The 140,998-nt window shown below is 53.6% G+C and overlaps 2 protein-coding genes across 2 annotated transcripts; one reads left to right on the top strand and one right to left on the bottom strand.

Annotated features, from left to right (window-relative positions):
* The first annotated feature begins 65,394 nt into the window (after positions 1–65,394).
* On the top strand, positions 65,395–125,193 carry UNC5A (unc-5 netrin receptor A). The gene is made up of 15 exons (XM_021698682.1): positions 65,395–65,464; positions 110,040–110,261; positions 115,476–115,619; positions 115,882–115,985; positions 116,132–116,312; positions 117,676–117,840; positions 118,871–119,059; positions 119,166–119,468; positions 122,205–122,292; positions 122,541–122,709; positions 122,852–123,085; positions 123,239–123,388; positions 123,469–123,633; positions 124,304–124,482; positions 124,722–125,193. The coding sequence occupies exons 1-15, from the start codon at positions 65,395–65,397 to the stop codon at positions 124,885–124,887; spliced, it is 2,529 nt and encodes an 842-aa protein (XP_021554357.1). The 3' UTR covers positions 124,888–125,193.
* An 851-nt stretch (positions 125,194–126,044) lies between these two features.
* On the bottom strand, positions 126,045–138,874 carry HK3 (hexokinase 3). The gene is made up of 18 exons (XM_021698695.1): positions 138,779–138,874; positions 135,793–135,955; positions 135,433–135,587; positions 135,227–135,346; positions 135,041–135,136; positions 134,072–134,171; positions 133,792–133,975; positions 133,178–133,333; positions 132,793–133,026; positions 132,147–132,442; positions 131,914–132,053; positions 131,715–131,834; positions 128,998–129,093; positions 128,710–128,809; positions 126,928–127,111; positions 126,681–126,836; positions 126,278–126,511; positions 126,045–126,189 (listed from the first exon to the last, which is right to left on the bottom strand). The coding sequence occupies exons 1-18, from the start codon at positions 138,872–138,874 to the stop codon at positions 126,045–126,047; spliced, it is 2,775 nt and encodes a 924-aa protein (XP_021554370.1).
* Positions 138,875–140,998: the final 2,124 nt, after the last annotated feature.

The following is a 140,998-nucleotide window of genomic DNA, read 5'->3' as shown; positions in this document are numbered from 1 at the left end:
ATCTCCACACTGCGTAGAACAGTGCCTGACACATAGTAGGAGCCCTATGAACGCAGGCTGCATGAGTGAATGGTTAAATGTAAGTATTTAAATTATCCCACAGTTTCTGCAACACTTTAGGGGTATTTCTTGCATTTTTAACATAAAAGAACTAACACAACAACAACAACAACAAAAACAGTTTACTTGAGATTCCCCTGTCCTCTGAGAGCCTGAGGTTTAGCACAGCTGTGGTCTCAGGGTCCTGTCCACCACGAGGAAGAGAAAGACAGCACAGCTGTGGTGACAGGGGAGAAGTCAGAATGCTACCAGGACTTCAGTGAGGAGGTTGGCCTGGCTCTGGGGCTCCTGACGGCCCTGCAGGTCATGCTCTGCACACCTGCAGGGGGCACCAATCCCAGAACTTACAACCTGAATGGTGCATCCAGGTGCTGTGCAGTGCACATTCTGAGCACCTGTCCATGGCAGCTGCGACCAGGCATGCTCACTCAGCGCCGGTGAATTGTGGCCGCAGCGGAAGGTATGGTAGACTAGTGTTCACCAATATCGGAACAAGCGAGACTGGTGTTCTCAGAAGGCTACTTCTCAGCTGCCTTGGGATCCAGATGGGCCAAATGACTCCATCCAGTCAATGACAAGTGAAGAGAAATCACATGTGTAACATGCTGAGGTTTTGCAATATCCATGTGCTCTTCTTCTGTCTCTTCTTTTTCCCTGAAGCAGCAACTGACAAGGCCATGTGTCTCAGAGGCCACTACACAATGGTGGCGCCTCCATCAGTCTGGGTCCCTAAGTGACAGCGTGGAGCAGAGCCCTGGCCCACCTGCATTGCCCATGCCGTGTGAGAAAGAAGTAAGCATCTGTGCGGTAAGCCTCTGAGACTTGGAGGGCTTTGTTACTGTGCCAGAGCCCAGCCTGTCTTGGGTAGAGCTAAATGCTCTCCTGACTTCTGATTCTGAAGAGAAATCTTCTGATGTTATATGTTGGGCACCCATTAAAAATAATGCCCAGTAGGGTACAGGCCAAGCAGGACCCCTCCGCAGGCTCGGCAAGGCCTGCCGGCAGAGGTTTCCCACCCACCATCTTGGGCTACACTGTAGGGCCTTGGAGGACTGCACATAGAACATGAGCTAACTCAGTTCTTTGCACTTTTCTAGGCAATTTCATACACTTGTGGGCGTATTGGGACAGAATGAGACTCTCTGGTCTATGATTAACTGGAAGAGAGTGCTTGGTTACAAACAGAGAGAAAGAAGGTAATACTATGGCTCTTTTAAAAGCTCCTGAAAAACTGCACTGGGGCGTTGAAGGCCTCTGACAGTGGCCGTGAGACACTGACTGAATCGGCCTTGAGTGATGCAGGAGATGGTGATTAAGAACCCAGCCCCACTACTGGCTGTGTGACCTTGGGCCAGTCACCTCACCTCTCTGAGCCTCGGTTTCCTTAGGGGAAGCTGGGGATCGTAGTGGAAATTGCTTCTCAAGGATGCTGACTGGAGGAGGGCTCCCAGGAAGGGCTGGATAAATGCCAAAATGGTTCCTCTTCTCTTTCAGTCATGCCAGTCAGCGGCACAGAGCTGGCTCCCTCCTGCCACTGCTCCTTGGGGAGGCTCCCCAGGGAAGGGGCCAGGATTGGCCTTCCTGAGACACACAGGCTTGGAGCTTTGACGCCAGTGCCCCCCCCACGTCTGGTCAGTTGCAGGCTGGCTGTGTTCATTTCCTGTGGTTGCTGTCACAAATTACAAGTCTGGTGACTCTTCTTTTCATTGTGGTAAAAAACACATACCCTAAAATGTCTCATCTGAACCATTTTTAAGTGTCTAGTTCAGTCATGAAGGGTATATTCACATTGTTGTGAAACAGAGCTCCAGAAGTTTTTCCACCTTGCAACACAGGAACTCTGTATCTTGGTGACTTTTATTTTTTTTCTTGGTGATTTTAAAACCACACAAATTTATTATCTCACAGTTCTGGAGGCCAGAAGACTGAAATTAGTCCGACCTGGCTAACGTCAAAGTGTGGGCAGGGCTGGCTCCTTCTGGAGGCTCTTGGGGAGAATCCATGTCCTTGCCTTTTCTGGCTTCTGGGGACCACCTGCCCTCTGTGGCTCTCGACCCCTTCCTCACACCACTCCAGCCTCTTGGCTCTGTTGTCACACGTACTTCTGTGTCTAACCCGCCTCTGCCTCCCTCTTATAAACAGCCTTGTGATTGCATTTAGGGTCCACCTGGATAATCCAGGACAGCTGCTCCATCTCAAGATCCACAACTTAACCACATGTGCAGGGTCCCTTTTGCCATATAAGGTCACATTGTCTCACAGGTCCTAGGGTCCCAGGGATGAGGACCTAGAGATCTCTGGGGGTCACTATTCAGCTGCTACACTGGCCATTGCGGTTGGTTCAGGGCCTGGATGCCTCCCCTGGCAGCCAGGAGGAGCAGGGTCGGTGGGAGAAGAAGTGCTTGGGATGGGGGGGAGGGTCCTGGCACAGCAGAGGAGCAGGACTTGGGGCCGGGCAGCCTGGCTCTGGCCCTGCTCTAGCCTCACCCTCTGTGATGTGGGGGCAGTTCCTTCCTCCCACTCAGCTCCCGCAGGACCATTTGCTAACCAACAAAGCACTGGGGATGCAGACAAAAATTGCTTCTCTCATGGCACTTCTGTTCTAGTGGGGGAGATGGAGATTGAAGAAGACAAATACATGGAGAGGCAGTGGGAAGTGCTAAGGAGAAAAAGGAAGCAGGGATGGGAGAGGAGGATTGGGCAGGCCTCTCTCTGAGCTGTGAAGATTCAGTCCACACACATTTATAAGCATCTATTATGTGCCAGGCACTGTTCTGGGACCTGGGACACAGCCAAGAACAGACCAAGACAGACCTGGTCCCTGTCCTGGAGGACCACCTGTTTTAAAAGAGGGACAAGCCAGGAGAAAATGGATGGGATGAGCTCAGATAGTGATGAGGCCATGACAAAACTCAAATGGTGTCCTGGGCCAGGGAGGGATGGGGCCCCTTCACATGGGGTGGATAGCGAGGACCTCCGAGGAAAGAGGGTTCCTGGTTGGAGGGACGGCAAGGGCACCTGAGAATGCCCAGCACTGTGTCTACGGTGGTAGGTGCTCAATAGTGTTGACAGCAAGGAGGAGTTGGGGGTGGGGGTGGAGCCTCCTTGGCATTGGACATCAGCTCTGGGGGCTTCGTGGCCCACCTGCTGTGGCCAGTGCTTCTGAGCTGTTGATTGATCCCAGCAGTGACCATGCCTGAGACAGACCCCGGGGAAAGGCTGCCAGCACCTGGTGGCCACTGTAGGCGCAATGAGGACAGGGCCCAAGCCCCAGCTAGACTGACCCAGGCCTGCAGCAGCCCCTGGCAGGAAGGAGCTGGCCTCGGGTTTCCCCACTCCGTTGCTGAGCCCTGTTCCCTCATGCGGGCTGGTTTCTTTAACGAGACCATCTGTCTGGCTTTCCTCACTCAGCTGAGCCTGATGGGGCCATCCATCTCCCCCCGTCCCCATCCTGTCTGTCTGTCACCACATGGGCCTCCACCATCTCTGCCCGGCTCGGAGCGGGGCCGTGGCAGGTTTGGCCTCCGGCCTTCCTGTTTATTCTTCTCATCTGGCCACATCTGGCCCCCATGCTGAGTCACTCGCTCCATCTGCCTGTCCTCGCTGTGGGACAGCGGCCGTCTCTTCCTGGCTCTCCCTGAGCCACGTGGCAGCCCACGCGTGCATCAGGTGCCAGCACGCGCGTGGGGCTGGGACTGTGAGCAGCTCCGTGGCAGCCTGCGCGTGTGGTGGGGGGAGGTTCCCCTCAGGGCCAGCCTCCACTTGCGTGATCCCTGAGGGACACGTGGCCCATATGTTGATTCTCGGAGAGGTCGGGTCTTGCTAAGGCCACAACCAGGCCCAGCACGAACTGAAATGCTGGGTGTAAGGCAGGGCCTTTTAATTTACATCCGAGCACAGAAGTGAGGGGAAGGTGGGCATCTTAAACCAGGATTCAAGTCCCAGCAGGGCGGTTTCCAGGACCTAGAGCTCTGAATTTGGGCAAGTCTTTCCGAAACTGACTTTTTTCATATTTTTTGAAAAACAAACGGTTTGCGTTAAGGTAGTAAAAACACCATCATATATCCCATAGGCCAAGCACCTACTTCCCCCTTCCGCTAGCAACAGCACCCCGAATTTTCCTTGAGCCCTGCCCCCCCCCCAATTCCTGGGATTTGGGCAGGGCGGACGTCAGGTTGACTCCAGGAGATGGCACATGATCAAGAATTAGCCAACCAGACCACTGCAAACGGCCCCCCATCAGTGATTGGTTCAGGGGCACCAAGCCAGGCCAATCAGGGCGAGAATCTTTGCTGAACTTTTCTCAGGAGAGGCCTACTCCTCTCTCCTGGGTCTATGAGTGAGCCGGACGTGTAACTGGAGCTACCCACAGCTGCCAAGTGGTGAGAGCCAGCCTGCGAAGGAAACCAGAACAGAGGAGAGCGACGCCAAAACACGGAGAATGAGAGCAGTTTTAACAAGCCCCTAGATCCAGCTGGGCCTGAAGCCAGCCCACCTCTGGACTTTTCCATGATCCGTGCCAATACATTCCCTCTTACAATGTAGTTTGAGTTGGGTTGTGTCACTTGCAACCAAAAGAGTCTTTGATATATCCCTAAAAGAGACTAACACCTGCCTAATATGCAGTAGGGACTCAATAAGTATTTATTTTAAAATAAGGCTTTTGTGACTACAAAAAAAAAAAAAAAAGCCCCTCTCAAGAGCTAACATATCCTATGATTCCATTTACATAACATTCTGGCCATGGCAGTTACAGAGATGGCACACAGATGTGTGCTTGCCAGGGGTTAGGGATGGTGGGAGGGAGGGAGGTGGCCGCGACAATAAACCAGTGGCACAAGGGGCATCTTGGTGGGGATGAGACAATTCTGCACCTTGATGGCTGTGGTGATTTCTCCAATCTCCACGGGTGATAAAGTGATGCACACATTGTCCCAGCGCCAGTTTCCTGCTCTTGGTAATAAACTGGAGTTATGCAGGATGTCATTGTTGGGGGGAAACCGAGTGAAGGGCACATGGGGCCTCTGTGTGCTAATTCTGCAACTTACTGTGAATCTCTAATAATTCCAAAATAAAAAGTGAAACTTTTCGTAGGCTGTCACAACGCAGAAGTTCTTGGACCCCCAGAGAGCATGGATGTTGGAATCAGAGCATGGATGTTCCTGGGTCTGAATCCCAGCGCTGCCATTCAGGAGCCGAGTGATCTGGGGTCAGTCACATCTCATCTCTTTTCTCACTCTCAGTCTGTGAAATGGGGCTCCTGGCTTCACTTGTAGGGTGGTAATGAAGAGAAAATGAAATGTACCTCAAACTGCCTAACTTAGCGCTTGGCATACGGCGGACAATAAGCCCTGGCTGATAGACGTAGTGGGATAGAAATACATGGCTCAACAGGGAGGCTGTGTAGTGTAGGGGTCAAGACTTTGGGCTCTGGAGCCAACCTCCCTGGGCTCGAATCCTGGCTCTGTGGCTCCCTGGCTTGGTGACCTTGGCTAGCCTACTTGACCTCTCAGGCCCTCACTCTCCCCATCTGTGAAATGGAGACCTACCGTAAAATAGTACCTACATCATAGACTAGTTTTGAGGATCAAAAGAGACAATGCACCTGAGGCCATTAGGGAGTGCCTGGCATCTGGCAAGGACAGTAAGCAAAGCCCAGAGTGCTGGCTGGGTGGGAAGCCTGGCTCCTTGGGTGGAGGTCGGGGGGCCCCTGGCCATGCAGTGGGCTTTGAGGTAACCTTACTCCAGGGAAGCTCTGACCTCCTGGATGCCAATTCCCCTGGAGGTTCTCCTTCAAGGTCCTGCAGCCAATGGTGAATCCACCCCAGGCCAAGCAGGAACTCTGATCCCAGGCCCCAAGGCACCCCTGCCCCCAAAAGTCAGGCTCCCCTCTTTCCACTCCTCCCCACCCCAAGGAGGGTATGCACAGACCTGGACCGGGCTTTGCCCAGAATGGACTTTGAGGGATAGCCTCTCAGGAGGAAGTAAAGCATGTAGGGCTCGCCATCAGTGAAAGAAATTATGGGGATAGTGGACGTTGGGTGGTGTAGCTGGAGGCGGGGGTTGAAGTTTCTCTGACCCAGGGCATGTATTTCATGGTTCTCTTGTGGCTTTCAGATGCCTAAAATTCCCTCATCCCCGTACCTACCCCTCAGGTTAAACATTGCCCACTCCTATGTTCTGTTCCTCTCTTAAATCTAGAGGAGTAACACCCGAAGCCACTACAGTGTGAATGAATTTATGACAGGGTTTGGGGATGAGGCCTGCTAAAAGTAGACAGAGGAGGGGCATAGGAACAAGGGGAGAATAATGCTGAAGGCAAACTTTGCCTGCCCTGGCTGGCTCTTGGTGATCATCTATTTAAAGGCCTCCCCTCGCTGTCCGTGTTGATGTAGATCCGTTTGAACAGTTTCAGGGCTGCAGTCTTTATTTAATGCAGCTCTGAGCCTGGCTGCACAGGGGCCCAGAGCTAAGAGGAGGCTGGCTCCTGGCAATGCTTAATAGCCAAGTGAGCACATGGAGCTCCTGAGTGGGAGGAGCAGCCAAGCCAGGCAGCAGTGGCCACATTTGACAACCCGTGCTTTCTGCTGCTGGGAGGATGGAGCATGCTGGAGGTGAAAATTCCCACCCCCGGGGCCAGGTAGGGGCACTTGTGAGAAGAGTCTCTCAATTTCAAATGAGCTGGTGACTGGGTGGGAGGGAAGAGGCTTTATTAAGTAGTGGCTGAGAATAAGCCAGGACCTGAGCTGGCTTCAGCAAACAAAGGAATATGTTGGTTCGTGTGGCAAGCTATCTTCAGGAATGGCTGGATCCAGGATTTCCTGTGAGAACATTTAGTAGTTCCTGAGACCACATGTCCTATTTAAGATGTGGGGAAGAGCAAGTCTCTGGCCAGGCGTTCCCTGCAAGCCCTGAAATTCTTTCTAATTGGTCTGGCTTAGGTCACATGCTCATTCCCCAAACCAATCACTGTGGCCAGAAGGAGGGGATATGCTGATTGTTTGGGCCCACTCCAAGGGGTCTGCAGAGTTTGGGAGGGTATCAGTTTTATTCAAGCCTCCCAGAGGGCAGGGGCCCCAGAGCAGGGCTGAGCTGGTTAGGAAGCAAGCAGAACTAGCTCATGACAACTTAGCCTGCATTCACACGCTTTATCCGAGTTACCCTTTTCAACAGCCTCTGCAGATTCTTCTTGCCATTTGACAGATGAGAACACCGAGGTAGAGGATCTTGCCCAAGGCCACATCCTTAGACAGGGATTCCAGCCTTATTCTATTTTGTTCCAAGTCCTTTCCAACCCCTCCTGGTTCAGCCCATCCCCCCGTCCCTGACCCTGATATTCCAGAGCATTTAGACTCTTAGATTTGGGACCTGGAAAGGATCTTAGAGCTCATTGCTTCCAATTTCCTCCCGTGACATGCTCAAGGTCGCACAGCCAGTGAATGCAGAACAGAAACTAGAATCCATGTCTAATTGCCCTGTCTGCCCCGCTGCTTGGGAATCTGGTCTTAACTGCATGGGCCTGGGCTTCATTTGCTTGCCGGCCTCAGTTTCTCACTTTCCCCCCCTCCAGCCTCACTCAGTTCCTGAGGCCCCTGTGGCTCGGGTGCCCTGACTGAGGGGCTGTGCTCTCCCAGGTCTCAATGCTACAGCTCTCTGCATGTGTCTTACTCCTCCTCTAGAACATTTTCTTTCTTGCTAATTGCTTTGTTCTAATTCTTCAGAGGTAATTTTCTTCTGTTACTTTATTTCTACAGTTAACACCTCCAATTAATTTCATAGCTCTTGAAAGTTCTCACGTAAGTTGTCCTAAAGACCCCTCCAGTTTAACCGTCGCGGGTGAGAACGACGTCTCTGGTAGCATGGTGGTCTAGGCACACCTACCGCATCCGAAGCACCTGGACACTTCGGTTGCATTTGATGTTCATAATAGCCTTTCAAGTGTAGGCTCATTTTACAGAGACGGAACACTGAGGCTCTAGGGCCCTAGTGTGGGCAGAGCTGAGATTTGAACCGCCACCCCCTCCTCTGTCCTGAGCTCCTGGCTGGTCGGTCCCAGTTCCCGGGTACACTTCTGACCTTCTGGGGGTGGCCCTGGAGGGAACTTGGAGGCCACCCCAGAAGATCAGAGCTCCACCCCGGTGACTCTGCCTGTCCCCGGATCCTGCTCTGAGTAGCTGCTGGGGCAGGTGGGAGGATAGGAAATCCAGGGGAACACGGTCCCCTGCATGGTGGGAAACCCTCCCACCCAGTCACGGTCCCCTGCATGGACCGGAAAAAGGGGCAGCTCCAGCATCTCCAGGGGAGAGGAGGGGGGAAGATGCAACACCAACTACATTTGCAGAGAAATAAAAAATGATTTCAAATTCTATTTTCCTGTCTCTCTCAGCACATCCCCTGGCGCTATTTTATCTAGTAAATAGGAGGCCTACTTGTTATTCTCAGTTATGATATTAATTCTCCAGGTGACCCTGGGCTACTTACCTCACTACTCCGAGTTGGTTTCTCTATCTATCACCACCCGCTCAAGGACAAGAAGATGTTCTCGCAGGAAGGGAGTGCCCTGTGTCTGGAATAGACCTGGGCCCTCATTACCCAGCAGGCACTGCAGGTGGGGGCCTGGGGCAGCCGGCAAGGGGTGGACAGCAGCTTGGCTCGAGGCGCCTGCTCGTATTCTCTTGCTCCCTTTTCCTCACCATAGACCCCTCCCTCCAAACCTTTTTTTTGTACTTGTTAGCTTCACAGACTCTTCTGCCAACCTCTCTGTCCTGTTAGATTCTGGAATTTTCTCCTCCTCCCCCACCTCCCAGAGTTGGGGGAGGGGGTAGCAACAAATTCCCAGCTGGGTACCAACTTCCACCATCATGTGGTTGGTTAGATATTATTTTCATATATTTTCAGCCGTCTCCCCTCCTTGGGGGGCAAGGTTGCCACGGGTAATTGGCCTTGAATTTGTTTACCTCAGTGCTCAACGCTCCCTCTCCCTCTCGTCCCTCCATCTCCTCCAGCCCATCGTAGCTCCCTAAGCCATCTGGAATCAGGCTCTCAATTCTCCCTTCCCCCACATGTGAGCTGGAGAAGGCCAGTTTGAGCACCGTGTGGGAGGCCCAAGCTTCCCTCCAACATGGGCAACTGGATTTGGAAAACAGCTCATTGATGACAAAGGAAAAATACAAATAATGAACTACAGAGACCCTGGGATGGGGTTTGGCAAATACAGATGAGGCAAGTCCCTGATGAAAAATTCTAATGATTTTTGCTTTTGTTTAGAACTGAAGACTAATTCTGAAATACTGCTCATCAGGGAGGAAAGGGTTCAGGTGGGGGCTTCTGCAGGAGCCAAAGAGCTAGATGGCCTGGAGGGCTCTCATTGCTCTTGCGGCAAGCCTCTGCTTTCCCCTGCCAAAGTACATTGGGGATTTTCTGGGAGACAGGCAGGAAGTATTATCCTTTGTCGTTGGTTTTGACAAAGCAGGAAACTGAGGCTTAGAAAGAGGATTGTTTCTAGACAGACCTGGGTCTCCATCTGTGATGGTTTGAGGCTCCCACCTGGGTTATTCTGCTGAACCAAGTGGGCGGCTTCCGCAGGGCCAGAGATTTCCATAGCTTAGGGAAGATTTCAGGTCAGATCTGTGACAAATCCTCTCTTGAAAGCCTGGGTGACTGTCAAAATAATTAACACCCCCAAGGCCCAGGCGCTGGTCCACCAGAGCTGTGGCCAACCACGGAATGGGACAGGTCCCAGGGACCGTGGGGGCTCAGGGATACCAGAGTGGCCAGGACAGAGGAGCCGGGGACCATGGGGAGCCAGAGACAGCAACTACTCTCTAAATGGGACGAAAGTCTTTCAATATTTTAGCAACTGGTTCACACCACCCTGTGTCCCCGGGTGACCCTCCGCACGGCTCCAACCACTACCTGGACGTGGACCCAGGCCGCGTTTTCCACAGAAGCCAAATCTGCCATGCTGTGCAGCTTCCTGTCCTCATTTACACAGGCCTGGGATGCCTGGAAGAAGGTGGGAGGCCGAGCTCCTGGGTCATTCATCTGGCCAGCCTCTCTGGCCTCAGTTTTCTGCTCTGTGAGTTGGGAGCAACCTTAGTGCTTGCTGCTCTGGATCCTTGGGCAGAGAAGATGGCCCTGGTCCAGCACTTGCCCAGTTGCCTTTCCTTCCTCCTGTCTGCCCACCCTGCCCACCTTGCAGGAAGCTACACAGAGGACTTTCAGATTCCGACTGAACGCAGCAAAGCTGCCACTGCATCCATCCAGCCCCATGACCTCACTCTGGAGAGGAACTGGGTTGGAGACGGGGGAGGTGGAAAGGGATAATGGCTTTAGAGAGCACATGACGTGGTAGCTCCTCTGGCTTCTGGCCAGGATACCACCCCATCAAAGCATGAGGGGCCCTGTAGCTCCTGGATCAGAGTCACCTGGGGTGCATGCAGATTCCGGGGCTCCCCCTCAGTCCTGCTGAGAATCACTGAAGCAGGGCCACGAAACTGACCTTTCAAATGCACGACTCTAGTCTCTTGCTTTGAAATATTTGTGACCCTTTAACCTAGACTAGATGTCATGCTTCTGGGGACAGAACTCCCCTCAACTTTCTGCTCTCCTACCCCAGACTGCCTGGACCTGAGCCCCATCCTTGCCACGATGAGCTGGAAGAGTTTGGCTGGGTGCTTCACATCTCTGCCTCAGCTGCCTCATTTGTGAAATGGGAGAGAAGCAGAACCCACTGCCTCTGTTTAGCCTCCTCCAAACCCTACTTCCTAGGGGGTGGAGAGCATCTTGCCTCAGGCAGGTGTCATAGATGGGAGCCAGTCCCTAGACGGGTCCCTCTCCTCATCAGGAACCAGTGGTCATCTTTATCAGGAGTGGGGAAGGCTCTGCAGCCAGATCCATGAGGCTTCCAACCCTGGCTTCAGCACTTCTCATCCGTGTGATTTTGGGCAAGTCCCTTCTCAGAGCTGGAGCACAGCTCTCCCACAGGGCAAGGCTCCTGTTTCCAGACGATCAACTCACAAACAGATTGGTAAAACAAAGTGCCTGAAAATAGTGATAATTGTTGTGAAGGCAAGATAAGGGGGGCTGAGGGACAAGGACAGTCAGGGGCGCCTCCCAGGGCTGGCATCTGAGTTAAGACCCGAATGGCAAGTTATCACCTGGTGTGAACAGTGGCAGAGCATCCCAGGCAGAGAGGACCCTCAAGTGCAGGCCTTGGGGCAGGGATGGGTGTAGAGTACCAGGCGAACAGAAGGGCGGCTGGTGTGGTTGGCAGAGCCTCAGGAGGGAGGAGCCATGGCGGGGGGAGAGTGGTCAGAGGTCAGCAGCAGGCAGATCTACCAGGGTCTGGCATTAAGGTCATGGTGACTTGGGGCCTCAGGTCCTATAAGGAACCTAAGATTGTTTCCAAGTCTGGGCACTGGGATCCCATTTGAAGACATCAGGATGTGCTTATTTACATCACTGTCAGCCTCTCTGCCTCTCTGCCATGGGGTGACAGCAAAGAATGTTGCTTCTCCTTTGTTTCTGCAAACCTAAAATCCAGCCAGAGTTTCTTAGAGCTCTTTTCAGAGGTCTTTGAATGCAGTGCCCCAGGGAAGGAAAGAGCTGGTCACTTTCGGGTTTGGGTCCTGGTGGGGCTTGGTGTCTGTGTTTGCCCCTCCTCCTTGGATGGTGGGGTTGGCCACTTGCTTGAGGGGTGCTCTAACCCTCTCTGGAGGCCTGGCTCTGGGGACAGGAGTGGGCTGCAGGGAAAGGAGCAGGAAGGAAGGAGGCAGAGACGGTGCGGGGAGGGAGGGCGACTGTTGCCATGGAAGGAGCTGCAAGGTATTCTGGGATCAAAATTCTCACTGCAGAGGACTGGGTGGGGGGGCGGATGGTTGGGGAAGGTGATGGGGAAGCCAGTGTTTCTTTTGTCCTTGGCGCTTTCCTGCATCCCTGCAGACAGCGAGTGGTCCCCCCACACCCCTGGAGCTGGCCCCTCCGCAGCCCGGCCTCGCAGCAGTCCCCTCCCTGTCCTGCCGGCCCGCCTTGCGCACAGAAGGCAGTGAGTGGCCCCTTTCCAGGAGGCCTGTTTACCAGCACGACAACAGCAAATTAGTGCTCTTAAAAGGCATTCAGCGTTTATCCCAGCAAACAAGCTCACCGCAAAGGGGGCCTGCAATGCCTTCTCCCCGGAATCTGCTGAAATGGGGTTTGTTGTGCATCTTAATCGACTTCCTTCCACCCACCACATTAAATGCATTTAATCTACTCTTGCAAATGACTAATTTTGAAAATCCGCTTATCAGAATTAGGTCCGCAACATCCATATTTATTTACTTTTCATTTTCATAACCTTTTTAATTTTTTTCCATGTGTATGACTGAATCCCATTTTCGATTGTCTGGCTCTATCTCACAGGTCCCGTGGGGGGGGGGTGGGCGCAAGGACCAGGTTGGGCGCAAATTGGCAATGGGGACATGGCAGGGATGGAAGAGGTGGGTTTAGAAATTCACTTCAAGGATCAGAAAGCTGGGCTCTCCTGGGTGGGGAACCGTCTCTGGGCAATTACAAAAAGCCGAGGCTCGAGCAGAACCAGGTTAAGAAGATGAGAACGTCTTGACAGGTGATGGGCTCTTGGGGCGCGCCTCTGTTGTACCAGCAGCCATGGTGGAAACGTGCAGGAAAAGGGTTGAGAGCAACAGCACCCCCCGGTGCCCTGCTGGGCACCAGGCTCTGTGCCCACGGCCTGGTACACATCACCCTCAGTGCTCCTGTCAACCCCGACAGGGGAGTGGGAGCCGTCACTTACAGATAAGAGAAGTCGTGTCACATCCAAACCCAGGTTCGCGTCCAGACTGCACACCCTTCCCCTTTGCATGATATTGTCAAGTGTGCAAGGTTTGGTTTATCCATTTGAGCGTATAAGAAGCATAAGTGTGTTGGTGTTTCTCATAGACTCAAGGGAGAGATGGGTTTTCAGAATCTGGAAAATGGCGCACTAGGTTGAGACCAGGAGCAGGGCCTTCCTAACCAGGTTAGAGACTGAAAGTTTGATGAGAGTCCCCCCTTTTTTTTTAAATGAAGATTTTATTTATTTATTTGAGAAAGAGAGAGAGTGTGCGCGAGAGAGCATGAGCAGGGGGAGGGGCAGAGGGAGAAGCAGACTCCCCGCTGAGCAGGGAGCCCAACGAGGCAGGACTCCATCCCAGGACCCAGGATTCTGACTGAGCCAAAGGCAGCCGCTCAACCAACTGAGCCACCTGGGTGCCCTTTGATGAGAGTCCTTAAAGAGCTGGGAAAAGGGGCTAGGCCATTTGACCCCTGGGGGAATTATTCATTTAGTGTTATTTTTGTCATTTTTGGTCCCCCCTTCCCTTGTTTAAAAGCTTATTTGGTACAACATCTCCAGCAAAAACCTGGATTTTATTTTATTTTATTTTATTTCATTTCTTTTGGACATCAACTGGGCACCTCTTATGTGCCAAGTGATGTTATGCAGAACACCGGGATGGAAGGATGAATCAAATGTATTTCTAGCTACAGGAAGCTCACATTTAGTGGATTTTAAAAGAAAGTCTCAGAACAACAAAGTATTAACACATACATACGAGATAATTTTATTCTCTCAAAGAACAGCTAAGTTATTTTGTAGCCACCTGCTCTGGCAAAATAAGTGGAGATTTTCAGATCTAATGGAAATTTCTAAAGCGTAAAGCATTACACTTTGGTGGTTGAGATTATGACTGAGTTGTCAGCAGACCTGAGCTCAAGCTGCATTTCTGCCACATTCGCCGTGTGACTTTGGGCAAGTCAGAGTCTCAGGATCCTCATTTGTACAATGGGAATGATAGTGATACCTACCCAGAAGGTTGTGCAGATTTAAATGAATGCTGCGTGTAGTGCTCTGAGTGCAATATCTGACCAGGGCGTATTCCTGACAACTAAAGAGTGAACACTGTTATGTATAATAATTTACTCAAACTCAGGAAATAAAATTTGAAGGTAGAGAAACATTGATCAACTGTTTTCTAACATTGAAAGCATATCTGTAAAGCACACTGGAAGTGGATTAAACCATCAGTGGGTCTCCGAGCCCTGGTGCCAGGCGTGGGGTGAATGACAAGCTGGATCCATGATTTCCCCTTGGTAAGGACCCCTCTCTCATCACCCTGTCCCCTCTTTCCCTTCTTGACTTCCTGCCTTTCTCTGAATTGAATGATGTCTGTAGGATACACCAGCATAAGTTCCTTCAGCCTTGTAAGAAGCCTATATTTGATCCCCCACCTCGCCCACCTGAGGGGAAGAACTTTTTGTGGAAGACAAAATTTCTTCCCGTCCCATGTTAAGGGTGTGTGGGCGCATGTCTGCAGGAAGGGAAACGGTGGGAGTGTGTGTGTGTGTTGAAGAAGGGAAATCAGGCGGTGTGTGTGCAGGGGAGACACCTGTGGGTGTGGGCGTGGGGATTTGTGAATGAATGAGCCCGTGTGTGCACAGGGACCGAGGGTGTAGAGGGGGCAATGACCTAGAGAGAGTGCAGTGATCAATAAAGCCAATTTTTCCAACGTCCACTATGGATCAGGAGCCCCTGCCTAAGGGCGCCTGAGTACTGTGGGTGGAAGTGAGTTCATGTGGACCAGCTAATGTTCCCTATGGAGGGATCTAGAGAGACAGCTCGCAGGACTGAGGGCCTCATAGGTGAAGTGTGGCAGGTTGGGCCACCAGGCTGTGACAGCGTGCTCTGGGAGCATGGGAGCACAGGTAATGGGGAGAGAGGGAGGAGAAACTGGTAATGGGGATGTGAGGTGGGAAAGGTAGAAGGTGAGAGCAGAGAACCACATGGACGCGAGGGGAGATGGCTCAGCTCAAGACGATTCTATGAGCAGTGTCTGGGCCTGCTGTCACCATGGTTCTGACCCATCAGGGTGAGTGGACAGCAGACAGAGGCCACAGAGGGAGGCTGAGCACTGACCCAGAGAGAAGATGATGGCTCTGCTCTGGTGCTGAGGAAGCGGGACTCAGGAAGGGGAGGGGCGGAGCGAGGGTGAAGATCTGCAGTGACAGAGCTGCACAAATACCAGGTATTTATAGTATTATCTGTTGATTTTGAAAGCTGAGTCAAGCTGCATTTAAAATATGAGATTACACACTGGAGGAAAAAATCAGGTCTCTTATTAAAAGAAAACAGAAAAGCTCTAGAAGGAGGGTCTCCAGGTGGGAATGAACAGAGGGGACAAGAGGCTCTGGTGGGAACCCTCCCCTCCCAAATTTCACATCCTCCTGAAGAAGAATTGTCAGTTCTGTCTCTACTACCACAGGAATCTCCAAAGATGGGGCTTCTTGCTCTAAAACTCTGGCTCAAGCAGAATAAAAACCTTCCCTAGGTTCCTTCAGTCCAGTTGAGTAGGGCTGAAATTTTTTTAAAAATTGCATACACAGACACAGACACCCCCCTGCCCGCCCCCACCCCGTCTCTCACTTGAACCTTTGGGAGCACTGAGGCTATCTTTCCCTGATTCATTCCACCCCACTGTGTTTATTGGCCAGGTCATTTTTGCTTGCTAGTGACAGAAAATCCAACCCAAACTGGCTTAGGCCAAAGGGGATATGTATTGGTGCTCATCATTGAAAAGTCAGAGGGTGGTCTTTAGGCACAGGTGGATCCAGGATTCAGATGGGGTCCCTTGGACTCAGTTTCTCTCTTTCTCTTTGGGGCATGCCTTCTGCTGGGCTGGCTTCAATCTGGAGCTCAGTGCGGGGGCCCTCAGAAGCCCAGAACTTCCCTCTGTGGTGGCATGATGCACCTGCTGCACCTTGAGTTCTCTTCCCTTTGGGGTCAACTACAGAAGGAAGATCAGGCTGATCCTGAATGCACTGGCTTGAATTGGACCTTTGCAAGCCGACCACCGTGCCTGGGGTATGGAATGAACTGATCAGCTGGGGTCTCGGTCACTGCGACCCCCAGAGCCTTAAGGAGAATATGAGAGAGGGCTGAATAGATGCTGCCCAGCCAAACCTCAGACGTCCAGTACGGTCACAGAGGAGGCTCTCCAGGATGCCGGACGTGGGTAGGGCCACTGTCTCACGGCTCAGGGCGTGCAGCCCTCTCTCCTCACACTCTTCTCTCCTCTTCAGTGTAGCTGATGAGGCCGGTGGGGCCTCTGATTGGCAACCCAGCTTGCGTGCTACCACTCACATGCGCTCAAGGGAAAACCAGAACAGAGCAAAGAAAATACAAAAGATAGGAACACAGTCCTGCTGACTGTGGTGGCTGTTTGTCATTTTCTGGCTGCTCAGGATCCACCCTCTTCACAGATATTACCCCAAATTCCCCCTCTGTATTTGAGTGACTCAGGCACTCATCTCCCAGGGCAGAAACAAAAGTACTAGACTCTCCCTCCCCAACCCTTGATGCACCACGGTTCGGGCCTAGGGCCTGAGCTTTCCCATCAGATGCCTGCTGGAACCCTGGCTCTCGATCAAGTGTCTCAGGGACCTTGGGGACAGCAGGAGGGCCTGTCCTGTCCCCCTGTGGCTCTGGCACTTTGGTGGCCCCCAGCACCACCCCGACAAGACTTCAGGTCATCCACTTGTCTTCCTGCTTCTTCAACTTCCTCCCTGCTCGTCCCCAGGCCTAGTCCCCCAGCCTCCTGATTTGAGGAGGGCCCCAGAAGCCATCTAATAATTCCCTTTTACTTGAATTGGCCACAGCACTGTCCTGACACACTCCCAAAGTTCAAGTTTCTGTCAAACCAGGGCTCCAGCCTGTCCATTGCAGACCTGGTCTAAGAGGAAACTGTCTCTTGCCCCACATGGGAGAGAACCTCACAAGTCCCCAGCCTGCGTGCTTGCTCCCGGCTCCCAGCCAGACCCCTGTGGAGGTTGCCCTCACGACCAAGATCAGAAGAGCCCTTCCAAGAGGCTTCCCCTCTCTGGAACTTCCTAGCAGTTTTTGTTTCTAGTCTGAGCAATAGGCTTGTCCCTGACTCACTGGTGGGACTCTGGCAAGTTGCTCGGTGAATGAGCTCATGCACATAGAAGTTTTGATCAGTGTGTTTATCTCCCACTCACCCACCTCTGCAGTAACTGAATTTCTTCTCCTTGCCCTTAGGGTGTCTTTCCTTTTCCAGCCTCCACAGCCAAGCATGAGTCATTTGCTGCAACCAGACATCCAGGCTGCAGAGGCTCAAAAGCCACTGGCCCAGGCACAAGGCAGGAAGACGCTGACGGACAGGGTTTCGTGTTGGCTGAGGCTGAGGGAGAGGAGAGGTGGGAGGGGGCCCCGTGCCGGATTAGCCCGGATTAGCGTCACGTGGCTCCTTTTCACAGCCTGCCTTTTTTGCTCCTCCAGGAGGACTGCCATGGCGCTCCATGGAGCTGCATTGCCCTGAGAAGTGTTGTAGACGCCTGTGGTCGCAAGTGGTCAGCTGGCTCCCCATCAGTGCTCTGGATAGGAGTGACGCTGGTCTGAGCCTCAGCAATGAGAGTCCACTTCCCCACTCTGGTCATCCTCCAGAATGGAGGGTGGAGCACCTCGAGAGGGGACAGTGGCATAAAGAGAAAGCTGCTTCCTGTCCCAGGTCATGGGTGCACAACTTTGCAATTGCTCATGAAGCCAGGATGGCTGCAGGGCACAGCACCCTGATCCTGGGCTAAAGGTCTGCCCTGTGCCTCTAGGAAAACAAGTGGGCTCCCTTTGGGGCAACACTCAATTCTGAACTTTGGCATCTGTACCAGAGTTACACATCCAGAAAAAGAGAGACGGTGCAGTCACCCATGGAACTCAGCTAATTCGCATTCACGCTGCTGAGAAGGTCCTGGTCCTGGTCCTGTGGTGAGGTTGTGCCTGGGAGTTACCTGGTGGGGCGTGAGCACCATCCACAGCAGGGAGCCGGAGGCTAAGGTGCTCACCAGAGAAGGAAAAGTTTCCAAAAAGGATAGCCCAGAGCACTGAGCCCTGTGGTCCAGCAAACCTTTCCTGGAAACTCCCTGGCCAGAGGCCTTCCTATCTGCCCCTCAGATATCTCCAAGTCTGTGCCAGAAGTCTCCTGGGATGATTTCAACTTGTCCACCAGACCCCAAGCTCCCTGCGGATGGTGCGACTCAACAGCAGAATCCCAGTTTCTGGCAGAGAGCTGGTACTATGTAGGTCTTCGTTGTTATTTGCTGAAGAAATGAATTGTCTGCTCCCAAACAGACAAGAAGCGGTCAGTTAGTTACCATCTGGCCTGGGCATGATACAAGTGCTCAAATATTGGAGCTGCACTGGTCACGTCAAAAATCAGAATTAAATCTATTCAGATGCCACAGTTAAAAAGACCCAATGATATATTGGTCTGGTGGTTTCTTTTATGAAAACAGCACTAAAGCGTTACCTATTTTTCACTCAGAGCTCACTTGAAGTGCCTTCCATTTTGGACTTTATAATTTATTTTAGGGCTCCCGCTGTATCTCTGCTCTCTGAGTCTTGCCATCGCTCTGGGCTAAAAGCAATAACCGACCTCAGAAGAAGAAGGAGAAAGGCTCCGTGTCGCAAGAGCAGCCTCTGAAAGGAGAACATTTTCTAGAGACCTCAGGTGGTAGCTGCAGCAAGCTGCCTTCTGTCTGGGAGGCCGGCTGAGGCCACCTTTCATCAAAGGCTGCGAACACTTCAGCACAAAAACAACCCACAGCCACAGAGTAGGAAAGGTTCTGCTTCTGTGTGCAGGCATTGGTTGGCAATACTCTGGTAATAATGAGTAACATTTGAATAATGCTTGGGCAAAGTTTCCTGGCTGGTGGGTGGAGGCTCTGGGTGTTCTGGCCGCACATGGCATGCTTGGCCACCAGACCAGGGATCCTCGCCTGGGGCTGCTCACCAAGGGTCAAAGGGGCACACCAAAAAACACTTTCAATTTTAATTGTTATCCTATATCAGAAAAAATACTCTCATGCAGCAAACCTGTGATTTCACACATTACTTTCAAGAGGAGAGTAAAGGTATTTATTTATTTTTAAAAGATTGTATTTATTTATTTGACAGAGAGAGACACATGAGAGAGGGAACACAAGCAGGGGGAGTGGGGGAGGGAGAAGCAGGCTTCCTGCTGAGCAGTGAGCCCGATGTGGGGCTCGATCCCAGGACCCTGGGATCATGACCTGAGCCGAAGGCAGATGCCTAACGACTGAGCCACCCAGGTGCCCCAGGGTAAAGTTATTTAGAATTAAAACGAGTGGATTTGCTGGAAACATGTAAGTAAATAACAGTACGTGTGGTACACAGGTATCACAAAACTCATGCGGACGGCGGAAGTGTGGGGAGAGTGGCTTTATGCTGCATTGCTGTGGCCCTGGGAACCCCGCATGGACCCCGGGCTCCCTGCTTCCGCCTCCTGTTAACAGTAATCAACATTTCTGAAGCCAGAGAGCAGTGGATACAATACAAATTCACAGTGGAATGTGGAGGTAAGATGGGGAAAAGGTTTCTTTTTCTTTTTTCTTTTTTTTTTTTTTTGGTCTCAATAACCTCCTCCCCAGATTTTTTTGGTCTCATCTTTACAGAAGGAGATGATCAGGCCATGAATGATTATCAAAAAGACATAGACCATATGGTGAAGTCCAGCCCTCTCACCCATTTCACAGAGGAATAAACCAAGTCCCAAGAGGTGAAAGTGACTTGGTTAAATGGTAAGTTAGAACTGGCTTCAGAAAGCTCTTTCTAGATCAAAGACAAAGCCTAAATTTCCAGACATGGAAACAAATGCCCACAAATCAATAAGAAGAAAGGCCCAGTAGAAAAATGGGAAAGGATTTCAAAGAAAACACAAACAACATTTAAATATCAGAAAAGACGCTCAACCTCATGCATAATAAGAGCGATGCAAATTAAAATTATATTGACACATCTGCTTCTAGCTATGATAGACTAGCTTTTATCAGACCAATCATTCTACTGAGAATAATTAGGAAAACTGGATGAAATTGTACAAAAACTACTGTTTGAAGATACTGGAGAGCTACCAAGGCTCCAAGATCCCAGAGAGAGGGTAAGCTCAGAGTGGGAAGCCTGATATCTGGCAGTGCTCTATCTCTTGAGGCATTTTCTAGTTCTAAAGCAGGACCTGAGAGGCTGAGAAGAGCTTCTGGCAATTTCGTGGGGTTGGGGATACAAAAATTGGAGTGCAGGTCTCTTAAGTAAGGACCCTATTTGTACACCCATGTTCACAGCAGCTTATTCACAATAGCCCAAAGGTGAAATCAACCCAGTGTCCATTGACAGAATGGATAAACAAAATGTGGTGTATACATAATTCTGACACCTGCTACAACATCAATGAACCTTGAGGACATTATGCTAAGTGAAATGAGCCAGTCACAAGAAGACGGATACTGTATGATTCCATTTATATGAGATACCTAGAGCAGACAAATTCATAAAGACAGAAAGTAGAATAGTGGTAGCCAGGGGCTGGGGTGGGGGTAGGGGAATGGGAAGTCATTGTTTAATGGGTACAGAGCTTCAGTTTTGTAAGATGGAAAGAGTTCTGGGTATAGATGGTGGTGACAGTCAGAACAATATGAGTGTACTCAATGCCTTTGAACTGTACATAAAAAATGGTTTAGATGGTAAATTTTATGTTATATATGTTAAAAAAAAGAAAGAAAGAAAGAAAAAGAAGATGTAAGGACCCTGGTAAACAGCCCAGGCTTTCATTTGAGACCCAAAGGATTACATACTAGGAGTAAGGGCCCCAGAACTAAACCAGCCCTCTCTCAGGGATGGCAGGCCCATGTCAAATCATCTTAATTCCTGATTTGATAAATGCAACCTGAGATGACTGGTGCTCCTGGCTTAGGCAAAAGTAAAAGTAAATTCTCCTTGGAGAAAGGTAACATCCAGAGCCTCAAATTACCTTTACCATGTTCATCTATTATGTCTGATACTCAATGAAAAACCAAAATGTAGAAATAACCGAATGCGACAAAAATCAAGAGAAAAACCACACATTAGAAACAGATATTTTAGGCATCAGGGCTAGATTTTAAAATAACCATAGCTACTGGGGTGGGGGATAGGGGAAAGAAAAAAATAACTATAGTTACTATAGTCAACAAATTAGATGACAAGAAGAATTTCAGCAGGGAACTGGAAACTATCAAAAAATAATCAAATGGAAATTCTAAAAATGATAAAAGGAGATGATAAATTTGACAAAAGATGTGCAAGATCTGCACATGTAAAAGTCAAGACATTGCTGAGAGATTAAAGGAGATATAAATAAACAGAGAAATATATGTGTTCATGGATCAGAAGACTCAATGTGGTTAAGATGTCAGTTCTCCCCAAATTGATCTATAAATTAATGCAGGATTTTTTCCGTAGAACTTGACAAGTTGATTCTAAAATGGAAATACAAATGATCTGGAACAGTCAAACATTTTGAAAAAGAAGAGTAAGTTGGGGGAACTTACACTGCCTTATTTCAAGACTCATTATAAAGCTACAATAGTCAAGATAGTGTAGTATTGGTGTAAAGGTAGACATATAGATCAATAGAGCAGAAATATGAGTCCAGTAGTAGACCACACCATTTGACAAAGATACCGAGGCAACTAATGAGAAAGGGATATTATTTTTTAAGAAATTTTGCTGGTGGGGTGTGTGGGTGGTTTAATCTGTTAAGTGTCTGACTCTTGATCTCAACTCAAATCTTGATCTCAGGGTTGTGAGTTCAAGCCCCGCATTGGGCTCCATGCTGGGTGTGGAGCCTACCTAAAAAGAAAAAAAAAAGAAAAGAAAAATGTTACTGGAACACTTGGATAACCATATGCAAAAAGAAAAATAAGAACCCTGACCCTTACCTCACACCACATACAGAAATTAATTTGAAATAGATCATAGATCTAAATATAAAAATTAAAACTATAAAGCTTCTAGAAGAAAATATTAGCGATCTTAGGTTTGGTAAAGATTTCTTAAATATGTCACAAAAAATGAACTATAAAAGAAAAATCAATAAATTGAATTTCATCCAAATTAAAAATATTTACTCTTCAAAAGACAAGATTCTGTTTGGCAGTGTTTTGAAAAATTAAATATACACTTGTCGTATGACCCAGCAATTCTAATCCTAAAGGAAAAGATAGGTCCACACAAAGACTTGCATGTTAATAATCATAGCAACATTATTCATAATAGCCAAAAATTGGAAACAATCCAAATGTCCAGAGAATGGTGAATCATACAATAAATACTACTTAGCAACAAAAAGAAATGAGTTACTGATAAATGAAACAAGATAGATGAACCTCAAAAATATTTTACCAAGTGAAGAAGCCAGACTAAAAAGAATATAATTTGTATATTTTTACTTACATTAAATTTCCAGAAAAGGCAGAACTATAGATAAAGTAAACATATCAGTGATTATCTGGGGCCCATGTTGGGAGTAAGGAGTGACTATAAATAGGCACAAGGGAACTTACGGGGGTGGTGGAATTGTTCTAAAATGAGATTGTGGTGATAGTTCAACAACTGTACTATGTACTAAAAATCATTGACCTGTACACTTACAATGGGTAAATTGTATGATATGTGATTTATACTTTAATAAAACTGTTAAATGTGGGAGGAAAAGATAGTATTAAGAACATTAAAAGGAAAAAATATTTGCAAAACATAGTCTAACAAAGGAATTGTATCTAGAATACATCAAAAACTATTACCATTCAATAAAAAGACAAACTCAGTTTTTTAAAATGGGCAAGTATTTATTCAAACACTTTGCCATTGAAGATATATGGTTGTCAAATAAGCACATGAAAAGATGCTCAACAACACTAGTCATTGAGGAAATGCAAATTAAAATCACAATGAGATTCCACTATGCAGCCACTACAATGACTAAAATTAAAAAACACTGATCATACCAAGTGTTGATGAGGATCTGGAGCAACCGGGACTTTCTTACACTGTTGGTGGGTATATAAATTGGTATACTTATTTTGGATAACAATTTGTCACTTTCTCAAAAATTTAAACACACAACTACCATAAAATCCAGCCATTCTACCACAAGGTGTTTGTCAAGAGAAATGAAAACATGTGTCCACATAAAGACTTGTATATGAATGTTCGTAGTAAGTTTCTTTGCAATAGCCAACAACTGTAAAAATCCAAAGGTCCAAAATCCAAAATCATCAAGGAATAGATAAGCACACTATAGGATAGCCATATAATAGAATACTTCTCAGCATTAAAAAGGAATGAACTATTAATACAACATAGTTGATGCATATTGATACAACAACATGGATGAATCTCAAAATAATTATTCTGAGTTAAAAACAAGTCATACCAAAAATAAATTCATACTATATGATTCCATTTACATAAAATTCTAGAAAATGCAAATTAATCTATAGTGATAAAAAGCAGACCAGATATTGCCCAAGGAAAGGGCATAAGGAGGGACAGGTTAAGGGCATGAGGAAACTTGGGGGTGATGGATATTCTTATTATATTCATTATGGTAATGGTGTATTCATATGTCAAACCTGATCAAAGTGTATACTCTAAATATGTACAGACCTTTATTCATCAATTATGATCCAATAAAGCTGTGTAAAAAGGAAAAAAATCTTAAAACAGAACAACTAAGAGCAAGGACTAAATAATTGGGTTCAGACACTGCTGAAGGGAAGATGGTCTTTCCAGTAAGTGGCAGTGTCAATTGGATAGCTGTATGGAAAAAAATCAATCTTATCTCTTACCCCACGCCATATGAAAAGTGGAATAATAAAGCTGCTCAAAGATAGCGTTGGAGAAGATATTTGTGACTTTGGGGAAGGCAAATATTTATTGAACAGGGCATAATGGCACTAGCATCAAGGAAAATATTGATAAATTAGACTACATTAAAATCAAGTACTTCTGGGGGGCGTCTGGGTGGCTTAGTCAGTTAAGCATCTGACTCTTGGTTTCAGCCCAGGTCATGATCTCTGGGTTGTGAGATTGAGCCCCACGTTGGGCTCTGCACTCAGCATGAAGTCTGCTTGAGATTCTCTCTCCATCTCCCTCTACCCCTCCCACTTGTGCTCTCTCACTCTCTCTCTCAAATAAATTAATAAATCTTTTAAAAAAATTTTTAAATAAAATAAAGTATTTCTGTTCATCAAAAAACACTATTAGGACAGTGGAAAGTCCATTCACAAAGGGGAAGAACATATTTTCTGACATATTACTGGTAAAGGACTTCTACCTAGTACATAGGAGTAATTCCAACACGTCAAGAAAAAAGACAATAGAAAAATAGGCAAAAGACTTGAATAGGCATTTCACAACAGGGACTATGGAATTGGTCTATAAACACATGAAAGAGTGTTTACCTTCTTTAGTCATCTCAGAAATGCAAATTAAAACCACATTAAGAAAACTACCATAAAAATTAAGATTAACCTTACCAAGGTTGCTGAATCATATGGTAATTCTATTTTACATTTTTTTCAAGGAACTGCCATCCTGCTTTTCACAGTGGTTGCACCATTTTACATTCCCTCCAACAGTGTACAAGGGTTTCAATCTCTCCCAACAATTATTATGTTCTGGGTTTTTTGGTCTTTTTTGGTGGGGGTCGGGGGGCGGGGGGTAGTACCTATCCTGATGGGTGTAAGGTTAGATATCTCATTGTGGTTTTGATATGCATTTCCATAATGATTAATGATGCTGAGCATCTATTCACGTATTTATTGGCTTTTGTATATCTTCTTTGGAGAAACGTTTATTCAAGCCTAAGGGAAAACCGTTTCTCTAGTCACAATACTTTTGACACCAACTATATGGGAGTTTTTCCCTCATATCAACCAATTTTCAAACTGTCTGGACACCAACTGGGTGTCTTACAATTTAATTCAATTCTGACACTAACTCTCTGGAGTTAGCATCACACTCCACAGGTTAAGCCCTCAGTTCCACGAGACTGCCCACTTCACATGCCAGTCAAAAATAATGCGTCCTCAGGGTATCTACATTTCTGTCTGACTTGGCTACAAAGTTAGATATTCCCATAGCACCCCATAAGGTTCAATAATTTGCTGAAATGGCTCACAATACTTGAAAACATTAACTTACATTTACCACTTTATTATAAAGGGTATTATAAAAGATTTAAAGGGACAACCAGATGAAGAGACACATAGGGTGAGTCTAGAAGGGTCCTGAATGCAGGAACTCTGTCCCCATGGAATTGGGATGTGTCACCCTCCAGCACATGGATGTGTTCACCAATTTGGAAACTCTCTGAACCCTGTTGTTTAGAGGGGTTTTTTTTGGAGGTTCCATCATGTAAGCACAATTGATTAAATCATTGGCCATTGATTAACTCAATCCCTAGTCCCTCTCCTCTTCCTGGAGGTCTAAGGATGGGACTGAAAGTTCCAACCCTCTAATCACATGGTTTGGTTCCTCTGGCCACCAGTGCCCATCCTGAAACAATCTAGGGGCCCACCAAGAGTCACCTCATTAGCATACAGAAAGATACTCTGTTCTTGAATGTTGTCTACTTTTTCCATTAAAGCCCTTAGCATATTTAAATATTTTTTAAATAGTTTTCTTTTTTCTTTTTTTTAAGTAATGTCTACACCCAACATGGGGCTTGAACTCATGATCCTGAGATCAAGAGTCACACGTTCTACCAACTGAGCCAGCCAGATGCCCCTAGAGCCCTTAGCATATTAATCAGTTATTTTAAATTCCCAATCTAGGGCACTTGGGTAGCTCAGTTGGTTGAGTGTCTGACTCTTGATTTTGGTGCAGGTCATGATCTCAGGGTGGTGAGATCATGCCCTGCATCAGGCTCTGTACTCAGTGTGGAGTCTGCTTGAGATTCTCTCTCTCCCTCTGCCCCTCCCCCTGCTCATGCTTTCTTTCTTTCTCTCTAAATAAATAAATAAATAAATAAATAAATAAAAATATTTTTAAAAAATTCCCAATCTGATCATTCCAACATCTCTGCCATATCTGAATCTGGTCTGATGCTGTTCTGTCTCTTCAAACTGTGTTTTTCTGCCTTTAAGGATGCCTTGTAATTTTTTGTTGAAAGCTGGACATGATGTACTGAATAAAAGGAACTGTGGTAAATAGGCCTTTAGGGATGTGGTGGTAAGGTGTGGGGTGAGGGGAAGAATTCTGTAGCCCTATGATTAGTTCTGACTTTTCATGAGCCTATGCCCATGGGCTGTGACCTTTGCAAGTATTTCTTAGTTCACCACCACCACCCCTTCCTTCCCCAACTCCACCTTAGATTGAACAAGAAGGCTACATTGGGCTGAAGTTGAATATTTTCCTCCTCTGACACTGAAAGCTAGATGGGGCTGAAGTTGGGTATTTCTCTCCCACCAGGTCATTTAAGCTCTGGCAAAATAGTTTCTCTTGAGGGCAAGTAGGCCTTGTTAAGAGGAACAGAATGTTATGGTATACTTTAAAATGGCTACTTTCCCCCTTCCCCTGCCAGAAGATAGAAGGGATTTTGTTCTAATCTTCACTCTGAGAACTTGGTAGTGCTCCTGGAGGAAATACTCACAAAACCGTGGGGGCCTCCCCAAAAGTGGGTCCCCCATGAGTTTTTAACTCTGAACCTCATCCACATTGAGCTTCCAGCCATTCATTATAGCCTACATTTCCCTACCATGACTGGTTCTCCCAGAGATTGCTGTTGGTGGGTTTCTGCTCTGGTAAGTTGTGATTCTCTGTATCACAATTTTCAGAATGGCAATTTGCCCCATGACCTCAGTTCTCTTCTGGGTCGAAGAAATTTGTTGATTTTCACTTTGCTCAGCCTTTCTCTTCTGTGGATGGGAGAGATAACTTCCAAGCTCTTTGTCAGAACTTCAGTCCCATATCCTTACAATTTTTTATTACAGACATTTTTAAGTATGCATAAAAGTAGAAAGAACTGGATAATGAATTCCCAGGTACTGATCAGCTTCAACTTGGACAAACATTCTGCAGTTCTTGCTCCATATACTCCCTCTCCCATACACGGACTTTTAAAAAAATTTTTTAACAAATGTGAGTTTGTTCCTTTTGACCAGCAATTTCACATCCAGGAATTTGTTTTAGAGACATATATGCATACGAAAAAAATGACTTCTGTCCAAAATTATTTATTACAGAATTGTTTGGAATAGCAAGAGACTGGAAGCAATATGAATGTCCATCCTCAGGGGACTGGTTCAATACACCATGGAACGTCTAAGCAGTGGAGAACTATCCAGATGTGGAAATGACTGATGAACCATGCTATGCACCAATGTGGAGGACTCTCCAAAATATATTGCTAAGTTGGGGAGAAAAACACAAAGTAAAACAAAACAAGGAGCCAAAGGATACCTCTAGTATACTGCCATTTGTGTAACAAAAAGCAGAGCGCTGATGTGAACATATTTTCTCATGGGTGCATAAAATATGTCTAAAAAGTCAAACAAGACACAGATAACACTGGCTGCTTTGTAGAAAGGAGCTGGTGCCCCAGAAACAGTGGTGTGAGGGAGATTCTCACCATACACCCTTTTCTACCTGTTGACTTTTGAATCATGGGAATGCATTACCCTGGTGAATGAATGAATGAATGAATGAATGAATGAATGAACGAATGCAACTTTAAAAGAAACGAGGGAGGGGCACCTGGATGGCTCAGTTGGTTGAGCATCCAGCTCTTGATTTCAGCTCAGGTCATGACCTTGAGATGATGAGACTGAGCTCTGCCACAGGCTCCTCGCTCAGTAGGGAGTCTGCTTGGGATTCTCTCTCTTCCTCTCCCTCTGCCCCTCCCCCTGCTGTCTCTCTCTTTTTCAAATAAATAAATAAATCTTTTAAAAAAAAAGAAAAGAAATGAGGGAAACTCCATCTCCTATAACCTGTACACATTTATCAAATACCCACACCTCTGGGCTAACCTACTTACCATATAATGCTCCCAACGCTCCTGGGAGGTAGGCTGTTTACACCCATTTCACAGATGAGAAAGCGGGGGGCTGAGAGAGAAGAGGAGCTTGGCTGAGGCAGCTGCCACCGGTAAGTGGCAGAGCCTGCTTGGAGCCCGGGTCTGACTCTGACTGATTCAGCTCATTCTTCTGTGGGGAGTAGACAAGGTGGCTTGACTTCCCACATTACAGTGATAAGAGCAGATCAGAATTGTTGGGTCCTCAGTATGGACCCAAGTTGCTCCCTGGGGAGCCAAGTCCACCATGGTGACCAGAGTAGCAGTACCTTCAAGTTCATCCGTTCCCAAGGCAGAATCACCTGGTTCCTTCCCCAGGGATTTTTGGGCTGCTGGATTAATCCCAGCATTCTCATTTCCCCCGCCTCTGAAAACAAGATCCAATTTAATTTAGGGAGAAAAAAGTGCACAAAAGCCATAACACTCAGTTTATCCCTTGAAATGCAATCAGGCTGAAGGAAAGAATTAATTTTTAATTCCATCTTAATTACTCAGAGAAATAATCTATTGGCACAGCCTGGCCCTGGGATGCCCCTGCCTGATCTCTGCCTGCTGCTGCAGGCACCTGAGGCTCACTCCAGGAGCTGACCGGAGCCGGGCAGAGGCAGGGCCTGGGCTGGTGCTCCTGCAAAAGTATCCTCTGCTGAGGAGAGTTTTGCACTGAAGAAATTCATGTGTTATCTTCCCTTCAGCCTGATCTCAGATTTCTTTAATAAAGTCACAAGATTTATTCCTTGGAGATACACAATAGGCAAGGTAGGGGAATCTACAGGATATGCCAGATCGTTTGCAACCCTGGGCTGAGGGGTTGTGTCTTCCTCATCATTTCCCATTTGTTAATCAAATATCAATCAAATACCTACTATGTGCCAGGCTTCTTGTGGGAGCCAGGGACCCAGTAGAATAGGTCCCCGTCCTCATGGAGCTGACACTCGGGGGAGGGGACACAGACAGCCAGTAAGCAAATAAATATGATCATTTCAACTGGTGATAAGCACCGTATTATAAATAAAATAAGGCAATGGGTTAGAGAGTGACTGGCAAGGATTTGCATCAACAGACAGGAATTCAGAGAAAATCTCTCCGGGAAGGGGATAGTTGGGGCTGAGACTTGGGAGAAGCATGCCAAGCAGAGGGCATAGCAAGCAAAAAGGCTCTGAGGCAGGCACAAGTCAACTTGTCCATGGAGGAGAAGGGTCGGTATAACGGGAGAGTATGGGCTGGGGGAAGGGTAGGAGCTGCCGCTTCACATCTCATTCTCGGACCCGGGAAAACCACTGTAGGCCCATGCCACACACACAGTAGGTGCTCACCAAGTGCTTGCTGCAGAAACAGCACCCTCTGAACTGACAGCATTTGGGAATCCGTTTACTGCCATTTTGTCCCTTCCCTGATGCCAGGGAAATTCAGACAACTACTAATGTCCAGGAAGCCGCCCTCTGCCAGCCCTTACCAACACTGTTTTGATGTGCTAACAACTCTTAATGAGGATCCTAATGAGTCACTAAAAATGGCATCATTAGGTTGAGAACAGAACAGTCTACACAAGCAAATGTCCAAAACAACCAGGCGATTAGCCAGGGAGGAGACACTGCCTCCTTCCAGCCTGGGCTGGACAGGCCGCCCCTTTTCCCAAACAAGCAAGGAGCCCATTTTTCTGCCTGTATCTCCCTGGCTGTCATTCCCTATCCCAGTACACAGTCACAGACTGTTTTGTTTCTACCGCGTGAAGCTAAGAACAGAGAAAAATGCAAAAAAAAAGAAAAGGAAAGAAAAAAGAAAAAAAAGTATAAGGATTTGCCTGGATGTAAAAGTAGAAGTGAAGACGTAGCTTGAGGCTGGTCAGAACTTCAAGTGCTAATGCATTAGGGCAGAGGTTCTAAAGCGAGGGCTGCAGGCTAGATCTGACCTAAGTATGTTTTATTTGGCCTATACAGCGGTTACAAAAAATTTAAATCCGTTTCCTACATTAAATTATTGGGAGAGTTTACATACAAATTTGGATAGTCAGTTTCTCCTGAAAAGCCTGAAGCTCTGGGGTGCTGGGCTGGGGTTGGGTGCGGGCCGTCCCTTAGAGCTCCAACCTCTTTGTCACAGTCTCCACCGTCCCCCAAGGTCTCCCCACCCTGAGGCCAAGTGTCAGTTGCCATTTGTCATCAAGTTTGCCCTGTTGATTTTCTCTCTGGAGATTTAAGAAAAGAATATACTTCTCAAAGCTCCTCTTTATTGAAAGTAGGCAAACAAAACACAGATCAAGAGGGAGAAAAGATGGGGGACAGACTATTTCTTGAGCCACGGAGACAATTGTGACATGTTTAATATGCAAGCAAAGTGTGTCTGCCTGCAAGCAACCCACTAAGATGCTCTGGGAAACAAGCCCCACCTCACCCCACCACACATCACAACCTGGCCCCTCACGGCATTGAAGGATCCTCTGGCCCCTGCTTGAAGGATTGTCCTTCCTGCAGTGGGGACTATTTCTACTGTGTAAGCAACCCTGGAAACTAAGTTTTCACTATTTGGAACTTAAGTGTGCATCTTGCTTATGAACATCTTGAGTCATATCCTTGGTGAAACTGAAAATTACCATTTTTTCATTTGAATATGGATTTCAAACCCCATAAGCAGGACCTTCCTGACACCTGGTATGGGTTCGGCTGTGGAACCCACTAAAGATGTTTAAGGCCAACCCCTGCCCTGGTGAGCTGGACACTCTGGTCAGGGCGATGAGTAAGGGCAGTTGGCGTTCTGATGAGATGATGTGTGCAAAAGACCCTTTTAAGGTGCTCAAAATGTTGGCTAGCTGGATTACTTCTTGAAGTTGGTTAAAATAAGTAACATGTGCTCATGGGAAAGAAGTCTGCAGCCTACAGAAAGCGTTCCCATGAAAAGCAAGTCTCCGCTCACCCAGACCCCTGGGCTCTTGGTCTCCCTTCCAAGAGGCCTCCACTCTCCCAAGGAACTGGAATCCGAAGTAGGTCGAATGGTGGACCCCCCAAAACTATGCCCATGCCCTAATCCCTGGTACCTATGAATGTGACCTTATTTGGAAAAAAAAGGGGGGGTGGTATTTGCCGATATAATTGAGTAAGGATCTGGAGATGAGGAAATAATCCTGGATTAGCCAGGGGGGCCCTAAATCCAGTGCAAGCATCTTTATAGAATAGACGCAGGGAAGAAGGGCAGGCAACGTGGCAATGTGACCCGGGAGACAGAGACTGGAGTGCTGGGGCCACGAGCCGAGAAAGGCCGGTTATCACCATTGCAAGAGGCAATGAATGGATTCTCCCCCAGAGCTTCAGGAGCGAGCATGGCCGTGCTGACACCTGGATTTCAGACTTCTGGCCTCCAGGACGGTGAGAGAAAAAAATCTTGCTGTTTTAAGCCAGCCAAGTCTGTGTCCTTCGTAAAGCAGCCACGGGGAAAGTGGTCTGGAGTTCCTGCTCCTGTTTCTATTTCTCCTCCTCATTCCCACACACGTGGAGCATAGCCTACTCAGTGTCATTCCTCTGGCTTTTTTCATTTAAACGTTGCTCGAGAATCTTTTCTCATGGACAACTGCCACGGTCTTATTGACATTTGCCTAATATTCCTTCGTACGGATGTACTGTTGATTAGTCTCCCCCGTCCCTTACTGATGACGCTGAGGTTGTTCCCAGTCTTTTACTACCATAAACAATGCCGAGAAGAGCATCTTTTCCCACACAGGCGTGAACGCGTGTGCAAACCCCCATCGGACCCATTCCCACAAGTGGAATTGCTACATATAAGAATGTGCGTGGTTCCCATTTTCATGGGTATTGCCAAATTGCCCTCTGAGGATGGCATGCCACAGATTCCTTTTTCTCATTATAAACGTAATCTTTTAGCAGAATTCTTAAGTGTGATTCGATTACACCCTGTAACCAAAATCTTCTCTAGCAGAACATAGTCAATGGGAAAATAACATCAATTACCTGAAATTTTCTTGCCAGCCTGGCTGGATTGGCCCTCTTCTGTCAAATAGTGGGTTCTTGTATTAGGTGTCCCTTTTCCTCCAGGTGGCCTCTGCTGGGGGCTCTGAGGCAGGGTGGCAGGACACGGCGCTTTAAGCCTGGATGGCCACCTGAAAGGCCCCCTCCCCTCCGGCCAGTGACTAATCCCAACCCCCGTGTTCCCTCTGCGAGAAGAGGAAGTGAAACAGAAAGTCACTGCCTCCATCTGGATGCTCCTATATTGGAAGTTGAATGTCCAACTTGTCCTTGTTCTTCACGTTCCTGGACCAGCCTTTGGCTCAGGGGAGAGTTCCCCGCTCCTCACCAAAGCAGAGAGAAGGATTGCCTGGCTCCTGGAGATACTGCCCAAATTCCATCCTGCAGGCAGAGGGGGCCCTGACTCTTCAGCTCTTGGCCTGGATCGGCTGCCAGGACTGACAGTCTCCTCCATGGTGTGCCCACCCCAGGCAGTCCCCCACAATGGCTTTAGAGCTGGAGAGGCCCCAAAAGACCATCTGGTCGGGTTCCTCATATTAGGGATGCACACACCAAGGCCCAGGGAATGAGACGACTGGTCCAAGACCACATTCACAACAGCCTCCAAACACCTGCTGGTGAAAGGGTTGAGCCCTTCGGATAAAGGCTCAGATGTGGGCCTCACTTGCATCTCCAGCCCCATCTCCTACCAGTCCCTGAAATGGCTTGAATAGCTCTAGGGACTTTGAAGTTCTCCTGCTATTGCCCCCTATTGCCTGGGCCCCCACCATATGCACAGGCCTAGGCTGTACCTCAGCTCTTGCCCAGGCTTATGCCAACCCCTTCCTTCCTCTGCTTTGGCTCATTTTTATGATTCAGCTCAGATACCCTCTTCTCCAGGAAGGCCGCCCTGATTTTCCCTAGCTGGGTTAGTTGCCTGTTCTGGGTGCCTGAGCACATCTCTAGGGCCTCACTTGCCACATTTATTGTGATCTGTTTGGGATCTATCTCCCCACCATGACCACAAGGAGCTCTTCAAGGGCTAAGAAAAAAGTTATCTAGGTATTTCTAGTAACTCACTTGTTGAATGGATGAATGAACAAATCAGAGGCTAGGTGACAGTCACTGCAATGGAGTAGAAAGAAAGAATCTCAGGCGAAGAATCAGGAGATCTTTGCAGTTTATTATTTATATACCATTGGACAAATCTCTTACCATCTTGAGAGTTCAGTTTCCTCATCTGCAAAATGGTGCGATTTGACTGTATCTCAGTCAGCTGTTGCTAAGTAACAAACAGCCATAGACTCTGAGTGACATACAGCAATAAGCATTATTTGACTCCTCCAACTGTTTGCAGTTGCCTGGGCGACCAGGTGGCCGGCTGGGTCTAGCTCTGCTCCATCTAGCTCTCTCCTTCCTTGGACTAGTGGGATAGCCAGCTCATGTCTTCAAGTGGTGATGGCAGAGGCCCAAGAAGAAAACTGGAAACATGAAGAGGTCCCTGAAGGCCAGGAACGGGCACCTTTGCCCACATCCCATTGGTCAAAGCTTGTCCCATGACTGATCCCAAATTTAAAGAGCAGGAAGACACTCAGCTTCTGTACAGCGAGACTGCAAAGTCACATGAGAGAGGTGTAAAAATCAGGACCGACAAATCAGTCTGTGCTGGGCTTACATGGTCTCTGAAGACCCTGTGAGACCTGGCAGGCTGCCATCCTCTGAGGTGTTCCCATCCATTCTCCCCTGCTCTGTGCCCCCTCCTGCCTCCTGAACTTCCCCTGCCTCTTTCTGTCAGCTTGGCCTAGCTCTCTTCCAGTGGAAAGTCTGTGAGTACAATTCTGTCTTCTCCCCATCTCAGCCTGTGCTTTTCACCTGTATGAAATCTCCACTGAAATCTACTCCCTCCATCAGCAAAAGCACAACTGCTCACTTGTTCTCTCAAACCTAAAACCTGGGGGCGCCTGGGTGGCTCAGTCATTAAGCGTCTGCTTTCCACTCAGGTCATGATCAAGCCCGGGATCAAGCCCCACACTGGGCTTCCTGCTCAGAGGGGAGTCTGCTTCTCCCTCTCCCTGCTCTTTCTCTCTCTCTCTCTCACTCTTTCTCTCTCTCTCAACTAAATAAAATCTTAAAAAAAACCCAAAAACCTAAAACCTGGACATTAGCCTCCCTCTCCCTCTCCCCCCTTCCAGGCTCTCACCAAGCTCCTCGGGTGGGTTTCACCTCCCAGCTCCCTCCTGACCCTGCCACCTCCTCTGGTTCCATCTGGCCCAGGTACCCGCATATCCGTCCCCATCATCCGACCTCTGAGTCTAGGCCTTGCCCCCTCCAAAGACATCGGCCATGCTGTTAACTGTAAAATCTTTGTAAAGGCAGAGTCAAATGTTTCAAGAACGCTTTTCTGGGTCTTCACTGCCAATGGCAGGGGCATCCAGGCAGGAAATATTAAGGCCATGAAGGGATGGGTGGGTGAATTGTGCTTCCCCATAAAGATATGTTGGAGTCCTAACCCCCAGTACCTCATAATGTGACCTTATTTGGCAGTAAGGTCTTTACAGAGGTAATCAAGTTACAATGAGGCCATTAGGGTGGGCCCTAATCCAATATAACTGATGTCCTTATAAAAAGGGGAAGTTTGGACACAGACAGACACGCATGTTGGGCAGACAATGGGAAGACACAGGGAGAATGACATCTGCAATAATGCCCGAGGCTACCAGAAGCCAGGAGAGAGGCATGGAACAGATCTCACAGCCCTCAGAAGGAACCAACCTTGCTGATGCCTTGATCTTGGACTTCCAGCCTCCAGAACTGTCAGTTCTGTGAGACAATACATTTCTGTCACTTAGGCCACCCAGTTTGTTGCTCTTTGTCACTAGGCAGCCCCAGGAAACGAATACAATTGGGGGGAGTGGGGGACAAACAAAACATTAGCAAAGCAGGGGGAAAGGTAAGTGGGAGGCAATAGGGAGTGGCGGAGACTCTGGCAAACTGGAGAGACCATGAGCTGGTGAAAGGGGCCTCCAGTTGCTTACTGCCACATAGGGCTGAAAGCCTGGTGTAATTGGAGCTTCAGACTTTTTAAGGAACCCGGGAATCTAGATTTAGATTTTTATGTGAAATCAGTTCATCTTTTAATGTTGGCTAAATGATACAAAACAAAAATCTGTGGGACAGAATTGGCCTGCAGGCTGCCAGGGTGTGACTCTGGGTGGGGAGCGGAGATTGACAAACTGGAGCCACTGCCCAGATCTGGGCTATGGTTGTTTTTATAAATAAAGTTTACTGGAACACAAACATGCCCGTTCATTTACATACTGACTGCGGCCGGCCGCTTTCACGCTGTAACGGCAGAGCTGAGAAGGTGCGAGAGAGACTGTATGGTCCACAAAGCCTGAAATACTTGCTCTCTGGTCCTTTACACAAGAAGTCTGTCAACCCCTGGCTTAGAGGATAAATCCAAACCGGTTGGTGTAAAACCACGCCCTTCCTTGTCGGTCACTCACGCGGCCTGCCTCCCCACGGTTCATACACACTGTCCGGCAGCACCGAACTTCTTTAGTTGCCAGATGGGTCCCCACAGGGGCAGTGCGCTTGTCCACGCCGTCTGCGTCCATCCCTGACGGCCGCTCTCCCCTTATCTGCCTCAGAGCAGGGGCTGGTCTTCCAGGCTCAGCTCCGAGGCTGCCTGGAGGCACTCTTTCCACGCTCTGTCACACAGACTCTGCAACCCTCTTGTTCTCACTTGCTGCGCTCTGCGTCCTCAGGAGACCATAAGCATTTTGGGGGGCCGGGCCTGCCCCGGTGGCAGCCTTGAGTACTGTGGGCTCAGCCCCAGCCTGTCCCATTGGCCAGGGGTTCAGGGGAAAAGAGAAAAGGAGCAAAGGAACAGAGGTGCCAGAGATGGCTCGTCTGCAGGAACCGCACCCTCCCGGGCACTCCCGCACCCCTTTGCCCCCCCACCCCGCCCCACAAGGGAGCTGAGCTCCTGGTGTCCTCTCCCCCTCTCACACTGCAAAATCTCTCACCAGACAAAGGAGTTTGTGCTCTGCCAGCTGTAACCCCCAGCGCACCTCCACCATAGTGAGAGACACTAAGCCTGGATGAGCGTGTCCTCCCTACGGGTGCTCATTTGTTCATTCGTTCGTTCGTTCATTCATTCATTTACTTGATACATTTTCATGCAGACCCAAGCCGGTAAAAAACAATGTTCTGGAACAGTAGGAAAGCAAATATGATTAAGAAGTGGCCCTGGAATGGACTAGATTGTACTCCCATTTCTCCCTCCGCCCTGTCTCCACCAACAAGCTCCCTGAGAGCTGAGTGCATCTCCTGACCCCTCAGCTTGGGGCTTGGCCAATGGGACTTGCCGTGCCCAATGGCAGATGGGTGGAAGTGACAGCTCAGAAGGCGCTGTGTGTTTCCTCCTTGTTTTGCTGTACATCTCTGTCCCTGCCTGGGAAAAGCCCAGTCGGCTGGCTTGCTGGTCCAAGGGGATGAGAGACACATAAGCAGAGCCACCCCAGCCAACACGGATGTCCAGCGAGACACAGAGGTGACCCATCAGCCAACTGCTCAGCTGAACCCAAGCTGATCCCCAGATGCATGAGTGACGATAAAGAAGTGTTGCTTTCAGCCACTGAGTCTTGGAGCGATTGTTACATGCAATTGGTAATCCAAACTGTCCTGTCCTCTAGATGTCTCCACTAGTAGAGGAAATAAACCAAGTCCCCAGGGTAACTGGCATATAAGGCAGGTGGGCCAATTGTTTTCTGTTTGGCACCTACGGTAGGCAGCATAATGGCCCCCCAGTGATGTCCACAGTCTAACCCCCAGAACTCAGGAATATCTTAGATTACTCAGCAGAGAAAATTAAGGTTATAGATGAAATTAAGGTTGATAATCAACTGATCTTAAAATAAGATTATCCTGGATTCTTTGGATGGGCCCAAAGTAATCACAGGGGCCTTAAATGGGAGAGAGAGGAGGGCAGAGGATGAGAACCAGAGAGATGGTAACGTGAGGCTGGCACCAACGCTGGCTTTGGAGATGGAGGAAGAGACCATGAGCTAAGGAATGCAGGCAGACTCTGGAAGCTGGTAAAGGCAAGGAAACAGATTCTCGCCCAGAACCTCCTGGAAGGAATGCAGCCCTGACACGTGAGACTCATTTTGGACTTCTGACCCCCAGAACTGTAAGAGAATAAATGTGGGTTATTCTAAGTCACCAAGTTGGTGGTAATCAGAAAGCAATACAGCACCCTCCTCCACCTCCTACCCCCACTCTGCCCCCTTCTCTCTCAGCTCTGTGTGTGGGAAGCTGACGCTCTCACGGCTGCACACCCAGGCTCCCTGGACCTCAGGCTCCCAAATGAGAACATCGCAGGGACACTGGAGGGTGGAAGGAGCAGGAGTAGTATCTCTTCCCTTCCTCTCTCCCTGCCTCTGATGGGGGCTGTATCCTGAGCAACTATGGATGGCCCTTCCCTGCAGGAGCTCTGCCCAGCTCTGGTCACACTGCTCCTCCGTCCTCCTCCTCTGCTGGGGGAACAGTGGTTTCCCACATGGCTTGTCGCTGGTGCTTCCACACCCATCGTGCCTTCCCTTCTAACCCTGCCTGCATCTCTGCAAACGAAGCCCTCATTAAATTCTTCTCAGAGTCCTAGCCGTCTGTCTCCTGCCGGAAACCTGCCTGATAACATAGGGTGTGAGCATCAAAAAAGATATCAGTTGATTTCTATGGGGAGGTTGAGGGAGCACTTCAGGAAGGAGAGTACCGGATGTTGCATTTGCAGGGTCTGCACGGGTAGGAATGGGAGACGGGGATGCTGGAACCAGAAAAGGGTTTTGAGCCAGACACAGGAGGTTTGGATTCTTGACCCTCTCCCCATAATTTTGTGTGAGTGGAGGTGACTCACCTGACTTCTCTGAGAGCTTGTTTGCCTGTCCCTAGAAGGGGCGGTGATGTGTACAGCTCCGAAGCTGAATGAGGAGCGCAGGGTTGGCATGTGTTGGGAGCACAATAAATGGTAGCTATTAGGCCCATGGGGGCATTCCAGGGATGAAGCAGCACCAGCAAGACAGGATGTGCCTTGGGAACAGCCAGCAGCCAGAGGACCTAGAACAGGAAGACCTGGCTCTAGAAAGGTACATGGGGATCAGGGTCCGGGAGGCATTTAGAATCGGGGCCAAAACTTTAGATTCAATTCAGTTGGCAATGAGCAGCTGTGAGCAGGGAATGACACAAGCTCTCAGTGATGCAGGAAGGAAATAAAGAGAGTGAGAGAGAGACAGGACAGACAAAGAGAGACAGAGACAGAGAGGATTTAGAAGGTAGGACCTTTGGCAACTTCTTTGGAGAATTTTTCAAAGCCATCTATGTCTTCTTTTCTTTGTGCACAAAGGAGAAATGGAGCTAAACAGGTCTCCAGAAGCATTGTATTAACAACTTGGGGCCTGAGAGCGATTGTTTCCTTGGGTAATATGTCTTCCAGTTAGAATTCTTGCCAGCCTAGTATTTGGGAGTGGGCTGGGAACAGGCAGGGCCTCCATGTTGAGTGCTCTGACTACAGGGCACTCCCATCGGGGTCTACAGGACCCTGTAGAGCTGTACCAGGAGACCCGGGAGCAGGACTCATGCGGCACCTGACGGACGTCCCTGTTCTACCTGGAGCCCCCACCTCCTTCCCTCTGGGCATGGAGGTGGGGTGTACCGCCAGCCTTCAGGACCTGCTAACTAATGGTGCCTCCTGTTTTTCCCTTTGACAGGAAAAGGAGGAAAAACCTGAGCCAGTCAGCAAAGTTGCACAGGGTCACCTGGTAACTAAGGCTAGTGGAAACTGTCCCATCACTTGAGAGTCATGGTATACACCAAAGGTGCAAGAGAAAAGCACTATTCTATTTACCCAGCTACTCAGAGCCTGGCTCGCACAGAGGGGCCAGTCTCCTCTCATAGTCCATTTATCCTGTTATTGATCTTGTCTACTATACCAGTCATACATGACTTTGGCATCTTGTAAAATGTTGTCATTGTTATTTCCTTAAAGTGACTTCTTTGGAATACTTACTATATTCATCCATACTTTTTTGTTTGCAAGAGTCAGAAACCCAATTCAAACCAACTCAAGAAAACCAGGGAACTAGGAAGTCTGAGGGTATGAGCTGCAGCATCAGGCATGGCTGGATCCAGGCATAAAAACACTGTCACTAGGATTCTGCTCCTCTCCCCCAACCCAGGTCTGTTTCCTCTGCATTGGCTTTATTTTTCATCAGCCTCCTTCTCTGAAGTGGTCCCCAGGAGCTCCAGATTTGTTTTCTATAGGCCGACTACCCCAGAGGAAAGAGGGGACTCCATTTTTCATGGATGTAATAAATGACCCAGAATGGAGTCCTCTTGCCTTGTTGTCCAGGGTCATGTGACCACCCTGACATCATTATGTCGGGCATGGCAGGCTTTGGGTGGACAAGCCTTGGCCAGGTAGATGCCTGTCCCAAGTGGCCATCTCCTGAGAGGGGTGGTTCCACAGGAAAAGTATCCAGGCAAAGAGATTGAAGAGGAGGGTGGATATTGGGTTGGCCGGTAGAACAGGGGCCACCATATGTTCATTCCTAATTTTCTTTTTCAATAGCCTAATGTGCCTTCTAACACAAGAATGTATGTGCTAACAAATCTACATGTACAATGATCCACCACTGGAAGCATAAATTGGCTAGCTAAGTTGGTTGTATTCTTGCTCACATTTTTTGGGAGCCAGGGTCTGGGAAAAAGTCATGATATGGACCTTCAAGGAACTTGGGCAGGAACAGCTGGACCCTTCTGCTTAATGCAGTTGTCCCCAGAGCGACAGGCAGCCGTGGCTGAGCAAACCAAGAAGACCCAGCCTTTCACTTACAGAGGGAGTAACAGAGCCAAGAGCTCAGGCCCAGGCAGGTCTTGAGACAGCGCTCTCTCTTTCTCTCTCTCTCTCTCTCTCTCTCTCGAAAGGAACTGGGAAGAGGCCATTACAGTGTTAGCTGGGTCCTTAAACAGGGGGTCTTGCCATATTACTCAGAATCTTTCAGTTACAAGCAACAGAAACTAAATTCAGACACGCTAAAGCAAAATAGAAATAATAAAATTCTCATTCACAATACACACACCACGACAATAACAATAGTAATTAATAGATTATATAATTTTAAACATAATCATATCACTATATAATCTAATTATTATTAATATCATTATAAATAAGATTATTTCCTGACTCCTATCATTTCAGGCACCCCTGGATCCAGGCGCTCAACAAGTCCTCAGGAAGTTGTAAGTCCCCATCTCTGGACACTTTCCTCAGTCACTGACTTCCCTGTCAAGTCCTGGGCAGCAGCAGGCTTACCTCCGCTCCGCTGGCCCAGCCGAAAGAGGACCCCTCCCCACAGTCCCAGGATTGGCCTTGATAGACTTTGGTCTTCCAGTTTATCTCTCAACTACTCTGGTAACCAAGGCAATGAGGTATGCGGATGGCCAGGCCTGGGGCCCGCACCGCCCTACCCCCTCACAGGGATCAGCTCCTTCCAGACCTCAAGGACTCAGCAAGGGGGAGGGGCCGTCCCGCAGAGGGGGATGATGCCTGCAGGAACAAACAACAGCTGTCCCTCACTCAGGGAGGGGGACGGTGGGGGAGCGTTGGAAGGACAGAAGCGGCCGAGTGCCAAGCAGGAGAAGAAGGCTGTTGCAGGGGGAGGAGTCCGAGAGTGAGGAACGGCGGTGGGGAGGGGGGGCGCGGGCGGGTAGAGCCAGCTGGGAAGCAGGTGTGGGGTCAGAGTGGCAGGGGTCCCGGGCAGCAGAGCCGCTGGGCAGCCCTGAAGGCGGGGTAGAGAGCTAGACAGAAGCTGGGGTCGAAGGCCCAGGGAGCAGTTTGCAGCTAGGGAGCAGCCCTGTCCTCTCCAGCTTGGAGTCCGACCCGCCCTAGCTGGCGGACATGCCCTTCGTGCCTGAGGATCTTTGCTGCTGGGAAGCTTCTAGTCGCTGTCTTTCTGGGGTTGCCTCAGATGGCCAGGGGCGAAGGAGGACACTCCTAGCAGAAGGCATCAGAGCTGCCACTCTGAAGTCTCCCCCGAAGGGCTTCCTGGAGTCAGGAGGGTGTCGTTCTGAGTGCAGACGTGGTGTGAGGGGGACGGGAGCTCCATTTTCTAACCAAGGCCAAGGACAGGCCCGTGGTGTTTTCACTGGGCTCTGGCACAGAGTCTGGTTCATGGATGGGCTTCGGGAAATGTCTGTGGAATTAAGGCAGCAATTTGGTGGAAGTGGGTCTCACTGCCCACAGGGAGAGGAGCTGCGTTAGTCCATCCCACCTATATCTGGCTGGGTGACCTTCACTTAGTCACCGACCCTCTCTGGGCCCCCAGGTTCCTCATCGGTCAAATGAAGGGGTTGGAGCAGCGGGGCCCCAGGTCCCATCCAGCTCTAACAGGCTTTGGTGCACTCCGCTGGCCACACAGGCTCCATCCCTTCCCTCTGGAGGCCCAGGTCCCCTGCGGGCCTTCCTGGTGCCCCTGGCGGAGCAGGCCTGGGCCAGCCGGGGCAGGGGGAAGAGGCGTGCAAGGCGCTGTAATTATTGTAAAGAGGAGAGTTTAAGTGTTTAGTTTTATGAGCTAGCCGGCCCTCTCTGTCAGCAGAAAGCCGTGCAGCTCCCCGGGTGAGAGTTAATTTCCTCCGTGGCTCGTTTCCTTGCCCGATGTCATTTTTCTCTGCTGCTTTATGGCTTTTGAAGCCGTTTGGAGCAGTGTGTGGTGGCGGTGGCTCCCCACACTGGAGCGGGAAGCCCCTCGAGCCCCCTTCCCGAGCTGGACCCAAGGGCAGCCTGGCCCTGCCGTGGCCAATGGGGCCGGTGACCCCTGCGCCGGATGTGACTTGGGGACAGCAGGCTGGGAGGGCGAGAGGAGCAATGAGGTTGGGCCAGGCTGTCCCCAGTCAGGCCATGGCCCCTGGCACTTCCTTGACAGGCTTGCAAGGAACAAGTCTAAATTAAATGGTGGTCAGGCCAGCCTTGTAGAGGTCCCAGGCACCTCAATTAAACAGTGCAAGAATTTGCCCTGTGGCTCATAGAGAGCAAGGGCGCGGGAATGCACCACTTTTGGCCTCAGACAGACCTGGGTCCAAATCCCAGCCACCACAGCTATCTCACCTGGCCAAGTGACTTTCCCCCAGGCTTGTTTTCCTGAGCCACGCTGTCACTCAGAATGATTTTCCCGCCTCCTCTGTGAGCTGTGTGGAAGCCGGTCCCAGTGAGCCACCAGACGACCTCTAAAAGACGCCGTAGGTCCCCAAGACCAGGAGCAGCCTCTCACCCATTAGGCCTGGCCATGCACATGATATAAGGACCCGCAAAACAGCCTTGCAAGGTAAGGATTGTTGGTCCCACTTCAGGCTGAGGGACCTGAAGTTCTGGGAGGCGAAGCAGCATGCTGAGACTCGCCCGGCTCTTAGGAAGCCAAGCCAGATGACAAGCAGTCCCGAGGTGGACGTCCTTAGATGCAAAGCCAAAGTGGAGTCCCTTTTCCAGGCTGTAGCCTGGCAGTTCTGAGCCCCCATCCCCTGATCGCCCATCTCTGCGTGGCTTTAAAGAGTAAGGACAAAAAAGTCAACGGAGGCAGCTTGGTGTGCTGCAGACCCAGACCTGGGCTTGAACCCGCTATGCCACTTGTGACCTTGAACAAAGCATGCATTCTCTCATCCACCAAATGCGGACAGCAGCTACTTCGTGGGGCACTTGCAGGGGATTGAATTAAAGGAGGGGAGTCCTGTAGATGGGTGTACACACAGTGAGAATGTTGTGGTGATATCCCACCCAGGCCCAGAGGGGCGGGGAACTGGGAGACCCAGGTTCTCTTTTGGATTCTGTCTCCATCTCTTGTTCTAACTTGAGCATGTAGCTGCCCACCTCAGTGAACCTCCTTCAGCCTGTAGACCCCTGAGAGACTTCATTAAGTTGTGGATCCTCTGCCCAGAAAACCGCACACACAGGACCCCGCAGATCTGGCAAGTAATTTCAGAGGTTCCTGTCTGTGCATCCTAGGGTATGACCCCTGAGCGATGGTTCCTCCAGCCCTAACCTTCTATGACTTTGTGTGGGGCCTGGAGTGCGTTTCACGTGGCTACTCTTACCCTTTCTGAACCCGGCAGCACCTGGATTCAGAGATTGGCCCCTGCCTATAGTATCACCTAACTGTATTCTGGGGAGGAAAAGAAGCTGTTATGAAAGTCCAACAAGCCCCACAGTGGCTGGCTGGCTTGGTTTACCTCCCCCACGTTGAGGACATCTGTGGTTTGCCCCCAGAATCCATCCCTTCTTCCTTCTGGAAACCGACCTCCAAACTCCTCTTAGGACTAACCCGTCTTGTATCTCAGCCTATGATTGGTGAGCTGATGCCACACCCACCTTCAGGAGCGGACCACCTGATTGGCCACCCAGCATATCCCCTCCCCCTGGCTGTGGCTATTCGTTCAGAGATGGTCAGTTAACAAAATTAGAGTCAATGAGACACGAGAATATTCCTAGTTTCTGGGAAAGCAAACCTGGAAGCGAGATCTTCACTCTTCCCCTGAAGGACGTGGTATAAGATGAGAATGGCGGCAGCTATCTTGCTACCAGGAGGGGGTAGTGTGGAGCTGCACAGGTGGGGGTGGGGGAAGGCTCTGTGGGGAGCCGGAGGGTGACACTCTCAAGGAGGTCAGACAAGAGAGATGGAGAGAAGCAAGGTCTCTGGTGACATCTTTGGAGTTGCTGGACCAAGCCTCACCTGATGCTAACGTTACCTCCAGACTTCAAAACGGTATAGCTCAATAAACTCCCCTATGACGTAACCAATCAGACCTGAGTTTTCCTGTCACTTGCAACACAAAACGTTCTAACTGCAACTCACTGCCAGCTGGACAGACTAAGAAAAGATCGGGAAGGAGAGCTCGGGAGTCAGGAAGACAAAATTCTTCCAAAGGATGTGGGAAATCGGAATATCCACCCACCCACCTAGTGCTGGGGAAACTTCAGAAAAAAGCCAGGGCTGAGAGCGTAGATGTATTTTTTGGTATTATTTGTCTGGACAGGAGGAAATGTTGGCTATTTTGAGTCTGATTAATCACCAAGTCCACAAATGTTTTTTGAAAGCCAGTCATATGCAGGACATTGCCCAGCGATGGAAGATACACGTACAAACAGGACAGTCCTCACACCAGGGAGCTGCCAGTCAGGTGAGGAAGACAGGCTCAAACAGAGCTCACCGGGGCGCAAGCAGGGCTAGGATAAGTGCCAAGATGGAGATCCAGACCACTGAGCCCTGGGAGCCCCGGGGAGCCCGGGCAGGAAGACAGGACCAAGGAGACAGGAGGCATGGTATCACCTCCACCCGGAGGCCAGCTTTTCCAAATTTACTACAAAGACACCTTAGGGGCTAGCATGGCCCCAAGCACCAGGTACACTGGGGGAGCAGTCCCTCCATACGTAGCCCTATCGAGTTCTCCAGATTCTCTGTTCCCCAAAGTTTGGAATGAGGACCCTGGCTGGTGGGGATTTTAGGAGGTTCTGAGCATGGCACCAGGCCAACTGTCTAAACTGGATGGTGAGAAAGTTGTTCCCTATGCAATTCTCTCTAAAACCTCCTACCAGGGACAAAGTCTTGGTTTGGTGCTGGCCTGTCTTTAACACCTCTCTAGCACTTGCTGACCCCTCCTCTTAGCAAAGAGAGGGGGAGAGAGTAGGCCTCAGCCTATTGCCTTCTGCAGGCAACAGGCTCTTGCTCAAATTCCCTCACACTGTTTTGTTTTTGTGGCATTTATTTTAACAGTTGTCTTCTATTTATGGCAAGTGATATTGGCTTTCCATTTATGGCAGTGATAAAAAGCTTTCTCTTACATTTCATTTCTGTAAGTTTTTTAAAGGGGGATGGTTGAAAGAAAAATATTAGCTAGTACAAGTGGGACACAGCTATGACCAGAATTGTGAAGGTGGGATGTGAATGACCCAAGTTTGGGGACTATTCATTGCACAAACACGAACTGCCTAACAGGTGGCCACGTGCTGGGAACACAGCAGGGAACCGAGCTGGCAAAACCCTGGCCTCACAGAGCTTACAGTCTAATGGGGCAGGAGAGAGGTAAACGTGAACAAAATAAAATGCACGGTATGTTAGATGGCTGTTGGTGACCTGCATGAATGCAGAGCAGGGACAGGCCAGGAGGCATCCCCATGTATGCTCAGTCTTGCAGAGCAGCCTGGTCAAGCCACACCGAAAACTTGGCAATGAGTGCAGGCTTGGAGGAAGTAGAGCCATGGCTTCGCAGACGCCCAGGGAAGGAGCGCAGCAGGTAAAGGAAACAGAAGGACCCAGCCATGCTACCGGCCCCTCCTGGCTGAGGCTGGGTTTGGAGACTCCTACTGGTCACAGCGACACGCCCCAGGAAATCTCACATCCATGCCCTGTCCTCCTTTCTTCAGGATGAAAAAGCAAAAAAGCAAAGGACGGTCTGCAGGGATGAGAGGTGTTGCCTGGAAAGCAGCCCCCCAGGGCACAGCTTGGGGTCACAGCAGCTTCATCCTGGCCCCACACTGGGCACAGGCGTGGCCCCACACGGAGACCAGGACCCATCATGACAGGGCCCCGAGGGGCTCTGAAATCATTGCCTCCTGAGTCATCAAAGTGCCATTGATTTATGGTCAATAATAGTGCGGGGCGCTAAGTGCACTTTATTATTCCACTTTGTTGAAAATTGGTCATTTATCTGTGGTCCATCTGCAGCCCGGTGGGTAAGAAAGCCGAGAATCTGAACTGTGCTCCCCGATTTACAAGCTGCCTGCTTCTGGGCAGGTTCCTTTATTCTTTTGAGCTTTCATTTTCTTGTGAATCAAATGGGAGTACCACATTCAATGGCCCCTTGGTTTGCTCTTGGCACGTGTAGCCAGTCAATAAAATTGTCCTGTTCCTCCATATACCTAACTCTGCGTTACCCAGAATGCCCCATCTCCTTCCCCGAAAGGGCTCTGGCAGGAGGAGATGGGCAGGAAACCTGTGCACTCATTCGACCAGAATTTATTACTCCACACCAGGCGCTGTCCCAGTCACTGGAGGTACAGCAGCAAACAAAACAAAGACAGTGAAGGTCCTGATCCTATGGGAACGTGTCATCGAAGCAAGACAGGAGCTTTCAGTGAGACAAGGACCACGAAGAATGTTCAGGGGAGCCAACTCAGATTGGGTATCCAGGGAAGGTTTTGCAGAAGGGGCAACACTGGGGTGAGAAGTGGTGTGCTCTGTAAAGGTGTGGGGGGAGAGCACTCCAGGCAGAGGGAAGAGCAAAGCAAAGTCCCTGACAGTTGTCTGAGAGACAGAAAGCAAGCCAGCTGCTGGGGAAGTGGGTGCTAGAGAGTTGAGTACAGGAGGAGGAGGGCAGTCAGCCCCTGTGGGGTTTGGGCAAGGGAGAGACCCCGAGGGGTGGCAGTGTGGGGAAGCCTGCCATTCCCATCCGGTGCCCTGGCCTCTTTGAAAGCGTCTCTAGACACCCGGGACTTGACCCATAACCTGCGCTCCCACCCACGGGGCCAGGCCCTGCCTGCTGTCCCCCAGGGCCTCTGGGGTCAATTTAATTTTGACCAGACCCACAGGGCATCCACGTGCTGGCTGAACTTCCCTCCCTGAATGCCAGTTCTCCTCCAGGTTGGAAGAAAGCTCTGTGGTTTAGATGAAGGGAGGGATGAGGAGGAGGGGGAGAGAGCAAAGTGTGTTTGCTGGCTCTGGGATCATAGCAGAAGCCAATGCTGGAACCCTTCCCAAGTATTTAGAAATTAAAATAATAAAAGAAAACTGAGCATATGGAGTTTGTAAAGTGCCGTCCATCTTCGAGAAGGGATCCGACTTGCTCAGAATGTGCAGCAGAGCTGTGGGCTGAGGGGATGTGGAGTAAAGATGGACACTCCTCTCTCAGGTGGGGACGAGGGGCAGGGGCACGCACTGCTCCAGGCACACAGAGTGTGGGGATCCCCTTTGGGTTGTACTTTTAAAAGAGGAGAAAGAATGTCCTCTACGTCTCCTCCCTAACTACACGGGAGTCCCCAGTCCTCCCCCGCCTAGGGAATGCCCCCTCCACCCAGCTCAACCTCAAACATAGCTTTAAATCTTCCTCTTCTATATCCAACTCCAGAGTGGTCCTGTAGGCTCAACCTCTAAAACACACCCAAATGCCACTGCTTCTCACCCCCTCCCCATCTCCACTCCTGTCCAGCACCCTCCTCTCCCCCAGCTGACAGCAGCCCCCCATGCCTAGTTGCCCAATGCCTCCCTCCCCACCCCACCTCGTCCATCCTGTCCTACCCCAGCCACCAGATGGATCTCTCCAAAAACTTTTCATCCCACGTAGGATAAAAAGCTCAACTCCTCCCTCTGCCCTTCAGGTCCTCCATGACCCAGGCCCTCCCTACTCCCAATATCACTGGTCTTCTTTCTGTCCCTCAAACAGGCCAATGTCCTTCTTCCCCAGGGCCTTTGCACATGCAACCCCCTCTGCTGAGCACACTCTTCACCCTTTTTAGGACCGTTCCTCGTTCGGGTCTTAGCCCAAATGCCACCTCATCAGAGAAGCCTTCCCTGGCCACCTCAACTAAAAAACCCACCTTTCCAGTTCCTTTTGACTTCACTCTATTTATTTCATAACTATCACTATCTGAAATTACCTTGTGTGTTTTTCTGTTTGCTTGACTTGCCCCTCTGCCGTGTAAGTGCCGTGAGCCCCGGACCTGTCTGTCCTCTTTCCTGCTGTGCCCTTCATACCTGGAACAGTGCGGGGCCCAGAGCGGGCCCTTCGCAGACATCTACTGAATGGAGACTGAGTGAACGCCAGAGCCACCTGGTGTATTTGGGCATCAACCAGGTGTTTAGGTAGCACCACGTACAGCCTTGCAATTGCTGAGTGGCAAACATCACTCAGAACTCATGAGGTTCTGGGGAAGCCCACGTGGTCATGAGTCAGGGTACTGTGGAGTGAGCCTGTTCGTAGCCAAATCACCAGACAGCATGTGCGGGGGGCTCCCCGTCCTGACGGAGCAAGAAACAAGGCAAGAAAACTTGACTTGCCCCTCCTGGAATTGGGAGCCCACCTGGAAGGCTCAGGTGCCTCCATCCACCCCAGGTGCTCAGGTGTCCCAGCTAAAGAGGTGAGCTGGCTGGAAGGGATAGGCAGCAGGACAAAAGCGGAAGGCAGGTGTCCTGTGAGCCCTCTGGGGTAGGAGACCTGGCCAGCCTGGGGGCCCTGAGGATCCTTGAGGGGTCTTGAGTGCCTTGTCTTGGGTGTGCAGAGGTGGCTGTGTGGACACGTGTAGACACTTGTGGGGGCCCCCAGGGGTGGCTGAGCCCGTGGAGGGGAGGGGAGCGTCCCTTCCCCAAAGCCCCTCCCCCTCTACTTCTCCGTCCTCCCCCTCCGTCTGGCTGCTCCTCTCCCGCTCCGCTGCACGCTGGCCTCCGCAAGATGGATTTTCCTGGCTGTGCCAATCTTGCTGCCACCTGTTCGCGCTGTGCTGGAGCCAGCAAAGTGGCTCAGCTTCAAACCCAGAGCAGCTGGCAGAGCGGTTGCCAAGCCTCGCTGTCCCCCTCACTCCCCTCCTCTGTTGCAGCGGCAGCAGCTTGGGCTCCGAGTCATCCTGTCACCCGCTGTCAGCTGGGCAGCCCCTTCTCTTGCCCCCACCACGCCCCCTCCAGGCCTCCCCAGCCCTCAGCCCCCATGGCCAGGCTGCAGAGAGGGGCACAGGTCAGGGGAATTCATAGCAGCCCTGGCCACCCTGACTGCCCCCTACCCACAGCCCAGACTCTCATTCCCCTTCCCCTCCCCCACTTCTCGGGGGCTTCCCCAACTTACTGCTCCCCAGGGCCTCCCCCAGAACTCCAGACAGGAGAACTGAGGCTTGGATCAGTGGCCTGAAAGAGCCAGGAGGTGTCCATCCAGCTCTCCCCGCTGAGCCCATAACAGAGCAGGTGGCCCAGGACACCCCCAGGCAGAGCAAGCTCCAAACCTCCGGGAGTGGGAGAGCTCTGGAAACTTCCTGCAACAGCAATCCAACCCATGCCAGAGGCTCGAGTCCCAGCCCTGCCCCTAATGCTCACTAGCTCCATGACCTTGACAAAGCCCCTCTAAACCTCAGTTTCCTTGGCTGCCAATAGACTAGGTCGGTGCCTGCCCACCCCGCTGTGCCACTGCAAAGAACAAACATAAGACTAGTGCCTTGAACTCCTTCGGGAACAAGACAAGGATATAATTAAACACATGCGTGGGACAGAGAAATGCAAACTGTAAAGTACTGTGCAGCCCAAGGAGCCGTCTTGCTCTTTCTCATGGGATGCGGACCTGCTCCCAGAGAGGCAGTGAGGCCCCATGGCCTGAAAGCAGGCACGCCCGGCCCCCAGGAGAAAGATTCGGGCTGTCTGACTTCAGAAACACTGTCTCCAGCTGAGGGGGCATCTGACAGCTGAGACAGACACATTAGAAGATAGAGCAAGACACAGGCAGACAGACAAATAAACACAGATGAAATAGCCGGTGTGGCCGATGGCTCTCCTGATGGGAACGGACAGGCAGCGGTGGCTGGATTCCCATAGCCTGGGGCCTCTCTCTGCTCCGCCAGAACCTCTCCCTGCCTGCTGCCCTCGGTCATCGGCTCTCACACACACAGCCTGAGGGCACACTGGCACAGCGTTTGTGCACACGCACACCCTAATGCTCATCAGGGTGGGAGGAGGGGGCTGCTGGACGCGCTGGAAAAAAATTTCTTTGAAATTGGGCATGGAGCCCAATGCAGGGCCTGAACTCACGACCCCGAGATCAAGACCTGAGCTGAGATCAAGAGTTGGACATCCAACCAACTGAGCCACCCAGGTGCCCCTGGCCCCCCCAAATTCCAAGATGCTACTGAGGAGGGAAATAGTCTCCCGCAATAGGGGGAAGGGGTCTTCTCTTATGCAGATTACTTGGGTTCTGAGGAGGTGTGCCTTTGTGAGTGATAGTAATAGGAAACTACAGACCGTTTCAATTGCAGGAGCAGGTGTGGTGGGTGTTGATCCCTGGGGATGAGCCATCAAGGAGAACTGAGGATGTTGGTGGAGAAACTCTAGTGTCTGCTCAGGTTTGTCAAGTGCATCTTTCCCTGGGTGCCCAGAGCTGTTCACCAGTACCTGCAGATGAGCAGAGAGCTCAGGGGCTTCTGACACCATCTGATTGCTGGGGGTGGGCTGGGCTGGGGGCGCTAGCTCCAGCAGGGTGTGGACAGGCAGGGGCTTGGGCTGGCAGCCCTGCTTCCTCTTCACCCCTGCCATGTATCCTCCCACGGCTGCCAGACTGCTCTTTCCAGAATGAGCATTGGATCTGTCCCTCCCCTGCTTACGTCCCCCATGCTACGGCTTCCCATTGCTCATGTAATAAAGTTCAAACCCTACCCATGGCTTACAAGGGCACCAGGATCTGCCCCGCCTACCTCTCCAACCTCGTGTCCTACTTCTTCCTCACTTACTGCTCTCCATCCACACCAGCATTATTGTTTTTCCAACCTGGCTCCACCTCAGGGCCTTTGCACTTGCTGTGCTCTCTGCCTGGGACCCTTCAGTTGCCAGTTTTACCTTAGTTGCATTCTGATAATTTAGGTCTCAGATAGCCTTACACCATCCCTGTTACTCTCCCCCTCCTTCCTCTGAGTACTATCATATCTCCCTGGGTTTTCCTCATTTGCTTACTGTGTAGCATAGAGCCCTATGTGAAAATATTTCCTCTGTATGTTTTTAGTCTGTGTCTGCCCTATAGAACACAAGCTTTTGTCTTGTTCACTGCTGTTTCCTACTATCTGGAGCAGAACCTGAAACACAGTAGGCATTTAATAATTATTCCCTCAGTGAAATGAGTGAATCACAGAGGAAAAGGCCAAGTGTCCCCGGAATGGGGAGCTCACATCCAAGAAACTGAACAGAACAGAGGAGAATGCAGTTGGAGGACAGGCATGATTTCGAGGGGCCAGGGCTACAGAGACCTCCAAGGAGCTCATGATGCCAATGCTCATTTGACCACAGGTTTTGCTCAGTTTACTTCATCGAATGTTCATCACCTGGAGCTGGTGTATTACTAACCCCATTTATAGATGAAATAGTTGCAGCTCAAGTGTTAATCATGTGTCTGAAGTTTCTCCTCTGTGGCATGTGGCCTCCCAGCTGGTTGGAGAAAGACCAGGCCCCTAGGCCTGGTCTATGTCCCTTGAGTCATTCCCTGTAACATTCCTTTTTTTTATAATTTTATTTAAATTCAGGGGCACCTGGGTGGCTCAGTCGTTAAGCATCTGTCTTCAGCTCAGGTCATGATCCCAGGGCCCTGGGATCGAGCCCTGCATCGGGCTCCCTGCTCAGCGGGAAGCCTACTTCTCCCTCTCCCACTCCCCCTGCTTGTATTCCCTCTCTCGCTGTCTCTCTCTCTGTCAAATAAATAAATAAAATCTTTTAAAAAAATAAAAATAATTTTATTTAAATTCAATTAACATATAGTGTATTATTAGTTTCAGAGATACAGTTCAGTGATTCATCAATTGCATGTAACACCCAGTGCTCATTACATCATGTGCCCTCCTTAATGCCCATCACCCAGTGACGCCATCCCTCCACCCCCCTTCCCTCCAGCAACCCTCTGTTTGTTTCCTATGATTAAGAGTCTCTTATGGTTTGTCTCCCTCTCTGATTTCATCTTATTTTATTTTTCCCTCCCTTCCCCTATGATCATTTGTTTTGTTTCTTAAATTCCACATGAGTGAGATCATATAATTGTCTTTCTCCAAATGACTTACTTTGCTTAGCATAATACCCTCTAGTTCCATCCACATCATTGCAAATGGCAAGATTTCATTTTTTTGCTAGCTGAGTAGTATTCCATTGTGTGTGTGAGTGTGTGTGTGTATGTGTGTGTGTGTGTGTGTGTGTATCACATCTTTATCCATTCATGTATCAGTGGACATCCAGGCTCTTTCCATAGTTTGGCTACTGTGGACATTGTTGCTATAAACATTGCAGAGCAGGTGCCCCTTAGGATCGCTATGTTTGTATCCTTTGGGTAAATTCCTAGTAGTGCAACTGCTGGGCCATAGGGTAGCTCTCCCTGTAACATTCCTGAAAGGGCCTTGCCTGCTTGAAATGGCAGAAGACAGCATCACGGGCAGCAGGCTTACAAGGATCCCAGGCCAAAGGGGGCAGTTGCCAAGAGAGAGAAGCCAGAAAAGTGGGTCCTGCGCCTTGGTAGACAAAAGAAGGGTGAACAGACTCATGGCTCGTGACTGAAGTGAAGCTCCTGGTGGAGGCCTATGCATGGCGGTCTCACACTCGCCCTCCAGGATGGGAATGACTGAAGACTTGGATCTGAGTATGAGCCCTACATCTGGTAACACAGCTCAGCTTTCAGCCTTGCTGTCTTCCTCTATGGAATGGAGATAATAATGCCCACCTCCAAGAGTTGCTCTAAGAGTGAACCAAGCCCCGTGTGTAAGAGTATTTTTATAAACCTTCAAGGGTTGTTAAAATATGCATAACGAGGATTCATTTGGCTTCAAGGGTCAGAAATCCACCTCAAACCGACTCAAACTCAAAAAGGCTCTTATAATTAAGAAGTCCTCCTAATTGAATTTAAATTAAAAAAAATAAATTAAAATATATAAATAAATAAGCCTAGCATCAGGCTTTGCACTGATTTCCTTCCCCCTCCCACTACCCTCCCCCTTCTTTGTGCACACGTTCTCTCTCTCTCTCTAATAAATAAATAAATCTTAAAAAAATTAAAAAGTCCTCAATATGGGGGATGTTGGCTTCAGGCTTGGCTGGATCAGGGTGCTCTAACAAAAAGAGTCCCTCTCCTTGTCTCCTTGTTAGCTCTCCTCTGTAGGGCCTTCCCTCTTAGGTAGGCTCTCATCAATGTGTGGCCATCAGCCATTCCAGGCCCCCAGGCTCACAGATGACCAAGCCCACCTGAAAGGGAACTTCTCCTCTATAAGCCCCAGCTTAAGTCCCAAGATTGATTTTCATATAGACTAGAAGCCCAATCTGAACTAACCATGATGGAAGCCAGGAAACTAGGAAACTCTGGCTGCCATCCCTGGAGCCAGGGGTGGGCCTGGCTTCATCGGGACCATGAAGACTGAGTGGTGGCGGTAGAGGTTCTCCAAAGGAGAATGGGGGTGCTGATCCCAGAAGAGGGTCTGGGAGCCTGGCTGGCACATAATAGGAGCTCACAGCAAGAGCAATAGTGGTATTCTTCCCGCAGAGCAGCACTCTTCAGGGCTCCAGATCCCAGGAGGCCCCACTCTGGGGCTGCTCTGCAGGGGCTCAGAGGAGCTACTTCCTCAGCAAAGTGCTGAATGGGGTTGCTGTGAGGGTTAAACAGAATCGTTCTGCAAATATGATTTGTAAATGGCCAAACACCCTTCAAATGTTAGAGATTATCTTTAACCGTTTAGAATAGAAGAGGGGCAGGGAATGACAGGATTCTGGAACTGAAAGGGGCCTGGAAATCATTGGCCACTCCCACCCCCCACCTTACAGTCATCTGTATTAAGCAGCCAGAAGGATGACTTTAAAATGCAGATCACATCATGTCACTCCCCTGCTTAAACCCTCCATGGGCTTTCCTTGGAATAGTCTAGATTCCCTTCCTCTGCCTCAAGGGCCCTTATGATCTGGCCCTTGCCTACCTCTCAGGTTCCAGCCCTTCTTATCCTTTCACACGACCCCCCCCCCACGTGCCCCAACCACACTGCTTTCCCTTTGCTTATGCAAACACACCAGGCTCATTTCCTTTTCAGATACTTTGCATTTGCTCTTCCCTCTGCCCAAAACACTTCCCCCCCAGATCTCCAAATGGCTGCCACTTTTCATCACTCAGGTCTCAGCTGAAACATCACCCTCTCATGGGGCACCTAGGTGGCTCAGTGGGTTAACCGTCTGCCTTTGGCTCAGGTCATGATTCCAGGGTGTTGAGATTGAGTCCTGTGTTGGGCTCCCTGCTCAGTGGGGAGTCTGCTTCTCCCTCTGCCCCTTCCCTTGCTTGTGTGCTCTCTCTCCCTCTCTCTCTATCCCAAATAAATAAATAAAATCTTTAAATAAACAAACCAAAAAAAAAACAAAAAAAAATCACCCTCTCAGAGACATCCTCTGGCCACACTTTTGTATTGATGTCCACCACACCTCTCCTTCACTCTCTCTCACTCCCCCTATTTTATATTCTTCATCATCTGGAATTATCTTCTTGGTTTGTTTGCTTATTTACTGCCAGTTGCTCTCCTGCCTGCCACCCCCACTGGGATAATCAAATCCAAGAAAACAGGATCTACACACAGCATATGGCCTGGCATAGAGTAACAGGTCAATAATACTTGAACGAATGAATATGTGGATGGATGGATGGATGGTCGGTGGATGGTGGATGGGTGGATGGGTGGGTTGGTGAGTGGATTGGTGGATGAGTAGATGGGCAAGTGGATGAGTAGGTGGTTGGGTAGATAGAGAGTGGGCTGAGTCCATGCCTGTCTGGTCCTGCCCTCACTCTCTCACTTATTCCTTGCCCTTAAAAAAAATTATGTACTGTTGCCCTTTTTCGACTGGGAACTGAGTTGGAGCTCTGGTAGCCAAAGACCCTCCGGACTCCCCACTTCACACCAAATCATGCACTGTGGCCTCAATGCCCCCTGCTCTAGTTACTGAATTCACCAGACTTCAAAGCCCATTAAACTGGTCATTAGGAGGTTAATAAAACCTTTTCCCCTGCATGGGCACACCTCCACCCTTGCCTGCTATCTGCTGGGCCCATCAGCTGGGCCTGCCTGTCACTGTAACCAGGAGCTGGGAGAGAGATTGGCCACCCCTTTTGCCTGGCAAGCCATGCAGGTGAGCTGAGCACCTTTGTCCTCACATCAGCTCCCAGGGAGAGGGGTCGCTCAGGTCCTACCCTTCCGGAGTTGTTCTGGGATATGAGAAATGGGAGGTGGCCTGACTCTTTGAGGACTCTGCTCCTGAGCTGGGGGGTCTGTGGGTTAGTATGTGAGCCTGTGGTGGCCTTACCCAGAGACAGGCTTCTGTGAGCTGCCCTGGTGTCTCAGGGACAGAGGCTGAAGTGGGCTAAAGTGGACAGACAGGGTAGAGGGTAATGGGCCTGTGGGGGAACAAGGCGGACCCACTGGGCTGAGAGCCCACATTCAAGGGATGCCTTGATATAGGTCCCAGGCCATTCTTAGCATAAGGTCCTGAGGACAAGGGAGGCTCCTCTCCCTATCTAGAAAATTCCATCTTTGTGAAATCCGATGGAAGAAAATAATCAAGTCTCCAGATCACTGTTGAGTGGAGGGTGGGGGTGTGTGGGGCGGGGGGGAGGACACTACAGAAGGAAGCATACAGTAAGATACCATGTTGTAAAAAGTCACAAATCAAATGAAACTATGTCTAGTTGCACCAACAGACATACCTGTATATATGCAGAGAAAGGCCCAGAAGGCTACACACTGGACTTTCACCCATGGTTTCCTCCTTAGAAAAAAATCCCTGAGATTTGGGCCAAGGTTATTTGCAGTCTTTTAAAAAAATTTTACAATAATGAGGTATTTGTGTTTTATATGTGAAATTAAAAATTAATTTTTTTTATTTATTCATTCGAGACACAGAGAGAGAGAGAGAGCATGAGCAGGGGGAGAGGCAGAGGGAGAAGCAGGCTCCCCGCTGAGGAGGACCCTGGGATCATGACCTGAGCCGAAGGCAGATGCTTAACCAACTGAGTCACCCAGGTGCCCCTAAAAATTTTAAAGATATTCACCAAGGATGTAATTTGGACTGTGAGGGTCAGAGCTAGCTCTTAGAGGAAGTGGCATGAAGGGTCACAAAAGGACACAAGAGGATCCTGGCTGGTATAGGAGATGAGCTGGGCCACCGGCCCAGGACTCCTGCCTGGACAGTATTCCCTGTTGCTGTTCCCCTTTGAGGTTCCCTGGGGCTGGGCACCCCTGGCTGCCCTCGTAGACCTGACCCTTCAAGATCCCAGCCTGAGGTGGCTGCAGCACACCCAGGAATCGGTTCCAGGACTTGACCAATGCCCAGAGGGAGTGTGGAACATTCTGCTGGCCCGATGCCATAATACCAGGGCTGCAGCATCTCTGCTTCCACTGGCCGAGTGACAGTGTCCGCACGCTCTTGCAAGAGGGGTTGTTTTATTAACCAGATTAAGGATCTCTCCTTCTAATTACCAGTTTAATTAACCTTGGCACACAGTATGTACCAACCCCCGAGGGACTGAGTCACAACTGCCACGCTGGGTGAACATCGCCCATCTGCTCAGTGCTAGCTTCAGCTGGCCCTCAAGGGACTGGAGCAGGGGCTCTGGGGGCCTGGGGTCTGGTGGCACAAGGGAGGAGGGGAGGGAAAGGTGGGTGGGGATTGTTAGGGACCTCTCTGGAGGGTCTTGCTGTGGGTGCTGGATTCCAACACAGCCCCTCTTCCGCAGCCCTCCTGCAAGTGACCTGGGCAAGACGAGACAGAGAAGTCAGCCTGGGCCACCCCACTTGGGTCTCCAAGTGTCTGCAGGGTAGCCTGGGGACCGGGAGTATGTGGTCATCTACCACTCACTGGATGGTGATGGTGCAGACGCTGCCCTTGATTTTCCGAGCCGGGGTTTTTGTCATCTATAAAATGAGCACAGTGTTACCTAGGACATGAGGCTTCATGAAGAGGACAAAGGTCAAGATGCCTTGTAAAATTACATTCATGTATTCATTCATTTATTCAGCGTGTCTTTATGGCTCATGCACTACATATTAGCAAAGGTAAGCCGTACAATGATGAACAGAGAGAATTTAGAGACTGACTTCTCTGGAAATTGACTGTGTCTGGCTAACAACTCCAGATCACCCTCATGGGCACGCACACACACACGCTCCTTCCCGACCTGTCACCCACAGCACCCCACATTTAGCACACCACACAGAGGCACACACATTCCCCTTCACAGCCATGAACAGAACGTGTGCCGTCTCGGAAACATGCCCACATCCATGAAGAGGACACAGGGCTCCTCTTTCTCAAGAAGCGTGAGGCCAGAGATGTCACATTAATAAGACGCATCGAGGTTCTGGTAAAGGGGTTTTTATATATTTATTTATTTGAAAGCTTATTAAAATCCTAACCTAGTCTTCTCTTCACTAATGCAGTGTTATTGGAGCCTCCTGATGTCTGCGTGGGAGGGTGAAGACGGGAGTGTGTATATTTGCATATGTGTGAGAGAAGACTTTTGATGCATTTGTGTGTAGGGTGTGCTAGGGTGTGTGTGTGTGTGTGTGCGCGCACGCATGTCCCTGGGTATGTGTGTGCGTGTCCGGGTGTGGAGTGTGAGGTGCGTGTCATGCTTTTATGCTTCTTAGAATCTTTCGGTGGTGAGCAGTTTCTCAACCTATTTTTCACTATCACCCCCATAAAGAGCCTTTGCAGATATTTTATTCGGAATCGCCCCCTCTCTGAATTGTATACGGCAGATACACTATATATCTCCTTAGGTACTGTATATAGATCTGTGCTTTATATAGAGAAAGAGTCTTTTTTTTTTTTTTACCTACCACCACCCCCAAAGAAAAATTTCCACCCCCTTGGGGGTCACACTGCCCTTGTTGAGAATTCATGATGTAGAGCAAGAGTTTCTGGCTCCAGAGGTCTGTGACCCCTGATGTTGTGCATCACAGTTCCCAGTCTCAAGGGCCAGAGATCCTATAGTAGGCTGGGAAGGAGTCTAGGAATCCAGGTTTTAGTAAGCTCCCAGGGATTCTGAAGCACTGACTGAGGACTAGGGATGGAAGGGAGTTTAGAACCATCAGGAACCATCTAGTCTGAGAGGGGGTCTATCTGGAGCCTCCACCTAGTCCGAGAGAACTTGGAATCTCAACCCACACAGGCTGGGGTCCTGGCCAGCAGGACCTTCCTATATCAGACTGCCCCGGGGCCCCCCAGAGGAGGCTGGGGGAGGCTGGAAGCTGGGCCAGAACTCCTCCCACAGACCTAGCACTTAGATAAGGCAAAATGAGGAATGTGTCCCCAAGACCAGGATCATGCAGCTGGAGTCTGGTACAAACACTGATCCAAGGGGTCTGGAGTCCCATTTTCCATCTGTTCAATAGAGCTACAGATGCCCCCCACACTAAACTGGGTTTCCCTTCGGGGAGCCCCAAACTCCCCCAGTCAATATGCCAGGCACTAGGAGAGGAGGCAGAAGGTTACTTCAGCCCTGTCCATCAGACCAGCCCTGGAATTGGAATGGGAGTTCCAAGCTGTCAAGCGTTGGAACCCTGTCTGGGAGTTGCCAAGGACCTGGTAGCAAAATCAATCAAAAACAGAGACCTCCTACCTGGCCCTGCCCTCTGTGGGTGACATAGAGTAGTCATGCCACTTTGGAGGCTTGGACCCGTGCCAAGCCCCAGCCCTGCGTGTCTGAGTGATCAGAACACAGGGGACCAATCGATGCCCTTTGGGCAGTGGTCCAGCACAGGGCTGGTAAGGGGCAGATGGGAGGCTGGAAAAGGGAAGGAGGGGCCATCATGGTGGCCGAGGAGTGGGGTGAGGTAGCTTGGATGGGGTGGGGTGGTGGTAGACATGACTCTGTGAGGGTATGTTGGTAGCAGAGGGGAAGATGGGATGACAGTGGATGGGAGATGGAGGGAGCATGATGAAGGGAGCATAGAGAAAGAGTGAGGAGGAGGGGTGCTGTGGTTTGGTGAGGAAGCCAAGAAGGCATCCTTCTCCCTCTCTTAAGCTTTTAAAGGCATCAGAGCATCTTGCTAATTGTTCATCTCCCAGAGATGCTAATGAAATTAACTCTGCAAAATGCTCATCAGGTCATCTGCAGAGGGCACGGTGCCAGGCTTCTGCTTGGTCCAATCCCGTCCTCCTCCTCTTCCGCCTCCTCAGCTCCTCCTGCCCCTTCGTGATGCTTCCCCACCCCCTCCTCTTCAACAGGCCCTTCAGCGGGAACATCTCACCACCAAACCTGACTGAGGAAACCAGAAATGGGGGCTATGTAGCCCCTCAGAATCTGGGATGCCATGGAGCTCATGGAGCGGGGAAGGTTGTCTCTGGGTGTGTATGTTTCTCTGTGCGTGTTTCTGAGTTTTTGTGTATGGGTGTTGTGTGTGTGTGATAGCATATACATCTCTAATAAAACCATTTGTTAAACTGAACATTCTTTCAATCACTTAGCAAACATTTCTGGGGCATCTTCTAGGTTTAAATCCTGCCCCATCTCTTACAAGCTAAGTGGCTTTAGGCAAGTCGCATCCCCTCTCTCTGCCTTAGTTTTTATATCCATACAATGGGGATGATAATAGCATCTACTTCATAAACGGTTGTGAGAATTGAAAAAGGTAAACCAGTTAAGGGGCGCCTGGGTGGCTTAGTCAGTTAAGCGTCTGCCTTTGGCTCAGGTCATGATCCCAGGGTCCTGGGATCGAGCCTCACATTGGGCTCCTTGTTCAGCAGGGAGCCTGCTTCTCCCTCTCTCTCTCCCACTCCCCCTGCTTGTGCTCTCTCCCTCGCTATCTCTCTCTGTCAAATAAATAAATAAATCTTAAAAAAAAAAAGATAAACCAGTTAAGGACCTTAGTCCTGTGCTGGGCACAAGGTGAGATCTCAAGAAATGTTGGGCCTGTCCTTGGTTCTGGAGGCGCCAAGACAAGGAGATGTCCACAGCACAGGAGAGGCTCAGGCACAAAGTTCTCCATAGCACAGGGCAGCATGGAGAGTGCAATAGTCGGTGCAGGAAGGAAGTGGGGATATGTGGAAGTGTTTTTACGTGTATGTAAATACATACGGGAAACATGTTTTTACTGATCATGTTCAGTTGCTGGGCATGCACATGTGGGAGATTTGGGTGTGGGAAGTGCACTTGAGTTAGGAGCAGACTGAGTGGGTGCTGGCATGCTGTGTGTGTGTGTGTGTATGTGTGTGTGTGTGTGTTGGATTCAGGGATGGGTGGATGTTGGAGTTCTGTGTGAGGAAGAGACTGGTCCAGATATTACTAAGGGTCCTCTGAAGAGGCTCGTTTCTAGTTCTCTTTCCCTTTTAACCCCCACACATTCTTCACTTGTCTTATGACCTGGCTCTCATTCCACCCTAACTTACAACTGGGAAGACATCTATGTCTTCTCCCTCAGGCTGCAGTTTCCCCAACTGGGTGGCATTAAGCCTTGCAAAGAGTAGGCATTAATAAATGCTTGTTCCATCTTGGGCAAGGCCCGAGAACAGATTTTTATAAAAGATGATTCTGTATAATTTTTTAAAGTACACATGACAGAAACCCAAATGGGCTTAAACAACAAAAAGAGGAATCTATTGGCTCATGTAACTGAAAAACCAGGGGTGTATCTGGCAGCTTCAGGAGCGGCTGGACCCAGGGGGCTTGAATGATGAACCAATGTTCAATGTCTCTCTTCTCCAGGCTCAGCTTTTCCTGCCCAGGCTCAGTCTCAGGCATGTGCTCCTCATGGTGGCAGCACCAGGATCTCCTCTTTTTCTGCTCAAAGTTCAGCAAAAAAAGAAATTCTTTCTCTCCTTAGTTCTAACAAAAATCCTAGAAAAGAGCCTGAGCACTTGGTTTGGGTCATATGTCCATCCCTAAGTGAATCACTGTGGTTCAAGAAATAGTGGATGCCGAGTGGTTAGGCCTGAAGCATGTGCTGTCCTCTGGAACTGGGGTGGGGTACCCCCACATGAATCTCATACACTGATTGTGGGGAAGGGTGATTCCTTGAAGGAAAGACAGGAAGCGGCTGCTTCCTGAAGACAGAAGCTGGACGCTGAGCAGGGGGCAAATAGGGATGCTTGGATCAAGGCAAGGACTATAAAGAGCCAATGTGGGGTCACCAGGAGCAAGTCCAGCCCACCGAACTGATTTATTGTTTCAGTTATTGGCCTGGTAGATTAGGACAAAACTCATGAATCTGGGGCTCTGTAGGGTTTGTTTATTTTGTGGGTGTAGCAGTGAAATGTGAGCTGAAGGATGGTGTGGCCAGAGGTTTCCTGAGTGGATGAAAGAGATATTGATTTATTGCCCTAGTGCAACTGACAAGGTAGTCTGGAGGGGGGGGGGGCACTAGGCTCTCTCCTTGGTCCTGCCCTCAGCGACCTGTTTATGATGGACTTGGTTGAAAGAATCTACGGCTTCCAATCTCATCTGGGAATGACAGGAAGCTGAAGAAAATAGCAAGTACCCTGCCCGACAGCTTCCACATCCTGAGAGGGCTCCATATAGGAAAGAGGGATTAGATGTAATACAATGGAATAGAACTGGGATGAACTGAAGTCTCTGCACTTAAATTCAGAAAGCCAGTGTCCCAAGGGTGGATGGGGAACATCCAGCTGTTGGCAGTGCCTATGGCAAAGACACAGGGCAGTGTTGCTCAAAGTGGAGTCTTCAGACCACTGGCACTAGTATAAATAGCTGGGGGGGGGCGGGCAGAATGGGTGGTAAAAGCACAGATTCCTAGACACGGCCCCAGACATACTGAATCCGAATCAGGATGGGCAGGCCCTTGAAGATGTGCATCTTATCCAGCATCACAGGACCTTCTGGCACATCTCCAAGGCAGTGATGGCCTCACCGTAGGCTTAGAGGGCCCCCCATCCAGTGGGCACCAACAGCTGATTGGGACCTTACTAATGCATCAGGCCACGTGGGCAGGAGCTGTGCCAATTTCCTTCAAGAGATGCCTTCAGAGGAGCAGCGTTGGTGGGGAGCACTTGCAGTAGGGAGCCAGGGTGGCAAGGATAGGGCCCCAGGGCTCTGTTGCTATGCCAGCAACAGAAGCAGAGCTATTTGGTCTAAAGGGAGAAAATTCAGGATAGACCCAGACTTTGTCTTCTGAAGTAAAAAAAAAAAAAAAGGAGTAAGAGTCTTCTGAATAACAGAAATGAACATGGGGGGAGGGGGGAGAGAGGTTTGAGGAGGCCCCAGAATGTGAATCCAATGAGGGGCAGATTCCTGCTGCCTAGTGAGGAGAAATCCCTGGCCAGCAGAGCAGTGGGAGGTGAAACCCATGCACAGTCACTGGGATATTGCAAGGGGGCCACAGACACTTGTTGGAGGGTCCAGCCTAGGCAGGGTCTGGCCTCTCCCTCCCTTTGAGTCTGAGGCTCAAAGGCAAAGAAGGTTAAAGATGTTAGGAGACCTCCTATCTGACCATCTACCTTTGAGCCTGAGACAAGCACTTCCTGGCAGCCTTCCAACCTGGATTCTTAAGCAGAATTCAGGTGAGACATTTATGCTCCATCTCTGCAAGGGCATCCCTGCTCCTTTTCCTGACATGCCCTGAGTACCAGTTGGAAGGGGACAGCTGAGCCGAGGCCTGAGTGGTTAAAAGGAACCAACCATGTGAAGATCTGGGGACAGAGTGTCCCAGGAAGAAAAGCAAATGGGAGGTTCCAGAGGTGGGAATGAGCTTGGATGCTGGAGAAACAGAAGGGAGGCCACCATGGCTAGGGCTTAAGCAGGGTCGCAGAGGTAGGAGGGGCCCAATCATGCTGGGCTTTGAGGCAGTGGTCATCATTAATGCTACTTTCCTCATATTTCAGCTGCTGGCATGGAGGAGAAGTGCACTTCTTGGCCCTTTGGATAGGGCCATGGGGCCGGTTCTGGCCAATGAATTGTCAGTGGAAGTGGCATGTGTCTCTTCAGGGCTGAGCCATTGATTGCTGGTGGGTGTACCTCCAGAGCTCTCTTTTCCTCTGCCCCACTGACCAACGATGTTCCAGAGAGTGGCTGTTTTGTCAGCGTGGGTCCTCAATGGAGGATAATCTGGAGCAGTAGACCCATGATGAACAAATGAGAAATAAACCTTTGTTGATGGAAGCCACTGAGATTTGGGGACTGTTTGTTACCATGACATAATCTAGTCTATCCTGACTGCTACACAGATCATTTTACTCTAGCTGAAGGAGGCCAGCGAAGTGAACACAGCAGAGAACTGAAGAGAGATAGAGAACCTTTCCTTTCTTGTTCCCCAAACCTTATTCCCAAATTCTAATCCCAGAGCAAAAACTGCAGGAAGAGGAAATGTAAGGAGCATGGACATTGAAATCAAAGCCCCCCTAGGACCAATCTTAGCTAGCCCCGCAAACATTGAATAAGGTTGGCCCTGGACATAAGGCACTTCTCTTCCCTAAGTCTCAGTTACCTCATCTGTATAATGGGGATGATGATGTTCATTTAACAGGATTGCATGTGAGGATCAAATTATAAATGTAGGCAAGGACATAGCAGAGTCCAGCAGAGACCATTATGATATCTTATATCCCAGCCCCCAATCCCAGTACTTCATTGTTTTCAGTGCCTAAACCCCAGTTCCTAACTATCTCTCTTCTACCAGGTGCCCCCAAATGATGGACCTAGTAAGGTTTCACCTCTCCTACCCACCTCTTCCCTCGGAGCACCGTGAGGCATAGTGTCTGAAGGAGCAGCCTGGGCATACGCTGTTCCTAGCAACACGCACACACACACACACACACCAGTTGGGCAGATCAGGTAGACACAGCCTACATACAAGCAATCACCAAAGCGGAGATCAAAAACTGGAAGCTGTTGGACATTTGTGGACATTTTCATCAGGGCTCACATGAGGTAAAAAAAATAAAATAAAATAAAAATTCTGTTTTAGTTAAAAATTTTAAATCCCAAGATTTCTCATACAATGGCTTGTCTTGGAAATTTGAACGATATGGCCATACTGGGCCCCAGTTCGACACCAGCTGGCACCTGGAGTAGAAGAGCCAGTTGCCCCCTGCCATGGGATCCTATGCCCCCCAGTCTCTGGCGCTGCCGTTGCCTCCTTGGCGCTGAAGCCCAGCGTCCATACACATGGATGGCTGATGGTTCTTATACCAGTTAAGAGAAAAGCAAAACATTTCTCATAACCCTTCTCTATCAAAAGTGGGAAACAAAAGACAGACCGAGAGAGGGCCTCGTGGTTTCAAGAAATATAGGAGAGCTCCTATTTCTTTGTGGAAGCGCAGACCATTATTATATCACCCAGCGGGCAGCACCAATTTATATTATGGACTGGTCCCTGTAGCCGGTTTAGTTTGCGACCCTGCCCTCACCCTTCTCATCCCTCTCCAGACCCAGAGTAGGACCCTCTCTTTTTCTGACCATTCGCCCTGTGTGTATGTTGCGCGTTTGTCATTTCCTTTCTCCTTCCAGGCAACCCTCTGTTTACTTTAACCAGATTAGGGAATGGGGGTGGGGAGCAGGAGACTCCAGCAGCGGTCATTGACGGAGACTCCGGGAGACGACGTGACTTGCCCAAGGTCACAGAGCTAAAAGGCGGAGGCGCCTAGACCCTACGCCGGGTCTCCATAGCTTCCAAAGCCCGGCTCAGTCCTTCACGCCACGTCTCTGGCGTCGTGCGCGCTCAGGGCGCAAACACCGCGCGCCCAGTTAGAGACGCTGTGCCCTGGGGTTGTTTTCCTTAAGCTAAAGGCGCCACGGGGTTAGAGAAATCTTGGGTCACACTGGGGTCCACCAGGCTACCCGGCTGGGACTGCGGGTGGCCCTGAGTCTCGCCTGCCCGAGCGCCTCTGCGCGAGGGCCAGGGCCCGGGAGCTCTCCCGCAGTCCCCTATCCAAGCCGCGGGCTGGTGGCGTACCGCAGCACGCTGACGGCCTCGGAGCACCGCCGGGAGGCGGGGAGTGGGGTGGGGTGGGGGGAGAGGACTGCAGCGGAACCTGCCCCGGGCACCCCTGCCCCAGGCCGTTCTCTGCAGGCTGGCTCCGCGCCGGGGTCGCCGCAGCCCTGGGCCCCTCCCGGGCCACCTGTACGCAGGCTGGCGGGCCTGGGAGAGCCCGGATCCGGAGAACCGATCCACTCCGGGTTTCGGACTCCAGGCCCTGTCCCTGGAGACCGCGCGGGGCGGTGGGAGGCCTCCCCGCCCACCACCCCAACCCCTCCCCGGGGGAGCCTCGGGCAACGCCGGGAGGGATCCCCGGAGCTGGGGGTGGCCCGCGCGCGCGGCGTGGGGCGGCCCGGCCCCTCCTTCCTTCCCCCGCCCCGCCCTGCCGCCGCCCCGCTCCGCTGCTCCAGTCCGGGTTTTGCGGCGCCCGCCGGCCCGCTCCCCGGCTGCGGGCTCCGCGCGGCGGCTGGCTCCGTGCGCGGCGCGGCTGGCGCTGCGCTCCGCCCCGGCTGCATTGCTGTGCTCCCGGTGCCCAGGGGAGCCACGCACCGCGTGCGCCCCGCAGCCGGCCGCCCGGAGGCAGCGCAGTCCGCTGGCATGGGCCCCGGGGGCGCCCCGGGCTGGGGCTCTGGGCTGAGGCGCTGAAAGCCGCCCTCCCGCCTGCGGGGCCCCGCGCCGGGCCGGCCAGCTCGCCTGCCCGCCCGCGGCCATGGCCGTCCGGCCCGGCCTGTGGCCAGCGCTCCTGGGCATAGTCCTCACCGCCTGGCTCCACGGCTCGGGTGAGTCACGCGCGCGCTCTGGGGAGGCTTGCGGGGGACTGTGCGCGCGAACGCTCGCTGCTCTAGGGGGGTCCCTGACCCGCGCTGCCGGACCCGGCTGGAAGCCCCCGGAGGCCAAACTTTGCGAGGCGGGACGCGGGGGCCGCCTGTCGCTGCTGCGCAGCTTCCCCGCGCGCTTCCCCGGAAGCCTGGGTTCTGCCAAGTGCTGGAGCAGCTGTCAGCGCGCGGGGCTGGCGAGTGTAAACGCTCCACGCCTCCGGGCGGGGGAAGTTTGCTGGTTGCCCGGCCCCAGAGCAGAGTCGGGGGTTTGAATCAACGCCCGGGGGAGCCTGACTTTGAGGGTCACAGATCAGAGGATTTTGACCACATCCCAGTGCCCAGGAAAATGAGGAAGGGGCTTAAGATACCTGCCTCTTCCCGGTAGCATCTGACCCAAACAACTACTCACAATTCCGACTTGGCACCTGGCCTCTGCCCACGTCCAGAACACAGTGTCCTCCTCTGTCCCCGCCACACGCTCGCACCCGCACACACTCAGGCGTGGAGGCGCATACACCAGCCCCCAGCCCTTGCAGCCCGCACAGTCAAAGGCCCGTGGCCCTTGGCCAGGGCTGTGGCTCCCAGCCTCCTTGGTGCGTGGGGGGCCAGAGTTGTGTACTGTGGGGCCGCTGCCGCTTTCCCTTCTCCCTTTCATTGCACCGCCCTTCCTCCTCCCTTCATGTCCGGTTGGCCACCCTAACCTGCTTGGTAACTAAGCTCTCAGCCCACCTCCCTTGGGGTGGGGGGAGTTCCCTTGCATCCTTTGTCTGCTCTCCCTGAGCTTCCACCTAGGCTGAGTTGTTAGGGCCTCCTGATCTCCGCCCCCCGCCCCCCATCCATGCACTTAGCAGAGCTGAGCTTATGTGTTTATGGGGAGGGGGTCATTTGTGTGATCAAGGGGGCATGAGGCTCACCCTAGCAATTCTTGATTCTTGCTGCCCTGAGAACCTGGGGGACGCCTCCCAGCCTTGCTGGCCCATTGTTAATCCTAGGGGTCAGAAGGCAGTGTGGGGGTTCCTGAGATGCGAAGCCAGACTGATTGGAGATCAATGAGTGAGAGCTGAGACCAGCCTGATGATTGAGGCTGATGGCTGTTTCTTTAAACGGTCTCTGCGTAGCACATTCTGCACCCATTCTGCCTGGCTGCCCTCCCCAGTCTGCCCCCTCAGTCCTCCCTCTGCTCTACCCCATCCATCTTCCAACACCCCATCACCCCCCCAATCCTCACTTTAACAAACCCTCCTGCCCCATGACCTCCCCTTTTAATCCTGATCGAGCTGGGAGGCTGCACTGCTGCTAGGTGTGTGTTCATATTGCACACATATCTGTGTTCGGGTTGTGTGTGCAACCCTCAGGGGGTGCAGGGTGGGTGAGCTGATCATGGTGAACTGGGGGTGTTCATGCTCTTCACACGGGAGGTGTTGCCAGATACCAAGTAGGCGCCCAGGAAATGTTTACTGAGTCGGCTGTGTGTGAGAAGGCTGTGTGGCCATATCTGCATGTTGCCCACGTGAGCACGTGTGAGGGCTGTGGGTTGGCATGCGTGCCCTGGTGACGACGGGGGCTGGCTGTGTGTGCAGCCTTGGTGTGTGTGTGGCCAGATGCGCTTGTGTGACGGTTGTGAGCAGTTGCAGAGGTGAGCCTGTGTGGATAGGATAAGGGGGTGATGGGTGCTGGTGAGTCAGGGTGCCATCTGGGGGGTGCCACATGTTGTCCTCGGAAGGTCCCGGAGTAGGGGACCTGCGTCCCGGGGTGCTGGAGCACCTGTTGGGGCCTGGTCCACGGTTTGCCCGGGGAGCTAGCAGGTGGGCACCAGTGCCGCAGGGCTGCCCTGGAGCCGAGGCGGCCTCCGGGCACGCACTCCCAGGCCTGTGGGAGGAGCCTCTGAAGGGCATGCAGGGGCCCTCCTCCTTGTCTGGGGCCCCCTACTGCTGTCCCCCACAGGCTCTGGGCACACGTGCCCAGGCAGGCTGGCCCTGAGATGACCCCAGCTCCTCCCGCACCTCCTCCCACACCACCCATCATCCCCTCGGCAACTGCAGCCGGTGAAGAACGTGTGTGTGAGGGGCTGAGGGAGGGACGGCCAGTCGGGCGGCAGGGGGCGCCGGGGACCCGGCAGGACTGCAGCCTCCTGCTCCCCGGGCCAAGGGCCCACCCTCTGTCACCGCCTCACACAAAAGCCTGTCCCTTCAGCACACTCACCCCCCCACACACTGTCCCACGGCTTGGTCCCTTTCGTACCCAGCCACACAGCTGGCCCCTGCCTCCCCGCCCCTGTGGGCTGCTCACACCTGTTGGTTGCCCCGTCCCACAGATCTCTGCCCTCCTAGGGGGAGGGGCCCATGAGGCACTGGCTCTCCCTGAAGGTGGTGCTGAGGGGCACTAAGCTGTGGTATTGGCCATCCTGACCCCAGCAGTCTGTCCTGGTGGTCTTCCTCAGGCCCCACCCACATCTTCAGGCCTGGTCCTGGTCCCCTCTGTCCATCCCTCGCCCCTGGACTAGAGCAGTCGGTTAGGGGAAGGGTGTCTTAATTCTTTAGGGCTAAGAGATACCCCGCTCTCCCTTTGCCTCGGGGATGGGTTGAGCTGGACTTCAGGGCCCCCTGGGTGTCCCCAGGAGAGGGCTGGTCCTCTGACGGGCCTGCCCGTTTCCCCTTGCCCATGCTGGGAGGGGCTTCCCTCAGGAAGCTGGGGATTGGCATTGATGCAGGTTCCAAACCCCCAGCCAGGAGCCACGGCGGGTTCCTCAGAGCAGTCGGCTCTGGCCTCAGTGCGGGGCCAGGAGCCCTCCTGTCGTCCACAACGTTGTCCTGCCTGGGGCTACCTGGGCCCCAGACCTGCAGACGCAAGCCACGTAGTCTCAAAGGCAGGAGCTGCCTGCAGCCTGGGGCGGGGGGACCCCTGCTCCACACAGAGGCCACCTGGGAGCACGTGTCCACATATATGCACGCCTGAGCCTGCTCTATCCAGGCCAACCCTCTCCTGCGGCCCCCTCCTCGCCTTTCTGCTCCCCCTAGTCCTCCAGCCCGGGGCCGGAAACCTTGCAGTCTCTCTTGGCTCTCCCTTCTCCTTCACGCTTCATGTCTAATCTGTCATCAGATCCTCCGGCTCAGTTCTACTTGTGACATTGCTCGTCTCCCTCTCTTCCTCTGTCACCACCCCTGCCCCCCCAGCCCCTTTCTACCTCATCTTCCCCACCTGGACCAGTGCAGTGGCCACCCCCACTCATCCCCTTTCTTTGCCTCCTCTACTTTGATTAATGTCCCTGGTATCCAGGCTGGAACCCCACTAGAAAGCCTTCTGTGGCTCCCCAGTACCTGAAGGTGAAGTCCAGCCCTGAGCCTGGGGGCCCTGAGGGAAACACCTGCATCACCACACATGACTGGGCTGATCCACTGGGACTTGGGTTTAACTGCTGGTGGGCTGGGCATCCACACCCCCAGACAAGCTCTGGCTTCTGCCCTATAGCTCCCTTGCCTTGCAGAACCCGGTGTCCCCGGCCCCGCCAGCCACACTCACCACCCTATAGCCGACATCTTCGGCTCTGTCCAGACCTAGGCCAATCCCCACCCCACCCCCGCCCCCGCTGCTCCCAGTCCCAGCTGTTCTGCTTATCTCAGCCCCCAGCTTCAATCCAGCTCCCTCCAAGAGGCCTCCCCAACTCCTCCCAGGGCCATGGCACATTGCTGAGCTTTGAGTGGCCTACGGGACAGATTTCTCAGCCCTGGAGAGGTAGATGGGGCCTGGGGCAACTGCCAGGCCCGAGCTGCCTCTTCGTTCAGGCCGGTGCTTCCTACGAGCATTGCCATTGTCTGCAGCACCATGACCCTGCTCTTGGCCCCTAACATGCTCCGAGTCATGGTCAGTCAAGTGCGTATTTTTTCTCTTTTTATCCTCCACTTGCGTTTGGGTTCTCTGGCTAGGTAGGGAGGGCTGCTATGGCTAGGGAGGGGGAGAGAAGTTTACTCTGCCCCCCTTGGCAGCCCTCCCCATCCCTGTTCCTGAACAAAGACTGCTTCACTCTGGGGAGGCTGGAAATGGCTCCTGTCCAAGGTAGGAAGGAGCAAGTTAAAGCCCCACCGTGGGGTGGCTGTGCCTTAGACCCTCACACAGATGGCAGACCAGCTCATGTGATCATGTGTGTTTGTGGGTCCTTCGTACAGGTTTTATGCGCAGGGCTACTGAGTAGGAATCTCCCTGCTCATCTGCACCCCTCCCAGGCATAGATGTTCCCAGATCAGTGTCTTGTCATGCAGATAATGTCATTCTGGGCCCCAGCCTGTGGACTCAAGCCCCTGGAAGGTGGGGCTGAGGGGCATGGAGCCATGGCATTGTCCATCCTGTCCCTGACAATCTGTCCTGGTGGCCTCTTCCTCAGGCCCCACCCCTATCCACAGGAATGGAATTGACACCAAGACTTGGGCTGCTTGGTGCAGAACCTATTGGGACTCCTGGTTCCTGAGACTAAGCACCAGGAAAGTCCGGCCCCTGAGCCCCAACCATCCTCACCGTCCAAAAGGGAGCTCAGCTTCCTGTGATCAATTCTCCTGGTCCGCCCCTTCACTCTTCTTGTCTGCTCCCATGGGAATGGCATTGACAGGTCCTCCTGCTTTCTGGGGAGCCTCAGCCCCTTCTTCCTGTCAGGCAGTATAGAAAGGGCAGGGGCTTTGAAGACAGACAGGCCTGGGTTTCAGTCTAAGCCACCTGACCTTGGGCAAGTAACTTTTACTCCCCAGCCTTTCCCACATTTTTAGAATAGGGCCGTTTCTGCTTCCTGAGGTTATAGTAAGGAGATGATGGGCAACACAGAGTGCCCAGGATGGAACCCAACATGGAGCAGACAGCTATGGCTGTTTATTTTCTTCTTCCATTTTCCCTGGCATTGAAGGGGCATGAGTTAGGACAGACCTAGAGTCTTGAGGTGATCAGGGCCCAAGCCCAGAGAGAAGAGAGAAAAACATTTGTGGCTGCTCCAGCCCCAGGCAGGAATCCCAGGAAGGAGTCATGCTTTTAGTTGGAAGAAGTAAACACCCCCCTTCCAATCTGTACACACACCACCCCCTTGCAGGGACTTGGGCCTGACTCAGACACTGATTCCTCCAATGTGCAAAGAACTTTGTTTGGGGTTCTGTGAAGATGATGATTTGGGTTTAGCTTGTCCTGGAACCATGTGCGGATGATCAGTTCTGACACAGAACATGGCAGCAAAAGGGGTGGGGGCCCTGGATGGGACTAAATTCTAGTCCCAGCTCTGCCATTTGATTGCTTTGTGATCTTGGACAAGTCACTTAACATCTCTGGGCTGTTTGCCTCTTTGTATACTAAGCATTGGGCTTGATGACTCTATGGGAGCAGAGGTTGGTGCACAGGGAGGCTGCCTTGGGAGGAAACAGGGCCCTGCTTTAGCCGGTGAACACCCCTAATGGCAAAAACAGGCCTTCTTAGGGCCCCGAGAAGGTCAGAGTGCCAGTGCCTGAGGCCCACCCTCTTCCTGGACACTGATGTCAGAAGCCGCAAGCAGCCTTTGGCCCTTGGGAGCCAGAATCCCAGGCACGTTGATGAGGTGGTGGAATGGTTGAGTCGGCCAGTTCCGGAGTCTGGGTTTGAAAGAGGACTTGGACTAGGGTGAGGCAAGGGTGCCCAGGGTGCGGAAATTAAGTTGTGCAAGCGCAGGGTCAGCCTCCTTAAATTTTGTGCCCTTGGCACTCCCTGTGCCCCACCCCAGTCCTAGCTGGCGATCTAGCTTTTCCCTGCACTTCGGTTTTCTTGTCTATAAAATGGAGTGCTAAAAGGACCTAGCTCACAGGGTTATTGTGTGCATTAGATAGACTGATGTATGTCATTAGCGTGTCATAGTGTCATAGTCCTGGCACACAGTAGGCCCTCAATAAAGTTAGTTAACAATTGACGATGATGCATACGGCAGAGGGCACTGTTTTGTCCTCACTTTGGGAGTGTCCTTGGTGCCATCTTTGTGGGAGAGGGTGCAGGTCCAGGTGGGAGGGCAGCGGCCTGAGGGGAGGCCTGCATTTTGACTGGCGGTTTTTCTCTCTTTTGCCCAAGCTCCTTCCCTTCTCCAGGTGTAGTTGTAGACAGGCCCATCCCAGGCCTGTTTGAGAGGGGGAAGAGGGAGAGACTCAGAAATCTGGAGAGGCCCAAGTGGCAGCTGCTCATCCCCAGGGTAGGTCACAAAGGGCCAGGTTTTAGGTCCCACTTAGATGGGGGAGGGGCCCCTGAAGATACCAAAGGCCAGTGCCCTGATGGGTGAGTCCCCCAGAGCTAGGACCCTCCCCACACCTGGATGTCAGAGCTCTGTCCATCTGGAAGGCTCAGGGTCACCTTGAGCTCCAGGCAAATATGTGGCTGAGATTTGGGGAGGGGAGTCAGTCTAGACTGACTGAGCCGGAGCTACAACTGCAGGGCCCTTGGGTAGGGAGCTCTGGACCCTGCATCCCACCTCTGCCCTGTACCTCCCCAGCCAGGAGGGACCCCCCCCCCCCCCCCCCACTGCCCCACCCAGCACGTCCAGGAGAGAGCCTGCAGGGAGTACACCCGGAGTGAGAGCCTACCCCCTCCTAATTGGGGCAGAGACCAGATGGAGTTGAGGGGCTGCTGGGTGCCCCCCCATCCCCAGCACCCTGCCCGCCTGCATCTTTCCAGCCCTCTCACTCCTCCCCGAAGAAAGGGTGCCAGGCACGAGCAGGTAAGAGTGCTTCCTTAGAGTCCCCGCGTGACGGGAGCCTGCCCTGCTTCCAAAAAACCATCCCCACTCCGTGGCTGGCTTGTTCGGGTAGCTTGCCGGGCGGGGTCCCGGGCTAGACGCGGGCTGCGAGGCATGTTAGCAGCCGACGGGCGGCAGGGGCCCGAGCCAATGCGAGCCCGAGCCCAGGGGATTAGCAATTAGCCCGCTTGCCCACCGGGGCTCTGGGGAGGGGCGCCCTCGGGGTGAGTCCTGCCCCGCGGCTCCGCCCCCGCTCGGCGCGGGTGCCGAGCGCGCAGTGAACTCGCCTGCCGCGCAGGGAAGGGGCAGAGGCAGGGGCCGGGGAGGGGGCGGGATCCCTCCGCCCGCCAGCCCGCCCGCGGCCGCCCGCTGGATTAGCGGCTCTTTGTTCGGAGCCTGTTAACAAGTTCCTGGCTGAGCGCTCGGCTGCCGCCCGGGGAGAAGACGTCCAGCCTCCGGGCACCGCGGCTCGGCGGCCTCCGGTGCGCCTCGGTTCTCGCGCCCAGCTGCGCCCCCGCCCCCACCGCCCTCCCCGGGCCCCGGAGACGTGGCGGGCCGGCGGGCACCGCTGGCGGGCGGTGTGTAGGACAGCGCTGACCTCGCTGCGGAGAGGAGGAGAACGCCGCGCTCCGTGAGCACCTCCTGTAGGCCTGGGGCTTTGAATGCGCCGCCGCCGCCGTCGGTCCCATTTTACAGATGAGGAAGGGCACGGCTTCCTGCAGTCCAGGCCGAACTAGGCTGGGCTGGAGTTCCAGTCCAGGTCTTTGACTCCAAAACTCATCCTACTTCTGCTACGAGAGAAGCCTGAGGCGGGGAGAGGAGGAGCCTTCGGTGGCTGTAAACTGTTACGTTTTTTATTCTTAATTAACTTCGTGATGGTAGTAATCATGGCCCATGCTGGGCTCTGCCAGCATCATCTGATCAGAACCTCAGGACAACCCACAAGATAGGTGAAGTTAGTCCCATTTATTAGATGAAGACACTGAGGCTCAGAGAAGTGGCAGGGCTGGAACCTTGTTACTGCTTAGCCTGACCCCCTTCCCTACCCCCTCCCACACCGTGGGGAGCAGAACACTGTCCCATGTGGTCATTTACTGTCAGGGCCTTGTCTGGTGCCCCATGGACATGAAAGACTATGGGAGAAAGTCAGGGGACCTTAATTCTCTGTGTGGTCTTGGGCTAATCCCTCATCACTCAAAGCTTACTGCCCCCTCTATATCCTGCCTCCTGACCCCATCTTGGGTGCTTCCTAAATCTAGGCGAGACTGTCCAGGCCACAGGATTTTGAATATAAAACCCCTGGGTGTTGGCTTTGCAACCTGCCCCGAACCGCACATCTTCAGGTGGCTGGGACTGTTCAAAGCCACTTTCTTAGAATGAGGAGGAATCCTTCCCAGTAAGCTCCCCCAAATGGCTCTTGGCTCTTTATTCTGGGGCCACGCTGAATGGCTTTCCCCTTTTCAGTTATTTAAGACAGGGCCCCTACCTAGCCCCATCTGCTCTTTCCAGACCGGGCACCTCCAGTCCTTTCAGCTGTTCCTCATGTAGCTTGGTTCCAAGCCCCTTCTCTGTCCCCTACATCCTTGTTACCTGCCTCTGGATGTCAGTCCTAGCTCATCCCACTGTGATACAATGCCCTGGCATGAATTAGCAAAGGATACTAAGTGTATCCATTGCAAATATTGGGAAACCCAACCCAAAGTGACTTAAGCAAAAAGGGATTTATTGGTGTGTGTAACTGAAAGACCGGGGGTAGGCTAGCTTCAGGCATGGCTGGATCCAGGAGGAACAGTGTGACCAGGATTCATGCCTCATCTCCTCTTCGGGGGTTGGCACCACTCTCCGACAGCCCCTCTCTCCTCACAGTCCGAAGGTGGCTGCCACAACTTACCAGGGTACATTCTTGCAGGCCCAGTCCAGGGGAAGGGGGGAGCATCTCTTCCCCCAGCCATCCAACAAATGTCCTGGTCCTTCCTCACTGGGCCAACTCAGGTGCTGTGCCATGTGAGCCAGTCCCCACAGCCAAACTGCCTATGCCACTGTCCTGTTTGCCACCACTCACAGCTTGTCCACCCAGAAGAGATTGGCACATTGTTCTCAGGTTTAACCAGTGTGCCATCAACATAGGTTGCCCAAGTATTTAATAAGAACGCTGAAGAGTACCAAGGATACAGCCTGAGGCTCAGAGGTAAAGACCCAAGTTTGGATTGACCTTAGCTATTTAATCAGCAGTGTTAGAAAACAGTGCCGGCCATTCAACAGGTTTTGCATTCCCTTAAATGTGCTGTCATCTGGTTCATGTATCTTCATTTGCAGATCCTGAGATATTTTATCAGTTGCTGGGCCGAAATCCAGACACACTGTTTCCAGTCTGGCCCTGACCTACCAGAACAGTAACTCTATAATAAGGAACGCTGGTCTGAAGGGAAGGGTCTGCGGGAGTCCCGGTATTTCTCTGTGTGGCCCTACCTTCCTTGCTTACCTGTAACCGACAGAGAAGCTCCACTGGAATCTTGCCTGGGGTTTGCATCGGGTCATCAGGCTGTGGCCCCTTCAGTGGACATTTGTTGGGTTTTGTATTTGTCCAGCTTCCACCCCTGGTCCCACTAGGACTCCATGACCTCTCCCCTTTTAGATACAGCCTTAGTAGGGATTTCCCCTAATCTCAGCAGCAGCAGGGCCCAATGAGACAGGTAAGTCATTTCCCAGGTCCTGGTTCCTTTCTCACTTCAGCGCCTGCTTTTAAGCCTCTTGTCCCTTCTCTCAACGACCCATTTTCTTGCCAGTATTTTCCCTTCTTTGCTTAAATTTGTGAGAATGGATTTTGTTGCTTGCACTTGAAGAACCCTGATGCATTCACCGAATCCAGCTTGCCTCCTCTTCTGAAAACTAAACTGCAGCTCATGCATCTCCTGCCCCATGACCGCTCCCACTCCCACGTTCTCGGAGGTCAATACGAGGTCCGCCTGCCAGCACCTGGGGTGGGATCTGTCTGGCCCCAAAGACCTGAACTCATTCATTCCAAACAACCACTTGGCCTCTCTGATCGTGCCTTCTTGATCTTCAGTGCTTTCTTACTAGAGTGTGTCCTGCCCCTCCAGTTCAGTGTCCTCAGCTGCAAAATGGTGGGGCGGGAAGGCCGGCTTCCCAGAACCCCCCAGACAGCAGGCCTGCCCTTTCCTGCTCTTCCACCTCCAAGTCCCCTCCTGCACCATGTGGCTTTGGCATTTCCCCGCAAGCCACAGCTGGACCTGAGCTCAGCCTTCCCTGCATGCTTCTCCACTCCATGTCTCTTGTCAGTGGTTTTGTACTTGGTTTTGGGCCATCTTTCCAAGTTGCTCATGTCGGGTCAAAGTCTGAGCCTATTCGAAGTCTGAGCCTACCAGATGTCTCAGAGCTTCCCTGACACTATCCTAGAGACCTTCTTTCTCCACATCCTTTGGGATCACACAGCCAGAGGTCCATTTTTGAGACCCACCCATTCCTCTCAAGACCCCTTTCCCTTTAGATCCCTGGCTCTACTGGGGGGCCTGTCTTTGTGTGAATTGCCTGAAGCCCACCACCCACAGGCCAGGATGCCCTTCTGAGGGTGGTCAGCATTCCCTCCCTAGCAGTGATGTGCTGCTAACACTTGGCACTCTGGGAGAGCTGGAGGACTGATTTGCCAATTTCCATGGTGTAAATACTCCCACTGTGGCCTATTTTAAGCTACCAATGTGATGTCAACTGGCTTGCAAAATTCTAGAAATTTTAATGAGGGGCCCTCTCTCTCTCTCTCTTTTTTTTTAGATTTATTTATTTTTTTTTAATTTTTTTTTTTAAAGATTTTATTATTTATTTGAGACAGAGAGAATGAGAGACAGAGAGCATGAGAGGGAGGAGGGTCAGAGGGAGAAGCAGACTCCCTGCCGAGCAGGGAGCCCGACGCGGGACTCGATCCCGGGACTCCAGGATCATGACCTGAGCCGAAGGCAGTCGCTTAACCAACTGAGCCACCCAGGCGCCCTATTTATTTATTTTAGAGAGAGAGCACACGTGAGCAGGGGGAGGGGCAGAGGGAGAGGGAGAGAATCGACTCCCCACTTGAGTGGGGAGCCTGACTTGCGGCTGGATCCCATGACCCTGAGACCATGAGCTGAGCCAAAATCAAGAGTTGGACGCTTAACCGACCGAGTCACCCAGGCACCCCAGTGATGGGCTCTCTTTAGCAGAGGCAAGCTGGCTCTAGCACACTGCTGTTCCCTGGTCACCCCGGTCTCTGAAGAAGTGGTCACAGGAAGGGAGTGACAGTCTCCTTAGGCATCGGCCTGTAGGATCCATTGATCTCCCTAGGCTTGTGGGGGAGCTGCTCCTTCTGAACACCAGGCTCTTTGGTGGGCTGAGGGCGAGGAATCCCTGAGGCATGAGAGCCACTAAGAGCCAGGACTCTGCAGGTGATGGTGTAGCTTAGAAACTTAAACTGGGTGACCTTAGGCAGGTGACTTCAGCTCTCTGTGCCTTGGTTTCCTCATCCAGAAAATATGGATACTGAAAGGTTCCTACCTCATAGGGTTACAAGGAGTAAATGAGGTATTCCACGGGGCGAGAAGGCCGGCTTCCCAGAGTCCCCCAGCAGCAGGCCTGCCCTTTCCTGCTCTTCCTCCTCCAAGCCCCCTCCTGCACCATGTGGCTTTGGCGTTTCCCCGCAAGCCGCAGCTGGACCTGAGCTCAGATCGGGTGGGTCTCAATGGAATGCTAGAACGTTCAGGGGGTAGCTTAGCTCCGTGCCAGGCCCACGGTGAATGCTCCATACATGGGAGGTGCTGCTCATGCTATGGGGACACTTTGGGCCTCCCTCTGGGACCACACCCCTGAAGTGTGGGGGAGTGGAACCCCAGGTCTTTGGTTGACAGAAATGGCAGAGAGCCTCCAGGGCAAAACCCTGCAGGTCTGGAATCTTGGGAAGATGCTTATTCTGGGGGACGAGCTTTTGTGGGAGGGTTTGAGAAGGAAGGTTGACATGGTGAAGGATGACTCACCCCCCAGTGACTTGGCCAGGTATGACTCCTCACAGCCTGGAGGCCTAAGGATGAGCACAGCAGAGGGGTGGCAGGGGACACAGTGACATTTGAGAGCCTAGGTGGGCCAGGCAGGGGTAACCTGCCTGCAGACTGGATGGACTGTGGCTTTGGGGCTTTTTCTGGCCGCCCCCATCCTCTGCCCCTGAGTTCTGGGGGCCCAGGGACCAGAAGAAAGGGACTCCACTTGGGGCCTTGGCAGGTGGTGGATGGGGCCAGACAATGAAGGGCTGGTGGAGGGCACAGGCATTCCCTGGTGACAGTGTGTGTACGGGGGAGCAAGGAGGCACAGCCCAGCTGGAGCAGACAGGGCTGCTCCTTCTGAACCCCCTGTGGGGGACCAACCAGTAATAGGGCTGGCTACGTCGTCGAGCTGGGGAGTGACAGGAGGTGAGTGGGGTTTAAGGAAGATTAATCTGGCAGCGCATGGAGGATAGATGGGAGCTGGGAGAGGCTGGAGGCAAGGAGACCAGCCGGGAGGCTGTGGCAGTCATCCAGGCAGGAAATGATGAGGCCCCCCTTCCCAGGGAGCAAGCAGCAGGGATGGAGTAAAAGAGATGGATGTGGGAGACATTTGAAAGGAGGAGCTCTGGATGTTACATGTGGGGGCAAGGGACCGGGAAGAGGCAAACATGATTCAGAGCTCTTGAGCCAGGGGAAGTGATGTCAGAAAGAGAAAATGGATTGGGAGCTGTGTAACAGACGGGAGGGAAGCCGAGAGAGCGAGAAGGCTGCGCAGTGCCGTGGGCTCCAACCAGGGAACTGCACCATGCTGGGCCCTCTCCAGAGCACGGCCATCCATCTGGGCACTTCGGCCATAAGCAACAGAACCTGCCTCTGGCCAATGGGTAATCAACAGACAGACTTAAGGTCATGTCCTAAGAGAAAAGTCCTCAAAGGCCTGGGTGGGATGGGGTCGTGCTATCTAATTTAAGGCACTGAAGGCAGGAGGGGAAGGTGGATTTGCTTTGTTCTGTGTAGCCCCACAGGGTAGGGTCAGGACCAGCAGGTGGGAGACACAGGAGGCTGAGAAAGACCTTCCTAACAGGCGGCGATACGGGTGGTCTTAGCAGGCAATGAGCTCCCCGTCTGGTGGGGGTGGGCGTTGGGGGGAGGCTGTTGAAACAGGCCCTGTTGGGGCCTCTCAAGGAGACCGTGGGTGGGAGGCAGGTGGCCTTGGTGAGGCTCCGTGGTAAAGGGGAAAGCCTGGGGCTCCAGAAATAAAGGCTTGGACTCTACTCTCAGCCCCACCCTTACTTACTGTCCTTGGGAAGTTTCGGGCCCTTTGGGAACTGGACTTTCTGGTGAGTTGACCCCATCGCATGAGATGTTGTGGTTCTCTGGTGCCTGTGGTTTTGAGTATTCAACACATGTTCTCTTGGGCACAGCACCTCTACCCTTCCTTAGGTGACCTCTGCCCCGACACTGTGTGGTCCTGTTGGGACTGTCGGTCACGGGCAAATCCTGGTGCACATCCTGGGCTCTGTGATTGGTTCCGAGTGGCCACATGACCAGTCGGGATGCTCCTCGTGGCTTTCCCATGTGGAGGTGGGGAAGTTGCCTTCTCTGCCTCTGGGGTTGGCAGCTGTGAAGATGCAGGCGGGGATGTTGGGCCAGTGGCAGCTACTTCCCCCTTGTGTGGAGAGAGCCTGTCTGGTGAGGGGAGTGAGGCCAGTACATAGGGAAATCAGAGACAAACAGCAGGGAAGATTGTCCTGGTGGCCCCAAGGCCCTAGAGACTCGGGTCCCTGCACTCTTCTGTCAATCCCGTGAGCCAAGAACTTCCTGTGTAGGCTGATGACAGTGGGTTGGGTTTTGGTACCTGCACCTGAAAGAGGCCTGGCACGGGATTCTCAGGAGGAAAACACGATGCAGTTGGCAAGGCACACACCCAAAGGTGGCAGTGTGCAGAGCATTCAACCCCCAGGTGGCAGATACAACTGTCTAAAAAATAGAGAATTCACACACAAAAAATCCAGATCTCAGGCTTCCCTTGAAGAGTCAGATCTGGGCACTAAGAGCCCATTTTCCTGGGCGGGCAGGAGCCAGGACCAGGCTGTCACCTTGGCAGGTGTGCGCCCCACTGTCCATGCACACAAGGCTGCATTCTGCACCTCCCACACAGTGCTCGCCATGGGGCAGGCCCACTCCTGCCCCTTCCCTCCCTTCCAGCTTGAAGAGCCTGCGTTTGGGGCCTTGGATTTCACCTGTTCATTTTGAGGCAGCAGCAGAAGGTCAGGCGGAAACGTCTAAACAACCGTTGGAAAGCCAGGACTGGCACTTGGAGATGCGGTGAAGGGGGGAAGTGGAGATGAAAGGCCCATTCATAAGGAGCTGGTCATGGGCACCGTGAGCTCAGATCCCATTCTAAGGAGCGACTGGGGATGGCTACCATTGACATGGAAAAGGAAAATTTGGGAGAAGTTTCCGAGGAAGCCAGAGGCAGACCAAAGAGAGCAGAGGAAGCCAGGAGAGTTTCAAGTTTGGAGCAGGGCTGGGAGGCAGCCGCAAGGCAGGCTGCGGGCGGGGAAGGAGCTAGCAGATGAGGCCTGGAGGACCCGCGCCGGGAGGAGGCCAGCAGGAGCCGCTTGGGACCTGTGCTTGGAAGCGCAGAACCAGCATTAGAGAGTAGGGATGAGAGGGTGCCAGGACACAGAGGACACGCAGAAACTGTCGAGCTGGGGTGCAAGGATATCAGAGCCAGAAAAGGCTCGGGTTCTGGTGGATTCTTCAGAGGAGGAACCTGAGCAAAGGGAGCAGGGGCAGGACAAGCTTGATTGCTGAGTGCAAAGCACTTGCACGGAAGCTCTCTGCAGGTGGGCTCAGAGGTGAAATGACCACCCAGAGTCACACCCGCAGAGCCAGGCTGCAGCCCCAGCCCCTCTGCGTGCCATCTGTGGAAGGGGGTGGGGCAGAAGGCCCAGGGCCCCAGGGAGCTTGTGAGGGAAGTGGAGAGGATGGGCTGGGGGACAGGGCAAGGTGAAGGTCATTAGGAACTTTGATAGAGCACTTCCTGGGTGCCAGGCTGCATATGAAGACACAGTGAGCAAGGCAGGAACTGTGCCGACCTCGAGGAACTCACGTTCCAGTGGGAGGAGATGACCATAAACCAGGAGATTCAGATAATGAGGAATGTTCCTCAGGAGTTGGAAGGCAGGCAGAGGCATGACTGCGTGACCATGCGTGAGCTCATGCAGGTGTGTTGGCTGCTGGTTAGACTGGATGGTCAGACCTGTCTGAGGAGGTGACGTGTGAGCTGAGTCCTGAATGACAGGCAGGGCTGGCAGTGTGGGTGCAGCAGCCTGGAGGGGGAATGAACTTGGTTACTAAGGGGTCCGTTGTGGTCTGGGCATAGGGACGTGTGGAGTTAGGAGAAGAGAAAGCAGAATGACTTATCTCTGTGTTCGTTGATGCTGTAGGCACCCCCTTGTCTACCAGAAAGGTACACAATTGCTGAAGCAGATCTGATGAGGCCAACAGGGGTAAGGAAGATGGCTAGGAGGCGGGGGTGTGGCCCGGGAGAGCCCAGGTCTGGAGTGGCTAGACCACGCTCTAGCCTGGGTGTCAGGGGGCCGGGGTCCCAGGAGAGCGGGAGCCCCAGGCCAGATGTGCACCTCTGCCTCATTGTGAAGTGGAGCCAATGATCCAGAATGACCCAGGCTTGGGCTGTCCTGGAGCTGATCCTGAGGCAGGGGCGGGGAGAGGGCAGGGAGTCGGGGCGGGTGTGAGGAGAAGGCAAGACAGGCCTGTAGTCTCAGAGCCTGCTGCCCCCACCACCTCCCCGGACCAAATACTAGCCTGTAAAAGTCCAGTGAAATTGAGATTCATTCCCTCCTCAAGTGCTTGGATACATATACACATATATGCATACATGTATTTTTTAATTGGAGTGAAACTCCCATCACAAAGAATTAACCGTTTTAAAGTACACGATTTAGTGGCAATTAGTACATTCACAATGTTGTACAACCGTCACCTCTTTTTAGTTCCAAAAGATTTTCTTCGCCCCAAGGGGTTTACCCCATTAGCAGCCGCTTCCCATCCCCCCTTCCCCCCAGGCCCTGGCCATCACCAGCCCACTGTCTGTCCCTGTGCAGTGGCCTATTCTGGGTATTTTTCATGTAAATGGAATCGGACAACATGAGGCCTTTTGTGTCTGGCTTCTTTCACCGAGTGCAGTGTTTTCCAGGTGGATCCATGCTGTGGCATGTATCAGTACATCCTTCCTTTTTATGGCCGAATAATACTCCATTGTACGGATAGACCACATTTTGTTTATCCATTATCATCCATTTGGGTTGTTTCCACTTTTTGGCTACCGTGAATAATGCTGCTTTGAACACTCACTGTGAGTATTTGTTTAAACACCTGTTTTTAGTTCTCTTCGGTATATACCTAGGAGTGGAGTTGCTGGGTCATATGGTAATTCTAGGCTTCATTTTTTTTGAGGAAACACCAAATTGTTTTCCTCAGCAACTGCACCATTTGATGTTCCCAACAGCAATGCATGAGGGTCCCAGTGTCTCCATATCCTAATGCTAATTTCTGATTCATTAAATTCTTACAAAAATTGTTTTTCTCCTCTCTTGGTGCTCCTGCTTTGCTCATGCCTGAGTCCGCGTGGAGCATGCCACAAGGCCGGCCAGCCCTGCCCGGTGTGGTCCAGAGTTGGCATCGAAGGGCAGGCCCGGGGGGGGGCCGGGTGGCTGGGGACACGCGGTCCTGCAGCAGGCAGTGGGTCAGGCGGGCTGTTGGGGGGGGGGCGCTGAGACTCCTGTGTCCCTCTGCCCCGCCCTCTCCTTCTGTGCACGCCCCCCGCCAGGAGCTGCCCTCGCCACCCCTCTGCTCCATTTCGTTTCGTGTGTGCGTCTCGTCACCAGGATAAATGTAGCTACAAACAATGCCGCGGGCTGGGTGCTAATTTGTCAGACGCAGTGCGCGGCTGTGATTCCGAATACATTAACATTTTCACATGAAATCATTTCAATTTTTAGTGATTAAAAAGTATTTGTTTTAAAGCATCAGGATGATTTACTGCAGGCTTGGGGGGCGGTGGGGGCAGGGGTGGGGGAGCCCCCAGGTGTGATGTCATTCACAGGCATCAGCATAAGCCGAGCTCACACCAGTCATCACCCGACGCCTCCCTGTGCCCATCACAGGCTTCCCGGGTGTGGATCTGGAGGTGGCAAGGAGTGAGGATGTTGCAGGACCAGGGGGTAGAGACGGTGGGGTCTGAGGGTCCTTCGAAGGCACTGGGACCCAGAAGCCTCAGCCCCCACTATCTTCTCGCCTGTTCTTCATGTCATTCAAGCCTCACTAAAAGTCACCTGCTCACAGAGGCTCCCCTTGGGCCCCCAACCTCATGTGGCAGCTTTGCAACATCAGAGGTGATCTTTTTTATTGACTTATTTACTTGTTTATTTTCTACCCCCCACCCCACCCCACCTGAACATTAGAACACAAGCTTCTCGAGAGATTTTGGCCTGCTCCCTGCCATATCCCCTATGCCTAGAACAAGCCTGGCACTAAGTAGATGCTCAATACTGGATGGATGGATGGGTGGATGGATGGACGGATGAATGGGTGGATGAATACGGAAGGGCACAGAAGACCCCTCACCATACCTCACATCCTGTGATCCTTGAATCAAGCTCTCTGTGACTTGAGGAAACCCAGCCCTTCCCCGGCAAGTCACCTCTGGTGTGCCAGACTCTGGGCACCTGGGAAGTACAAGTTCATTAGCACTGGGGCTGTACTCATAGGCCTCCAACCCGCCCCCCAGCTCTTCCTCATCACCTCCACTCTTTAGAACCTCTGTGCCTCCCCCTCTGGACAGATGGGAGCTGCTGTCGGGGGTTCCCAAGGGCTTTGGACAGATGTGTTCCTCCAGGTCCCAGCTGCTGCCAGCCCTCTCGTCCCCTCGCAGGGATTCTCAAGCAGGATGGCCTCCGCAGAGCAGCTCCTGGGGCAGCCCAGGTCTGAGTGTGACGGCGTGTGCCTGCAGCGTGCACAGGTATGGCAGGAATCTGCTTCTGGACCAGTGTGTGTGTGATAGGAGGTGCTCAGAGCTTTGCCGAGTGAGAATCAGGCTCCTGCTGGCCTCTCCCCACAATGGCCACACAGGAGACCCTTCCTCACCTTTCCACACCTCCTAAACTTGTGTGGCTCCGCACCCTACCCCCATACCCCCAGATCAGACCCCTCCCTCCACCTTACCCCAGTGAAAGGAAAATAACTGGAAGCTTTTATCGTTCAGCAGAAGCAACATCAGAAAACAATTATTGTTTTAATTACCTGCTGTCGCCGTACAAGACAGGGAGGTTGTAAAGTGCGATAAAATCTTTCACGTTAATGGACTGCCAGCCTGGGCCAGGGCACGATTTATGGGACTGCAGCTGGCAACTCCAGTCAGCTGGTATAGAGCCTCCAGGGCCGCCCTCTCCCTGTCCCTAAGGCCAGGTCTCCCGTGCCAGGGGTGATATGCCAGCACATACATAGGAGCGTCCTGGAGGGTGAACCTTGGATTGACCCCTCTTTCTGCTCCATGGAGACATGCCAGTGTTGGGCTGGAGCTGGAATGGAGGCCTGCCTCCCCACAACCCTGCTGTGCTGTGACCACCCCCATCCTCCAGCCACACAGGGCCATTGCCCTGGGCACCATCTTGGACTCCAGCTCTGCGCAGAGCTGGTCCTCCCCATAAGCCCTGTCTCCCCCTCCACCTCTTGGCGGAGGTCCTCAGCTGTCCTCCTGCCCTCCACCAACCCAACCTTACTGCTGTGCCAGCAGTAAGCCCAGAATGGCACACCCCTGCTTGGGGAACCCCTCTCCCTTTAAGCACTTTCACACAGTTGCTCACTGAAGCCTCACAACAGAGCTTTGAGGAGGTGCTCTCATTATGCTCCCCATTTTACAGATATGGAAACTGAGGCATGAAGTCAAGTGTTTGGCTGTCAGTCTGACTTCAGAGAGAGGGCTGGTCTGAAGATTAAATGGGGTAACAGTTGTGAAGTGCTTGGAACAGTGCCGGGAATAGAGTTCATTTTAGCTCTAATAATAATTCTTGTTATTGCTGTTCAACTTGGAGCAAATCACTTAGCTGCTTTAGTTACACCTCACCTTCCTTATCTATAAAATGGGGACATTGTTCACCTATCCTATAGGATGAGGGCATCAAATGAGCCCGTGCCATACTGAGCGGCTTAGGGCGAGGTGTGTGGTGAGAACTGAGGCCCTGTTAGCTGCCGGGCTTGCTGTTGCCTTGGTAATGGTGGCAGGCGTTGAGGCTGTGAAGATGAGTTGAGTCCACATTAGGCAAGGCCCTTAATGCCACACCAAGGAATTTTAAGCCATTCCAGAGACAGTGGGGACCTGCTGAGGATTTGAAATCAGGACACACGTGATCAGATCTGGGTTTTAGAAGGATCATGGTGGCCCAATGGCAGATCAATGGGTGAGAGAGCAAAGCTCAGAACCAGAATGATCCAGATGAGGGCTGACAAGGCCCACACCCTGGCCATGGGAGGGATAGTCCAAAGCCATGAAGACCCGGTGCCAAGCATGGGCCTGGCATGTGTGGTGGCCTCTCTCGCCTACAGTATGCAGGTGATTGGCTAAGTCCCAGGGCACAGCAGGAATATCTGGGGCTGCAGCCAAGTCCAAGTAGGGAAGAGAATCTTTAGGCCATGGCCAGGGACTGGGATGGGGCTTTCCCTGAGCAACCTCAGGAGCCTGGCCATGTCTCCTGGACAGGCTTGGGTGCAAGCTGGGAGTCTGAGTGGATGGCTTCGCTCGTTAATTCATTCACTCACCCACTCATTCATACATTCCTTAACCCAAGTCCTCAACAAATGTTTGTTGAGCACCATTTCTGTACCAGGCTCTGAGCTGGACCCTGGGGATGCTGGGAAGTATGGTGATGCCCTCCTGAAGCTGATGTTCTAGTGGAGGAGATGGGCAACGAGCCAGTGAGCAAATGAAGAAATGAAATAATTGCATGCTGTCGAGAGTGCAGAAGAGAACAAAGAAGGAGCTGAGATGGGGTTCCCCCTCCTTTCTCCTCCTCTCAGTCCCTGGCCTGTCTGCTTGTGAGGAGTGGCTCATGGCTCCCCAGCCCTGCCAAGATGCATGGTTGGAATTAGCAGCCCAGCCTGCCCGATCCGTCTCCCTGTCCTCTCTGGATTACTTCCACCATTTTGGCTATCACTTCAGAACTCTAATATATTCCCCAGGGCCTGGGAGGGGCCATTCATTTAGAGATCCTTCTACAGAGCCTTCTCCTCTAAGGACCCAGAGGGAAAGAAAAATGCCAGGAGAGGAAGAAAAAGAGAGCAAGAGGAATCTGATTTCAGAACTCCCAAGCAGCAGGACAGATGCAGTAGGGATCAGGGCCCAGCTTGCTCAGAGACATATCTATCTGGTGGTGTAAAAGTACCTTCCCTCTTCCCCTTCACCTTCCGCCTGTACCCCTGCAGGAGTCTGAGCCCCGACATCCCACCCCCCCCAAGGGGAAGCTGTCCCCAGGTGCTGGGAGATGGTGTCCCTGATTATAATTCAGTTTGCGGGCGTTCCTCCCTCCTCCCTCCCAGTTCTCTGAGGGGCCTTGTGTGTCCTGGGAGGGCTCCTGTGGAGACAGCCTCGGTGCGCTCTGTCCCCTGTAGCTGGGCCAGAGTGGCTGGCAAGCTGGACCCACCCTGTGCCAGGTGGCTAGAGAAAACAGACCAGTGTGACAGCCCCAAGGCAACATGAAATGCAGGAAGGAGATAAGCATGCTCTGGGCCATTGTTGGTGCTCATAGGACTCTCTAGGCTCACAGTCATCACCCCTTCGGGATTTCAGGTAGCAGCTACTTCTCATGAAAGCATTCAGAAATTCTAGGTCCCTGCCTGGCACTGTGGGCAACCTCTGCACTCTGCAAGCAGTGTGGCCAGGCCAGGTGGTCTCAGGGTGTCTTGGTGGGGTAACAGAGGCTCTTACACATCTCATGAGGCTGGAAATGGGGTCTCTGGCCAGGGGCTGGCTTTGTACACCTGGTATTGGTGCGACTGAGGAAATATGTGCCCATGGGTGAAGGTGACTTCACTGCATGCTTGGAAAGCAGAGATGCCTGCCCCTGGGGGCTCAGGGTCACCTGCCAGGCCTGCCTCTCTTCTAAGTGTGAACAGAGGCTGCCTGCCCAGTCCACTGTATGGCAACTGGGCAGCTAGCTGGGCCCCCTGCCCATGGCTGAGAGAGGTCCTCATCCAGGCTTCTCTAACCACCATAGTCCAAATTTCAGGAAATTCCCTGATCCCCTCCCAACAATTCCAGATGCTCCAGAGCCTCTGATCCATTTCTCTCATGCGCTGGCATTTTTCTGCCTGGCTCCATCCCCTTCCCTCCTATCAAACATGTGAAAAATCACTGGGCTCCTCGAAGGCCAATGCCAAGTCCCTCCTCAGCATGCAGGTATGTGAGTGAGTATGGCGGGAAGTGTGGGTGTGTGAGTAAACACTTGTGTACCTGAGCGTCGGTGTACAGACACCAGCATCAGTAGAAGTGGATGCTTTGATAAAGGGTGTGTGTGTGAGAGAGAGAGAGGGTGTGTGTGTGTGTGTGTGTGTGTGTGTGTGTCCTCTGACTGTGTATCCTAAGTGTTCTGGGGTGTGAGTCCCATGTGTTAAGTGTATCTTAAAAATGGATTAATCTGGAATTTGAAGCAACTGTTTTATCATTGATAAGGAGCTGACAAAGAAAGGAAACAAAAGGTCTGAATTAATAAACAGTGTTCTGGATAGAGAAGTGTAAGATGTGAGCTCAGCCAAGAATTGGAGCTAATCTTTTTTTTTTTTTTTAACATTTAAATAAAAGATCTGGAAGAGAATGTGTACAGTGAAATCACCAAGTTTGCAGTTAAATCTAAACTCTCCTGGGTGGTAGTAAAATGCCAAGCTGGTGAGGGATAAGCTTTAGGAAAATCTTATCTTGAAAGGCAGTGGGCTGGGCAGAGAATGGCCAGCAAGTTTTAGTTGGGGGAAAATAATGTGGATGGTGTCTGGGGAAAGGTATTTGAAATTTCTTTCCTAAAGAGGGACCCAGAAAGGCAATAGAAGGCTGGACATGGTTGGGAAGGGAGTTTGAAACAAGCCATAAATGTTCCCTTTTCCTGACACATGAGGAAGGGTCACCTGCATCCAACATTCTGGTGTACTTGTGGTCATGCCTCCCTAGGAGAGCCACCCACCCAAGATTGGCGGAACCTGAGTTTTATTACAGACTTACATGATCTGAATAATTCATTTCCCTCCCTTTGCCCTCAGTTGGTATATCTGTGAAATGGAAGTCATGATCCCTGGGGCCTGCTTCACAGGAGTGTGAGAGAGACTGAGATCTCACACAGATGACAATGTATAGGTAACTATAAAGTTCAGGACAACCATGAGTGGTTGTTATCAAGAGAGTTGTGATGAGAAGGGAACTGTCATATAGAATGAGACTAGCCCGCCTGGGACAACTTCTGGGTACAGAGAGAAGCTAAGTAGGAATATAGTAGAAATCTACAACATCAGAAAGGGTGTAGAGAAGGAACATGGGCTCATTCACTAAATCCCAGCCTGACAGAATGAACCCCTCCCCACTCCTGGACCCCACCAAGGCTCAAGAGAGGTAAGTTTGAAACCAATAACAGGAAATCCTGCTGCACTCAGCAGGGAATAAACTTTGAAAATCATTTCCCCTAGAGGTGACACAGGCTGGAAGTATAAATTGCTTCCAGAAAGGTTTAGATAAGTTCATGGAGGGCAGAATCAGAGTGGTTCTTAGGCAAAAGTAGAATGTTGGGAGGCCTCCACCCTGTGAGGATGATGTCAGAGAGGAAGTCCTGTCAGAGCCAAATGCCTGGGCCGGACCTAACCACCTGGTCGCCCTGTCTCTGTATATGTGTGTGTGAGCCTGTATTTGGGACTACCTTGTCCCTATCTGATGAAAATGGCTCCTCACTCCGCTGTCCTGAAACTTGACTTCCTCCCCAGTCCCTCACCCCCATTGCTGTTCCCAGTCTCTGCTCTCCAGTTTCCACCTTCACGGTGTGGACCTGTGCTCTATCTTGCCCCTTCCATCTCACCTGTCATCATAGAGCAGCCACACACCCTCCCTCTGTGTACCGTCTTCTAGTACGGGCACCCTGCTTGGCAGTGCCCATGAGCCAGTGAGGACTGGAAGCTCCTGCCAGGCCCTCCAGTTAATGCTCTCGGCATGCAGCCTCTCTCTCCGGCTGCCTGCCCAGGACCCATCTCTGCCTGGCTGTCTCTTCCAGGGTCCCCAGCAGAGGCTGACGGAATGAAGACTGACGCTCAAGCCCTTCAGGAACCCACAACCCTGGAGAGCTTGGACACCTGAGGGTGGACTGATACCTATGCTGGGGACAAGGTTACCATCAGGAAGCAGGCCTGCTTGGGTCTGGGCCAGGTTATCTGTCTCATGCAGAAGGTCTTGGGGGACTGGGATTAGCAAGGGGAAGCAAGGTTATGGAGTCTCCTTTCCCACCATGGTTCTTAGGTCCTCTGAGCCCTTTACAAGTCACCACGGATGGGCTGTGTAGCTGGCCGTGGGCTCTGTTTTAGCACCACGGAGAGCGGTCCCTGAGGCGGCACGGGCTTTCAGCACCACGGACAGCTTCACGTGGTGCCGCTGCTCCCGAGCCTACCTCTGCTAGCTCCCCGGGGAAGCCCCTGCCACACTCCAGAGAATTCATTTCTCCGTTCACCGAGATTTACTGAGCAGCTACCTACTATGTGCCAGCCCCTGTTTTAGATGCTGGGAGCACATCACTGAACAAAACAAATACTTGCCCTGTGGAGCCTCCATTCCTCCAGGTGTGGATGCCTGCCCGATAGGCTTCCACTGATGTTCCCAGAGCTTGCTCCAGGCAAGGTGGCCCTGCATGCCCATGGAAGGTGAACAGATTATGCCTTCTTACAAACCTGATTCTGCTGCTTAACTTGTGGGAGGGAGCTGGAGAGATAGAGAGTAGGGATTGGTGAGGCCCAATTCAGATGGTATTTTAGGATTCTAGAAAGCCAGTGGCATCCAGTCATGCCTCTGCTGAAAAACCTCCATGGTTCCCAGTGCCTCTGGAAATAAATAGCAGTTCCCCAACCTGTCATTCAAGCCCCTGGTAAAATGTTGCTGCTCCATCTTGCCAGTCCTGTCTTCGTGCCTCTCTTCTCATGTTTCCTACACTCCAGCCAAACTGGATTCTCAGTCAAACATCTTTTGGTTGCAGTATGACAGAAAACTCAACTCAAACAGACTTAAACAGTAAATGGATGTTATTGACTCTTGTAACTGAAAAGCCCAAAGGTATGGCTGACTGTGGGCCAGGCTTGATCCACTGGCTCAAACAATGCCACTCGGCAACTACTCTCTCCGTTTCTCTGCTCTGCCTTCTGTGGCATTGGCTACATCCTTGGTATCCTCAGGGCAGCCCCCAACAACTCCCTACTCTCCTTGTCTTGGTAACAAAATGACTGCAGCAGCCCAACCCCTACATCCTGGCCCCCACATCATTCATTGCCTGGCTCCCCTGCCTCTCCCAAACCAATCACCAAGTCCAGGACAGGAAATACAATTGGTTTAAGCCAATCAGGGCCCACTCCTGGAGCTGGTGGGAGAGTCATTTCTACCCAACACACACAGCCGAAGGGAGAACAGCAGGAGATCCCGAGAGAAGTGGTTTGGGACAATGGGAGAGATGGAAGCTGGGGAGGAGTCAGCAGGTGTCCAATCACTGAGCACATTGTTTTCTTTTCTGCTTCCCTGATGTTGTCCCTGCTGCTGCCCTGTCGTCTCACCTGCTGATACCCTGTGCCACCTTCAAGGCCTTTCTCAAATGCTACTGCCTTCCTCACACCACTCCTGTAACTCCTGTCAGGAAGTCATGTCTACCTCCTCTGATCCCTCACTGCACTTAGCTCACTTCTCTCTTCAGTCTTCTCCCCATTCCCTGATCCACAGACAGTGAGCGGAGTGGACATGCATCCCAGGGCACGTGTGCTGGATGGAACTGGGTGATGGATGGCCGCTGTCACGTTGGCTCAGTGGGGTGGGATAACAGCATTGCTGATCCACGGACAGGCCAGGAGGACCGGCTGGCTGGGCAGGCCCAGGGCCGTCCCTCATGGCCATGTCCCCAGGGCCTGGGCTATCCCTTGCCATCACCCCCCATGAAGGCTTGCACTTGCTCAGTCTATGGGTAGAGTCTTTGCCTCTGAGGCTGTCCGGGCAGGGCCAGTCTGGATGTGACAGGAAAGCACACGTGCATGGAGAAGGTGGCCTGGCCTGAAAGTGGAGGCACTTGGGGGAGGGTCCAAAACTAGGTGTGATAGTGAAACCACAGGAGGACAAAGAGCCCAGGACCCACCCTGGCTCTTTGTCCTCCTGTGGTTTCACTATCTCAAAGAGTTAACCTCCTTCAGGCCTGTCTGGCATTGGTGCGGGGAGTTGGTGGGGAGAGGGAGGACTTGTGAGGAACCTGCTGTCCTAAGAGAGGTGGGGCACTGGAGCAGATTGGGGGGGGGGAGCACAGCCACTGTGGCGGGGGCGGGGGGCAGACATGAGGTAGTGCGGTGACAGGAGTTAGGCTGTGAATCTGGGAAGGCACCAGAGCCATTATTCCTTCCCACCACCAAGCCTTCCAGCTTACCTCAATGAGGTAGCACTCACAGTTTCAAGCCCTTGTTTTAATAACCAGTTGGGCCCAGCCAGGGGCTGACCACATCTCTTCATTTCTTTCTGTTTAATAGGGACCCTCACCCTGTCCGGGAGCCACTGATCTGGAGCAGACCTCAGGGTGGCCAAGGGCTCAAGTGAGGGACAAGTAGGGATTCCCTGTGAAAGAGCTGGTGGGCAGGACAAGAGGCAGGCTTCTCTCCAACCTGGCCCCGGACCTCCCTGATGACCATCTTCTAAATCACTAAACAAGGGGATATATTACGTCCAGGCCAACTTCAGAGAAATCTCATTCTGCAGTGGGGCAAATGGGACCAGATGACAGGAAGACCTGCCCAGGTGACCCCACATTGACAGCTTTGCAAAAAGAAAGGCAGGTGGTGGCGGGTTTGGTGAGAGCTTCCTGCTTCCCCCCATCTCGCCGTCCTCATTGTTGTACCCGGTCCTTAAGTGGCCAAGGTGGGGAAGGCTGCCGCCCTCTGAGTCCCTCCTTCTGGATTTTTGGGCACGGGTTTCCTCACTGGAAACCTCCACCCACAAGATAGAAGGTGTCTCAGTCCATTTGGGCTGCTATAACAAAAAATACCACAGACTGGGTGGCTCATAAACAGAAATCTCTCTCTCAGTTCTGGAGGCTGAGAAGTCCAAGGTGAAGGCGCTGACAGACTCAGTGTTTGCTGAGGGCCTGCTTCCCGGGTCATAGATGGCTGTCTTCTCCTTGTGTCCTCACATGGTGGAAGGGGTAGCAGGCTCTCTAGGGTCTCTTTTATGAGGGCACTAATCCCATTCATGAGGGCTCCACGCTAATGACCTAGTCACCTTCCCAAGGCCCACCTCCTAATACCATTGAGGATTAGGATTTCAACTTATGAATGGGGGGGTACCCCACAAACAGTCTATAGCAGAGGGGGGCAAATGACTAGGCATCGAATACATGCCGTGTGACTTGGTTGTGCATCGACAGCCAAGGCAGGCAATGGGAGTGTTCTTTCCTCTCCCACTGAACTTGTAAGGTCCTGAGGTCCGACAGCACAGTAGTGATCACAAAGCTAAAGTTGTAGGAGGCGCCAAATGTCTGCTCCAATTTATTTTCTTCAAGCCACAGAGCCGCTCAGTAATACAATTGTGGGTGCCATTTACAGCCTGGGATGTGCCAGAGGCTAAGGGACTTGTAGGGGGCACACCGCTAGCCAGAGGTGAAGCTGGGACTGAAACCCAGGCCTTCAGCTCTCAGGTCAGAGTTCTGGCCCCCGTCCCAAGCCTCACCCAGGGCTCAACCCAGAAATGCTATGAGAGGCAACATAGCCGGGGCCTTAGGATATGCACCCGGGAGCCAGACTGCTGGCTCTGTCACTTCTAGCAGTGTGACCTTGGGCAAGTTACTTCACCTCTCTGAGCCTTAGTTTATCACCTGTAAAATGGGAATAATGATAGTACCGAACTCATGACGTTGTTGAGAGAATTAAGTGACATGTTGGATATGAATAATATGGTACGTAAAGAATTTCTAATCAAGTTAAGCACAAGCTTACCATGTGTCCTTGCAGTCCCACTCCCAAGAGAAATGAAGACCTGTCCCCCGAAGCCTATAGGTGAACGTTCACAGCAGCTATGTAATCACCGAAATCTAGAAATAGCACTGGCGAATGGGTAAACAGGCGGTGGTACATTTATATAATGGAATACTGCTCAGCAATAAAAAGGAACTAACTACGGATTCAAGCAGCCACACCGAGGGACCTCAAGAGCATTGTGCTAAGTGAAAGAAGCCAGGCACAAAAGGCTGCATACTGTATAATTACATTTCTGTGACATTCTAGAAAAGGTAAAACTATAGTGACAGAAAGCAGACCAGTGGTTGCTGGGGTCAGGAGAAGGGATTGATAGTAAAGGGACTATAGGGAACGTTTTTAGGGGGAGCAAAACTGTTTTCTATCTTGATTGTGGTGGTGGATACACTTGTCAAACCAAATCAGACTGTAGATTTAAAGGAGGTGAGTTTTATTTTATACATTAAAAAAGCCCTGATTTTAAAAAAGATTTTATTTATTTATTTATTTATTTGAGAGAAAGAGAGAGAGCAGGAGTAGGAGCAGAGGGAGAGGCAGAGAATCTCAAGCAGACTCAGCACTGAGCGAGGGGTGGGGGAGCCGATATCAAGACCCTGAGATCATGAACTGAGCCAAAACCAAGAGTCAGAGGCTTAACCCACTGAGCCAACCAGGTGCCCCAGACAACCCTGATTTTTAAAAAGCAGAGCCTGGGGCATAGTAAACACTATGTAAGTGTTAGCTGCCATTATTATCATTATTATTCCTCTTCGGATGGTGATTACCCTTGGAAGAGTCTCTGCATTGGTGGTTTGTCCCAGACCCACCCTGGCCCTGCGTCATACCCACCCTCCTGCTCAAGCTGGCAGGGGAGGACATGATGGAGAGTCCTGGCCCACCCCACCCCCCAACTCTGTGCTTACAGATAGACCGGATAGACCGGGAGGGGAGTGGGGAGTGCCTGGGGAGGGGAGCGCCTGGGGAGGGCGCTTGGCTGTTTCCTGAGTCTGGTTTCCCTCCTGCTGATCCTGTGAGGCACTCAGTGACATGTTAGCGAGAAAGATGCCATGAGAAATAAAGTTTGTTATGAATTATTCTTCTTGGGGCTAATTATAGGCACAGAGGATTATTTACAGAGGCATGAGGCAGCAGGGAGGGAGAGGCACTCGGAGGCGAGGCGTGGAAATGCGGTGGAGGGCTGGAGAGAGTTAAGCAAATGGGGCTGAGTTTGGGGGAGTAAAGGCACTTTTTAAATAAAAGCTCTAACTAAACTCAGGTCCACGCTGATGAAAGTGTCTCAACAGACATATCAGAGGTCCCAGGCTTTGTCATGTCCTTGAGACAGACTGGGATGGATCCCACAGGGCCCCGGGGTTCCCTGGGTGGGGTGTGGGGCACACATGGAATCCCAGGGGGTTGTGGGCCAGTGTCTGCACCACTGCCCAGCCCCGCTCTCTTCTCCTGGGCTTTTCTTGTTCCTGTCTGGCAGAGGGTTATTTCTACCCACTGAGGTGGGGGCAGAGGCCAGACTGGGCCAACTGTGGGCGCCCACTGGTTCTAGCAGGCCAGTGAGAGAAGGGGCCAGAGGGGACTTGGGTGAACTGTGTTACCCCTAAAGAACATAGCCAATCATGGCTCAGGGAGTGTGGGGCCTGGTATGGCCTCAGCTTCTTTCTTCACAGGAGGCAGAAACCAATGTTTATGTGAAACTTCCTAGTCTTTAAATGTTGGTTTAAACTTACAAGACACATCTAGAGGCCTGTGGACCAGCAGTTTGCAGCTTCTGAAAGCCAGCCTGGCCGCTTGTTGGTCCATTTGGAAGACAGAGAGGCCCAAGCAGGTCTGAGGCTCAGCGACTCTGCGACCTACTGTACTCAGCGGCTCTCAGAGCACAGTCCAGCCAAGGACTCCCCGCCCAGTGCTCAGCAGACAGCGGTTGCTACACACATGGGGATGCCACAGGGTGGGTCGATGGCTCTCTCGGCTTGCCAGGGAGCACCGATCTTGCCCTCCCCTGAGTGCGAGCAGTGGGCTTTTCCAGTTATTTATGCCTGGCTGCATGGCCATCTATCCACTCAACCAGGCAGGAAATGACAGCGTCATCTTCTGCTCCCTGTGGGCCAGGATGGGCATCTCCTTACCCCGCCCCCCAGATGCTCTTCACATCCGTTCCTCTCTCCAGAGGCCTGTTCCAGGTCAGGCTGCTCCCTCTGCAGTGTGGCAACAGCCTCCACTCTCCTCCTACTTGCACAACAGAGCCGTCTCTACAGCCTTCCGATCCCATCGGCCCTGCTTTCCCACGTGCGTGTCCTGGCAAAGGTTCAAACCTTTTCTAATCGAACCTCTGCCGCCACCGGATATGTCCTGCCTCAAAGTCTTTACTTCTGCCGTTTCCCCAGCCTAGAATGCCCTTTCCCACGGGCCCCTCCAGGCCCCTGCCTTTTCCCCAAGGCAAGTGCATCCCCTGCCCTCATCCCTGCAGCAGGGCACACACGCTGCAGGCTGGGCCTGCCAACCACCCCCCGCCAGACTGAGCACCCCAGAAGCCCCACCACAGTGCGGGGCTTGGGGCCTGGCACCGAGCAGGTCCTGCACAAACTGACTTGTCCCTTCACTCAGAAGCATATAGTGAGGGCCTCCAGTATGCAAGGCCCTGTTCTGGGTGAACAAGACAGACAGGCTGTCCACTCCTGGAGCTGCCCTGCTACTTCCGGGCAGATGGACAGCAAACAGGTCAAACAGGGAACCCATCAGAGAGTGCCACAGGGACTGTTTGAGATGGGGCACTCAGGGAAAGCCTCTCTGAGGAGGTACCCTGAGCCAAGATCTGGACGATGAGGGTGAGCTGCAGATCAGTAGGAACAGCATCCTGGGCAGAGGGAACAGCAGGTACGACGGCTCTGAGGACTGATCTTAGAGTGCTAGGAGAACAGGTGAGAGGCTGAGGGTTAGATGTTGTTGGGGTGTGGGGAGACAATGGCCTGTGACATCTGAAGGACAGGAGAAAACGGGACGGGAGACGCAGAGCCAGCAGCTTTCCAGTTGGGGTAGTGACAATGCTATTTGCGTGGAGCGCTGACCCTTTGGAGTGGCCACGCAGGATGGCTGAGAGGACACGTCCTGCAGGTACAGGCCCGAAGGTCCTGCTATGGGGATTTTGGAGTCTTCTGCCCTAAGGTGTCCGTTGAAGCCCGCCATTCTCCAGGAACAAGGAGGAAGTAGATCAGAGGGACAGGAGGAAGGGAAGAGCCTCAGCAGAGCCCTGACGGTGGAGGCCAGGAGGAGCTCCTGAGTCAGACTGAGGAGGCACTTGCAAGTGAGAGAAGGGGTCTCAGTGGAGAGGCGGAGGCGAAAGCCAGACTGCCGCAGCTCAGCCAGGAACAGGATGGAGAACAGAAGTAGGCCTGAGAGGGCAAGAGAGAGAAGGGACCCAGGCTGGAGAGGGGCAAAAGAGTTAAACAAGTGTTTTTCTTGTCCTTGATGGAGGAGAGTTGAGCATCCTTGGAGACCCGTGGGCCTTTGAGGCATTTTACACAGCTCGGTGACGCTGCCTCGAGGAAGCCCTCCTGGATGCTTCAGGTCAAGCCCCCAGTTGTTCTCATGCCGCCAGTTCTTCTCTGCCAGAAATCTGACTGGGTTATAATCTTGGACTTCCTGCTCTGACAGCTAGCCAATGTCTGTCTTCCATAAGTGGGTGAGCTCCTGAGAGAGGGGCCTGGGTTTTGCCCTCTGTGGTAAATTCAGGCCATCACCCCAGGGCCTGGCGAGAGAGGCTGAGGATGCCAGGGAGCGTAGGCACGGTCCTGGGGTGGAGGCCCCAGAGGGAGCCGAGGCTGCTGGGTGGTGAATTGGCCCAGAAGGAGGTCATGCTGACCTTGAAGCCAGCAGGCCTGTGGACTGTGAGCACATCTCAGCAGGGGGTGGACGTGCTGGGAAGCAGGGGGGCTCCAGACATGACACTAGGGCTCTGCGGCCTGGAGCTTCCACAGGAGCACCCCAACCCCCCACCCCATCACGCTCCATTTGCGCAGCTCCGACGGCAGCACCCACATTCTGGTTCGGGGTGGATGAAGGTCTACCTTGCCCACGCCCATCTGCAGTTGGGCTGTAGCCGGCTGTATGCACCCAACAGCAGGACCAGGCCCTGGCTGGGTCTTTGTTGGACGAAAGGATGCTTAGATGACCCTCCCCATTCCCACCCAGCCCCTTTCTCCAGAATGGGGTTTGGCAGAGGGGCCCTGCGCACCTCAGGGACTGATCTGCTGTCCCAGCTGGTCCAAGCAGGAGGGCTGGGGTGTGCGGGCCCGGCATGCTGACCCGTGAATCCTCTTCAGGGCCTCCCTTGGGTGGGGGCCCCCACCAGGGAACAGGAGCCAGGTGGGAGACCCTCGGCAGCCTTTCGCTTCCCTCAATTCATTAAGACCTGTAAATTTCTCATTAATATACTTAAAGTTCGTTTTAAGGGGAACAAGCGCAGAGATAATTGATAATAAACCCTCAGTTAATGCCCTCGGTTTACTGTATGTAATTTATATCCGCAGATAGCGTCTCTCACTCCCAATTACCCATTTAGCTGTGGTGATAACAGCAGTTCAATCAGACCAATACCAACTTTTATATATTCCAGCCCGAGAGCAATAAATACCCACACAGGGAGACTCACTGGGCCCACTGTATTTTTTTATTAAGATTTAAATATTCATGCAATTATTAGTGATTTATTAAGAGCTAATGACCCCTTCAAGAGGCTCTAAATCTTCACCCACAGAGGCCCTGGCCCTCCCCTCCCCCTTTGCCCCTGTCTCTCATTGTCCCCTCCCCCCAAATCAGAGAAACGAGCTGCTCTTCCACAGCCCAGATGACATCATAGCATCACGCATGTTTCCATGGCTACGGCAGACAGGTGAGGTGGAGGCCAAGGACCAAGGTCAGGCCCAGGGAGGGGCTGGGCTTCATGAGGGTGGAGGCTTCTGCTCCCTTCCCAGCTGGACCTGGAGACTCAAGGATAGGATGCTGCCCCCCAGCCCCTCCACACCCCCACTGACCTGCAGCCTCCTCCAGGCTGGCTTCCAGGAGCACCCCCTCTCCACCTCATTCTGGCATTAGCGCAGCTCCACCCAACCCCAACCCTCCCCCAGATCCCTCCTACCCTCCCACTTGTCTGAGTCCGCCCATCCTTTAGGGGAGAGAGTACGCCAGCTTCTCTCTCCCCTGCTGCCCTTTCCTTCCTGTCTCATTTTCAAATGCTCCACCCCGATTGCATCAAGGATGAGAGAGTGTGCAGGGATCTCGAGCTCTGGGACTCAAGGCCCAGCGAGGGCAGTGGTTTGCCTCAGGCTGCACAGCAAGGCCCAGGCCACCTGTCTCTCCTTCCTCCATGTTCCCGCAGCAACCCCCTCCCAAGACCTTGGAGCCCATTAAAGGGGCAGGAAAGATAATGAACAAACCAGGAAAACATGAAATCAATATTAGAAGAAAAAAGTACGGCTGCCATTAAGTAAAATAAACAAGCTGGTAATTATTTGGACAGCGGGTAATTAAAATGGGGTGAGGGCTCATTACTGTCTCATCAGGGGTATGATGGGCGCAGCCAGACACCCTCTTCCCTGCTGGAAGTTCACAGCCACGCCTGGGCTCCGACACCCAGAGTTGGGGAAGTGGGGTCATCGTAGGGTGTTTCCTCTGTGGATGCCCGCCGCTCTCCACCTGTGTCTCTGTCTTCAGCAGCCTTCTATGGCTCTCTGTGGGTCAGGATCTGAGGACCAGACCCAAGGCAAGCAAGACAGGGCAGCCCCTAACCCGCCGTCTGCCCCTTCTCCTGACCCCACTGTTTCCCGGGGGGTGGGGGGCAGGGGGTGGCTCTCTCTTTCTCCAGCCCTCAGCCTCTAGGGGAGGGGCAGTGCCTGCAGGCCTCAGTTGAGGGTGGAGGCTTGTGCCAACAATTAAATCCCAGCTGCCTGGGGTGGTGGAGAGATGACACCTCCAGCCTCTGCCCAGACCCCAGGGGACTTCCTTCAGGAGGCCATGATGAGGAGAAGTCCTGGGGAGAAGACAGGATGATGGGGTGCTGGCAAAGGTGGGAAGAGTCAGGGAGGAGGAGACCAGGAAGGCAGAGCAGTGACTGGGGGACCCTTACCCCACTGGGACCCCGGTTTCTTAGATCTGTAAAGTTGGAGGAGACCTTGGACATTGTCCAGTCTAGCTTTGGCCTGCCAACTGGCTTGGCCCACAAGGTGTTTAAATGTTTAAATTTGTTGTCAACATTTTAAAACAGGAAATTTCACATAAAAATGGATTTCCAGCTTCTCTTCAAAGACAAAAACCCAGTGCCTCTTGGCCAGCCTGCCTGGGTAGCGGCAGTTGGCGGGGCTGGGCTGACCTCTTGGACAGGCATCTTTACTCTCCACGTCTGGCCCCCGCCCAGCCCCTGAAGATACCTGAGTTCACCACCCTTGACCCTTCTGAGGCTGAGGGGGCAGTGACTTGCCTGAGGTCTTGTAGAGGCAGAGTGAGGACCGGAGACCCAGGCTTCTGATGCCCGGCCAAGGTCTCTGGGCCCTGCTCCCAGCAAGTATGTACCCTGGGCCGGTTGCTGGCAGGATTAGAAATGACACAGCGCCCAGCCCAGAACTTGCCGTAAGTAAGGGGGGTGCTTCGACTCAGCCACAGTTACTGCCTCCCCCGCAGCTTGCCAGTCCCTGAGACGGACACCGCTGAGGAGGTGGCTCACACCTGCTGCGTGCACTTAAGGGTGCGCAGTCTGATGGAAGAGGCAGCCATTGCCCCACCAGCCTATGTCAGTCGGTAATGCTCTCTCAGCCAGGAAGCCAGAGGGCAAGCCACGCGTCTCCTGTACAGAGAGGAGCTGGGGAGGCATCCCAGGAAGGTGACACCTTGAATTAGAAGTTGACAGGGCTGGTGGGCATTGGGAGTGAGTGGGGTGGCCTGCAGGTGCAGGGGAAGGTTAGAGTGAGGGGAAGGGTGCAGGCATGCAGTGAGAGGGGTCGGTGGATGCACTGAGCTGGCTGTCGGGTGTGGGCTGGTGGCCAGGATGAGGCTGCTGCATTGGGTGGGGCAGGGTTATGGGGAGCTGACCTTTACCCCGGTGGCCGGTGGAAACCGTTTCAGGGGTTTGAGGTGTGGGGCGAGATTTTCTTTCTAGAAATAGCACTGTGGTGGTAGAGTTGAGGAGGGCACCAAAGCCAGGAGATGGTCGTGGGAAGGCACGTTCTGGGCACTGCGGGGTGGGGGCTGAGGAGTTGGGTAACCATACAGCAAGAGAGGAGAGAGGAAGCAGGGGGTGGGAGGGAGGCTGGGGGCACTCAGGGCGCTAGAATAGTGGTCAGGGAGCAAGAGGGCCTCGTGGCTCTGAGACTCCCCCTGAGGCTCCTTGGAGGGTATAACCCTTCTGACTGAGAGTGATCCCTGGGCACAGGAGGTTAGGGGGAGCCACTGAGCCCAACCTGGGACGTGCCTGGTGTGAGGTTCCAGGAGGCATCCGGAAGCAGGGAAAGTAGAGCTCAGCAGTGAGGGGGCTGGAGACCCTAGCTGGGGGGCCATGGGAGCAGAGGCCTCAGGAGAGGCCAGAACACAGCAGGGTAAGCCACATGGTGGGGAACGGAAGAGGAGCTGGGGTGCAGGCTTGGGGACTGCTGGAGCTGCTGCTGGTAGGAGCTGGATCTGGACTGGGTTTTCCTGTGGGTCCCTGTATGCAAAGAGGTCCAGGTGGGCTCAGCTGCCGAGAATGGGGTCACAGGATGGCTGATGACCTGTGGTCACAGGGTTACCATCGTGAGGAGGGTATTGACCCCAGCCAAATTTAGCCCAAAGGACAGTAGGCAGTGTTGTTATGTGTGTGTGTGTGTGTGTGTGTGTGTGTATACGAGGCTTGGTGTGTATGTGTCCATGAATGCCAGAGCACTAGGCACAGCGAGTATGATTCTGGAGTGCTATGTGCCCAGGACTTCCTAGGTGGGACTGTGACCACCGGACACTCCATGGGGCAAGGACTCGAGTCTGTCTTGGGCACTGCTGTGAGGCCCGTGCCTAGCCCAGTGGCCGGCACATTGCATCCAGCACGTATTTGGTGAACACACGTGTCCTGGTTAAGAGCTTAGGGCACTGTAGCCATCTGGCCTGGGTAGGAATCCATCACTCACTACTTACTTCACCTCTCTGTCCCTTAGTTTTATTGCTTAGAAGTTGGGATTCAAAATAGCTCTTTGCCTTCTAGAATTATCGTGAGGGTTAAATAAGAAAATCCATGTTCTGCTGAGACTGCGTATATGGGTGAGTGAGTGTGTGTACGCACGTGCACGTGTATGTGGGTGGGCATTTGCTGGCCGTGGTTGTGGGCAGCATCTCACCGGCCAAGGGCACGTCCCTGTGCGGCCGCCCTCTTGTGGCTGGGCTCTGTCCAGGGGCTGAAACTGCCCGGCCCTGTCAGGTGCACGCCCAGCCGAGCCAGGCGAGGGAGCGGCGCCGCTGCTCCGGCCTCCCCCATGGCCTCCACTCTGGCCAGGCTGACATTAAACCAGTGAGATAGGAAATGCCACCCTATCTGGGACAGGGTCTTTAATTAAATGAATTGCGAGCAACATCGTAAAAATGCTGATGGGGTCATAAACGGCGCGGCGGCGATGCCGTTCATCATCCCTTCGGACTCGCCGGGCCTCACCTGGCCTGGGGGTGGAACTGGGCACGCGGGGCTGAGGCACCCGGGAACTCTGCAGCCACCAGGGCCTCTGGCGGGCAGGCTGGCGGGTGGGCAGGACGGCCAAGGGAGAGGGGAGTTGGGGGGGCACCTTGTTTTAAGGGTGCATTTGTGCAACAATTGCACCACTCGTAGCTTAGCCCGGGTGGTTCCCTGGCGAGGGGCAGCTCAAGAGCTGCCTGGGGCAGTGGGGAGGGGAGGGCAGGCGGCATCCTTCGGCCTGCTGGCCAGTCGGAGTTACCCTTGATCCACGGGCAATGTGAGAATCTGACCCAGCCTGGGCACTGATTGCTGAGTGACCTTGAGCAAGTCCCTCCCCTCTCTGAGCCCCAGCCTCCTCATTAGGAAGACAGGTAGACCCCACCCCACCCGCCCACCTGCCCAGAGCCCTCCTGGCCTCCCTCCCACAGCCTCCTGCCCTACAGGGAACGGCGCCAGGGATCCTGTTAGGTCCTTTCGGACCAGGGCTGCCATAGGCCCTGGCAGGGCTCAGAGCTTGCATGCTGACCTCCCGCAGAGCAATGGTGAGGAGGCTGGGCCAGCGCCCACTGCCCACCTCTGCCAGGTGAGGCAGGAGGAAGCTTGCCACATACACACGTGTGCACACGCACACGCACGCACACAACCACTACCACCCGAACCAGAAACACGCCCACAGCAACACACACTGCGCCAGCAGAAGATCCCATAGCAGGAGAAAACCTTCCTTCCCTAGTTCTCTTTGGGCTGTGCGACCACATAATTACCCTGGATTCCATTCTATTTAATTGCAGCTTATTAAATTCTAACCAGCCAATTATCAGCCACAATTACAGCTTAATTCAGGGACACAATAGCTATTTTATCATTTGTTAATCAAATGCTTATTTAGGCCTCAGCTTGATTAACTATTTCTCTGGCCCAAAGTGAGGCCCTGTGGTAGGAAGGGGCCCTGGGAAGAGGCCCCTGGGACCTGTCCCCGCATCACAGCACTCCCTTCCTTGGCATCCCACTAGCTTCTAAGTCTCCTTCCCTGGTGGGTTTGGGGACCTTAGTGATGGTAGCAGTGTGACACTGAGTGTGGGCACTGGGTTGAGTCGGAAGACCCAAGTTTATGTGTTCCTAAACTCAGCACGTGTTTATCAAGCACCTACTGTGTGCCAGGCCCAGGGCCGGGTTCTGGGACTGCAGCAGTGACCTGCGGTCATGAAACATTTCAGGGAAGGGGACACAGACAGTAACAAGGAAACAAAATTCCAAACAAGATGACTTCCAGTAGTGGTGAGTGCTACGAGGAAAATAGCCTGGGAAAGAGATGGGAGGCTAGAAGGGGCACCTTCAGACATGGTAGGTTGGAGGAGGTAACAGTGCAGCTGAGGCCTGAGGGATTCAAGGGGGCAGCCGTGGAAGAGCAAGGGGCAGCGTGTTGCAGGCAGAAGAAAGAGCAAGTGCAAAGGCCCTGGGGAGAGATAAGCTTGGAGGGCTTGAGAAACAGAGAGCGTCAGCACGTACACAGAGTGACCAGAGGACGGTAAGGTGGTCAGGGCCAGACACTGGTCCAGTCAATGCCCAGAACCCCTGCCCTGTGCCTGGCCCGGGCTGAGAGGTGTCAGGAACCCACTCAGCCCTTTGTGGCTGGATGACCTTACGTAAGTCCCGAGCTTGCAAACCCTGTCTGTAGAATGAGGGGCCTGCAGAAAGCCCCGAGCGCAGCTCCCAGATGACACGCCTGGTGTGCGGCAGCCACGGGCAGTACAGCCTGGCCACCCCAGGTGTGAGGGTCCCCCACCCCTGCCCGCTTTGTTCTTTGCGGTTCGGCCTGTCTGTGTCCTCCTCGTGGTGCCTGTGTCTGTCCTTGTGACCAGGCCCCTGCAGCCCACCGGGGAAGGGGGTGACTTTCCTGCGATCTTGGGGAGGTGGCCGCTGCCTCTGTGGCACTTCCGTGCAGGCATTGCCGTGGGAACCTGCGTGCGTGCGTGCGTGTGCGTGAGTGTGGGCCAGGGTACCAGCCCCCCACCCTGTTACTTCCACCTCGCACACACTCCTAGACCGGAGAGCCTGCAGCTGCCTCCTCCCTCCTTCACTGACCACGCACCCACCGGGCCAAAAGAGCCTGGCCTCAGACCTGCGCCCCCGCCTCCAGGAAGTCCTCGCTATTGGGAGCGACAAGCAGCGGCCCCGGAACGAAGGACGGAGGAGGGATGGGCCAAGGGGCAGAGCAGGGAAAGAAGAGAGGCCTTGGTGGGCGCCTCCAGCCCCCAAGCAGGGTGGCAGCCTGGTGCAAGGTCAGCATGATGTGCCCCAGATGGGAAAACGGAGGCTTAAGAAACAGCAGGGGGGGGCGGGGGGGGGAGGGTCCTGCAAAAGCCAAATGAGCCCCAGAAACAGCTGACAGGCAGCGCAGAGATTTGTTACATGTTGGATTTGGAAGAACTCTGAGGCACCTACCCCAGCTTGCCCTGGCCCTGTGGCACCCCATTGTCACCTCCAGGCAGGTGCGTGTGTCCGGGTCGCGGCTGGGAACCTCGGGGTTCTTGGTGCGGCTCCCAGGTCTGTTGTCCCGGGGCCCCCGGCCCACCATTCCTCCGTGGCCCCCACATCCCGCCGCTGTCTGCGCCTCTCTGACAGCAAGCACGGCTTCGTCCCTGCTTACCAGAGCCTCAGGGAAGCTCCCTCATCATGCAGTTGCCCACGTTTTAAAAACCAGTAACTCATGAAGCAATCTCAGGCCGTGAAGGTGCAGGAGAGCAGAACTCGCCGTTCCCCTGCATGTCTGCACGACCCCCCTGCCCCGCCACTGTGGCCCTGGCTTTCTGTCCCAGCCACCGCCCCTGGACCCTGCGCACGCGCTCTGCCACCTGGGGTCCAGCACAGGTGCTTCAGAAATCAAGTTCCCTTCCCGTTGATTTCTTTGATTGCTTGCTGCCTTGCGGGCTTGATTGACGGATGGGAGGGCCAGCAGAGCCAGCTTCCCGTCAGATCTGAGTATGTGTCCTCCACTCCCAGCCCTTTTCTCTGGGCTCTGGGCTCATTCAAGGGGGTGATGGTCACCAGGCATTCAACAAACACCTCTGGGCACTCGCCATGTGTCACATCCCAGCCAGGCTCCAGGGACGTGCAAAAGGATGCCACCATTCAGTCCCGGCCTTCAAGGTGCTGACAGTGGGGAGACAGACTCATGAATGGTGACGATATGAGGTTTGAGGCACTGGGCAAGTTCAGCTGAGCTGTGGGAGCACAGAGGAGGTGTGGCCCACTCTGGCTGGGGGGTCAGGGAAACGTCCCAGGGGAGGAGGTATTTGAGCAGGCCTCAAAGGACAAGTAGAAGTCCCCCAGGCAGAGGGACCTACCAGGACTTCGGGACTGGCCCAGAAGAAAGAAAGGTTCTCTTCCCAGCAGCCCAACCCAAATCCCAGAGTCCCATCTGTTCACGTGAGGTGACCTGTCCATCTGGGAACCAGCCACTGTCGGATGCCCACTTCTGGGGCCAGCCCACCTGGACTGAATGAGCATATGGCCTGAATGGGATGGGGAGAGAGCATCCTCAGCAGAAAACCAGGTACTCTTAGCCAGAAGGTGAGGGAGGCAGAGCCTGGCATGCAATGTGCACAAGCCCTTGAGGAACCGCAGAGTTAAGGTGCCATCCCGCTGGGCACACTTGGAGGGAGGCCCTAGAGGCAAGGCCAAGGCAGCTTATTGCCAGGTGAAGGGCACGGAGCATTAGCCTGCGGCACTCTCTTCTCTCCCCCCGGGCCTATGAAGCCGAGACACCCAGGCCCCATGGGGACCTACCAAATGCCAATCTCCGGGCAGGCAGTCTGGGAACGTACATGCCCAGGGGTCAGGGGGCTCAAAGCTGAGTGAACGGGCAGGAAAAGTTCAGGCTGGAGAAAGAGAAAGCCGCCAGGGCCCTGGCTCCCTCCTCCACCCCATTTCCAAGCCAGAATATTTCTCAAGAGCAAAGCAGGGACTTGTGGCTCTGACCACCAGGACTGCCGGGAGGATGGAAGGAGCGGGTGGTAGCAGGGTCGAGGCTGCGCTGGGGAAGCAGCGCTCACGTCTCCCGGCTGGATGAGGCCAGATGACACCCTGCCCCCACCCCTCCTACCCCACTCCCAGGGACTCAGTCTTTGCTCAGAAAATATGAGTTCATTAATAGCTTGATTAATCACACCTCATGTTTTCATGGTGCTTTTAAAAATAAAACACTTGAAAGCACTTTCACACCCACCCTGGGCCTCAGAGTTACACGGGCAGGTCTTACCATCCCAGGCTGCAAGTGAGAAGGGGGCTCAGCCTCCGCGGAGCAGCGGGGCGGCAGCGCGTGGCCCTGCGGGAGCCTGCTGCCTGTCCATAGCTCCGCCTGCGGGCCTCTCTGCACGACCGCTGGCTCTCCGTGCAGGACAAGAGTGGAGTGGCCACCCTTGGCAGATCTGCTGAAATTCAAGGGAGAAGAAGGGGTAGTCATTCAGTCACTCAACAAACACTCCATCAGCATCCTGGGCTTCCGCCCCAAGCAAGTACAACAGTGTGCAAACTATTCTGAATGTACCCTGGAGGGAGACTCTGGGGACAGGGGTGGGCACTGGGGCAAGTGACAGAGAGTGTGGATCCAGGAAGGCAACCCAGAGGAAGTGGCACATTTGCTGAAACTTGAAGGCTGGGTGAGAGTTCCCAGATGGACCTCACGGGGCAGGTCTGCCATGGGGTCCACTCCATCGGATGCTCCCGCATCCACCTCCCCCCACCTGTTCATGCAGGAAGACCTCATCATTCCCTTGCACACAGCTCTCCAGAGGCTCCCATTGCCGTTGCAATAAAATCCGAACTCCTTACTGGGCCCTAAAGGCCCCAAGTCAGGTCCCTGCTCCCTGCCTCCCATGAGTCTCCCTGCCTCCCCTCCACTTCGGCCATGCTGACCTCCTCGCAGGCCTCACACATGCCTGGCTGCTCTCCACCGGGTAACCTCTGCTGCTCGCTTTCCCAGAAGCCCTCTTGCATCGGCTCTGGCATTCAGGGCTCCACTCAGGCATCACCTCTGCAGAGAGATCTGCCCCGGGCCCTTCGCCCCTCCACAGCCCTTGCAGCCACACCCTTTCAGAAATAGCACCCCTTTTATCTGAGTCATAAGCCTCAGTAACATCTGGAATCCTCGATTTTGTTTTGTTTCTCCAGCTTGGAGAGCAGGGACTGTGTTTGTCTTGCTCACTGTATCCCAGAACAGGTCTGGTACCCCAGAAGTATTTGTTGATTGAATGAATGAATGAATACATTTCAGGTCATGGGAGCACTATGAGAGGGGAGGGAGTCTGTCCCAGGCTCAGCTCTGGCCAAGCCCCCACCTGCCTCCACGTGCACAAAGATGAACCTATGTGGTCTGCCAAGCCCTTCTCCCTCGTTGTTCATTGTGCAGGAGATGCTGGGGACGGGGACTGCTTGGAAGGTTGTTCCCACCCTTAATGGGGCGTCCAGAGCAGGGGCGTCAGCTGGAGCTGACAGCCCTCCCGAGACAGGTGGGAGGCAGCTGGCCAGCCTCAGGGCTCACTGGAAGTGGGGTTCGTGCTTCGGGGCCTGAGCTGCATGCAAGAGCCCATTGGGGATCTGCCAGTAAGTGAAAGAGGTTTTCTAATTGATTTCCAGTAAGGCAGCTGGACCACGTCCTCTGCAAGTGGGAGAGCCTTGGCTGGGGCCTGGTGAACAGAACCTCTGGGGTGCAGAGCCGGCCAGGCGGTGTGGTCGGTGGACCCTGTGCCGGGCAGCCTTCCCGCAGCCCCCGGGGTTCCGTCCGGCAGAGCAGTCCTTCCCGGCGCATTGCCTCGGCAGCTCCGAGGGGCACCAGCAACAGGTGGCCCACTCCCAGGCCCCAGTTGCTAACGGCGGCACCAGGCAGCCTTGAGCCGAGCAGCAGCGACCAGGGAGGGATAGGCTGGCTGAAGACAGAGGCCTTAGCTGCCCACTTGTTTCTCCTGCGTAAGAGCTACAGCACTGAGGCCAGGCCCTGGATGCAGAGGGGGCAAAACGGTATGTGTGGTTTCCTGGGCGAGTGAGGAGGGGGACCCCTCTTTCCAGAGGAAGAGACAGTAGAGCTGGGCCCTGAGGAGAAGGTAGAGAAGTGCTGCTGGCAGAGGGGGGAGAAGGGGTGTTTGAGGCACAGAAGACCGTGGGCAGAGACCTAGAGGTGGTGGAGGACCAGAGACCTAGGAGGGATCAGTAGGTGTTTCTGCACAGGAGCGCTGGAGAGCTGTCTGCCAGGACAGAAGACTCAGGGATGCCAGCCAAAAGCCCTTGGCCCCATCCTGAAACACCCATGGGAGTCAGGCACACAGTAGAAAGTCGAAGAGGCAGGCCTGGGGTAGGGCAACAGGGAGTGGTGGGGACTGTGGCAAACTAGAGAGCTTGTGCCTTGTGGGAAGGATCACCCGTCATTGGGCCCTGAGCATGCACTGCTTGGTGTTATCTTTTTTTTTTAGACAAGTACAGGATTCACGTCAAAGGGAAAGACGCTCACTCTGGTGGCCTGTGATATGGAGGGGGAGAGACCCGCGGCTCATGCTCCGCCTTAGTTCAGGCAAGAGGCCTAAGTGGGACAGTGAGGGGTCAGGCAGATCACAGGTGCTGACCACAGGGTGGAGCACATGGCCGGCTCCAGGGCCAGAGGAGGGGAAGCCAGCTCTGGCCACCCAGGAAGCTTCCCGTAGCTCCAAGAGGACATCCAGTGGGGCCTGAATTTACCCCTACCCGTGGTCTTAGAGTGTCCTTGGTAGAGGGCATAGCTGCAGCCTGGAGGGTGCCCCCTGGGTCCACCCAGTAAATGCCTCCCCTCAGGGTGAGGAGGGGGGGCCGCACCAGCGTGGCGTGATGGAGGCCCTGGAGAAGTGAGCTATGTCCTTATTGGTCACAGTACATTTATTTTTCATTAGCAGTTAAATGCAGACATGAGGGATTGCGCTGGGTTCAGCGGGCAGCTGACGTGAGCAGTGCTCAGTGCCGCGATCAGTAGGGAGGCTAGAGGGCCACTCACTCTCTGCATCCCCAGCCGGGACCCCTGCCCACCCAGCCCCGAGCCAGCAGGCAGGCACCGGCCGTTGCATGGAGCCTCCACAAGGTGAGGCGCAGGGAAGCCTGGAGCCTGCCACTAAGGGGTCCCATCCCCTGCTGGAGCCGGTGACCCCTGCCCCTCCTGCAGATGCTGTCTGGCTGAGTCAGAAGTGCCCTCCACCTCCCCGTGTCCCTCCCACACAGGGGCATGACTCCCCACCCCCATCCTGAGGGCAAGGCATCGGCGGCTCTGTGCCTCCAGTTTCCTCATCAGCCCTCAACCACGAAGACATTGCTATGAGGGCTGCTGAGCTGAGGGAGAGGAACCCTTTTGCCATCAGAAATGCAAAACCACTAGGCCCTGGCAGCAGTCGGCATGGGCCGACCACGCACAGTGCCTTCTCTCTTCCTCACTATGGCCCGAAGAGTGGGGTGCTCCCTCCAGCAGGCGGGGAGATGGGTTCGGGGTGGGGTTGTGTGCCTGAAGTCACACCAGGTTTCAGCCTCTTGGCTGGCATTCTCAGGACACCTGCAGGACCAGGCACAGATCCCCTCCCCAAAATCGCAATCTTGGGGTGGAGAGGGCAGACTCCCACCTTGGAAAGAGAGGCCCTGTGCAAACGGCAGAGAAAGGGCAGTGTGGATGCCCTCCGTGCAGAGAGGGAGCCAGGCCTTCTTGGGTTAGAAGCCCTCTGTGGGTTTTGGACTGCCTCCCAAAAAGGGTAGATGGTAGAAAACCCAAGAGGCCGACCACGTGAGGCCCCTCCAGACTCTCCCGAGGGGCAGATGACAGAATGGCTAATTCACCCAAGGTTGCCGCTAGCAAGGCACAGCATTGGTCTCTGAAGCCCAAGTTCTTCCCTCTCTACACCCAGAGGCCACGGTTGATTTGAAGAGTGGGTTGTGGGGAAATCACAGTGGCCCTGAGGGAAGCCAGGCTGCTGGAGGCCTGTTTGGTGGGCAACTGGCTGGAGGCTGAGGGTAGCCCCCCTCCATCCTCCCACTCCCTCCCAACTCACCCTTCTCCACCCTCCTAGGGGTCCTGCTGGTGCAACAGACCGTCAGGCTGCTGTGCGGGCTTAGCTCCGCCAAAGCCTCAGAGCCGATTACCTGTGTCATTAGCAACAAATGGCTTGTGGGATGGTTGTGGTTTTCGTTAAAATTAGAAGTAAGCCCATATTCAGGTCTCCTTGAAGGGGCAGGACCTGGCCTAGGTCCCTCAGGCTCCCAGACACACTCTCCTGTCCCTAGCACTGCCACCAGCACCCCCGGCTCCCCCTCGCAGCTGCCCCCTCACCTCCCTCACCCGCATGCTCTTTCTGTGAGCACCTCCTACTTCCAGGGGCCAGGAACGCAGATGATCCCAGAAGCAGCCCCAGAGACAGCCTGGCATGGGAGGAAGGGACCCTGCCCACCTGCCCTGCTGGGGTCCTCTCCTTCCTGCCAGCATTCTCTGGACCTCCTAGGGCAGTGGGCTGCCACCCCAGGTCCCTGAACTTCTACCTGAATAACAGTGAGCCCTAACTGCCGCTGTCTGTGGAGGGCCCCTGAAGTGCTGGGACTCCCACCCTTGTCTCATTCACCTCTCCATAGTCTTCAGAGGTGGGTGGGCTCCCCCCATTTTACAGAGGGGACACTGAGGCTCAGGCCTAGATTTGCGGGGCTGCCTTCCCACGGCCCAGCCCCAGCCTCTGAATGGGCATGTAGCCCCCAAGGGCCCTGAAAGCCTGGCCGAGGCCCCGGCTCACCTTCCCGCTTTGCCCCCCGCTGCAGGTGCCCAGCAGAGTGCCACGGTGGCCAACCCGGTACCTGGCACCAACCCAGACCTGCTCCCCCACTTCCTGGTGGAGCCCGAGGATGTGTACATCGTCAAGAACAAGCCGGTGCTGCTGGTGTGCAAGGCCATGCCTGCCACGCAGATCTTCTTCAAGTGCAACGGGGAGTGGGTACGCCAGGTGGACCACGTGATAGAGCGCAGCACGGACGACAGCAGTGGTGAGGCCAGGCTGGGTGGCCAGGCAGGGCCAGATGAAGGGGAAACGAGTCTCAGCCTCAGGGAAAACGGAGGCCCAGAGAGGGGCTTGCAGTTACCTCTGGCTGCACACCTGGGAGCAGGAGGCCAGGATGTCACCAGCCCCGTGCCAACCACCCAGCTCCCCAGAAGAGGCAGGACTCCCACACTTAGGACCCCCTGGATATACACCGAGGCCTTCCCCAGGAGGCCCCACCCTCACCAGACCTCACCACTTGGTGGGGGTGTGAGTGAAAGGGAAGCCCCCTACAAATGCCCCAGGATGCTCTTCTTGGAGGGGCAGACTCCCCCCGCTGCATCTGAGCCTGGGCTGGGCCAGGGGCAGCCTGGTGAGAGGAGCCGGCGAAGAAAGGGAGTTCGGAGGGAGGAGGTCCCAGATGGTTGAAGAGCTCGCAGACCTCATACTCTGTGATTGTTTGATCCGTGTGCCCCCATTCACTCATTTGCACATTCCCTAAGCACCCACTTTCATGCTGGCGACACAGCCACCACCCTCTGAGAGCCCCAGCCCTGCAGAGAGGTGGGCAGCACGGTGGCCTCTCTGTGAGTCCTGCGGGCTATGGCAGCGGGAGGAAAGCAGGACTGAGGCACCTCGGGGGAGGTGGCATGGAAACGAAGTGGTTATGAGAGCTGGTCAGAGAGAGGAGAGGGGACCGGCATTCCAGGAAAGGGGCTGGGCATGAGCAAAGGCTTGGAGTCAGAGAGGCGAACGTGCTGGTCAGGGCCAGCAGGGAGGGTATGAGGTGTGCACAGGGAACAGCGGTGCCATCTGGAAGACTCCCCCATCAGGCTCTGGAGTGCGGTCACAGGCCCATGGGATTTCAAACTGCCAAGTGGTATGGCCAGAGCTATGGGTGACTCTTGGGGTGACACTGAGGAGAGGGAGGCAGTGAGACTGAGCTGAGACGCGGAGGGAGGGGTTCCAGGGACAGCAGGCAGACTCAGGAAGTGCCCTTTCCATGGGATGCCCCATTCCCTGCCCCTCCCCTGGCCTTAGGCAGCAGGTGGGCAATGGGGATGTGAGCAGAGAGCCCTTGCTTGGGTCCCAGCACTCCCCAAGGGCAGGCCTCTCTTCCTCCTCACTAGCTGGACCCCAGTTAAGTTTACTTCCTCTCCCTTCACCCTGGCACTCTGTGACGCCCCCACACATGAGGAGCCTGAGACACACGGCACACACCCGTGGGGGCACGGCCACCAGTGTGAGGCCAGAGCTGTGGTACGACGAGGGAAGGCTGGCCGTGCCCAGGAAAATTCATGCTGTCAAGGCAGGCGAGGGAGCTCAGACCCAGAGGGCTGGCCCAAGCCGCCAGGCAGGAGGGTCTGGGTAGCCCAGGAAAGATTCCAGAGAAGGAGTAATTTCCAAGCGGGAGTCTTAAAACCTCCTGGAAGGAGCATCTCGCAGGTCGAAGGGCCGGAAGATGCAAATGCAGGAGTGGCGGGCCAGCCTGCCAAGACCCAGGTATGGGCAGAAGGGGCCCTGGGGGGCAGGCAGCGGGACATAGGGTTGCGACCACACCAGAACCTTGGAGAGTTGGTGCTGGGCAGAAGGGGACTGGAGGAGGGGGGCCTGCCTGGGAGAACTTGGAAGCTCTCATAATAACCGGGATGTGAGCAAAGGTAGCCGTGAGTTGAGGCGGCGGGTGACTTCGTCCTCAGAACCAGCCTGTTGTGTTACAGATGGCTCTGACTCATCCAGGGCCCCAAAAGGGTTCCAACCAAACACTCAGGTCCCTAGAAGTCACACCTGACTCTCCCCTAGCAGAGTCAGCCCGGGCTGGGCTCGTTCCTGCCAAGCGCTGGCTCCCCAGTTCATGACCCTGCCCAGGCGCCTGAGCCCTGCAGTGCCCTGGCCTACACACGGCTGCTCCCTGCAGCTTCTCTCTTGCAGTGCTCAGAGGTTCACTCTGTGCCAGGCCTAGGTTAGCCCCCAAGATGATCCCCCACCTTCGGAGCCCACGTTCAGACCCCAGCAGAGGTACCAGAAGCCTCCCTGCCCCTGCTACTTGAGGGCCTGGCGGGAGTGTCTGCCTCCCCTGCCCCCGGCCTCGGTTTCCTCATCTGCAAAATGGGGGTGAGGAGGGTCCCCTTGCAGGTTGGTGGGGGAAGCCATGAGATCTTACACACCCCGTGTGAGCCCGGTTCCAGGCCTTTCCTCACTTCCCAGCCCACACCCAGGGCCCAGCACCACTTTGGGGCGTGACGAGGCCTCCCACTGCTGTGACAAAGCCCCCAGGGAGAGGACAGGTGAGGAGAGGGAAGCTCTAGTCAGACACCTGCCTTCCCGCATCATTGAGGGCCTGTCTGGAACTTCTTAGAAGGCTCTAGGCCAGTCTCCTGCTGCTCCCAGCCTCCCTTTCCAGGCTTCCACACACACGCCTCCTTGTCTCCTGCCATCAGGAGGTCTGGAATCCAAGGCTTGGCTGAGCCATACACAAGAGCCACCACCCCACACTCCCCAACAGCCTCTTCTGGCCTTGCTCCCTTCAAACCAGGCAGAGAGCAGAGCTCATGGGGACAAATCCCTCCCGTAATCACTGCGGCCCTTTCCTGCCCCGAGCATACAAACTCAAGCCTCCCATGGCCAGCACATCTGACTTTGTATTGATCTTGCTGATCTCTCAACCCAAAGCTCTTGAGTGCTTCGAGAAGAGATAGGCTTCCCTTGCTCACGAACAGATGGCACTGCAGTGGGCAATGGCGCCATGCGGAGACTCAGACCGAAGACCCTGACCCAGAAACATTCTGTTGTCAGGCAGGTATGGGAAGTCCTAGGTCAGCACAGATCTGCAGCCCCACCCGTTCCTGTGTGGGTAGGTGGGTGGACACCCCAGGAGACAGCATCCCTGGCTTCCCCTCACTTGTCCCCATTCCCCATCCAGAAGGCCAGGAGGAGGGACCAAAGCCTGAAAACCCTCACACCCAAACCTGCTGATGCTATAAAACCCCAAAATTTGTGAGACCAAGCCTTGGAGTCCCATCTGGGATTGTAATTTATTGTGTGTTAAACAAACTGGTTATTAGAAGCAGATTGGTGAGAAAGTGAGAACCTAAGCCCCACCTTGACCTCAGATACCCACCCTCCACCCCACTAACCCTCCACCTCCCCAGAATACTCGGCCCACCCACACTGGTGCCTCCCCATGTGCCCACAGCATTTACACACCCACTTGTACCCCACACACTCCGGGGCCAGCAGGGACCCTGCCTCCTTCCTCCCCTGGCATCTGCTCAGTGACCTGCAGGGAGGAAGGCACCGTCTTCACGTCAAGGACCAGCAGGACAGGGTCTGGGTCTCCCCCTGGGTCCACCACCCTCCTGGAGCATGTGGGCCTCAAGGGCGCTGCCTGGATCTGGGACATCGTGGACAAACTTGGCCCTCATTCATGGCAGCCGGAAGGAGATGAGGGGGTGGCAGTGGCAGGACAGAGAGGGGAGGAGATGGGGAGAAAGAAATAGGAGTGCTTATATTTAGTGCTGTTCTCCCCAGACTGAGTTGCCTGAGCTCCCACCACCACCACGGGGGATGCAACAGTCCATCCATCCATAGACCTGTCCACTCCGGAAAAGTACTGAGTTCAGAATGTTCTGAAAGTCTCTCACCACTAACCCCAGAAGCTTAGAGCAGGAGGGCCCTTCGCCACCCCCAAGTGTATGCAAGGCTCCTTCTCAGTTGCCCCGAGACTCCATGTGCTTGACAGGTAGCTGGAGCCCAGGGCCCTTCTCCTGTGTACAGACCCTGTGAGGGACCCTGGGTTCTCAGCCCTCACCCTACCCCCAGAGAATGCACACATTCTTCACTCTTGTGAAAATGGGCGGCAGGCAGTGCCCAGAACAGGGAGCTCAGCCATGAGGACCTCGGCCGGAGGTGGACGCCGCCCCCCACCACCAAGTCTCCTGTGAGACCTCGCCAGGGGCAGGGGCCAGGGAGAAAAATCTGGGCACCCAGTGTGGGAGCTGGAGAGAGTCATGAGGAGGGGTCCGGGCAGGGGCCGGGAAAGACACGTTAAGGAAGTTGAGAGGGAAAGCAGCCTCCTGGCCTGCCTGCTCAGCTGGGCGGCTGTTCCTCCAGCAGAGTGCAGCCCTAATTGAATTTCTCTGTTAACAATGGAAACACATTGGTTGCCCGGCCTCTCTCCCTTTTTCTGATAAGCCAATGACCCGAGGGAAATTGGGGTCAGGAGAAGGAGAAATTGGAAACAGTCTTTTCTCACTCCTGGGGACACTGGTTTTGGCCAAGGGCCAGGGGACCGGAAGAGGGCTGGTATCTCCCCTTCTGGGTCCTCAGAGGATCTGGGCGCCCCCCCGTGCCCCATTTTCCGGGCCCAGGTGTGGCAGAGGGTAGGGGGGCTCAGGCTGTCCCTGAGAGGGGTCCCTTCAGCCCAGCCCAGTCAGGGTAGAGAGGGTCCCAGGTACCCGTCACCGGCCAGCTTCACCTCTGCAGACTGCCCCCCCTCACTCCCTCCCACCGTTTCTCCCATGAAACGGGCAGGGTGAACCCTGAACACACTCTGGATTCAGACAGCCCTGAAGTCTCCGTCTCTCTAAGCCTCTGTTTCCTTATCCATAGAGTGGGAACAATACCGTTCAAGGGAGTAGATTGAAGAAAATAAGCCAGCATGTGGGAAACCCTGGCTAAGCCCCAGGGGTCTATTATCATACTACATAATCGCAGTAATTATATTGTTAATAGCTGTTATTATATTATCACATGTCAGAATCTACCTGCTAACCCCCAGGGAGGCGAACCAGATCCTTCCTCACCTTTTTTTATCCACAAAGGCCCCAGAGCTATCCTAGCTGCCCCACCCCTTCTGCCTTGGGTCCTTGAAGGCCAGCCCCTGTAGCCCAGAACTCCTCTCTGCTGTAGTCTCTGAAACAACAGGAAGCCCATTTGGAGCCATTTCTCTGGCTCCAGGGAGACAGGCCTTGGGTAACAAAGTATAATGAATGGAAGTGCTAAGGGCTGGCTCCTGGCCTTTGGGAGATCTAAATGGAGCACCCCGCAGCAGGGCTCCCCCAGAGTTCCTTCCAGGCTGAGGGTTGCCCTCGGGGTCCACTCTCCTTCTGAGCAGAGAGTAGCCATGGTGGTGGAGGGACCCCCACACATCTGAGCGGCAAGAACCGTGTGAGACTTGGCACAACCAGGACCCTGGCTACCCACCTCTCCTGCCCCCCAGGGCTGCCCGCCATGGAGGTCCGCATCAACGTCTCGAGGCAGCAGGTGGAGAAGGTGTTCGGGCTGGAGGAGTACTGGTGCCAATGTGTGGCGTGGAGCTCCTCAGGCACCACCAAGAGTCAGAAGGCCTACATCCGCATTGCCTGTGAGTCCAGGGCTTGGCCCTTGGTCAGGGGTGGACGGAGGGTATCGCCAGGGGTAAGGGTCTGGTCAAAAAACCTCAGGTCCTGCCTTGATGCGTGGAGGAAGTGCCTCTGCACACTGCCCAGCCACCCCCATGTGCCCCTAGTCACTTGGCACTTTCTCCTGCCATGCGCCACGGCCCCTGCGGGACCAGGGGACAGGGCCAGCCAGGCTGAGCCGGCATGAGGCACTCAGGCTGGAGCACACTCTTGCTCTTCTCCCAGATTTGCGCAAGAACTTCGAGCAGGAGCCGCTGGCCAAGGAGGTGTCCCTGGAGCAGGGCATCGTGCTGCCCTGCCGCCCACCAGAGGGCATCCCCCCGGCTGAGGTGAGAGGGGCTCTGGTGCCCGCTCCACAGGTGGGTAGGGTGCCCAGGTCTCGGGTCCTGCCTGCCCTGACACCCCCAGGGGCTACTCTCGCTCCAGGTAGGGCCAGCACGGGCGGGCAGTGCAGTGCCATGGCTCCCTCCCCCAGGTGGAGTGGCTCCGGAACGAGGACCTGGTGGACCCGTCCCTGGACCCCAATGTGTACATCACAAGGGAGCACAGCCTGGTGGTGCGGCAGGCCCGCCTGGCCGACACGGCCAACTACACCTGCGTGGCCAAGAACATCGTAGCGCGTCGCCGCAGCGCCTCAGCTGCTGTCATCGTCTACGGTGGGCCCCAGTGCTGGTGGGGCAGAGGGGCTCCCGGGCACAGGGAGATGGGGCGACGATGTGTGGGTGGCTCCCCATGGAGCCAGGGCCCGGTGGACCAGGCTGTGGCCTGGCTGGGAAGGCCAGGGAGAGGGCTTGAGGGGCGTGCCTGGGCAGGGGTGTGGGACAGGGTGGCGGTCCTCTGTGGCTGGACCAGCCCTTGGGCCAGGGACATAGTCCAGATGGAGATGAGGGCACAGGACGGGAGTCTAGGAAAGGTGGCAGCTCACAGCCCATGCTCCTGTGTCCCAGGTGTGGGAAGTTGAGTGTTCCAGGCACCCCAGGGGCAGGCAGAGGGGGTGGGTGCAGCAGTTGCCCTCATGAAAGCCTGGGGTCTGGGCCGGAGGAGCATGGGAGCTGCAGCTAGGGCTGGCTGCCCGGAGCGCGTGCAGAGCCTGCTGGGAGAAGGGGCTGTGGAGCGGGTACTGCTAGGCCCTGGGGGCTCCCCTCCAGGGCTTCTCTGCCAGCACAGCCACAGCCCGCCCCTTTCCAGCTCACAGCCCCTCTGCCCTCCCGCCCTGGCCCCTGGGCCAGCGTGTCTGAGGAAGCCCCCGCTCCCTGACCCCAGTCCTTCTCTGTCCGGCCAGTGAACGGTGGGTGGTCGACGTGGACCGAGTGGTCCGTCTGCAGCGCAAGCTGTGGGCGCGGCTGGCAGAAACGGAGCCGGAGCTGCACCAACCCGGCGCCTCTCAACGGGGGTGCCTTCTGTGAGGGGCAGAATGTCCAGAAAACAGCCTGCGCCACCCTGTGCCCAGGTACCAGCGGCCGCTGCCTCCCGCATCGCTCCTCACCACGCCATCTCCGTGCCCTGGCTCCATTGTGCCCACCAGCCTGCCCCCCATGGCTCCATCCCACCCGCCCCCACGCAGGGCCAGGCTCAGTCCAGGGCTGGGATGGGGTTTAGTGTGATTGGAAACAGGGCTTGGTCTGTGTCCAGGCTAGGCCTTGGCAGAGGGGCTGAGTCACAGAGTCTCAGGTACAATCAGGACAGGTACAGACAGTGTGGGGCAAGGGCAGGGCACCGCCTGAGGCTACAGAACCACCTACACCTGGAATCACAGGGTCAGCGTGGGACCAAGTTCCCTTGCTGCCCCAGGGCCAGGACGGCCCCATAGTGTGGATAGAGCAAAGCAGGCCCGGCATCATCGTGCCTCCCGTCATTAGCATGCGTCATTCAGACCAGTGGACACCAGAGGGTGTGCTCCTTACCACAGCACTGCACCTAGGTCTGGATGCCCAGCAGGGCCGCGCTGGCAAACTGCCGAGGCTGCTGCCCGGGCTGACCGCACCACCTCTTCTCTGTTCCTGTCTGTCTCTCGTCTAGTGGATGGCAGCTGGAGCCCATGGAGCAAGTGGTCGGCCTGTGGGCTCGACTGCACCCACTGGCGGAGTCGTGAGTGTTCTGACCCAGCACCCCGCAATGGAGGCGAGGAGTGCCGGGGCACTGACCTGGATACCCGAAACTGTACCAGCGACCTCTGTGTGCACAGTGAGTCCCCTCTGCCCCGGGAATCCTCTTGATTTTGCCAGGATTGGCCCTGACCAGCCCCAGGGAGGTGATGGCTAAGAGAATCAGTCCCCTGCCACAGGCTGTACCCCCTCTCCAAAGTTTAGGACCCTCGGGAACTCCCCATCCCTAACATACCCACACATGTGCCCGTGTGTACCCCAATACCTCCCCCACCTCTCCTGAAACATGCATACATGTGAACCTTTCCCATGTACCCCAGGCTCCTGGATCCCGCTCCTCGCCTGCAGTTTCACTTCCACGCGGTCCCCCAAGTGCACACACAAGTCCTATGGGGACACCAGGCTTGTGAGGCCTGTTAATTACAAGGCCATAACTAACAATTAAAGATCTCTGTTGGATTTTTTTTTCTCTAGAACACACCCTCCCCCATTCTTTCAATTAAAAACCTAATTATCTGTGTCAATTCCTTTCTGATGGACATTTCTTCCATTATGCAGAGCCCTTCTAAAATCAATATAGCTTCCTCCAGGCAGTCAATCACCCCCTCCCCAGCCCGGCCTCAGGCCTGGGGAGGCAGACAAGGAGAAAAGCCCTGGCACCCCTGCTTCTGGCCCAGGGACGTGGCTAGGAATCAAATTAGCAGACACCCTCCCCCCAGGAAGCAGAGCCCCTACTTTGGGGATGCCAAGAGCTTCCGCCAGCCCTAGCTGCCCTGGGCCCCAGAAGAGTAGGTTCAGCCTATCAGCCCACTAGGGCTGTCTGGGGAAGTGTCTGTCTCCCTCCTCCTCCACCCTTCAGTAGCAGCAACCTCAGACTGAATGAGCAGTGAGAGATGTGATTTGCCCAGAGTGACACAGCAAGGTGGTGGCAGATGCAGGTTGGAGATGCACACATGCTGACTCCAGGCTCCCTGCAACCAGCATCTGCAGCCCCGCTAGTGCTGATGCCCAAGGAGTGAGCGCCTCCTCCTCCTGGGGTGTAGACCGCTGACCTCTCCTTCCCGGCCTCCTGCACCCTGCCCCTCCCAAGGCCGCACTCTTTCCCGCAGCTGCTTCCGGGCCCGAGGACGTGGCCCTGTACGTGGGCCTCATTGCTGTGGCTGTGTGCCTCCTGCTGCTGCTGCCCGTCCTCATCCTCGTTTACTGCCGCAAGAAGGAAGGGCTAGACTCAGACGTGGCCGACTCGTCCATCCTCACCTCAGGCTTCCAGCCCGTCAGCATCAAACCCAGCAAAGCAGGTGGGGTGCCCCGTCGCTCCCAGCATTCCTGCCGGGCCCCCACACCCAAGAGCTGCCCAGCAGGTCACCTCAGTGCCTCCCCCTGAGTCTCTCTTTACCCTTGCAGACAATCCCCATCTGCTCACCATCCAGCCAGACCTCAGCACCACCACCACCACCTGCCAGGGCAGTCTGTGTCCCCGGCAGGACGGGCCAAGCCCCAAGTTCCAGCTCGCCAATGGGCACCTGCTCAGCCCGCTGGGTGGTGGGCGCCACACGCTGCACCACAGCTCGCCCACCTCTGAGGCCGAGGACTTCGTCTCCCGCCTCTCTACCCAGAACTACTTCCGCTCCCTGCCCCGCGGCACCAGCAACATGACCTATGGGACCTTCAACTTCCTCGGGGGCCGGCTGATGATCCCTAATACAGGTGGGAAGGACCCCAGAGTGCCCCGGGGAGCTCTAAGAGGCAGAACTAGCCTTTGTGTCCCTCCTAGAGGAGGATGGGACAGCTCTGATGTTCTTCCCGGGCTGCTCAGCCTCACCCCAAGTGCTGAGCCAGACCAGCAAGGAAAGGGGAGAGAGTTTTGGAGAGAATCCAGTCATGGCTGGCAGTGGGGCCGGCCCTGAGGCCATGGCCAGAGTGTCTCCCTTCTGTTACCTAAGGACACAGGACTACGGTCCATTCATTTACACGGTCAGCCAGCCTGTGTGTGCCGGACTCTGTGTTGGGCCCTGGGCCCAGAGGAGGACAGGTGCCAGCCCCAAGGAGCCGGCAAACTAGTGGCGAGATGGCAGAGGACAAATGCCTGGCCAGGGGGCTGCTCCACCCACCACCTCACGGAAACCCTCTGACAGGGTCCGTGATAGGGAACCCACAGACCCTTTCCATAGTCAACTTTTGAGGAAGCACGGCAGCCTCTGATGCTCCCACCCTGAAAGTCTCTATTCCCTCAGCTCAGATGACCCTCATGCCCCTGAGTTTCTTACCCCTCTCCAGCTGCTCCTGGTGCCTGTGCCCGAACTGTAGGTGTTCCTCAGCGCTCCCTCCTGGCACCCTCTCGCAGAGCAATCTCGCCCACTCCGTGGCTTTAACCGCCATGTCTGTGCAGATCACTCCCACTCCTCCATCCCCAGCCACATTTCTCCCCGGCGACAGAATCATACACCCAGCTGCCTCCTGGGCAGCTCCATCTGGATGTCTCACAGCACCTCAGATTCCTGGTGCCTAAAACAGCACTGTCTCCCACCCTCCCCCAGAACCTCCTGCTTCCTGGCTTTCCCCACCTCAGGGACAACGGAGTCAAGTTACTCAAGCCAGAAACTGGAGGTCACCTTGGCCTCCTTCTCTTTTTCAGTTGCCCCCCTCACCTCCACAACAGCTTTAGTCAGGCACACACCAGTCCCCGTCATTCTTCCTCCGCAAATGCTCCTGGTTCTTCTCTTCCCCACTGCCTTTTCTGGCTCAGGCCACCATTCCTACCTCTCATCTGATTCAAGGCATCACAACTCCCAGTGAAGCCAGACTTAATCATGTCCCTCCCCTTCTTGAGCCCTTTTCCGGGCTCCCCAATGCCCCCCACACAGCCCACATGACAAGACCACAATGACCTGTCTGTCCCTTGCCGGCCAGCTGCCGTGGCCTCTACCCCCCATGCACTCTTTTCCTGCCCATGGCCGTCACGGTGGGCTCTCGGCGCTCCAAGCACACCATGCTGCCCTTTGCACACACGGGTCCCTCTGCCCCCATTCACTGACCCATCTGCTACTTCTCATTCAGGTCTTGGCCTGGCCGCTCTCCCTCTCTGTGCCTCATGTCCCCCTCACGGGGCTGCTTGGATGATTAGGTGAGATGGTCCGTGTCAAGCTCTTAGAAAGGGGCAGGCGCACAGTGGGCACTCAGAGACCATCAGCCTTTCGGGCCCCCTGGGGCAGGAGGGCTGCCGCCCGCTCCCCCCCCCCCCCCGCCGCTCTCCCCCAGCACCCTCTGCTACCATCCAGTTGTCTTTCTGCCCACCGGGCTGAGTGCCTCAGGAGAGCAGGGCCCCTGGTTTCTCCTCACTGCCCTGAGTGCTGGACATGAGCATCCACTGCAAGTATAGCTCCGCCACGGAGAGCGCTCACACACGGGTCTCTGCAGCCAGCCCCGGGAGGCAGCACCGAGCTGACGGTTCCGTCAGTATGCCGTCAGTGGCTTCCCTCTGCGGGCTTCGGTTTCGGGCCACTGGTGATATTCCCACCAGCCCACCTCAGAGTTCACTCTGGAGCATAAATGTAAGCTTTTGGACTTGGTGGGATAAAGTCATAGAATTCCTTCCCCTCCCCAGTCACGTGCCTCTGAGGTCCCTCCTGATGTAGGCGCCCCTGTCCTAAAAGAGCAGCAAGGTGGAGCAGGACCACTCCTTGCCGTCCCTAGAGGGGCTCTGCAGCCCCTGTCGCACTGCCTCTCCCTGGAACCACTCCTCACTGAGCAGTCACTTCTGATGCTGCCCTGCAAGACGCTGGGACAGAGCCGAATCCGCCAGACAAGAGGACATGTGTGCAATGGCTCCCAAACCAGAGAGGGCTACCAAAGCCAGCAAGGTTGTTAAAGGCCAGCCCTACTTGCAGGGGCCACTACCAAACGAGGAGCAAAGTCATGGTGGCCGAGAATGGCTATCCCCAAAGATGGCCAGGGCCGATGGGGAGGAGGAAAGCTTGAGCAGAGCAGGAGGGCAGGGCACCCCGGCAGAGGTGTGCTCAAGAGAGGGGCTGAGGAAGCTACTGGAAAGGCAGTTGGGGCCAGAGGTGAAGGGCCTTAAATGCCAGGCCAGGGGGCTGGACCTTATGCTGGAGGCAGGGAAGGTTTGAAGCAGGGAGTGCCCTGGCCCCACCCAGTGCCTTTTGGGTGATAGGTCAGGTAGGTACAGCATACCTGGCACCTTTTGTTCCAGAGTTTTCTATGCCGAGGCTAACTAGGCATGCTTCTCCCACGTGGGTTCCCTTAGCCTCTCTTGGGGTCACTAGTACTCCATTTCATGTGGGTAGATGGACAGCCTGGCAGTCCCTATGGCACCTCTGTCCCCTAGTCCAGGCTGGCACTGCTCAGTCCTCAGAGGGAGGCTCCTGGGTGTTTGGTGTCTTTGCAGCCCTGGTAAACCCCAGCCCTCCTCCCACTTTGTCACAGGGATCAGCCTCCTCATCCCCCCAGATGCCATACCCCGAGGAAAGATCTACGAGATCTACCTCACGCTGCACAAGCCAGAGGACGTGAGGTGTGGGCGCGGGCCCTGTTGCTGGGGCTGGGCGGGTCCTGCCCTCTGCCTTCAGTCACCATGACACCCCCTACCCATCCACTGTCAGACTTGGTCTGGCCTAGCCCTAAGGAGGGCAGGGAAGAACTGTCCATAAGCTGCACCCAGCCCTGAGGCCCCAACCCTCGGGTGCCACTGCCCTGCCCCAGCCGACTCCCAGGACAGCCCACTGACGCCTTTCCCTCCCCACCCATATTTCCCCACTTGAGGTTGCCCCTAGCCGGCTGTCAGACCCTGCTGAGTCCCATCGTTAGCTGCGGGCCCCCTGGAGTCCTGCTCACCCGGCCGGTCATCCTCGTCATGGACCACTGTGGGGAGCCCTGCCCGGAGAGCTGGAGCCTGCGCCTCAAAAAGCAGTCGTGTGAGGGCAGCTGGGAGGTGAGCAGGAACGGCCCTGAGCCCACCCACCTGAGCACAGAGGGCTTCCGAGTGGAGCCGGGGCTTCCCACCTGGCCCCGGAGCCACCCTGTCCCCAGGCTGGCCGCTCCTCAGAGCTGACCCATCAGGCCGTTGCCCGCAGGATGTGCTGCACCTGGGCGAGGAGGCCCCGTCCCACCTCTACTACTGCCAGCTGGAGGCCGGCGCCTGCTATGTCTTCACCGAGCAGCTGGGCCGCTTTGCCCTGGTGGGAGAAGCCCTCAGCGTGACCGCAACCAAGCGCCTCAAGCTGCTTCTGTTTGCCCCCATGGCCTGCACCTCCCTCGAGTACAACATCCGAGTCTACTGCCTACACGACACCCACGACGCACTCAAGGTACCGCTGCGCCCCCCCCCCGCCCCCGCCACAGGGAGGCCACACCACCACTGGCACTGAGGGCTGACCACCCCTTTCCTTCTGGGAGGGGGCGGCCATGGGGAAGGGTGCTGCAGGCCCCAGGCTCAGCTGCCCACCTGGGCTGCGCTGCAGGAGGTGGTACAGCTGGAGAAGCAGCTGGGGGGACAGCTGATCCAGGAGCCTCGAGTCCTGCACTTCAAGGACAGTTACCACAACCTGCGCTTGTCCATCCACGATGTGCCCAGCTCCCTGTGGAAGAGCAAGCTCCTCGTCAGTTACCAGGTGAGGGCGCTCAGGGTGCCTGGAGTGGGCACAGCCAAGGCCGGCACACCTGACGCAGCCTCTCTGGCCGCCCCCCTCAGGAGATCCCCTTTTATCATATCTGGAATGGCACGCAGCAGTACCTGCACTGCACCTTCACCTTGGAGCGCGTCAGCCCCAGCACCAGTGACCTGGCCTGCAAGGTGTGGGTGTGGCAGGTGGAAGGCGATGGGCAGAGCTTCAGTATCAACTTCAACATCACCAAGGTGGGCAGAAGGGCTCATCAGCACTGCAGAAATGTGCCTCCCCCCTACCCAACACACTCTGGGCCTATCCTGCCACCAAGCCCACCTCCTCCTAGAAACTGCTTAGCAGCTTCCTCCAAGTCTCCGGGGAAAGAGGTGCAGATGCAAACAAACAGATGCAGACAGATGCAATCGCAATCTGACTTGGGGTGGAGATTGAAGAGGATGTGGGAGCAGCAGGTGGGAGAGACAGAGCCTGGGGGCCCTGGGGTTTCTAGGAGGAGGAACTTTGCACAATGCCTCGAAGGCTGAGTAAGAGACAGACAGTAATGAGGGAAAGGGGGCTTCTGGCAGTGGGAACTGAGTGGGGAGGACAAAGAGGAGCACAATGAGTTCTGAGTGGTCAGTAGGGGCGACTTGGGGAGGGGTGATGGCGAGAGAGGAGGAGAATGAGGCTAGCCTGCTCCTCTGCTCACTGGCTGTGTGACTTTGGGCAGGTCACCATACCTCTGAGCCTTGAGACCTTCTAAGCTCTAGTGAACAGGGCTCTGGCATACCAGGGGTACCCAGGAAATAGTGCCCATGCTGCCCCCATGCTCTGAGGTGGTTTGGGTGCTCCTCCAGCAGGAGGTGGCAGTGGACCTGGGCCATAAAAGTACTAACAGGCACTTCCCCTCTCCCCCCCCCCCAGGACACAAGATTTGCTGAGCTGCTAGCTCTGGAGAGTGAAGGGGGGGTCCCAGCCCTAGTGGGCCCCAGTGCCTTCAAGATCCCCTTCCTCATTCGGCAGAAGATCATTACCAGCCTCGACCCGCCCTGTAGCCGGGGTGCCGACTGGCGGACTCTGGCCCAGAAACTCCACCTGGACAGGTGGGTGGGAGATGGGCAGGGAGGGGCTGCAAAGGCCTGCTGCAGTCCGTCCCAGTGGGGGAGGATGGGTGGGGTGGATAGGAAGCTCGATGGGGCTTGCACCCCACCCACCAGCAGCCAGGGTGTCCAGTGCACTTGGCCAAGGGGAGGTCCTGCCCTTGGGTGCGCTGAGAGGCAGAAGGGTGCAGCCTGGGGTGAGGCAGGGCTGCTGACTGGCTCCTGTCCCCTCCCTTCCACAGCCATCTCAGCTTCTTTGCCTCCAAGCCCAGCCCCACAGCCATGATCCTCAACCTGTGGGAGGCGCGGCACTTCCCCAATGGCAACCTCAGCCAGCTGGCTGCAGCAGTAGCCGGACTGGGCCAGCCAGACGCTGGCCTCTTCACGGTGTCAGAGGCAGAGTGCTGAGGCCGGCTAGGCCTACAACGCCTACACTCTCACCAGCTTTGGCACCCGCCAGGGACGGGCAGAAGCCAGATGGGGCCCTTCCCGCACACTCAGGGGGAGCTGTGTGGACAGGCCCCCTCCTGGCACACACTGTCCCTTGACACTGGCCCTTCAGACCCTGCCCACACTTCTGCCCCTCCGAGGCCTGCCTGGCCAGGCTGGCACTGCCACCTGCTCTGACCCTGCCCCAGCCTCTGGGGCCCTGGGTGGACAGTGCCTAGAGCCCAAGCCAGGCCCAGCCCATCTGTGTGTGTGTATGTGCGTGTGATGCTACCTCTCCTCCTGACCCTGGCCAGGAGGCCGCATGCACACGGGCATGCACGCACACGCTGGGCTCGGGACATGGCGCCCGGAGCTCCTGCCCGAGCTGGACCTTATGCAAACATTTCTGTGCCTGCCAGGTAGGGGCACATCTGAGGGGCCTGGCTGGACAAGGGGTGGCCCCTGGATTCAGGCACACGACCACCACACGGGCACGTGCCCATGCATGTCTCGTGTGCTCATCTCACAAACTCCCCCCCACACCCACCACACACACACACACACACACACACACACACATCTCATGCTGGACACCCGGAGGCCACTCACGTCTCTCACACCCAGTGTCAGTCCACATCTGCCTCTCACATGCTGCCCTTCTCCCCCCCACCCAGGGACACCCAACGGCTCCTCCCTGATCCTCCCCCTGCCCCCATCCTGGAGGAGCCCTGCCCAACAGGGCATGTGAATATGCAATGGGAGTCCCGGGCTGGACAATGGCAAGTGTGCGTGCCGTGGTGTGCCCGTTCCTGGGGCTGGCCGGTTCCCCCACGCGGGGCCTGTTGTGTGAAGCTCGTGCCCTGACTCTGTCTTAAGTGCATTCGCGCACTTACACTTGGCCTTATGTACACAGCCTTGCCCGGCCGCCGGGGCGCGTAGGGATTTTAGCGGACGTGAATGTAAATAAATTATATATATATATTGCTAACCTGAGTGCTACTTCTCTCTGGGAAAGCCAGAGGTCAAGGCTGGTGGCCACAGAAGGGCCACACTTGGGCTATTCTGGGAGTCGTGCGTGGCTGGGGACAGGTGGGGCCTGGGCTCTGGTTCAGCAAGGGTAGTTCCTGGAGACTTCTTCAAACATGGGCCATCTGGGCAAGGCGGCAGGCAACCGCAGTGACCAGGGCTGCACCTTTGCCGGACCCATCTTCCGACTGCAGGAAGGTGACCACACAGTGAGGGGCCAGCTCCCTCACTGTGGCTGCCACCAGGCCGGAGAAGCTGTGGGGAGGGGGTGCTGAGGTGAGCCCAGGCCAGCCAGATCCCACAGGGGCCATTCCTCCCTGCCCATCCCAGCACCCAGACTCACTGGGGATGCAGCTTGTAGAGGGTCCCATCCACCCCTACGGACACAGTCAGCTCTTCTAGGCCCCGGTTCTCACGGATCTTCTCCACCACAGCAGCCACACCCGCCCCGCAGAGCTGAGCAGCCCGCTGGGACACAGCCTGGCACACCTCCAGGACCATCAGGGCGTCATCTGAGGTCAGGGACAAACCCAGATCCTCCAGGATGGTTCGGACCTGCCTCAGAGCCAGGCTGTCACTGGGGACAGGAAGGAATAGAGCACAGAGAACCAGGGTCCTGCATTAGCTTTCCCACCCCATGAGCTCTCCATCCTCCGGAATGGGCCTCCCACCAACCAGCATTTTACCCAAAGTGAATAGATAGATTCTTTTGGGAGGTGGAAGGAGGCAATATAGGCCTTAGGCACCTTTCAATCTCAGAGAGAAACTTGGTCTTGAAGATGTCCCTGGTCTGAAGGCGCTGGGTCTGCTGGCCCCGGAAGAGAACTCCAAGGCTGGTCAAATGCAGGAGAATGTGGCGGACGATCTCCCCCAGGTACATGCCACTGATCATCTTCTCAAAGCTGCGTGAAAGCACAAAGATCAGGAGACCCTACCTGCTACCCTAACCAGTGCCAGCCACCACCAGCTGCCCCTGCCCAGCCCCACCCATACCTCTGCTTGCCAGGGTTGATGGATGCCTGGTCCACATTTGCATCAAAGCAGGTTCTAAGCAAGTCCAGAGAGCCATCATCCCCAAAGGCACCCCACTCCATATTGATGCACATGTGGCCTGAGTCGCCAGGCACGGCTGCCACATTCTGAAGCTCCTCCATGTAGCAGGCATTGGTGCCAGTTCCTGCAGAGGTAGAAATCATTCACTGACATAGATAAGTGCCCTTCCCAAACTGAGATGGCAAAATTTGGGCTCATTTCTTACCTCTCCATTTCCCCACACTCACAACCTGTCCTATGTCCTGGTCTGCCTTCCTTCCTGACACTCCTTCTGCAGACCCTGGCAGCATCAACCCATCTGGGCCTCCACTGCTTTCCCTACCAGCACCATCATCATTGTATCTTCCATGCTATGCCAGAGCACCCCTGGCAGATGTGTGAGAGCTCCCCCGCTGCCTGCAGTGGAGAGGCCCAAGCTCCCTGGACTAGCCTTCCAGATCTTTAGTCAAACTAGCAGGTTCTGGGCCAGGAGCTGGGGACATAGACAGGAATCAGACATGAGGAGCCCCACAGTGGCCAGGGAGTGGGCAATGAGCATCTAACTCTGATATTGCCTGTATGTACCCAAATAGAAGTGCAAAAAAGAGCATCATGGGAGCCTTGAGCACAGCTGAGTCTTCCCACCTAGAGGGTCAGGAAAAGCTACAGAGAGGAAATGATGTTTGGATTTGACTTTGAAGCCAGGAAGCACAGAAAGAAAGGCATTCTAGGCAGAAAGCACATTCTGGGTAAAGATATCCCCTTCCTCTCCCCAACACATGGTCAGCTCTAGGCAGATGGTCTCCTTGTCAGCCCCACCTGGATTTCCTCTGACTAGTTTATTCATAAAGCCATCTAGGCATACCTCTCCTGAGCACCTCCCCACTCTAGGCTCTATGTTCAAGAAGCTCCCAGTTTCAAAAGGAGGCTATCACTTACTTCCTGCCCTAGGAGACTGATGCCCAAAGGCCTATGGGAGTCCTCCTCCCCCACCTAGACACTCTTTTCAAGTCCCACTCCTGTTAGGACCACTTCCTTTCTGATCTTGACCTTGTCACCCTGTTATGTAGAGTCAGATTCAGCTCTCTCAGACTGCCATATGCTGTCCTGGGCCTAATCCCCACCAAATGGTGGGTTTTGAGAAGATAGGTATTTCCCCCATCTTTATGTATAGTCTTCCTGCCCCTTCATCCAGCCCCTATCTGGCCAGAGGAGAAACGCTTAATAAAGACTTCAGAACTTGGGCTACCTAAAGGACCCTCACAGCTCATTCTCTGTCCTCCACCACCAGCCTCTACCCAGTTCCAAGCACTGAGTGTGTACCATGGGCCAAGCACTGTGCTATGCTTTGTTTCCTCTCCTCTCACCCTCACCATCCTTGAGATAGGCATTACTACTATCTCTGTCTTAGAAGGAAACTGAGGCTCTGGTGATTTGGCCAAGGTCATACAGATGGAAGTGGCAGAGCTAGTATTTCCACCCAAATCTGTATGACTCCAAAGCTCAGATTCATTTAACAGAAGGGCAAACTGAGGCTCAGAAAGATTAAATGACTATGAATCAGTAGCTGAGCTGAGCAAAGTTCGGACACCCAGCCCAAATGAGTGTTGCAGGGCCTAGCTGAGTCAGGCGGGAATGGTGCCACATCCCCAAGGCCAGAGGAACGTCCAACCTGAGGAATCAACAGGAGGCAATGAATTAACATCAGGCAGTAGGAACACAAAAGAGCAGGGCCCTCCTCACCAACAATGAGGCCGACCTCGCAACGGGGATCCTCATAGCCACAGGACATCATGGTCCCCACCGTGTCATTGACAATGGCAACCACATTCAGCTCCACTGCCTACACACAAAAGGATGCTGCTAGTTGCTGGGCAACACGGTTGTCACGGCAACCAGTGCAGGACCCAGAGGTCTCTACTGCAGAGAGCCACCCACTCCACCCTCCCCCCAGGTCAGGAAGCAGGAGACCCTTTGCTCCCTTCAAGTCCTGCCACAGCCCCAAAGCACCCCTGAAGGCAGACTCCTCACCTGTCTTCGCCCGATGGCTTCCCGCAACAGACACACAATGTCTTGGCCCTCACAGTCTGATGCATTGAAACCCTTTGTCCAGTTTAGGAGGATGCCCTGGGGGGACAAAGGTGGGGCAGAAAGATGAAGTCCCCTTGGAATCTCACTCTCCCTCCCCAAAGCCTGTATCCCATCAGAAGCATATGATATCCCCCCTCAGCAAGCAGGATTCCATGCCTACTCTGCCACATGGTTGAGGGCCTTGCCCTCTGCCCCCTCCTAACTCCCTAGGAGCCTTCCAGTGTAAAGAAACCTATTAATAACCATCCAACCTGTGTCTTCTATTATTAGTGCCAGAATGCTCAGATGGTCTGAGAGTCTGGATGTTTTAAGACGGTTGCCCAGAAGGAATGGCCCTTCATAATTGGGTTAGGAATGAACAGAGCTGGTAAAATGAGTGCTGTGTATGAGAAGGGGGAGGACAGAGAAGGCTCAGAGGTCCAAATGACAGAAAATTCTGCTCTTTTAGAAAGAACTAGCAAGAGTCACTTGAGAGGAAGGAAACTGAGGAATTAGGGACAGAGCCGTGTCAATAGGAGATTCACTTGTGTGTTCCAGATATGAGTGAAGGACAAAAGGAAAAGCCAGAATCCAGAACACCTAGGCAGGATGGGAGGAGACAAGACAGATAAGCCTTTATTGTGAGAAACTGACCTTAAATTGTGAAGTTAGTGATGGGCTTGACAGTCTAGGACTATTTTTTCTAAGTATGCTTCCTCTGAGGGAGCGGGCAGGGGAAGTTATTCTCCTGCTGTTAGAAAATGACAGCTCTGCCCAAAGTAGGAGCCTGCAGAGCAGGTGTGAAAATCTTTGGGGGGGGCGCCTTGGTGGCTCAGTCAGTTAAGTGTCCAACTCTTGACTTCATCTCAGGTCATGATCTCAGGGTCGTGGGATCCCTGGTCTTGGCTCCATGCTCAGCGGGGAGTCTGCTTGAGAGTCTCTCTTTCCCTGTTCCTCTGCCCCTCCCCGCTGCACTCTCTCTAGAATAAATAAATCTTAAAAAAAAAAAAAGAGGAAAATCTTTGGGGCAGAAGATTTTAGAAATATGAACTGACGCTTCCCCCAACAATATTTCCTTTTATCCCTTTTCCTATGTAACCACAGCCAGAGTGCTCAATGCTCTTCATCTCAAACACAGAACCCAGAGAGTGCAAGGGCAATTGAGAAGGAGGGCTAATGTGGGGGAACCCAGATCATAAGTAGCAGCCATATTTCCCTGCTTCCAGACAAAAGAAAGACCCCTGGTCTGAGGAAGGGGAGCTGGGGGAACCTAAGAGCTAGGTTTTGGAGTTTCCTGAGAAAGGTGTCCTATGCCTCTACCTGGGCCATGCTCCTGTGGGAAGGTTAGAGACAGAAGAGATTTGAGTGATCTGACTAGCAGAGTAGGTCTCTGTCCTCCTTCCCCATGGAGGGGAAGGTGAGTTGTCAAGGGAGGTGTCAAGAACCAAGAGAGTAAGCAGAGTCCACACAGCTGGGGCCTGGACATCTCCTGGCTTCCCTGAGTGTCTGCCCATACACAGCAAAGGATGCTGTGCAGCTGAAAGGGGCCCCCTGCCTGGGGAAAGAGGTCCCCAAATTGATTAAGTTATCACACACCCCCAAAAGAACATGGGCTCAACACAGAAATTAAGCTCAGTTCTAGAAAATGAATAGGACCGCGTTTCTTCTTGCACACCTGATTTTGCATACTGAGTCCCACCTGCTTCTCACACCTTACAAGGAATAATCAAATGGTGCCGGCATGCTTAGTCTAGAGTGGAGCAGACCAGCAGAGAGACACTGCTGAATGCTTGATTCCAAAGGGCCACTGTGTAAAAGAAAGCCAAGTACAGAAGCATGTGTCTGAGAGAGGTCAGAGCTGGAGCAGAGCTGAAAACTGCACAAACGCTGGGTGGAGTAGAGAAGGCAGAGCTTTTCAGGAAGAGCATAGTGGACAACTTGAGGGGCAGCAAGCTCCTCCTCATAAGAGGCTTTTTGGCAGAAGTTGGGGGTGTTGAGGAGGAGACTCCTGGGAGCTTGGACCAGAGTATGGGAGGAGCTGTCTCCGTGACAGGCCTCAGGTGTGTGCACTGTCGAAGGCTATGCAGAGGTATATGCTTAGGGGGTGCTGCGTCTAGATCTGTGCCTGCTGCTCTGCCTTTCCAGTCAGGCACCCAACACCAAGCCAGGCCTGAGAGGGACACAGCAAGTTCGGGAAGCTGACATAGGGCAAAGAAACTGGGCAACCGTAAGCCCTTTTGAGAAATAGGGACTAATGCTGTTCCCCGCAGGTCCCCTAGATCAGTACGCCAGGGCTTCATGGTGTACTATGAAGTGGACAGTCAATGTGTTCCTTCATCAGCCATGATCTGGGCCTACACTGCTCCCAAGTGCCCAGACCTAACCTGGCTCCACTTTCCTGCCCATTGGCAGCCCTCAGGGGAATCCATAATCTTTTCCATCCCAGCCCTCTTTACAGCCCTGGATTCCAGGCCACTTTACCACACCCCTTCCACCTGCACACACCACGTCCAGTGAAACCAAGGCTAGGTGCTGGCTCAGCCCAGCAGTGCTTCTGCCCACCCCCATCCCCGGCCCAGGATACTTGAAGCCCTCTCCCCAGCCTCCTGCCCATTCCCTGAAGGGTATGAGGGTGGAAAGCCCGTGGGGATGGTTTCTCCTGGCCCTCCCTCCCTCACCTGGTCGAGGCCAAGCTGCCTACATGGGAAGGAGAAGGTGAAACCCAGCGGGAGGCTCTGCCCACTCAGGCCCTGCTTCTGCTGGAAGTCCACAATGCAGTCCACGATGTGGTCGAAGAGCTGAGGTGTAGGGCAAGTCAGGGGGTGGCCCATCCCTGGTCCTTCCCCGCCCCTGACATCAGGTCCAAGCTCTGGGTACCTGCTGCCCAGAGCCTTGGGCCACATACTCCGGGATGGAGTAGACCTGGCTGGTGATCTTCACACCTCCTGCTGTCACACGCACCAAGAGGACCCGGAAGTTGGTGCCCCCCAGGTCCAGGGCCAGGAAGTCCCCGCGCTCTGTGGGACAGAGATCCTCAGTGTCAGGACAAAGCACATTCTGTGACCTCCAGGAACCCATATCACAGCCCCACGCTCAGGCCGGGTCCTCACCAGTGCCATCAGGTGTGGCCCGGACATAAGTGGGCAGCATGCGAAGGGATGAGGCCTCCCCTCGGAGCCCCTTGACCATGGCCTCCCGCATCTGTGCCCGCACCGCTGCCAGCTGCTCATGGTCCAGCCGGAAAGGCGCCAGGGTCTCTTCCAGCAGGCGGCGGTGAGCAGCCAGGCGGGCAGCCACAGCCGTCACCATTGCCACTCCCCGGCCACCCCCATCCACAGAGGGAATGAAGGAGACATCACATTCGGGGGCCAGGAGCATCACTGTCTCCTGCAGGATGCTGAGGAAACTACACAGACACAAGGCAGGCATACCTGGCTTGAACCTGAGCCTGAACCCCAGGGCTTGCTGAAGCCCTGGGCCCCATCACTTCAAATCCCTTCACTTCTAAATCCAGCTGTACACCAACCTTATGCCCAGTGCCCCCAGAGTCCCCCTGCCTTACACACCCAAAGAGAAGCATCTTTTCTCTCTTCTGACTTCTGGCCTCCCTTAGTCCCCATCTGACCTTACCCTGCTTGGGTGCCACTCTTGGCCACTGCCTTGCACACATGGTACCAGAGTGCCCTCTGGGTCTTTATGGAAAACCCACATGTTCCATACTACCTGCCCACATGGGACTATGTGTATCTCCAGTACCTGGGGTATCGCTCGAACACTCGGCCTCCGGTGGCCACAGCGATCTGAAGCACCTGCTGCTCCCGGCTGTGCTGGAGGTGGGCAAGAACAGCCGCCAGGGCGGCAGCACAGAGCCGGGCAGCCCGAGTGAACACAGCTGCACACACGTACTGCACCAGCTCAGCGTCCGAGGCCCCCATGCTCAGGCCCATGTCCCGCAGGATAGCATGCACACGGGCTGCCCCAGCCAACGGGCTGGAGGAACACAGGGTACTGCTTTGGGACTCAAGTAGCCCCAAAGCTCCCTGCCCTCCCCCAGCCCCATGGCTATCCGGGGGACAGAGCAACCTCCCCTCTCCCAAGCCAAGAAGCCCCTTGTTTAAGCCCACGGGCTTTCTCTACTTACTCCTTCATCTCAGCCACATGCTCCAGGAGGATGCTGCCACGGCTCAGCAGGGCAGGGGAGGTGCAGCCACCAAAGAGGACCCCTCGCTGGGCCAGGTGAGCCAACACAAGCCTCACCAGCTCACCCAGGTACAAGCCCCCAATCATCTTCTCAAACCTACAGGTAAGAAGGGTGGCTGGACAGAGCTTTCCTTAAGCCCTTAGCCCACCTGGCCCCACCTCCAAGGGCCCCAAAAGAAGGATCATTTTCTTTGGGGTTCCCCAGACCGGAGGTTCCAGAAGCAATGGCTTCCCAGGAGATAGATGGGTGTTTATCCAGACCCTGCTGCCCCCTCTGGCTTAGGTTAGGTTCAGAGGGGCTCCTGGAGGACAGGGAATACTTTGCTACCCCTAATCCCCAATACCTGTCAGGAATAAGAGAGGGCTATGGGTGGAAAATTCTGGGTTCTAGAATCTTGAGCCCTTCCTTCTTTGAGCCTGGCCAGGGCCCCCCAAGATGCAACCTGGAAACCCTATGAGCAAGCAGTAGGGAGGGGCCTAAGGGCCTGAGTTCAGGGACAGCAGCAAGGAAGGGAGTAGAAGAGTGATAGGCCATAGAGCAGAAGGTCAGGCCACCTCTGGGCACCAGGATTCAGGGACTCTCTGTCCAAGGCATGGTCAAAGGTGGTCAGCACTGGTCCCAGGACCCCATCATCACTGAAGGAGCCCCACTCAACGCTGATGCAGACGCGGCCCCGGTCCTCATCCAGCACTGCCACATGCCTTGCCTCCTCCATGTAACATGCATTGGTGCCAGTGTCTGGCAGGGATGAATCCATCAGGACCTGCCCATCAGGACCTGCCCATCAGGTAGCTGTAACCCCCCACCCATCATCACAAATGACCCATGGCTCACCTACAACAAGCCCGACCTCACACGGCCCAACCCCTGGCTCGCAGCCCATCATGGTGCCCACTGTGTCATTCACCACGGCAACCACATCGATGCTGTAGGCCTGGACAATGGAGAGGGCAGAGGTCATGGCTGACCTAAGTGGGCAGTGTGGGGGATGGGCAAGGCTGGGCCTTGGCTTTGATGGAGGGGCCCTGGCTTTGATGGAGGTGCTCAGAGTCCATGAAACACAATGTGTGTTCATGCCCACACATATACTCTAGGTCCTCCCCCACTGTAGAGAATTTTCCTCCCATCCCACACTCCCCCTTGTCTCTTCCACCCCCTACTCAGGCCCTGGGGCTCTCAAAGGCTCCCAAACTCAGTCATCAACTCCAGAACACCAGTGCTTCCCACAGGACCAAGATGATTGTGAGCAAGCACGACACCTTGAAGACTGCACTGTAGGTACCTGGCTTTCTAAGCCCTGACTTCCATCCACTAGCATCACTGCCGTTAGTCCAGATGGATCCAGATCCACCTTTCTTTGGCATCCAAGTGTTTGCATATACCTTTCTCTGAAAACAGACCTTCCCCCCCAGCCCCAGCTTATGCCCTGGCAAACTCCTCCTTCAAGCCCCTGCCCAAGCCCTGGTGTGCCCTTCCCAGTGCTACCAGAGTCACTGGAACCACCTCCTTGACAGGGACAATCCTTTGTTGGAATGCTTTCCCACTAGACTGTGAGGTCTTTGAAGACAGGGTCAAGTCTTTTCATCTTTGTTTTGCCCTATGATCCTGAAAATTTATTTGACCTTTCTTAGCCTCAGTCTCCTTACATATGAAATGGGAATGGTAGCAACATTTACCCCAGGGTTAAACTGGATAAAGGATATACATAGAAAAGGAAAGCAGGCCTTCCCAGAAGCACAGGCCCAGCCACACAGGCAGCCCTCCCATTGCCCCTGCCTCCACTCACCCCCTGCCTCCACTCACCCCCTGCCTCTTGATGGCATCTCGCAGCAACTGGACCACATCGTGGCCTTCCACACCACTGCACCTAAAACCTTTGGTCCAGGAAATAAGGGTGCTCTGGGGGCAGAAAAGTTGGGTCATTCCTCCAACAGCCTTCATGGGGCTGCAACTCCTCCACCTACTGTCCCCATGCCCACTTTGCCTCACCCTGTCCAGGCCCGTCTGGTGACAAGGGAAGGAGAAGCTGAACCCAAGCTGCAGACCCTCTTTGTCCACGGGGAGTGCATCCAGGAACTCAGACAGACAGTGGGCAGCAAAGTCAAAGAGCTGTGGGACAAGTTGGGGGCTCAGCTCTGCCCACCAGAGCCCCAGCCACCCAGCCAGTGCACAGAGACTCGGCAGTGAGCTCTTACCTGCTGACCGGGACCCAGCATCACCTCTGGGGGGATCACAAACTCCTGGCTCCGAGGCTCCATCCTATGTCCCTCAGTACCCAACAGGGTCACCCACAGAACACGCAGTGAGGCCCCTGTGGCCCCCAGCTCCAGCACCACAAAATCCCCTTGCTCTGGGGCAAACAGGACACAGAAAAGCATGCAGCTGGCGAGACCAAGCCCTCTGCCTCCCAGAAATACCCCCAAGGACAGCAAAGTCTCATTAAGGGAGCTCAGAGTTGGGAACCTTATTGGGAAGAGGGATAAGGAACTTCTCCCTCCCCCAGATCAGAATTCTCTCCCCAGGCCTAGGCACCCATTTTGGTCTATGCCACCCACCAGTGCCATGTGGGGTGGACCCCACATATGTGGGCAGCATCTGGACAGCAGAGGCAGGGCTGGCCTGTCCCCCCAGTGCCTGCTCCATAGAGCCCAGGAGGCTGGCTTGGATCTGCCGCAGCTGTGTCTCCGTCACCTTGAATTGCTGTAGACACTCCAACACCTGGGGAGAAACAGGCTAATATCTGGGCAGGAGCCCCATTGCCTACCCAAGTTCTCTGACTCCAACCAGGACTGCCCCGCCCAGCTTGCTCCTCCCTTTACCAGTCCAGACCAGCACCTCCCTTAGCTTTCCCAGGGGCTGACTAGAGCCCTGCCTAAGCCCTCTCTGAGCCTTGCTGGTCTCCCCAGCACCTACCCAGCCCCACTCCTCACCTCTTCACACCTATGTTCTCTTGCTGCCCACAGCCCATAGTTAGTTCCTGCCATCTCAGAAGGCTCCTTCCTGGAGGGGAGACCCACCCACCTCCTCCTCCTGCTCCATTCTCTGGCAGTTCCTTCTCAGATCCCTATGTCCCCTGCCCCTTCCATTTCTTGGAATTCAGGGTTTAGTGAGGCCTCTCCTGTCATACCACTGATTCACTCTGTCTCCTCAGTACCCAGAGGTGAGCTGCTTAGTGAGTTGTCTTTCCCTGAATGAGCAAACAAATGAACAAATGTGGGAATGAATTTCACGTTCAGGTGCTTCCCTCTTCCAATCCACTTGGTTCTGGAGCCTAAGTAAGCTCAGCTCAGAAGAACTTGGAGGCCACACTGTGGAGGACAGTCCTGCCATCAGTCAGCCATCCTTCCCACAGACATTGATTGAGCGCCTACTAGGGGCCCAACACTATTCCAAGCACTGTATGTTGCATAACCAGCTGAGTTCTGTTCCTGTGGAGCACAGATTTCAGCACAGAGGCAGAATATAAGCAAATAAACATATAATATGGTTCTGGTAGTAACAGTACCTTTTTTTCTTTTTTTTTTTAAGGCTGGAATAGAAGTTTGAGAGTGACCAGGGGAGGAAAATGTATTTTTGGATATTGGTCTAGAAAGTTCTCCCTGAGGAAGTGACCTAAATAAAGGAAGGGAACAAGCCATTTGAAGATCTGGGGAAGAGGATAAAGGGATTTTCCTCAGAGTGAGGGGATGGATTTGGGGGTAGCCTGGGCCAGGGGTGAATCAGAGCGATAGGACAGGTAGGCAGGCAGAAAGCAGAGGATGGCACACCCAAGGTTCTTCTCCACCAGTAGCCCATTGTGGGGGAGCTAAGAGGAGCCCCAGTACTCCACCTCTATATGGAAACCTCCCACAGATGACCCTCTGGCCTGTCCTTCAAAGAGATGGCAGCAGCCTCCCTGGGTTTGCTGGAGTCCCAACCTGTGACTCTAATTTTCCTGGCCTTAGCCTTTCCCAGGTCCTCACCGCCTGTCCCACAGGAATTCCATTCCTATGACCCACTACCCCACACTGGACCCATATCTGTAAAGTAACCAACCAGGTATCTGAATAAGGAGGCAGGGGGAGCCAGGTAGGAGAGGCTGTTCAGTGAGGGAGATGGGGGTGACTCAGTTCCACCTCTGCTTTAGGAAGAGAATGGAAAACAGATCCCTGAGGAGGCAAATGATCCTAACTGGAGTGCCAGATGTTCAGTTCCATGTTTACACTACAGGAGATGCTTCTAGCAGCCATGCACACTAGGAAGGGTTATTCCTATGTTATGCTACAAATGGGGAAACTGAGGCTCAGAGAGGAACAATCATCTGCATAACCCAAGCAGCTATTAAGGGACAGAGTGGGATTTGAACCCAGATCTGACTAAAGAAGTGTTTCCACATGAATGTGAAGTCTTATAAAAACTAGCAATTTCACCTGAAAAGAACCCAAAGCTGATGAAGGTTGCAGTGAAGAAACCCCATAGGATAAGAAAACTTACATCTGAGTCCTTGCCCTGACACTTTTCCTGGCTGTGTGGCCTTGGAATAGGGCCGAGAAAATAATAATACTCAGAAGGCCCTTAAGTCCCCAGGGGCCATGTCATTTCTCATTTCTGTGGCCCAGCCATGAGTTGCATACAAAGGAAATGTTTACAGCAGGGTCTGGGGAAGAGACTGGACAAGGGTGAAGTGGGAGCATGAAAAGCAGTGAGGGGTGATGCTCCCCACAGTTTGCACAATAAGTGAGGTCCAGCAGATGTCAGAACAAGCTGGACAACTAAAGAAACTGCAGGGAACAATTCAAGAACCCTTTCATGCATGCCTCCTCTGTACGGGTCCTTTATCACCATTAGCTCACTTAATCCTCCAGGGGGTAGAAGGATTAGACTTTATTTTCTTCTATTTTACTGATGAGGAAACAGACTAGGAGATATGAAATGACTTACACAAGTGTTTCCTGCTTAATGGTGTGATATGCAAGCGTTTCTAAATCTTGGTCAAGATGACAGAAAAGAGAAACTCAGTCTGAGCTAACCTGAGGCATACAGACAATGCTGAAGAATAACCTCCAAGTTGAGTTCAGCACTGAAATCATCTCTGTGTGCCTGTTGCAGTGGCCATGTTGAAGGGAGGGAGATGTGCAGGAGTAACTAGAGAAATAGGGGAAGGAAGTGCCGTAAGAATATAGTCTTCTACCAGAAAACCCCAAGAGGGTCCTTTCTAGACTATGTCAACCCATTCAGGGCAGGGACAGCACCTGTGTGGCAAGGTGGCAAAAGTAATACCTTTGGTACTGAAATACCTCAGCTCAAGCTCCTGTCATGAATTAAAACTCAAATCGGTTCACCTCTCTAAGACCCCTCTTCCTCAGCTGTAAATGAGAAGATAATCCCCACCTTGCTGTTGTGTGGAGCCACAAAGGAGATAGTTACTAGATCAGATCTGAAAGGTTGATAAACTAGAAAGGGCTGCATGGCTGTGAGCCCATGGCCCCATGGCATCTTCAACTGATCCTGCTCTTGATAGCCTTGAATAGGCATGAGTCAGAAACCCAGTGCTGAACTTACCAGCTCAGAGCTGTCTGAGGGGCAGGGCAAGCCCTCCTGGGAACAGCCAGGAGCTCCTTCCCTTTGCCGCAACCTTACTGACCCAATAGAGTCCATGTGGTTCCACAATGGAGGGTGGCCACCTATAGGAGAAAAGGGACAGCCCAGGTGAACCACATAGTCTCAGGCCTTCAGAGGCTGTGGCCCTTAACTTTCGTCCTTCAGAAGAGGACCAGGAAGAAAGCTGTACGCAGAGCTCAGAACCTCTGACCATCAATGATCCTTTAGTAATCAAGCAGAAGGCCCCTGTTTTCCAGAAGCACATATATTAACAGAGCACTGGGAAGGCTGATTTCTAATCCCAATGCCATTTATTCATTCTGTCATTCATTTACATTTACCAGTTCCTGATGCCTACTGTGCCAGATGTTGGAGTACAAAGCAGATATCGGCCTTGTCCTGAGGGATCTCACAGCCTTACCAACAATCGCAGTATGGTTGACACGGGCAGTAACAGAGATGGACGTGCTACTGTGCTTGGGAGTTCAGTGATGTTCTAGAGGTTTGGAACAAAGGGTTCGAGGTAATAAGGAGCCAAAGACCTGCTGGAGAAGCAGGCAGGCTGGACTATGGATGGTCTTTATGCCAAGCTAAGGTGTACAAATTTCATCCTGAAGGGAGAAGTGGACAGGGATGGATCTGCACTTCAGAAAGGGGTTCCACCTGTGGCATAACTTCGGGCAGGTCATTTATGACTTCTTTGAATTTTAGTTTCTTCATCTGGGAGGAAATATCTACTTTCACAAGGTTATTGTAAGAATTAAATAAGACTTGAAAAATGCTTTGGGAAATTTAATGTGCATCATGAGATATCAGCTCATGGGTGGGTTTTGCAAGGTATCGTGATGCAGAATGGAAAGAGCCTTGTTCTCAGAGTCAAGGACCCAGCTGTCCACAAAGGAGCTAGCACCAGGTCTCCAATCTGGAGGCCTAATTTTCTTAATCTGCCAAATGGGGACCAACATATGTCAAAGAGCTGTGTGGGGCAAATGAAATGACAGCAAAAGAACCTTGTGCAGAGTGTGCTTTCAGATTTATTTAGCTGAATCTGAATTGAACCTCAATTTCCTCCTCTATAACAGAACAAAAATTCAGTACTTGTGAGGATTAAAGGAATTAATGGTTCTGACAGTCCTTTGCACACTGTAGAAATGTCTGGTATTTTGCTAATTCAAGCTAGAGGTGGTATTGCTGTTCCAAGAAGTTCCCAAGGGTGCCTTCAGTGATTCAGGTGCTTTTCAGGGGTAAAGGAAAAAGGAAATGCAGTGAAGGCCCCCAAATGGGCAGAAGGCATTTGTCCACTCAATCAGTCTACCTCTCTTCCTGTAACAGCAAGACTTTAGGGAAGATACTTTTCCATCCCTGCAACTACTCCCCACCTTCCACTCCCATCATGCCCATGAATTTGCCCTCCTCATGGTCACCTATGAGCTGCTGATTGCCCCATCCCAGTCTTTTTCCCAGTCCCCATCCCTACTGTCCTCTGTCAGGCATGCAAAGCCATGAGATTTCTCTTCACTACAAAATTCTCGTCCCTTGGCTTCGACAGCCAGTCTTTCCTGGGCCTCCTTCCTGAGTCCCTCAAAATCTTCATAACTCTTTCTCTCCTCTCCCCCTTAACAATGCCCCACCCCACCCCACAGCCCTCTTCTCCACAGTCCCTTTGTATCATCTCCAAGTTTTAATTAAAACCTCTGTGTCAGGGCTCCCAAATCCCTGTCCTGAGCCAAATCCCAAATTCTGATGGTCTGTTAGACATCACTCTCCAGATGCTGGAAAGGCTCCTCAAACTCCATGGTCAAATACACATTCATTTTCTCCTTCACTTTTCCCCATGAAACTCTTTCTGTCCTTCACCTTGGCTGGAGGCATCAAGGTTGCTCACCCACACAGCTACTCAGGTACCTGTCTACATCCCTGACCCTCACCTCCTCTATGCAATCAGGTCTCAGGCTGAAAGAGCTAAGAACAGAAAGTACTCTCCCGTGTATCCCCTCCTCCTGGTTCCCATTGCCACTGCCCTAGACCTTCTTCCCATCTGATTATTTCAACAACCTCCTAACTGATACTGTCCACTTCCCTGCCCCACCAACTCCCAACACATCACCAGAATGACTGGGCAAAAATAGATTTTATCATGCCATTCCCCAGCCCTATCTCCCCTAAGAAAGGAGGTAAACC

This window comes from Neomonachus schauinslandi, chromosome 7 (assembly GCF_002201575.2).
Source record: "Neomonachus schauinslandi chromosome 7, ASM220157v2, whole genome shotgun sequence".
NCBI lineage: Eukaryota > Metazoa > Chordata > Mammalia > Carnivora > Phocidae > Neomonachus > Neomonachus schauinslandi.
Note: the sequence above shows the minus strand (reverse complement) of the source record. Positions and strands in the feature narration are given on the sequence as shown.

What these genes read in the sequence shown, in the direction of transcription:
- UNC5A (XM_021698682.1), top strand. Translation starts at nt 65,395, where the DNA reads ATGGCCGTCCGGCCCGGCCTGTGGCCAGCGCTCCTGGGCATAGTCCTC. An exon ending in AGCTCCTCGTCAGTTACCAG is followed by an intron (nt 123,389 to 123,468) that starts GTGAGGGCGCTC and finishes CGCCCCCCTCAG; the next exon opens with GAGATCCCCTTTTATCATAT. An exon ending in CAGAAACTCCACCTGGACAG is followed by an intron (nt 124,483 to 124,721) that starts GTGGGTGGGAGA and finishes TCCCTTCCACAG; the next exon opens with CCATCTCAGCTTCTTTGCCT.
- HK3 (XM_021698695.1), bottom strand. Translation starts at nt 138,874, where the DNA reads ATGGACTCTATTGGGTCAGTAAGGTTGCGGCAAAGGGAAGGAGCTCCT. An exon ending in ACCAGACGGGCCTGGACAGG is followed by an intron (nt 135,137 to 135,226) that starts GTGAGGCAAAGT and finishes TTCTGCCCCCAG; the next exon opens with AGCACCCTTATTTCCTGGAC. An exon ending in AAGCCATCGGGCGAAGACAG is followed by an intron (nt 128,810 to 128,997) that starts GTGAGGAGTCTG and finishes TTTTGTGTGTAG; the next exon opens with GCAGTGGAGCTGAATGTGGT.